This window comes from Taudactylus pleione, unplaced genomic scaffold, assembly GCF_031769625.1.
Source record: "Taudactylus pleione unplaced genomic scaffold, aTauple2 ptg000465l, whole genome shotgun sequence".
Lineage (NCBI taxonomy): Eukaryota > Metazoa > Chordata > Amphibia > Anura > Myobatrachidae > Taudactylus > Taudactylus pleione.
Window position 1 is genome coordinate 1523024 of NW_028284867.1, and position 121326 is coordinate 1644349.

A 121326-nucleotide genomic window follows, 5' to 3' on the forward strand; every position below is an offset into this window, starting at 1 on the left:
AGCGAGAGGTTGCTTTGAATCAGGGCATTTTTTGGGGGGGTTTTCAGGCTGCTCGCTAAGCTGTGGGTGACCACCCACAGCTTTTGTGAGCAGCCTGGAGCCCATCGCGATTATTGTGACCATTTTGCTTGCGGGAAGACCCTGTGGTAGGGTCTCAGCTCTCGCAAGCCCGAGTGGACTCCATGCCCACAAACAACAGGGAACACCTGCATTTGTGCAGCCACCCCCCCTCCCCACCTACAAAATGGGGCGAGCTGTCAATCAACATCGAAAGCCACCCACGGAGCAGCCGTCGCTGGACGGGTCTCGCGCATGCGCACGCTGGAGGTGGTGCATGTGCAGTGGGAGACCATCGACCTGCTTGCAAGCACTGTGCGCTTGCGAGCAGTGTCTGAATCAGGCCCAGTGTCCGATACGTGGTGGGATGCATGACGCATCATATTTGGGATGGGATGCATCCCGCCGCTCTTCACACACATGCCGGCATTGGCAACACTGGTATGCATGAAAGAATGCACAAAGGACTGCTCTGTCGGTAAGAGCAGCCCTTTGCGATGGAGGGACTTCTGGGTCTATGACCCAGAAGCCTCTCCGGCGTTCTTCTGCGCATGTGCAGAAGGACGCATGCATCATGGGGGGGGGTGCTGGGAGGGATCCGATTGGATCCCTCTCACAGCACTCTCCCGATAGAAGACCATAGACTATAAGGAAGATGGCGTTGCCCACCACAACCAAGCCCCGGAGTGCATCAAATTCCGGGGCTTGGTGCATATGAAAAATGCGGTCACACCCATGATGGGCGTTCCTGGACGGTAACTGGGGGTTGGCCTGAAATGAACACAAAATCAGTTTCACAGGCGTGTTATGGGAGTGTCGCAGCCGTGTCAGGGATAGCGGCTGCGCTTTCAGAGGCACAGCCGCAGACATAACATCTGCCATAGAGCTGCTGCTGGTATGAGTGTCAATGGTGACATGTCAAGAATCATCGGCAGTGTTATAGCATGCGTGCTCATTCAGGTGCAGGCTACTGTACCAGGGGAGACTGAAATTAGCACTTACATATTATCACAGCCGCGACTCCACAAACAGATGAATCAACGGGCACAGCAGCGCCCACCTCTAAATCCGACCCAGAGGCTTTCCACAGTCGGCTGGGAGATTTTATAACCCAGACATAAAACATCCTCTCAGAGTTAATGAACCATCCAGTGTGGATGGAGATGTTAATTGTTCATTCCGTCTAGGCATCCAGGGTAACAGCAGGTGTTGGTAGTCAGCTTAAGCCAAGCAATGGATATTATGTCCCATTATGCTGGTTAATAATAATCTGAATCCCAATATCGCATAAACAAGGAAAAGTTTGTTGTTAGTAACGCAGCATAAGCATAAATCAGCAAAGCCACTAGCTCAGGGCCTGATTCAGACCCGCTCGCGAGTGCATAGCAACGGGTCGATGTTAGGCCACTCCACATGCGCACGCTGGAGCCGGCTCTGACGTGCGCATGCGTGAGACCCGGGTCTCGCACCAAAAGGGGGCGGCTGTCGATTTTGATCGACAGCTCGCACAGTTTTGGAGGCGTGGTGTGGGGGTGGCTTCACAAACGGAGGCGTTCCCATTGCGAAACGCCTGCCGTTTGAGGGCGGTCCCACTGACATCACCAGTGATGTCAGTGGGAGAGCTTCCGCCTCTATTAGAGCCAGAAGCTCTCTGGGGCATGCGGCCACGAGACCCTACCACAAGGGTCTCGTCGCAAATCCGATGGTCACGATGGTCTTGACCATCGCGACCATCATCCTGGACGCTCGCAATAGCTGTGGGTGGTCAACCACAGCTATGCAAGCGGCCAGGAGGCCGCTCCAAAAAAACAAAACGCCCTGATTCAGAGCGAGCGCTCTTTCAGAGCGTCTGGCTCTGAATCAGGGCCTCAGTCCCTCTGGTCATAATAGTACCACTACCTCTCAGCAGCTGGGTCTTCTATTATACAGCCCATGACATGGTCAGCAGGAGTTTATAACCCAATAGCATTTCACTCCAAATCCAGAAGCCGTCAATGCGCTGTTAAACACTGGACTCATTTAACCAGAGCAGCCTCTTAACGCGTTTCACCACCTGTATCGATATCTGCAACTTCCTCAGAAGATTACTGACAGACAGTGCTTTTTTCTTTACTCTTGGATTATTAATGTAGGGTCTCCAGTCAGTCACACTATTTAGTTTATTTAAAATGTCTGATTGTTATTGTCACCAGATTGTCGCTTTTTTTATTTTGTTACATCCATGTTTGGTTTGAAAATTTTTAACAAAACTGAAAGTAGTAATTATTTTTTTACTCAATGTCATAATGAACCATCCTAATTCTTTACAAAAACAATAGGTGCCGCTGCTTAAAATGTTCAGGGACCAATAAACTATTTTGCTTTGTACTCTTTCATTTATTACTTAACAATCTAGACAGTCGCTGTCAAAGGGCATAGCAGCCTCAGGCAATATGACCCCAGGTGATCATACGACACTGCCACATGTAGAATGGCAGAGTATTGCCAGGGCCTATGGGCATTAGCATTTCCATATAGGAACGTAGAAGTAAACACACTGACACCATATGAAATCTATATAGATCCACCTTGGGATATGTCCATGAGCAGCCAGAGTCACTAATTGGCTGGAGCATGGGAAAACTGCTCTGATTGGCTACTTACATAAAGACCCCACAAGGGCTACAAATTATTATTATTACCAATTGTATTTTCCAACCATATTGTGCAGCACTTTCCAGGAAATATTGAACAAAGCCAGATTACCAGGACACAGGGCCTGATTTAGAGCCGGACGGTATTTGCGGTTGTTCGTTCTGAAAAAAGGGGTGGCTATACAAATGAACCGTTCGCTCTTTGCGGTCTGTTCACGCCTCTATGTCTGAATGAGCGAACAAAACTTGCGGTCGTTTTTTGGATAACTACGCCCCCTGGCGCTCGCATCCTACGTCATGTCCGCTATTTATTAGATTAATCGAATACATCGACCAGCGTATGAACTGCTCGCTATTCTTGTGGTTGGTTTTTCCTAACTCAATCATGCGAGCAGTTCTGACTATAAAATAACCCAGTGACGTGGTCAATGACGCTGCTGTATTAATTATGCACACCCATAAAACGCCCGTTTTCACCTTTAAGCACGCCTGCGTTCTGATCTCCACTTCCCGTTTTCAAGCACCTTTCCCTGTTACCACCCACATACGCCTCCTCCTGTCACTCATATTAGCAGGCATACGCTATTTAGCGAACAAATGATTTTCGGCCGCACTGACTGGTTCGCGCATGCGTATTACGATCCGTACGCATGCGCAGTTGGGCAAACATCGCTCGGAACGAACGAGCAGCCGCTTACGAGCGGCACTGAATCAGGCCCAAAGCCAGATTACCAGGACTCTGGACCTGAGACAAGTAATAGTGACTACATTTTTTTTTATTGGGTGGGGGGGGCGCAATCATTTTTTTATAAAAAGATTTATAAACAATAAATAGAAATCAATGTATGAATAACTGTACTGTACTATATTGTTTTATATGTTTGTTTTTATCCTGTGTGTGCAACATAAACTTAGCTTAAAATTTACAAGCAAGAATAATTCAGGTATTACAATGCTCAGCGGTCACTTATGGTTGAGGTAGGGTACAGTGACTTACAGTATGTCTGCAGAAAAAAAAAAAAAAAATATATAAGTTAATACATAAATAAAATGAGCACCTTCCCAAGAGCGATACTATATATCCCCAAAAATTGGATTCAAATGTTTACAATGACATAACCGATATATAGGTTTATTTATAAAATTAGAAATATTACTAGAAATACAAATGTGCCCTCATGCACTGTTGCTCAAGTCATGGCAAATAGCGCCGTCTTGGCGCTCCAATTTCTTGGAGATTTGGTCGCTCAAAACGTGCGCCTTATTCGCATATATAAAACAACTGGAAGCGACAAAGCTACATTGCACTGATCAATGTGATGTGTAACGATTGTATATCTGAGTGCGACTGAGGCTGAATCTGTGTACGAAGGGCTATGATGCAGCGGCCGCAGATTTTCCTCACGCCATTTCCCGTTGTGCTACATCTGCGACTATGTACGTGTGTAAAACTAATTCCTGTAAGGCTAAAGTCACAGCCCAGCATCCCTGATACATTATGGAGTATATTTACTAAAGGTCGATTTTAATCGATTTTTGATCATTTTTAACTACAAATCGATCAGCATCGATGTTGTGTTTCTGGGGTTAAATCACACATTTACTAACAGGCAATATTTTATTTGGTTTTGTAAGTATCAGTAAACACAACATCGATGTTGATCGATTTTTAAAACGATTAAAATCAACCTTTAGTAAATATACCGCTATAAGTGGGGTTTTGCTACATCTGCGATGCAAATAAGATGCACAATTTGAAGAAGTTGATTGTACACTACTCCTTTCCGAGAGGCTCGGTCGCACCGTATGGCATATATGTAAAATCTCCATTGAAGTCTATGGTAGGATGCGCTACATTGTTGCCAATGATGTACCAGCACGGTTAATTGAGGTCATCCTTTCGGTTACGATCAAAGACTAGTTTGACTCTCACTTCCTGAATGTCTTCACGTTACAAGGAAACTAAATTGCTGCCTGTGATTATTTACAGGAACTAAGGAGGAAACTTATCAAATCTTCTAAAGAGGACTAGTGGAGAACGTGTCTATATTAGTAACCGATCAGATTCTAGCTATCATTTATCTAGTACATCACAATCTGGTTGCTATGGGAAACTTCTCCACTTGTTCTCTTTAGAAGGTTTGAAAATCCCCCAATTTACTTCTGTGGGGGATGACTAGGCTGTCCCAGGCTGAAGCCTCACTTTGGAGCAGGCTTGCCTACCTCCCCGATTTGGCCGGGAGCCTCCCGAATATCGGATGTCACTCCTGGCCCCCCAGAAAGGCAGCCGAACCTTCCACACACACCCCCCCCAGAGTAAACTAGAAACTCCTGCATCATCGTGACCCCGCCCACTGCTTCACAATGCTGTTATTTTCGGCATTGTGAATAGCCATGATGATGCAATTGCGTGGTCACACCCCAGCCCTGCCCCCCAATGCTTCATCATTGCCGGCCACACCCCCCACTGTAAGAAGACATTCAGCTCCCTCCCGGAAGGAGGGAGATGAATGTCGCCAAGTATGCTTTGAGGTGAAAGGGGGCGGCACCACATGACAATGTGGGTGTGGTCTAGGGATGTGCAGGCTCGGATAGGTTCGAGTTTGCACGTGGAGTTCGGATTTTTCCCTCCAAAAAAACGGAACTCAGAAAGAGGCAAAACGTCATCTTACATGGACGAACATCATCATTCCTGGACTTTTATCCAGGAATGATGATGTTCGTCCATGTAAGATGACGTTTTGCCTCTTTCTGAGTTCCGTTTTTTTGGAGAGAAAAATCCGAACTCCACGTGCAAACTCGAACCTATCCGAGCCTGCACATCCCTAGTGTGGTCACATCATAACGTGGATGTAACCACGGCACAATTAAGATGAGGCCACGCCCTTGCAGCATGTGTAGCACTTCTCAGTCTCTCCCCATAAATGCCCAGCATGCATTTCTGCACACATCAGATTAAGGAGCGCACGTCACGCGTTATCCGAGCAGTGGGGAACGGGACATATGTAATTCCCAATATGTAATTCCCAACAGTCCGACCGGAAACTGAAATTGGGACAATTGGGAGGCGTGGGTTAATATAAAAACTGTACAAAAGAATAAAACCATATCATCAATTTATAAGGAAGCCAAAAACGTAACAATTGTATTTAGTAAAAGTCAAAGTAAGCCATTTATAAACCAAGAACTTTAGTTGTCTGAAGTTGGGGATATTTCATTCAGTGATTCTTGTTGGCCGAGAATTGGACAAAGACGCAAAATTGGATGATGTCCTTGTTGACCTTCAGCTATAGACAGTCAGCAGAATAAAGAATAATATAATTTATCCTATATTTGGTTGACTAAACCTGAATTCTTCATATTCACAGATCCATTCAAGTTTTATAGTCAAAGCTACATTATTCTTAATTCGCCAAAGGTTTTCTAATTTAGTGTCTTTAAGATAGATAATTATATTGTTTTGTTATTTTCTAAATGTGTTTTTTCCCCCCTCAAACTATCACCTTGAAGTGTCAAAGAGAATTTTAACACCTCCAGTAAATGAATTCTGCGCCACCTGGTGGTCTAAAAGTGAACAGACGTTTTCAAGTATCATTAAAGTAGTTAGTGATGAATTTAGTGCTCATTAAAATCTAATCAATGTCTGCTAACATTTACAAAAGGCTTTGCTGGCTGCTTCAGGAGCCAGAACAAAGAATGACAGCATTGGTTACCAAGATGCTCTGCTTGTGATGGGTTATTATTAACTTCCCTGGTGCCCTAAAAGGGATGGATAGATTTGACTGACAGGTTCCCAAATTCAGCAGTCGGTCTACACCTGCTGTATAGACAGCAGCATTGTACTCCTCTCATCACCAGAGACGAGACATGGATTATATAGGATCCAAAAGTGTGGTGATGTCATTTTAAAAAGGGGCTGTACACTTATGATAACCCCATCTTAATCACCCCCGCCCACATGTATAGGAAATTGTGGGATGCTCTCTGATACGTGAATCGGATAGCCAGGTCTTAACTAGGGATGTGCAGGTAGGAAACTCAGGGGCTGATTCACTTCCGTATGCAACTGCGTATGCAACAGTAATTACGCACGCAGTTCAACTGCGATAGTATACTAATACATTGCGATCTCTATTCCCTCACAGCACTACACAAGGACGCCCACTTTACTTAGCACACATCCGTAATGTTTAGCAAGACTGCGAAACCATCGGTACAATTGAGTACCATCGCAGCCTCACGCACACTTGCACAAGCTCTGACCAGGGGCGTATCTATAATGGGTGCAGGGTGTGCGGGGAACACGGGCCCCAGGGTCCAGGGGGGCTCCGCACCGCAAACCTTGCACCCATAGAATTACTTACCTCTCCGGAGTCCCACATCGGCGCGGGCGTCCGGCACTGTAAAACAACTGGAAAATGGCTGTGGCGGCCATTTTCCCGTCGTTTGCGCATGCGCAGTACAGGAAAAATGGCCGCCGCAGTCATTTCCCGGTGACCTGTGCATACACTATAGACTCTGGGCACACTCTAGTGCCCAGAGTCTATAACTCGCGCTGCCGGCCGCCAGGCGGAGAGGAGGGGGCCCGTGTTGGAGACTGCACACGGGCCCCCTCCTCTCTAGAAATGCCCCTAGCTCTGATCTTACTCAGAAATTGGTAACAACCACGCACGCTATGAGACCTCAGACTGCGTAGGCCATCGCAGTGGATAATTTATGCATGCCCCTGCAACGGCGTTGAAACGCACTAGCACGCCTGCGTTCGCCCGACCACCCTCCCCGTCACCACCCACAAACGGCACTTCCTGTCAATCACTCTGCGATGGGTCTGCGTAGTCACTTCGATCACAGTCCCGATCGCAATAGTTAGTTTGCGCACGTGCACTGCGATGCATTGGCATGTGCAGAACGCAACAATCGGCCGACTGCGTGCGTAATCGCAGTTGCGTACGGTAGTGAATCAGGCTCTCAGTCCATCCATTTTGTGGATGGACATTTTGATGCGATTTAATGGCTAAGTCCACCTATGTGGATTTTATTTTGTGACTTTATTTTGTGGCTTAGGTGCCTGCTTTTTACATTTTTGTAATAGCGTAATTTACTAGACGCCAAATGAAGGCGATATCATCTACTGCGTTAAGGGGTCCATACATCTGCAACTGATTGATGCCTGCGTCAGGTGACCGGGAAAATGCAACATGCTGGATTTATCTGATTTACCAATCGCGACCAAAAATCTGCGGGACCAGCGAGTTGGGTAATTTTAACAAGCAGAATTTCCCTGATTCCGTGACGGATCGCTGATCATCGATGAATGCAGTTCTGAATGCCGATCAGATCGGCATCGTAAGAACGGGGAATTGTGTCGCCAATGTATGGCCGTTATTAGGCAAACTAGCCCAGATAACACAGTCCCCATTGGTCGCAATCTGAAACAATAGTTCAGCTGTTTGGAACTTGACCCCGTTAGCCTTTGTAGCCTATGGCTTGCATCATAACAATGGCCGTGCTCAGGGGATCATTCAGACCCGCTCGCGAGCGCAGGACGCTCGCAAGCGGGTCGATGTTGCCCCACTGCACGTGCGCACGACGGAGGGAGCTCCGTCGTGCGCATGTTCGAGACCCGGATAGCGACGGGCTCTCCGTCGCTCCGGGTCTCGCACCAAAGGGGGCGTGCTGTCGATGTTGATTGACAGCACGCCCCCTTTGGTGGGCGTGCCAGGGGCGTGGCTGCCAGATGGAGGCATTCCCATGGGAACGCCTACCGTCTGAAGCCGGCCCCACTGACATCACTAGTGATGTCAGTGGGAGTGATTTTGGCTCTGATAGAGCCAAAATCACTCCAGGGCTTGCGGCAGCGAGACCCTACCGCAGGGTCTCCGTCGCAAGCCCGATGGTAGCGATCGTCTTGACCATCGCGACCATCATCATGGACGCTCGCATAAGCTGTGGGTGGTCACCCACAGCTATGCGAGCGTCCAGGAGGACGCTCCATTTTCATGGAGGAGGGCCCTGATTCAGAGCGAGCGCTCTGGTCAGTGCGTTCGGCTCTGAATCAGGCCCTCAGTCGGTTCTGAAACTGAAGTAAAGTGATTGCATACAGCGATCTCTGTGACAGGCTTTTTCTCGGAGCTTGTGTCCTGGATGATCTACAACAATAACGTAAAAAAAAACTAATGTAAAGAAACTAACGTAAAAACAACAGTAACATAAAAAACGAATGTAAAAAAACTTTCCAACATGAGGCAAATGCAAATTTTCTGGGGAGGGGGGGGTTTATCGGAAAAAAATAAAATAAATTTGACTCCTTGATGTGCAATTAACCCAAAATAAGTATAACCCATAGCTTAAGCATAATCATTTAATAGATAACTTTAAATTATGCTGAAAAATCTCACGCCCAATTGAATATGCCCCTAAACTGCATTCAAGTCATCAATCTCAAATCTGATTGGTTAATATGGGTTGCAGACAGTGGGCCTGATTCAGACCCGGACGCTATTTGCGGCCGCTCGCTGGATAAAAGGGGCCGGCTATTTAAATCATGTGCTCGCACTGTGTCGCGTAAAGCCGCCCACTAAGTAATAGCGAGCGGCCGCACTATGCGCTTGCACCTGTATAAAGAAGCCCCTTTGCCACTCACAACACACGTCATCTCCGGCAGTTGTAGGATTAATCGAGAACATCGAGAGCTCTCGGAGCTGCTCGCAGCGCTTTTGGTAGCCTTTTCCCACCACAACATTGCGAGCATTTCAGGCTAAAATACAACCCAGTCACGTGTGTAATGATGCTACCTTGCTAATTATGCACACCCATTAAACGCCGTTCTGATGGTCGGGCATGCCTGCGTTCGCACATCCACACCCCCATTTACAAACGCACATCCACACCCCCATTTACAAGCACCTTCCCCTGTTACCACCCACAAACGGCACTATCTGTCACTCAAAATAGCGGCCCGACTGCGGGCTACGGGCGAGCACTTTCCCATCGCAATGACTGATTCACGCAATGCGACTCATACGCATGCGCAGATTGCGAAAAATTGCTCAATGCGAGCGAGCGCAGCATAGCGTCCGGGTCTGAATCAGGCCCAGTGCTCTTTGTGGCGGTACTCAGGACCTTATTCAGAGGCGGCCGTACAGTCTACGACCGCACAGCCGCCTCGATGTTTTGCCAGTGCGCTGCGCACGAGGGAGCCGGCTCCCTCGTGCGCATGCGTGAGACCCGCTATGACCGACAGCGCCGGTCGTAGCAGGTCTCTTTCCAAAGGGGGCGAGCTGTCGATGTTGATTGACAGCTCGCCCCGTTTGGAAGGCGGGCCGGGGGGTGGCAGCCCAAACGGAGGCGTTGCCATAGGAACGCCTACCGTTTGGGGGAGGCCCCACTGACATCACTAGTGATGTCAGTGGAGAGCTTCCGGCTCTGATAGAGCCAGAAGCTCTCCGGGGCTTACGACAAGTGAGACCCTACCCTAGGGTCTTGTCGTAAGCCCCAATGGTCGCGATGGTCTCTGACCATCGCGACCATCACCCGAGCGGTCGTTAGAGCTGTGGGTGTTAACCCACAGCCTAACGACCGCAACAGAGGCGGGCGGACAGGATGCAAGTGGCCGTCCAGTTTCTGAGCGACCGCTTGCATCCTCCGACCGCCTCTGAATGAGGCCCTCAGTGCTACGCGTTATTGCTGGTACTGTGTTTTTTTTTATTTTAGGTTCAATTATTAATTATTACAACTAGTTCCAGAAACAGGAAGAAATCAGTGAGATCATTTCGGAAATGAATAAAATACATTTCTGCGCACTTATACAGAGCGTGGAAGCTGACGTAAATCTTGTATCAACTTGTAAGTTTAGGGGAGTATCGGCGCCTTTATTCATAGGGGGAATAACAGCATGGGTCGCGGCACATTTTAGCCCTTTGCCGCATGTAGTTAAATAAATCGGCATTAAACGCTGCATTAATCTGCAGTGGCCGCTGACACTTCACAGCAAAGACTGAAGTCAGAATATATTCTGCTCATAGCAGCCAGTACAACATATTGTTCATTGGTGGGGACACAAGGAGAGGGGGGCTGTGGAAATCTGTCTGTATTCTGACATATTGTGAATGAGATGCTGTGAGTGATGGACGGGGCCGCAATGCTGTACAATAAGACAGAAATAATTCCTTCGCTCGCTCTCTCTCTCCAGCCGTCTTATCAGACGCACGCAGATAGCTCAGGCCTCCATGTTACTGCTAACCAAATCTCCTCCTTCCCCAATGCTGGAATTATTGTATTTTCTGTCCGCGCTGCAGATCTCTCACTTCTAATCCTGCAGCCGCTGATTATTTCACACTGTACCCTCAGCGGGGGAAGTCTATCTCCGAGACAATTAAATACAGGAGAAATTCACTTTGCTTATTTCTAGAGGTAAACGCAGAGAGAATAGTGTATTTCTCAGCACATGCTGTTCGTATTTAATTAGAGAGTGGGAGCTGCCATTTTTTTGTTATGTCTGATCAGGTAAACAACAAAAACACACACACATTTCATAGTTGTTAGCTGTGTCTACTTTCCAGGGGCAGTCCCCATTTTCCAGTAGTGAAATATCGCATACCTCCCAACTGTCCCGCATCCAGCGGGACAGTCCCATTTTTCTGGGACTGTCCCACTGTCCCACCCGCAGGCCGCAGTGTCCCGCGGTGGGGGGGGGAGTTAGGGATAACACAGGAGGAGAACAGATGCCGTTCGCATACGCACAGCATCTGTTCTCATGTGTGCGGACTGCCTGGGGGCTGACCAGCATCTCGGAGAATGCTGGGCACACCCCCAAAGTGACGAAAACGGGGGAAGCCGTTAGGTTCTGCCCCAGTTTCCACAGGCTCCACCCCTTCTTTGCACAAGCCACGCCCGCTTTTCGGACCTGACCCTCCTTTGTATGTTAAAATGTAGGGAGGTATGATATTGCATCCAATTAATTCTATCTTAGGGGTCTATTTGTCAAGCAGTGAAAAGTGTGGAGAAGTTGCCCATAGCAACCAATCAGCTTTCAAGTAGCATTTATCAAGTACAGTCTACAATATAATAGGTAGGAGCTGATTGGTTGCTATGGTCCATTTCTCCACACTTTTCACTGCTTGATAAATAGACCCCTCTATGACTTAGCATCGTATACAATTTGGCAACATTGGGCCATTGAGGGTCTGATTCAGCACGAATCGCTATTCTGCTAATACGCATCAACGCAGTTGCTAATATCAGCTGTGATATGTAAATGATTGCATTTGCATTGTGATCGTAGCCTAACATAAGGATGCCCCCTTCCCCTTACTCACATCCGTATACTTTAGCAACATAGCGAAATAATCAGTAACATTGGAACGATGCGCACACTTCCATAGGCCCTGACCTTACTCAGAATTGCTAACTTCGCTATGAGACCTCAGACTGCGTATGGCATTGCAGTGGCTACTTAAATGCACTGGCATGCCTGCGTTTCCCCCGACCGCCCCCCCTTTGCCACCCACAAACCATACTTCCTATCAATATCTCTGCAAAGGGTCTGCGTAGCCGCTGCGATCGCACTCCCCATCGCAGCGGCCAGTTCACGCATGCGCAGTGCGAAACGATGGGCAGATTGCGTGCGTATCCACAGTTGTGTATGGTAGATCAGGCCCTGAGTGCGCAGGAGAAAATGCGGATCTCTTCTTGTATTCAGAATTGCCCGCCACTATGCACCCGCACCGCTCCTACCTATACACTTGTGAACATAGCCACCATCAATATCAGCGCGCATTTGCACCAGCTATGTCCTTGATGCAAGTGATCCATCTGAAATCAGCCATTTCTGTGCGTACGATCACCCCTGAATAACCCGCAATTCCTTCTATACGCATTTCTGAGACTCCTGTAATCGCTCAATTAAAAACTCTGCCGCGTACGCAGTGGCTAAGAATCGTGAGATCCATTTACGGAGCGGACTTGCGTGCACCTGTTTAATCTGGACCATTATATACATTTCTAAACATAGATTCCTGTTATGTGGATTTTTTAACATGATTTTTTAACATGCACCTATTTATTTATAAGGAGAAAATAATCATCAGCTGAGATAGGTATTGCTGGTTATGGTTATTGTCGGATCTCTGGGCCTGATTCAGATGCGCTCGCGAGCGCTGAGTGCTCGCAAGTGGGTCGATGTTGGCCCAGTGCGCATGCGCACGAGGGAGCCGGCTCCGTCGTACGCACGCGCGAGACCAGTATAGCGACGGCCAAGCCGTCGCTCCGGGTCTCGCTACAAAGGGGGCGTGCTGTCGATGGGGAGTGACAGCACGCCCCCTTTGGTGGGCGTGCCAGGGGCGTGGCTGGCCAGACAGAGGCATTCCCATGGAAACGCCTACCGTCTGGGGCCGGCCCATTGACATCACAAGTGATGTCAGTGGGAGTGCTCTCGGCTCTGATAGAGCCGAAAGCACTCCAGGGCTTGCGACAACGAGACCCTACCACAAGGGTCTCATCGCAAGCCCGATGGTCACGATGGTCTTGACCATCGCGACCATCTTTTTGGCCGCTCACTATAGCTGTGGGTGGTCACCCACAGCTATGCGAGCGGCCAGGAGGCCGCTCAAAAAAAACCAGAGGGACGGCCCTGATTCAGAGCGAGCGCTCTGTCAGAGCGTCCGGCTCTGAATCAGTGCCTCTATTCCTCTTTAACAAGGGGCTGTAAAAGCTTTATCATTTTACTAAATAATGGGGAGATTTATCAAAGCTTCGAGAGAGATAAAGGCCATGATTCAGAGACGGATGCTCTGACCAGAGCGCTCGCTCTGAATCAGGGCCCACCTCCATAAATATGGAGCGTCCTCCTGGACGCTCGTATAGCTGTGGGTCACCACCCACAGCATATACGAGCGTGCAGGATGATGGTCGCGATGGTCTTGACCATCGCGACCATCGCCACTGCGAGCAGAAGCCTGCGGTTGAGTTCCTCAACCGCAAGGCCAGGAGTGATTTTGGCTCTATCAGAGCCAAAATCACTCCCACTGACATCACTAGTGATGTCAGTGGGGCCGGCTTCTGATGGTAGGCGTTCCCTTGGGAACGCCTCCGTCTGGCAGGCACGCCCCTGGCACGCCCACCAAAGGGGGCGTGCTGTCAATCAACATCGACAGCACGCCCCCTTTGATCAGACACTACGAGCGAAGGAAAGTCCTTCGCTCGTCGCGTCTCGCGCATGCGCACGACGGAGCTCCCTCCTTCGTGCGCATGCGCAGTGCAGACCATCGACCCACTTGAGAGCGGACAGCCGCTCGCGAGTGGGTCTGAATCAGGGCCTAAGTACCAACCAAACAGCTCCTAACTGTCATGTCACAGGCTGTTTGAAAATATGACAGTTAGGAGCTGATTAGTTGGTACTTTGGGGTCTATGTACTAAGGAGCTCATCCAGACCCGCTCGCTAAATGCATTCGCTCGCACTCTGCGTATGCAAATCCAGCGCACGCCCAGCAAGGCAGGCGATCACACGGCAAGGCATCAGCACACCCACTATGTCTTGGCGTGCGATCACTTTGTGTATGCAGACGCCCACTAGCCATTCATAACACGCCCACTTGCGCACGTCATCTCCTTGAAGTGCTTGAAAACATTGGTACATCGAGCACCATCAGATGTGATCGCAGCGCTTGAGGTTGACTATACCCTGCCGCAAGCACTGCGATCACTTCAGAGTGAAATACAACCAAGTGACGTGTCCTATGACGCTGCCTGTTAATTATGCACGCCTCTGAAACAGCATAAAGACGCTCAGGCACGCCTGCGTTCGCACCTCCACTCCCCACGTTTCCAGTGGCCAGCCCCTGTCACCACCCACAAACGGCTTCTCCTGTCACTCACTCTGCTGGGCTGTCTATGCGCAGCGAGCGAACACTTCCCAACCTCTCGTATTTGTTTGCGAATGCGCAGATTGCAAATATCGGCCAGCTACGAGCGATCGCATCCTAGCGAGCGGGTCTGAATCAGCTCCTAAGCCTTGGAGAGAGATGAAGTGAATAGAGATAAAGTGCCAACCAATCAGCTCCTGTCATTTTTCAAACACAGCCTGTGACATGACAGTTAGGAGTTGATTGGTTGGTACTTTGGGCCTGATTCAGCTTGGATAGCAGTTGCTGATACGCACGCAATTGGCCGATTATTGCGTTCTGCGCATGCGTATGCATTGCTGTGAGCGTGCGCGAAATAGCTATTGCGATCGGGACAGCTATCGCAGAGGCTACACATACGCAGAGTGACTGACAGGAAGTGACGTGTGTGGGTGGTAATGGGCGAGTGGTCGGCCGAACGCAGGCGTGCCAGTGCGTTCGCGCGCCATTTCAGGGGCGTGCATAAAATTATCCACTGCGAAGCCATACGCAGTGTGAGGTCTCATAGCGTGTGTGGCTGTTATCCCCAGATTGTACTGCAAGTACAGACGACTGGGGATATCGATAAGAACCCAAGGGAGCGTGCATCGTTCATCGCATAGTGCGTACACACTGGACGATTTGAACAATATATCATTCATAGATGTTTTATCGTTCATATCGTTTAAATAAAATCGTCCAGTGTGCATGGGGCTTACCTCTTCATCTGCGAATCCACCTTGCGCTCAACTGATTCACTACTGAATTCCAGTTTTTACAAATCTAAACACTAAGGGCCTGATTCAGAGTTGGGAATAGAGGACCTCATTCAGAGGCGGTCGTTAGTTGCAATCAATCGCTCTGAATCAGGGCGGCCGCTTGCATCCTGAACGACCGCCTCTTTGTCGATCGCTATGCTGTGGGTTAACACCCACAGCTCTAGCGACCGACATGGGTGATGGTCGCGATGGTCAAGACCATCGCGACCATCGGGGCTTACGACCAGGCCGTAAGGTTGGGTCTGGGCACTCGTAAGCCCCAGGGCAGGAAGCTTCCCACTGACATCAGCAATGATGTCAGTGGGGCTGCCCCCAAATGGCAAGCGTTCCGGCGGGAACGCCTCCATTTGGGCAGGCACGCCCCCTGCCCGCCTCCCACACGGGGCAGGCTGTCAGCTCGCCCCGTCTGCTGTGAGACCCCATGCATGCGCATGACGGCTAGCGACGGACGCTCCGACTCTTTCTCAACTGATCATCTTGGTGAAACCATGCTGCACTGCGCTTTTCTTTTGAAAGACGGCCTCCTGGTTACCACCCACAGCTCTAGCAAGTGGCTAGGTGATGGTCGCGATGGTCAACACCATCGCGACCATCGGGGCTTGCGACGAGACCCTTGCGGTAGGGTCTCGTCTACCGCAAGCCCCAGGTAACTTCCTGCTCTGACAGAGCAGGAAGCTCCCTACTGACATCACTGGTGATGTCAGTAGGGCCGCCTACAAACGGCAGGCGTTCCTTCAGGAACGCCTCCGTTTGTCCGGCCAAAAACCGGGCGAGCTGTCGATCAACATCAACAGCCGCCCCTTTTGTAGCGAGCCCCGGAGCGAGTGCATTTGTCACTCGCTTCTGGGGCTTGCGCACGCGCAGTGCGAGCGCTGTGCGTGCGCAGGCCCTCACCATCGTCCCACTTGCGAGCGCATAGCGCTTGCAAGCGGGTCTGAATGAGGTCCTGTGTCTCTAGGCCCGTCAAAATTACAGGAATCTCCATGCAATTTCAATCTGCGTCCTCCGGCGGTAGCCATCGGACGCAGGCGCAGAGGGAAAACATCCGGGGTTTGCGCTGGATGCTTTCCCTGAGTTCTACTCAGAATTACCCCCCTAAGTGTCATATGCACAAGAGAGAATATTGTCTAAACAGTGTGATTAATAAATAACTGCAAAAAGTACATTAATTGTATAAAGTATGATTGAATAAAACTGGGGCAGGGACTGATGTGAATGACCAAATATTCTCTGTAAAGCGCTGCGGAATATGTGCGCTGTATAAACAACTGGTAATAAATAATAATAATGTTGTTTTCCCATTTCTTCTGCAGTCCAAATGGAAATATCAACGAAGTAATGCAAATAGACATCTGCAATATCATACAATGTCATACAATATAGCAGCCGTCCTAATGAATCAGTGGGTGCATTCAGTCAATATGGAGAGGCCAGCAAGCGTCGACAGTCGCCGTCCGCATCATTGCGCACAATTGCACCAGCCCTCCAGCACCCGCAAGGAATCGGGACTATAAGATGCGTGCACATATTTATTAAACCTTCTATGGTCAGAGGGGTGCCCTGTGTAACACCATGCAACAAAACACCTTCTTAATAAATTAAATGAAATAAAGACTCGGAGACTTGAGATTTGGCAGAATAATTAGTTAGCATTTTATTAAAATTATTGAATGAATATTAAATTAATCTAAACTGATCGAAAGTATGGTGGCAAAGAAAGGACGGCAACATTCAGCTTACTCCAGCCATGCAGCACACAGACATACATACCAGTGGACACCGCCCAAGGTGCAGAGCAACCCGTACCTAAACAACTGTCAACAAAAGGTATCCACTCAACCCTCTAACATGACAACCCACCCGGTAGGGTGATGACGCTGTCCCCGGCAGGGTGATCCAGCTAACTAACCAGTCAACGAAGGTGAACGCACCCAAAGACTATAATACGAAAAACTGAATGAGATTTGCACCGTAAGTGGCGACCTGCCGTTCTGTCTCGCCCCCAAAAAACCCCAGCTAACTACAAATATTCCACTAAAACACATAGCGAGAGAGGGTGGGAAGATAGGAGCAAAAGAGGCTTTGTCTAAGCCCACACAGCCTCACATATCAAATTAAAAAAAATACACACACCTAACCTAATAGGGTAACTTCAGTCACATGGTGTTGCCCAAGCCAGCGCCCAGACTTGAGGTTTAACCCACTCTGTTCTCATTCAATCACACTGTTTGTCGGAACAGAAAGTCACATGGGCATGTTTTGTTTGCTCAGTGCACTGTTTGCAATATATGAAGTTAGATGAACGTAGAGTGTTCTGTAGGTTTCGCACACAGCATAACGGGGTTTGTCAGCTGGGCCGAAGCAGTTAACGTTTCACCTTCTGGATTAAGTTCAGAGCTTAAGAACGCTGAGAAATGTTCTGCTGTCGTACTTTCTGCTGAGTCTGGAAAATCTCTGAATGAGGCCCAAGGTGTGCTGTCCTCTATAGTACTGTGTGCACAGATGGATTTCACAAGGAGGATTTTAGCCGAAATTAAAGTATATATTGCCCCCCCCCCCAATACAATCGCTCCGACGCCCCTGGCTACAGTGTACAGTATGTTAAGTACCACTGCCAATAAGTCATTAATGATTAAAAGACCCCATGGACAATCCTCATTTCAAAATGCTTGTGTGACACTGCCCTAAGTCTAGGAAAGAGAGAGATAGCTTTAGGGGCGATTTCAGTAATTTCCTTCACAAATCTTAAAATCAGACCCCAAAGTACTGTACGTCCATTTGGAAGAAAGTCAACTAGCTGTGATAAGTAAAACAAAGCCGAGGCCTTTAAGGAGAGGGGTGGAAGGAGGGTTGGCAGAGATTGTTAGTCTCTAGACACGCCCCTCTGCGGGGATTGCTACATCCAACATGACAGACAATAGCCACGCACTCTGCAGAGGGTTGATGAGGCCTAACAATGGGTATCGTACAGGCAGTGGTGTAGCGAGGGTGGTTCCAGTGGAGCATGTGCTGCGGGCGCCAAAATGGACAGAGGGCACCATCCGGAATTTATGGGGCGCTGCACAGTGTGACGGCCGCCTGTTAGTTTTATCTCAGTTTGTTTGCTCTATATCCTAAATAAGTTATGGATATGAGATCCGTTTCTACATTTTATGCTCCCTCAAACTGCCCAGATTATCTCCCCTCCGGCCCTCCCTCCTCTGTGATCATCTGCTGTCACCTCCCCTTTCCTATCACATTGATTACATTCACTTCTCACCTCTTTAATTCCCTCCCCTATCTACCATGTGATCGGCTCTTTGCTCCTGTCCACTCCTTTCTTATTGACTTCTGTCACCACCCCTCTCCTTTCCATTTCTTATTGGCTTCTTTCACCTCCCCTCTCTGATCGGCACTTTGCCCCTCCCGTCTCCTTTCACATTGGTCTCTGTCACCTCCCCTTTCTGATCAGTGCATTCTGCTCCCCTCTCCTCTATTCATTCATTCATTGTGCTTCAATGGACTTAATAGTGACACATCTGAGGTAAAATCCTAAACTTCAATGATAAGGTAGGAGGTTAAAAAAAAAGTCAACGGTTTGCTATATAAAGTAATGGAGGTGTTCCCAGACATGACCATACAGCAGAGGTTCCCAATCACGGTCCTCAAGGCTCCCCAACAGTTCAGGTTTTAGAGATATCCATGGTTGAGCACAGGTGACTTAATTAGTACATTAATATAGGTGCAATGTATATTTGCAAAGTAGGAGCATAGCTGAGAAGGGAGCTTCCCATAGGTCAGTGTTTCCCAACCTCGGTCCTCAAGGTACACTAACAGTCCTGGTTTTAGTGATATCCATGCTTGAACACAGATGGTCAAATCAAAATAACTGCAGTACTAATTAAGACACTTGTGCTCAAGTGTGGCTATCCTTAAAACCTGGACTATTGGTGTGCCTTGAGGACCGTGGTTGGGAACCCTTGCTATAGGTGTTCCCACTCCAGTGGCAGCTGCTTGGGGCAGTAATAGCAGTGATAAGCTGTGCACCCTGTGGAATCTCACTCTTGCACATGTATTCTGTCAATTTAAGTTAAATGATGAGAATATATAATACAATCTCCTCTATTGACTAATAACAATCATTCAAAGGAGATAAAAGTCAGATCCTAGGTGCTATACAGATAGTGTATCACTGAAGCATTCTATTCCCCCAGTGGGACCTCAATGCCCAGCATGATACTGCCATTGGGCCTGATTCAGAGCCGGACGCTATTTGCGCTCGCTCATTCAGAAAAAAGAGGTGGCTATTCAAAGGCACGCTGTCCTGTTTAGCCCAAGGCCCAAGGCACGATGTCCTGTTTAGCCCAAGGCCCAAGGCACGCTGTCCTGTTTAGTACTGTGGGCCTGATTCAGACCCGCTCGCGAGCGCATAGCGCTCGCAAGCAGGTCGATGGTGGGGTGCTGCGCACGCGCGCCGTGCGCATGCGAAAGCCCCGGAGCGAGAGAGAAATTCTCTCGCTCTGGGATTCACTACAAAAGGGGCGGCTGTCGATGTTGATCGACAGCTCGCCCCGTTTTGTAGGTGGGGCGGGGGGAGTGGCTACACAAACTGAGGCGTTCCCGAAGGAACGCCTGCCATTTGTGGGAGGCACCACTGACATCACCAGTGATGTCAGTGGATAGCTTCCTGCTCTGTTAGAGCAGGAAGCTCTCTGGGGCTTAGCAAGCGGCCAGGAGGCCGCAACAAAAAAAAAACGCCCTGGTTCAGAGCGAGCGGTCTTAAAGAGCGTCCGGCTCTGAATCAGGCCTTTTGTTCACAGACTGTTGCATTTCACAAGGTGGATTTCAGAAAGTGGAGCCATGACATAAGTGCATCTGTGTGCTCTGTCTTTGAAACACCTAATGAGATTAAAACACAATAAATGGTGCATTGGGAATTGGCTTAACTTAAATGTAATTTATATATATATATTATATATATATATATATATATATATATATAATATATATACACAGACTCCAAAAGTGCGGCACTCAGGGTATGACAAAAACAAACCAATTGTGGCTTATATATATATATATACAAAAGCAAGATTTACCGGCCAGTGGACTTGTAATGATTTGCTGAACTGGTAATGAATTCTAATGAATATCTTGCAGCTATTATTGCTGCGGTAATTGAGTATAATTTAGCCAGACACCAAAAACAAACAAAACACCAGATAGCACAATTTATTTAGTGCCCGAGCCCCGCGGATACGGCATCAGCCCAGATCTTTGTGACATTTCCGGAAGTTAAATTGCTTCTAACATTTGATATTAAAATTCAATAACACTTGGAGGTTAAGTGAATGTCACTAAGGGTTATCTGCAAGAGGAAGACTCTCTTTCGCAGATGGCTAAATGGTTTTACCTTCCAGCAAATTAGCTGTGCATTACAATTTAACTATTATGTATGGTTTCAGTAGCTCGGACTATTGTACAGTGCATAAAACTGTATGTATAGTGCTTTCTATTTTGTAAAAAAAAAAAAATATATATAAATTATTTTATATAGGATCCAGTCATTCTGGGGTAAATTTACTAAAGTGAGAGCTTTTAGAAGTGGAGATGTTGCCCATAGCAACCAATCAGATTCTACTTATCATTTAAAAAGCACATTCTAGAAGATAATAGCTAGAATCTGATTGGTTGCTATGGGAAACATCTCCACTTCTAAAAACTCTCTCACTTTAGTAAATTTATCCCAGAATGTTGATAAGAGTCCAGAATGTTTACAAGTTCTGAATGTCGACAGTCTGAATCTATACATGGACTTTAGGTCTACAACCAATATGTCGACATTAAAAAAATATTTACATGGTTAAAATGTCAACATGTTATGGAAGAATGTCGACATACTGTACAGTTTGTTGATAATTTTTGTGTTTAGTTTAGGGTTAGTCAGGGGCATTTTAAGAGAGGAGGGGGCCAGTGTGCAGCCTACGTTTGGTCCCCCTCCTCTCTGTCAGCTCACTGACCGCGGTAGATTCTGGCTTCATGTCTCCGGGAAAATGGTGCCCGCTTCTTTTTCCCGGGGTCATCTTTTTTGCGCATGCTCAGGTTACGGGGAAAATGGCCGCCGCCAGTGAATTTTTTTCTGCTCTGTAGCGCCTGTCCGGCGCTGCGGAGCAGCACACCCGAATCTGCAGAAAGGTAAGTATTATTAACTATGGGTGCAGGGTGTGCGGTGTGGGCCCCCTGGACCCAGGGGCCGGGTGCACCGCACACCTTGCACCCATTATAAAGACACCTATGGGGTTAGGCTAAAATAAGCCAAAAACTGTATGTTGACATTCTGATGTCGGCTATTCATACCACACCCTTTTATATTAATAGACAGCATAGCCTGTTTTATTTGCACCACTAAAGCTAAAATAGAAGGCACCTTATGGAAAAGACCTGCTAATAATACAAACGTATATATCAGGCAGTAATCAATGTTTTACATAAATTGCTACTGTGGGGTTGATAATTCCCAAGCATGCAGTATATAGTACTAAGGGGTATACTTACTAAAGGTTTATTTGAATCGATTTTGATCGATTCAAACTCGATCAACCCCAATCAAAATCGATCAACATCGATGTTGTGATTATGGGGCTAAATCACACATATAGGGCTCTATTTACTAAGCAGTGTTAGGAGACAGAGTGAAAAGTGATAAGAAAGTGATAAGGTACCAGCTATTCAGCTAAGTTTGAAAAATGACAGTTGGGAGCTGATTGTCTGGCACCTTAACAACATCGATGTTGATCAGTTTTGATCGATTTTAAATCAATTAAAATTGACATTTAGGCCCTGATTCAGAGCCGGACGCTCTGACCAGAGCGCTCGCTCTGAATCAGGGCCCACCTCCATTAATATGGAGCGTCCTCCTGGACGCTCGTATAGCTGTGGGTCACCACCCACAGCATATACGAGCGTGCAAAATGATGGTCGAAACTGCGAGCAAAAGCCTGCGGTTGGGTTTTTCAACCGCAAGGCCAGGAGTGATTTTGGCTCTATCAGAGCCAAAATCACTCCCACTAACATCACTAGTGATGTCAGTGGGGCCGGCTTCAGACGGTAGGTGTTCCCTTGGGAACGCATCCGTCTGGCAGGCACGCCCCCGGCACGCCCACCAAAGGGGGCGTGCTGTCAGTCACCATCGACAGCACGCCCCCTTTGATGAGACACTCCGAGCAAAGGAAAGTCCTTCGCTCATCGTGTCTCGCGCATGCGCACGACGGAGCTCCCTCCATCGTGCGCATGCGCAGTGGGGACCATCGACCCACTTGCGAGCGGACAGCCGCTCGCGAGTGGGTCTGAATGAGGGCCTTAGTACATACAGATGTTTAACTCACGCGTCATCCTGGTGGTGTTTCTGCATTGAAAGTCGGCATCTCAGAGCTTGCACAGTCCGGCGCACGCTTGTACACAAGAGGCAGGCTGAAACTAGCATTTGCATATTATCGCCACTGTGACTCCGCAAAAAGCCGTAGCCTCGGCCGCAATAGTGTGCTCCTTGGAATCGGGCCCAAAGTGTTCAGCAGGTGACCCACAACACAGACAAAATGCCAACATGTGTGATGTGTGACGTTACTTTTATACATGAGCCTGACTAGCACCGATCACACCTAGCAGCTGCATGTGTATATATCTGTTTGTTGCCACATACGGTAATCAGCAGCACCTGTTGGAAAACGAATGCAATATGACACTTCATAGAAAAATTACCCTAGGGCAGGGCTGGATTAAGGGCCACATGGGCCAGGAGCTCAAAATGTTCAAGGGCCTATACCATACTTACCTACCTTTATAGATCTCTTCCCGGGAGAAGCCCGGGTAAGAGAAGCAGCAGGGGGCCATTGGGGGCGGGGCCTAACGATTCGCGTCATTAAGCCCCCAATGGCCCCTTCCCTGCAGAATCACATCTTAAGCCCCGCCCCCTTCACGGAGACCCGCGATCGCCGCGGGTATTCTCCTCATTCTGCCTACTTCACTAGGAAGTGGACAGAATGCGGGAGAAATGCCTACCCTTCCGGGGGTGCGGGGGGTTACCCGAAAAATCGGGAGCCTCCCGCGAAAACCGGGAGGGTAGGCATGTATGGCCTATACTGAGAAGGGAAAGAGCTGTAACCAGTGCTGTGTGGGTGTGGCCAGAGCCAGGTGGATGTGTACACCCCCTACACGATTAGCCTCATGGTCTCCCTAAATACATAAACATGTCAAAAAATGCATGTGAGAAAACTAAAAAAAAAAAAACATTTTAATACTTAGAATTTATGGCTGACTGTGCGACCAGCTAGGCAGCTGGCCATCATCATGCTGATGATGGGCCTATTTTTATGTGGAGGCCTGGTGCTGTAGCTCCATCCGCCCCATTGTTCATCTGGCTCTGCCCTAGGGGCATACATACCTACTTTGCAGGGCACCTTTCCGGGAGCCACCAGAGAGGATCTGCTGCTCTCTTCTTCACAGGGCGGGGCCAGACTATAGGCATAATTAGGCCCAGGGGTGTTTCTAGAGAGGAGGGGGCCCATGTGCAGTCTCCGACACGGGCCCCCTCCTCTCCGCCCGGCAGCGCTCTGAGCTGTGCGTGGCCAGCGCTGGATTTATAGACTCTGGGCACTAGAGTGTGCCCAGAGTTTATAGTGTATGCACAGGTCACCGGGAAAATGGCCGCCGCGGCCATTTTCCAGTCGTTTTATAGCACCGGATGCTCGCGCCGATGTGGGACTCCGGAGAGGTAAGTAATATGAGTGCAGGGTGTGCGGTGCAGGGCCCCCCTGGACCCGGGGGCCCGTGTTCCTCGCACACCCTGCACCCATTATAGATACGCCCCTGATTAGGCCCCACGATTCGAAGGGTCCGTGGGGAGGGGGTGAGGCTAAATTACACAAATCACGTAATTTAGCCTCGCCCCCTCCCTACGGACCGGCAAATTTATCAGAAAATCTCCCCTGTCCACTTTACTAGGAAGTGGGCAGGATGCGGGGGATTTGCCTACTCTTTCGGGGGTGCGGGGGGGGTTACCCGAAAAATCGGGAGCCTCCCGTGACAGTAGGCATGTATGTCTAGGGGCCTGATTCAAACTTGGGAATAGAGCATAGTTGCCTACCTTTAATTCCTCCTCCCCGGGAGATTTCCGGGGAAGAAAAGCAAATGAGTTGTGACGGGGCGGGGCCTGATGGTTCACGTCATTAAGTCCCACCCCCTTTGCGGTAAATAGCCGCAATTGGCGCACATTTACATAGGAGGTGGGGCTAAATGGAGCGATTCATGAAGAATTGCGTAATTAAGCCCCGCCCCTACACAGGGACCCGCGATAACTGCGGAAATTCTCTCCATTCTGCCCACTTCACTAGGAAGTGGGCAGAATGCGGGAGAAGTGCCTACCCTTTCGGTGGTGCGGGGGGTTACCCGAAAAATTGTGAGCCTCCCGCGAAAACCGGGAGGGTAGGCATGTATAGAACAGAGCAAGAAATAGCAAATAGCTGTGCACCTGGACAAACCATGTTGCAATGCAAGGGGTGCAAATACATATATTTGTTTTGCATGTGAATTAAGGAGGACGGAGTGCATTTCATATGTAAGGAGGTAATTAAACAACTGAGCCTGTGGGTGTCGGCCTCTGGACAAGAAGGGGCTAGTTGTTTAGTGAAGTAGTGTTGTGGGGTGGGGTTAGGTTTGGTTAGCCTATAGGATTGGGCAAGGGGTGGGCTTTTCGGTGCTATTTCAGAGTTGCTATGCAGCCATTTCATAGAAATGTATCTGGTCGGCTGTTTCCCGCCCTCCCTCCCTTATTCATTGAGTTGTTTGGTGTCGGCTTTTCTTAGCAGTCGCCATCTGTCTTTGGAGCTTGAGGTGCTCTCCCTTCCAATGCATGGCTTAGGCTGATATTACCCTACTGGGGTCAGCGGCAACCACCTAACCAGGTGGGCCTCACGTCGTGTCATTGGGGTGGGAGGTGGATATCTTGGGCGTGGTAATGGGCTGGCTGCCCACCTCACATTTAGAAGATCGGTGTGAGTATGTAGTTGGTGATCTTGCATTGTGGGGCCGTTCTCTCAGCACCACCATACTCTGTCTTTCTTTATTCTTCTAATAGTTAGTTCAGTTATATATTAAATAGTTTAATTAATTTAAAAATAAATAAAGCTAACCTTCCTTTCCCCTTACACAAGTCTCTGTGTCGTTATTTTATTATGATTATGGTTGATGGTTACCCTGCACTGTTAGGAGGGAGCACTCATCAGGAGATGGGGAGTTTAATACTGCCCACAAATGCTTTATTTTTACACTGCAATTTAGATTTCAATTTGGACCCAACCCTTTCACATCTGAATCTCTCTGTACATTTTATATCTGCCCCACCTGCAGTACAGCATGGTATTACCAAGGTGCCTACACACTGGACGACCTGCTAACGATGCAGTGTCATCAGTGATTTCCCTTGAACTCTCCCCGGCAGCTCCCCGGCATTCCAGGACACTATATGGAGCAAAAACCTTACACTATTCCCAAATCTGAATCAGCCCCCTAGCACATACTTGCCTACATCCCGAAAGTCGCGGGAGACTCACGATTTTTTGGGAGGCCTCCCCCCCGCACCCACGGAAGTGTAGGTAGATCTTCCTAGTGAAGAAGGCAGGATGGGGAAATTTAATGGAATTTGCGGGTCCGTGAGGAGGGTGCGGGGCTAAACGACGAGATTTGCGTCATTTAGCCCTAACTACAGCAACGGTCCGGTCCCGCCCCCAGAATCGGCCTGCAGCAGCAGCAGTGCCCGGAAAGCACTTATACAAAGTCAGTAAGTAGTATGCCCTAGAACAGTGCTAACAAATATTTTGTTATAAATTGGGATCATATGATATGAGGCTCGGAGGAAAGAAAGAAGTGACGGAGTGTCACAGGAGGTATATTTGGTCGTCGTAGATCACCCACCTCCCCGCCAATTTACACCACTCACAAGCCAGATTTAGGGGTCTATTTACTAAGCAGTGTTAGGAGACAGAGTGAAAAGTGATAAGGTGCCAGCCAATCAGCTCCTAACTGCCATCTCACAGGCTGTGTTTGACAAATGACAGTTGGGAGCTGATTGGCTGACACCTTATCACTTTTCACTATCTCCTAACACTGCTTAGTAACTAGACCCCTTAGAGATTTACTCTAATTCAATCACAACTGCATTCTGTCACGGATCGCAGCTAACAACATACAGTATGCTAATGCCTTCCAAAGCACAGCCGAGCACAGGGACGCCCGCCGCTGCCTTCTCATATCCATTCGATGACGTGCAACTGTGTAAACATCAGTAACATTGACGCACATCGGCCAGCCGTGCAGACTGTAAGGCAAGTCTGACCAGTTACAAACACTGCAGCTCTCCTGACACACTCACATGCTGTGAAGGAGACCACAATGGCTAATTTATGCACGCCCTTAAGGCATACTTGCCGACAATCTGGCTGCCCCTTCCGGGAGGCAGCAGCCAGATCGGCATGACTGGGGGGCGTGGCCAGCAAACGGGGGCGGGGCCGGCCAGTCGATGAGTGTTTGCGGGCGGGGCGGAGCCACGCAATCACATCATTTTGGCCCCGCCCCCGCTGCACACTGCCGATATTACAGGCAGTGTGAAGCAGGGAGCGGGGCCAAAATGAGGCGATTCCACGTGAATCGCGTCACCGCCATCCCCCGCTGCGGGGGCTTTACATGTAAGTGCGGGGGGATAGGAGGGGTCACCGGCAGCCGGGAGGATTGCCTGCCTTCCCGGGAGGTCGGGAGCGGCACCCGATTTCCGGGAGGCTCCCGACCAAATCGGGAGGGTAGGCAAGTACGCCATAAGGCGGCGTATAAACGGTCAGACACGCCTGTGTTTTTCTAACCACTCCCCCGTTACCGCCCCCAAACGCTGACAGCCTGTCACTTACTCTGCAAGTGGTTCCTGTGTACGAGAGTAATCGCATTGCAATTGCTGCGCATTCGCACATGCACAATAGCAAACAATTCTCGGTCTGCGAAAATATTGCCATTGTGTATGTCTCTGAATCAGGCTCACAGCCCGCTACATGTAACTGAGCTTTATGGAGCTGATACACAACGAGCACTGCGCCCAGCAACACGCCGCATCCTGCATCAAATCGAATTTGCACACGCCATGGCACCGGAGTCTTGCATGTGATACTGCAGCCCATGGGTGGGGCAGCACCCGAAGAGCAGGACTGTCCCAACAAAATTGCGGTTTATAGTTGGGGAGAGCATACACCGCTGCTATGCAGAGCAGCAGGAGAATACGTGCCGAGCACATGTACACGGCGTCTATCCACAGTCACATGCCTACTCTTTCGGAAGTGGCGGGAGGCTCCCGATTTTTCGGGTAACCCCCTTCCGTCCCCCCGCAAGAGTAGGCATATCTTCCACTTCCTAGTAAAGTGGGCAGGATGGGGAGATTTTACGGGGAATTTTCGGGTCTGCGAGTAGGAGGGCGGGGCAAAAAGACGTGAATCTGTGCCTAATGACTTATACAGTCCGGCACCATCCCCCGAAGATGTCACAGAATCTCCTCTCCTGGGCATCTCCGGGGAGGGGATTTAGAATGTCGGCAAGTATGCCACAGTGTAGGGGGAGCCCGGGGATAATCCAGCATCTCGGAGAGTGCTGGATACTCCCCCACAATGACGCGAACGGGGGGAGGGGGAAGCGTCGGGCGACCACGCACACAATGCCCCTATTCAAGGAACATAATGGGTGGTGTGTACAAGGGAATACACAGTCACACATATATATATATATATATATATATATATATATATATATATATATATATATATAGGTAAATGTACTGTATATATGGATATACTGCGTCGGTTGTATTGAATTCCCCCCGTGGGTTTAATGTGCTTGGTAGGTGTTTTCATTATTGTATTCATAATAAATATGATCTTAAAGGCCAGGGAATAAGAAAAGATAATGAAACTACAATAATGTAAAATAAATGCTGCATAGGAAAGAAACACGCTTTTATCAGACATTGAGGAATATATATTAGAATGTAATGTTTTATGAAATAGAGATAATTGCTGTGTGAGATCCTGTGACTATATATGTGACATGTGATCCCCTGCACCCTGAAATCTGAATTTTGGGTCATTTGGAAGGTGACAGAGTGTGGGTTGTCATGGTAACGGTTCAGCCAGTCTAAGCGGAACTGCTAGATACTGAAGCTGTTTCCGGGGACACATAATGCTGTGCACTACTGCACTGAGACCGACTGCATGCAGACCTAGTGCTGGCGGGGACACCCACGTGACAGAGAGGACACAGGTGAGAGTCACTGAGAGACTGCAGAGTGACAGTGAGGGAGAGTGTCACTGAGAGACTGCAGAGTGACAGTGAGGGAGAGTGTCACTGAGAGACTGCATAGTGACAGTGAGGGAGTGTGTCACTGAGAGACTGCAGAGTATTACTGAGAGCCTGCATAGTGACAGTGAGGGAGAGTGTGTCACTGAGAGACTGCAGAGTGTCACTGAGAGACTGCAGAGTGTCACTGAGAGCCTGCACAGTGACAGTGAGGGAGAGTGTGTCACTGAGAGACTGCAGAGTGACAGTGAGGGAGAGTGTCACTGAGAGACTGCAGAGTATTACTGAGAGCCTGCATAGTGACAGTGAGGGAGAGTGTGTCACTGAGAGACTGCAGAGTGTCACTGAGAGGCTGCAGAGTATTACTGAGAGACTGCAATGTGACAGTGAGGGAGAGTGTGTCACTGAGAGACCGCTGAGTGTCACTGAGAGACTGCAATGTGACAGTGAGGGAGAGTGTCACTGAGAGACTGCAATGTGACAGTGAGGGAGTGTGTCACTGAGAGACTGCAGAGTGACAGTGAGGAAGAGTGAGAGACTGCAATGTGACAGTGAGGAAGAGTGTCATTGAGACACTGCAGAGTGACAGTGAGGGAGATTGTAACTGAGAGCCAGCAGGGTGACTCACAGTGAGGGACTGCAGAGAGACGGTGAGGGAGAATGATAGTGACACTGAGAGACTGCAGAGTGAGTTAAGATGCCCACACACTGGAACAGAGGTTCTCAAACTCGGTCCTCAGGACCCCACTCAGCTCACATTTTGCAGGTCACCAGCAAGAGCACAGGTGTATTCATTACTCACTGACACATTTTAAAAGATCCACAGGTGGAGCTAATTATTTCACTTGCGATTCTGTGAGAAGAGCTGGAAAATGTGCGCTGTTTGGGGTCCTGAGGACAGAGTTTGAGAACCTGTGCACTAGACAATATAATGCACAATTTTCCGTCTCCCTAACGCATCTGAAAGACAGTTCGTGCATAATATGTGCAAAGCGTGAGTGTCCACTTACGATACCGATGTGGTCGCCGACGTGTCTTCAGATCTTTATTAAAAACCGTAAATAAAAAGAAAAAAGACGGGCCCCCCCCCCCTAAAGCACAACCAGCCCGGGCTTTTGAGAGCCAGTCCTGGTTGTGAAAATACAGGGGCAAAAGACATAGGGGCTGAGACGGCCCTGGTTTTGGAATTACAGAGGACTCAAAGAGTAGGGGTCCCCTGTACTTTCCATAACCAGCACCGGGCTCTTTCTAAGGTGGGGGGGGGGGTAATGCCACAGCCAGGGGAACCCTTCCACTGGGTCCCCTGGCCAAAGTATTACCCCTTACCGCTAGTCAGCCCATGCCGGGGATCCCTGGGGAGATGGCCCCCCCCCGATAAAGGGGCACCCCGAGCCTGGGTAGTGTTCACTCTAGCTCTGGCGACAGGCAGGGCGCCGGAGCTAGAGAGGGCACTTCCATGCACGCACCCAAAAAGCAGGTGTGGCCAATGAAAAGGGGGCGTGTCTATAAGACCCATCCCCTTTTCGTCACTCTTGGGGGCATGCCCGGCACTTACGGACACGTCGGGCGGCCCCCAAGCGCTGCTGACAGGGGAATAGATGCCGGGCGTATGCGCCCGCCGTCTATTCTCCGGCGGTGACCGGGTCACCGCACATTTCCCCACCTGCGGGACACTGCAACCCAGCAGTGTCCCACAGGCATCCGCAGGCTGCGAGGGCAGGGCGCCGCGCCCCGCTAAAACAGGCTAGCGGGAATGCTGCCTGGGCTGAAAGCCTGGGGCTATCCCCAAAACCCTTTGCCGGTGGGTGCCGGGTTTATTATGTAAAGTCTGCAAATGAAAGAAGTTAAAATATTGTCTTTTGCAGTAGAATTACAGATCCCAAAAAAACCTCTCCCGCATGCTCGTACTTGGAGAACCACAAGTACCAGCATGCAGGGCATTACGGGCCCGCTGGTACCTGTAGTTCACTTGCAAAAGAAATATAAAAAAAAGACAGTACACACACACCGTGATAGTATAATTGTATTAAAACATACATACACACTCACACTGTAACACATACTTACTTAGTATCCCTGTAGCCATCATGTCCCTTTGTCCAAGTAGAAATCCACGGATACCTGCGTGTTAGGGGAGCTGCAGTGTTTGCCACTGGTCAGACTTGGCTTACCTGCTGTGTGACTGCCCGATGTGCGTCGATGGTACCAGTGTTTATGCTGTTGCACATTGTGGGACGGATATGAGAAGGCAGCCCCTATGCTCGGCTGTGCTTTGGAAGGCATTAGCATATTGTGGCAACTGCGATCCGAGAGAGAATACTGTTGCATTAGCTTAAATCTCGGAGCCAGGCCCAGGGATTGCAGAGTGACAGTCAGAGAGACTGAGAGACTACAGAGGGACAGGTAGGAAGAGTTTTACTGACATACTGCAGCGTGATAGTGAGGGAGATTGACGCTGAGAGGCTGCAGAGTGACGCTGAGAGGCTGTAGTGTGACAATGAGGGAGAGTGTCGCTTAGAGACTGCCGAGGGACAGTGAGGGAGAATGATCATGAGAGACTACAGTGTGACAGTGAGGGAGTGTGTCACTGAGAGACTACAGTGTGACAGTGAGGGAGAGTGTCACTGAGAGACTGCAGAATGACAGTGAGGGAGAGTGGCACTGAGGGAATGCAGATATTGAAGTGTCAGGGATACCTCTGAGTGACAACCTAAAAGATTGAGAGAACAGGACCAGCAGGGTAGAGGCAGTGAGGGAGAACAGGACCAGCAGGGTAGAGGCAGTGAGGGAGAACAGGACCAGCAGGGTAGAGGCAGTGAGGGAGAACAGGACCAGCAGGGTAGAGGCAGTGAGGGAGAACAGGACCAGCAGGGGAGAGGCAGTGAGGGAGAACAGGACCAGCAGGGTAGAGGCAGTGAGGGAGAACAGGACCAGCAGGGTAAAGGCAGTGAGGGAGAACAGGACCAGCAGGGTAGAGGCAGTGAGGGAGAACAGGACCAGCAGGGGAGAGGCAGTGAGGGAGAACAGGACCAGCAGGGGAGAGGCAGTGAGGGAGAACAGGACCAGCAGGGTAGAGGCAGTGTGGGAGAACAGGACCAGCAGGGTAGAGGCAGTGAGGGAGAACAGGACCAGCAGGGTAGAGGCGCAGTGAGGGAGAACAGGACCAGCAGGGGAGAGGCAGTGAGGGAGAAAAGGGCCAGCAGGGGAGAGGCAGTGAGGGAGAACAGGACCAGCAGGGTAGAGGCAGTGAGGGAGAACAGGACCAGCAGGGGAGAGGCAGTGAGGGAGAACAGGGCCAGCAGGGGTGAGACAGTGAGGAAAAACAGGGCCCGCAGGGGAGAGGCAGCAAGGGAGAACTGGGGCAGCAGGGGAGAGGTAGTGTGGGAGAACTGGTGCAGGAGGGGAGAGGCAGCAAGGGAGCACAGCAGGGAAGATAGTGAGGGAGAAAAGGGCCATCAGGGGAGAGGTACCGAGGGAGAACGGAGGCAGCAGGGGAGAGGCAGTGTGGGAGAATAGGGCTCGCAGGGGAGACAGTAAGGGAGAACAGGGCCAGCAGGGGAGAGTCAGTGAGGAAGAACATGACCAGCAGGGGACAGGTTGTGTGGGAGAATAGGAAGAACATGGCCAGCAGTGGAGGTAGTGAGGGAGAATAGGGCAAACATGGAAAGCAGTAAAGTAGAACAGGGCCAGCAGGGGAGGTAGTGAGGGGTTTGTACAGGACTAGCGTGAGGAAGTGAAGGAGGTGAATGTTAGCAGGGCAGCGAGGTGGACAGGGATGGGATGAAAATGTAAGGAAGAATAGAGGTGGGGGAGTTACTGGGCTGGTGTGAGGTAATGAAGGAGAGTACAGTCAGCAGGGCAATGGTGGAGTCCAGGGTTGGCATGAAGCAGTGAAGGAGACAATCTCTGTGCCTAGATTAACACACAACCGTTTTAAAGGGGGATGGTGAGGAAAAACAGGTAAGGGAACTGTTAAGGAGGCCATATCCAGCAGATAAGTGTGAGGGCTGAGAGCTACACATGGAGCTGTACAGGAGAAACCAGATGGATTGTGAGCAGAAAACAGGACACATATAGGACATATGGTAAGAGAGAAGGGCCAGCAAGGTGACAGATGACTGGAATCATTCTAGGATTGGATCCATATAGGAGACCGACTGGACAGAAAGTTAGATTTGCAGAGGAGAATTTACAAGTCCACAGTGGAATCTGGTTTATGCTGCTGCTGCCAGCACATCCTATCTAGCTGTAAATGGGATATATATTTACATAAATTCTGTGCCCTTCCCTATCAGTACCAGCATAAGTCTATTTATGGACACATCAGTTCCCCGGTTCCCGCGGAGCACCCAGTCGTGTCCCTAGCTCCGCATTGATTTTGCCTGTCAGGCAGAGTCACGTAGCGGTACGACATGGCCATTGCGGAGATAATGGTCAGACAGACTTCACTGGAGACAGCATTGCCGTCCTTCCCCCTTATCCTCGGGGAACGTCAACCAGAACATGTTGTACAGATAGCCAGCTCATCGTGTATTCAGCTAGAGGTGTCTAGATAACGGCACACAACACCGCCGGCATACATCTCTGCTCCAAGGTGCTCTGGAGAAAAAATAAATAAATAATCGTTACAAATGGATATCGCTGAATAATTCCATCCATTGGAGACAAATTACATATAAGCCGGACGAATGAATGATTTCAGTTGAAGCCGCATTCTGCACCTTTATCCCTTAAATAAATTTGTGGGCCTGATTCAGATCCGCACACAACGACGATATATTTACGCGGTTTGACAGATGGGTAGCCATTGCGCATGTGTGAAAGCCGCCCTGCGCAATCGCAGAGATTGCTTTACGATCATGCGCACACGGAGTATGGACGCGCAAAGTGAGTGACAGGTAGTCAGTGTTGGGGGAGTAATGCATAAATTAGCCACTGCGGCCTTACTCACAGCAGGAGAGCCCTCTCCGTGTCTGGAGACCCGCTATGTCTGCGACAGCTTATGCCCATTTTTGGGTCTGACCTGGGTTTTCGGACATAGGGCCTGATTCAGACCCGGACGCTAGGATGCGTTCGCACACAGCCAGCCGATGTTTGCAACCTGCGCATGCGTACGCATTGCAGTGCGCGACCCAGTCCGAGCGTGCGGGAAGGATAGACTGCCCAGCTAAGTGAGTGGGTGGTGACAGGGGATGGTCTTTGAAAACGGGGGAGTGGAGGTGCGAACGCAGGCGTGCCACTGCGTCTCAACGCTGCTTCAGAGGCGTGCATAACGAAGACGCAGTGTCCTAGTACATGTGACCTGGCTGGATTTTACACTGAAGTGCTTGCGGTAGAGTATGGTCAACCACAAGCGCTGCGTTCGCTTCCGATGGTACGATGGTTGCATACACATCCTGGAGATGACGTTTATAAGTGGGCGTCTTAAGACAGGCTGATGGGCGTCTGCATACACAATGCGATCGCACGCCAAGACGTAGTGGATGTGCTAATGTCTTGCCGTACGATCGCCTGCCTTGCTGAATTTGCATACGCATCTAGCGAGCGGGTCTGAATCGAGCCCCGTTCACACTGAACCTGGGTCCGCCCTGCTAAACTTGTGAGGTCATTAAAAGTGGGAGGTGACTGCTCCACAGCCACCAATCAGCAACATTCTGAGATTGTGTTAAAACTGTACATTAAAACATCAATATATGCGAATATTTAATATTCAAAAAAACTCAACTTCTAAACCAAATAAAAAAAAAAAAAAACATTTTTGGAAGATTAATAATTTTGCCTTTAATACCCCTCTTACACTGACCTTAAAATCCCTGGTTGATGCACGTGAACGCGCATCAACCCAGGATTTTTGTCAGTGTAAACGATTCCTCCCGGGTCCAGGGACCCGGGGATTCAACTCGGGTAGATTGCAGGGTTGGCCACGGGTTGTTCCCATGTACCCCTGCAGTGTAAACGGCGCAATGCGGGTCACGATGACCTGGATCGTGCCGCATGATGCCAGATTGGATAGCTTCAGTGGCGCTTGGAGATGACATCATCTCCAAGCATCCACTGCAACGCCGGAAGGGCCGGCTCACTGCAGACTTGGCTCCTGTGTGGCCGGCTTCAGCGGCGCCTGGAGATGACATCATCTCCAATCGTTCACTGCAACGCCGGAATGGCCGGGTCACTGCAGACGCGGCTCCGGTGGGAACGTTGCCCGGGTTGGTGTAAAAGGGGTCTGATCCGGGTTGGACACATGTTCCAATTCCCAGGTCAGACCCGGGACTTTGGTGTAAAAGGGGTATTATTTTAAACCATCTTTGTCAACTATCTTTGTTAGCTCTTAAAAAAGTCCTTCTTTTAATGACATCTAATATAGTGTAAACTGGGCCAACCAGGGAACAACCCGGGTAGAGGTACAGTGTAAACAGTATCTAGCGTTCCCGCTTGGCTGTTTTAGCGGGGCGCGGCGCCCTGCCCTCCTTCTGGAGGGCAAAAAGCACCCTGCCCTCCAGGAGGAGGGCAAAAAGCGCCCTGCCCTCACAGCCTGCGGGAGCCATTCTCACCCGCGGGACGCAGTGTCCCGCGGGTGGAGAAACATGCAGTGACCCGGTCATCTATTCTCCCTGTCTGCAGGGCTTGGGGGCTGCCCGGCGTGTCCGTAAGTGCCGGGCACGCCCCCAAGAGTGACGAAAAGGGGACGCGCCTTATAGATACGCCCCCTTTCCCGATGACCACGCCCCCTTCTCGGTCGCGCGCGCATTCGGCACTGGACAGCGGCTGAATCATTAGCATATTTTTGTAATTGCTATATGTGAGACATCCAGTGCATGTGCTTATATTAATGGAGAATTTCATCCAAAACTAATAATGTAGATTTGGGTGGAATTAGATGAGATATGTTAGCTGTTACCTATGCTACCCTCTCCTGGCTGGTCCCACAATGCCTCAGATGACGGTAATGACAAGGTCACCTGCTCGGGCTATTAGAAGCATCGCAGGATGAGACCAATGCAGGCAAGTGACGATTTCCACTATAACATATCTCTCCTAATTCCACCTAAAATTAAATATTCAATTATAACATGCACTCTTTTTTTTTTTTCCTTCACCTTCAAACCATTCCCGGTTATGATACATTTCCGCTTTGTCTCCATACAGTAGGTTGCGTTTTGTGGCTGTTTGTTGTAACCATGGCGAGAGTGGTCCGTGTCTTTAAAACTCTTCGCAACCACTGGAAGAAAAGCACTGTGGGATTTTGCCTGCTGGCTTACGGAAGCAACTGGATGTATGGGAAATACTGGTAAGGGCTATGAACTGAGACAGATCCCACGCCACCTAGAATAGCACCGAGCTGGTGCTTCTTTCCCACTGACTTTTACCGTTACTGGGGAAGCGCTGTGTGACGGCACTCTCTCAGAGCCCAGAGCGTTCTGTGCCAGAGACTGGATTGGGCCATTCATTGAACTCTGCTGGTACAGGAGGTGTGTGATAGATGCAGGTCTCGATTGGAAGGCTGCGGTTTCTGCCCAATCAGCTGACACACTGCACGCCTCCTATCCTAGCATATTAAGTTCTTAGGACCAGATTCAATTATCATACAGCCCCGAGTAAGTGCAACTGTAGCTCCGGACGACGTGGGGAGCGCGATGAGGTGCCATTGCTGGTGTTTCCATACCATCGCAACGTCAACTCATTGCTAATTGACTTGACCCATTAGCATGACTTTCGGGACTAAAATCTCTAAACAGATCACTGACCCTGTGCCTCTGATAGTGGCGGACTCAAGAGAGATACCTCCAAACAAAATGCGAAACTGGTGAGGGCAGGGGGGTATTAAGAAGTTAAGGTGCATACACACGGTCAGATGAACGATTTGTAAACGATTGAACAATTTTTGACTGCATTAAAATGAATGGAAATTGTCCAAAACTGACTGCAAACACATCAGATGTCAGATATCTTTATCTGACAAACGGGAACGCGCATCGTTCATCGTTGCACAAATGTCAGAATTTTCTTTCAGATATGAACAACGGAACGATTTTTAAAATCGTTTATCGTTCAGATCTGAAGAAAAACCTGACCGGGTGTATGCACCATTAGTCTTCCAAAACAGAATCCTCTATTTAATTCGAAAAAAATAAAAGCCTTTCCGGCACAGAAGTAACGTTGAATTGAAGTGTAAAGCAGTTTTGTTTTTTTTACAATATTTCAAATCGCAACAAATTTCGAAAGATTTAACTTTGGATATTATTACAGACGTGTATTTTGCATTTTTATAAAGCAATTTTCGCCATTTCTCAAATCTGTATAAATGTTCCCCAATGGAGAAATACATTATCTGGAAGTATTTGCGACGACTTAACTCTCTTTCTTGCTTTATTGTGTCACACGCATGGGATGGAATATACGTTTTTTTTTTTTGCACAGTGTAACTTGAATTGCGGGGGATTCATCCTGCTGGCGACGGACAGCTCTGTAATTTTGTCAAGAGGTACCTGCAGAATCACAGACTTTGCGAGCCACTACGGCTGTTTTCTTTTCATCATAAACGCCGGCTTTTGTGGACGATAATTGTCCCATTTTGTTTCTCATTATCCCGAAGCCCTGCAGCAGGATTTATTTTTTTTTACGGGGGGGCTTCTTTTGTATTTTGAACATAATGTCCTAATTCTCACTGGGGGCTGAGAGGGGTGAGCTGGCACGTCACAGTCGGCTGGCATTGTAGCTCCAGACTCTCCTTAACCCTGTGTTCCCTGGTGGCGTGGAGCTAGTGTATGAGTTTCTTATACAGCGCAGTCACTTGTTCATATTTGCTGCCGCAGAACCCGATTATAAAATCCCTGCCTGGGCTTCCAACCCATTGGCTCGTCCAATCATCTTCCAACTGGCAACTCTGTATAGAGCCATTTTTATTTGTACTCCTCCAGGCTGTGCCCCTAGAGCAGGGGTGGGGAACCTTTTTTCTGCCAAGGGCCATTTTGATATATATAACATTATTCGCAGGCCTGGTGCAGACCACGCCCCCTTCCGTATGATGTCATAGAGGGCGAGGCCGCAATCACCGGTGATTACAGCAATGCGCGGTGCATCCTGAGGATACTCGGGGGAGCTGCAAGGGCAGCGGTGTGACCGTCTGAAGCATCTTAAGGACGCTCCAGGTGGCACTGCTGCATAGATTCTGGCTGCAGGGTGCCATTCTAGGCATCCTGCTAGCCAGATGAGGTTAGCAGAAAAAAAGCTCACAGGGCCAGACCAAATGATTCCGGGGGCCTTATACGGCCCCTGGGCCTGAGGTTCCCCATCCCTGACCTAGAGGATCATTGGAACTGAGGCACCAATAATCCAGTGTCACAGCAGTACAGGATACTAGGGAATCTAGAGCTTTATTCATTAAAATATAATGGTAACTGTTTGGTTGTAGCCGGCCTTTACGAACGCTCTCGAACACAGTCTCGGGTGTGTGTATTTCACAAAGCCACTAATCACAGAACAATGACCATAATCATTGTGACGCCACTTCAGCCAAACAAATATAAGCAAAGTCCAGTTATTGGGCACACAGGAGGTATATCTTGTACAGAATAGTGTGTATATGCCATGGAGACGTCCATTAAATCCGTTAGGGTATAATGGAGAGGAGGGCATTCCAGAAGGACATTGCAGGCTAGTGAGACCAGTCACTGGCATCAATACATAAGGCGTCTGCTGGTAGTCTGTGCCGTTCCATAAACAGAAACGCATGCCATGCCCAGTTCATGATTGGCCGACGCAATAAAACTTCGACCACTGTGCTGCTTTCTGGCGTTCCCGGTGATTGGGTAAAGTCTTGCTGTGCATTGTGGGAGCTGTATTTTTGCCGGCAGTGGCTGTTTAAAATACTCGCTGCATTCTGCTGCAGCCGTCGGTCTTTACTGGTTTGTGAGACAGACGACACGTTTTTATATGTTTAGCAGTAAAAAGTAAACCACTCAGTTGAGGTCATGTTGTTAATGGGCGCTGTAAATCCATATGTAACACTAATTCTCTCTCTCTCTCTCTCTCTCTCTCTCTCTCTCTCTCTCTCTCTCTCTCTCTCTCTCTCTCTCTCTCTCTCTCTCTCTCTCTCTCTCTCTCTCTCTCTCTCTCTCTCTCTCTCTCTCTCTCTCTCTCTCTCTCTCTCTCTCTCTCTCTCTCTCTCTCTCTCTCTCTCTCTCTCTCTCTCTCTCTCTCTCTCTCTCTCTCTCTCTCTCTCTCTCTCTCTCTCCTCTCGTGTTGCAGTGATAACTTGCTGAGGAGGGCGGCCTGCCAAGAAGCTCAGGTACATTCTGCAAATGCTGACACTTCTTTTCAGGATTCGTGCTTCCATTATTTACACGGAGTGTAAGCCGTAGTATATCCTTAAAACAACCTTTCTCCTTGTTTGGCATATTCCCACAGGCCAACCCGACGTCATTGTATCTATTCAGGAGCTTGTTAAGGTTCTGTAGTCTCCTATATAGATTAAAAGCATCTGTCTGGTTTCCAAGCCTTGCACGGTGTACTCATTAACATATTCAAATGAGCTGAGCTTTGCAATGAGTGAGGATTCTGGGTGCGGTGCGTCAACTGTCGGACCTCGATACCTTTCCCGAAGTGTTGTTCTCTCCAAGCTTAAAGCATAACGTAGATGCAATTACTCAATTACAAAGCACTGAATAGGGCTCTTCTTTTATGGAAGCAGAAAAGCAATGTGACATGGGGTTTTTATATTTGATCTGCTGCCATGTTTGAATGGGGCAGGCATACACCCCAACGAAGCCTGATATTTAGGCGAATCATGTATAAAGATAGCCACACTCTGACGGTCCTTCTGCCACAAGGGGCTTAACGTGATCTATGAGCAATTTGTCACGTATAAGGTCAAATCAGACAGATAGAGGGTCTCAGTGGTTGGGCTGGAAGGTTAGATTGTAAATTGCAACCTCTTATTCCACGCAAATGCTGAGGCCTGGAATAAACGGAAACCTGTAACAAGCCCCAGGCCCTGGTTCCTACTGCCGATATCTGGAGAGCTGAACAGTGGCGGAACTCCCAGGGACCAATGCGTCAACTGTCGGGAGCACAGAGAGATCCATCTATAACCGCTGCCTGTGCCCTGCTGATCCCTGCAGTGGTTATAGATGGATCTATCCATTACTGTGGGGTCCGTCCAGGCAGCCACTTGCTGGCTGGAGAGACAGAAGGGGGGTTGGCTGGAAAGACAGAAGGGGTGCAGGCTGGAGAGACAGAAGGGGGGCTGGCTGGAGAGACAGAAGGGGGGCTGGCTGGTGCTGGGAAGACAGAATGGGTGCTGGCTGGAGAGACAGAAGGGGGGCTGGCTGGTGCTGGAGAGACGGAAGGGCTGCTGGCTGGAGAGACAGAAGGGGGGCTGGCTGGAGAGACAGAAGGGGGGCTGGCTGGTGCTGGAGAGACGGAAGGGCTGCTGGCTGGAGAGACTGAAGGGGTGCAGGCTTTAGAGACGGAAGGGGGCTGGCTGGAGCTGGAGAGACACTGCGGGCCTGGAGTTGCAGAAACACAGGGGGTAGCTGCTTATCTTGTCAGTCCCGGGCCCCACAATTTCTGATGGCAGCCCTGTACGGGGGTGTCGTGGTTGTGTCGCTGAACTGGTTGCAAAACCAGACGCTTAATCCGCCTCTAGCATGGGGTTACAGCAAATTTCTAAAGAGGCGCCAATCCAATTTCAGCGCCTAAAGATGTTCAAAGTGGGCGTCTCAGACCTGGCACATGTGGACATATGGATGCACACCAGGAAAGAGCTTGTAGAGGTATTAGCGAAAAGTCGCATGCGCTGCAGCGGCAAATGATGCACACACGGACTCTGCAGCGTCCTATATGTGTAGTAACCACTAAGTTTTATTGCAAATACTATTCACAGTCGCCAGTTTACGACCCCTTTCTCTCTCTCTCTCTCTCTCTCTCTCTCTCTCTCTCTCTCCCTCTCTCTTTACATCAGGTGTTTGGAAACCAGCTGATTTACCCTAACACAGCCGTAAAGAAGGCAACCGTTTTCCTAAATCCTGCAGCTTGCAAAGGGTGAGGGAACATTGGCACATGGGGACACCTGTGCCGGCGGCTTACCTGGTATTGGAATGGCAGTGCCTGTGCAGAGCATCCCACAATGGGGGGGGGTAAGAGGATAGAAAGTAGCTTAGATCGAACACTTCTTCACTGCTTCACGAACGGGCAACCCCACAGCACAGGTCAGGCAAAGCTCTGTGTAAAACCATTGATCTCTGTAATTAGAAGACTCAAATCACCTTTTAACGTAATAGTTCAATTGATTTGTGTCCTGTAAATGGTTTCCTTCGGGGAGCGGAGTTCAGGCACATCCTGCATTCGTTTTGCAGCGCATTGATTATTGATTGCTGTATAATCGCAGCCAGAGAAGGCGTCAGCATTTCCTTCTCTCCTGATTCCAGCTCTGAGGCCCCTTCACACTCAAACTTGGGCTTTGTGAACCAGTCCTCTTTGTTGTAACAGCTGAAAATCCCCACGTTATGGTTAATGTGCATCCGACAATGTAACGTCGGGCTTATATGAAGTGTCCTTGTAAAAGAAGCATTTACCAACACGCAATATAAAATGTGCATACAATATACATTTTAACCCATTCACACATACTTCACCTGTATTTATAAAACCAGAGTTTAGGCTAAATGCATGTTTATAATGCACAAGTGAATGGGTTCTTTCACTTATTGTATAGATCTATAACTCTGTCCACACCGTAACTTATCCATAATGCAAAAAGTAATTTATTTGTTAAAGGTAATAGAAACCTTCGCCCACGTCAGCATTTACTAACCAATCACATGACCGATCTTGGGATGCCCAGGTACAAACCATTACTACCGAGTCTCCTGATTGGTCGCGTTGCGTGCTATGATGTGCCGAGTCTCCTGATTGGTCATGTTGCGTGCTATGATGTGGCGAGTCTCCTGATTGGTCACATTGCGTGCTATGATGTGGCGAGTCTCCCGATTGGTCACATTGCGTGCTATGATGTGGCGAGTCTCCTGATTGGTCACGTTGCGTGCTATGATGTGGCGAGTCTCCTGATTGGTCACGTTGCGTGCTATGATGTGGCGAGTCTCCTGATTGGTCACGTTGCGTGCTATGATGTGGCGAGTCTCCTGTTTGGTCACGTTGCGTGCTATGATGTGGCGAGTCTCCTGATTGGTCATGTTGCGTGCTATGATGTGGCGAGTCTCCTGATTGGTCACGTTGCGTGCTATGATGTGGCGAGTCTCCTGATTGGTCACGTTGCGTGCTATGATGTGGCGAGTCTCCTGATTGGTCATGTTGCGTGCTATGATGTGGCGAGTCTCCTGTTTGGTCACGTTGCGTGCTATGATGTGGCGAGTCTCCTGATTGGTCACGTTGCGTGCTATGATGTGGCGAATCTCCTGATTGGTCACATTGCGTGCTATGATGTGGCGAGTCTCCTGACTGGTCACATTGCGTGCTGTGATGTGGCGAGTCTCCTGATTGGTCACGTTGCGTGCTATGATGAGCCTGGGCTTTCCATCCCCTTTAAATTCTTTTGAAGATTTGCTAAAGAAAAACTTCCTTTCTTTTTCTACTCCTACATTCAGTCTCACCAGTGACTGCCGCAAACACAAGCGTATCCAAAGCGCTGAGACTCCAAACTTTCCTGCCACTGTGCGCCGGTAAATAAATATTTACCGTGGAGCCAGGGAGAGGGGTATCTCTGTAATGGCACTCCCAGACATCCGATCACTACCGTTCTGCTTAAAAGAAAGAGAGTAGTTTAACGTTACAATAATAAGGGCGGAGGCTTTAAGTGACAAACTACGGAAATACTTGTCGATGTTTATAAATTTTGGTGCTGAGGAATTGTACTGTACATAGCAGCCAATCTGATTCTGTGTCAGTCACCTAGCCTAGTTTACAAAGTGAAAGCAATCATCTGATTGGTTGCTGTGCACTGCTAGATTTTAGAACTGCCAATAGTTGTAGAGCAGAAACAAACAGTTTTCTAGCGCTTTTAGTTCCACATCAGCTAGTGCGCCTCAGGTGGCCCTAAGACTAGTACCTAATAGGCCAATGTTAGGCGTTGCGGTTGCCTTTGAATAACTTACCTGCTTGCTCTGCCGTAGGAAAGCCAAGACCCTCTTTGAGAAGAACGCAGCCCCCATTCTGCATCTCGCCGGAATAGATGTTACCGTGGTAAAGGTGAGATTGTTGTACATGTTGTTAACAAACAGTAAAGGGCTGGATTTTATAAATGTACACAAGCTTGATGGTTTACGTATGTCTCCGATGGCGTGCGATCTGCTCATACACAGATGCCACACTGCACATGTGCTGATCTCATTCTGCGAGAGATCGCACAAAGTGCCCCCAAGCCACAGCATGATTGGCATGGCAACTGGCAGCATTCTCCAAAACTGGGACGTGTTGGCCCTGTTTTCTCTGTGCCTTCCGACACCTCTTCATTGGCTCTGTCACCGTGGAAACACAGGCAAATGTTCACGCAGATGATCAGAGAAACCGCCGGGAGTTGTCTATTTACACAAGACGCCCCCTGCGGCATTAGTATAGTATTGTACAGTCGCTGCGTACAAAGTTACAGGGCTGTGCAGTAACGTCCATCTCTGAATGAGGCCCAAAGACACAGTTTGTGTTTTTATGCGGTTTTCGTTCTGCGTTTGTTTGCTGCATAAAACCAGGGTATTGTAAATGACGCATAATGATTTCAACCCAGTCAGTTTCCAGCCATAGAGTTACTAGATGACATCATAGGATTTTCTGTTTTAGGGGGAATGGTGGAACACTGTATAAGCCTCTGCAGCCGCCATATTTAAATGCCATTTATACGGGTCATGTTGCTGTGCGGTGTTGGAATGTTTCATTTAGAACTTCCATGATGCGGAAAAAAGGTAAGATCCATCAATGGGAACGGTGCAGAGTTTTACGGACAGTGTCCCTCTAAAACTATAAAGCTACCATTGATGGGATAAATAATATTCTTTTACAGAAGTACAAATTTCCCTTTGCTGCCGAACAATTAGGTATAAGGACTGAATTCAATTAGCCGCAAAAAGTGCCGTCTGGCGAAAAGCGGATTGAATTGGCCTCATTCACCTGTTTTGCCGCAATAGTTTCTCCATGCGCGTCCACGCATTTTGCCCTATTCAGTTGTAAAACACGCGGATAGGCGAATGTTTTACAAAGCGAAACTAGAATACACTGAGAATCAGTGTATCCCATAAAAAAGCTTCAGTGACCCCGGGAATCAATATAGAAGAGTAGTAGTAGCCCTAATAAAGGTATTTAGTGATCTTATTTTGTTGCAAAGGGCTGTTATATGCATATGTGTGGGAAAATGATAGAAAGCAATGGGTTTTTTCCTGAAAAATAAGTACCGAGGATAAATTTGGGGTCCCTGAAAATGGTTACTAGTATATTTTGATGTCTCTAAAATGAAGATTTAAAAAAATTTAAAAAATACACCAGCTGCAGCCTCTCCCAACCATAATGCTCCACAAAGTATCAGGCCTACCACTTTGCAATCCCAAAAACACCTCTCCCAACCATATAGCCCCACAAAGTACCAGGCCCCCCACTATTTTTTCCCCTTTTTCCAACACTTTGTTTTCATTTTCGCCCCAAAAATGACATGTATTTTTTTTGGATGAATTAAGTTATTTAAAAAAAAAAAAAAAATTCCCTCTGTCATTATGTCCAAAGGGTTCTGAACCAAGTCCCCACATTTGTACCCCAAAATATGGATTTTGCACTTCTTTTCTCCTGCCTTTTGATGGAGAAACTTTTTTGCCTAGGCAAAAACTCTGGTTATGGATTGATAGATCTACAGTAAAAAGTAGACAATATGTAGATAGACACCAGGTGTTAGACAGGCAATAGGTCGCCAGGGACAGTAGGTCGACGCACTAAAGGTAGACATGTAAGAAGGTCAACAGGGTCAAAAGGTCGACATGAAAATGGTTGACACATGATTTTTTTTTTTACTAATCCTAATCTTCACCCTAACTCTCCCTCCTGGTGCCTAACCCTAAACCTAAAAAAACAAAAAAAATCATGTAGCGACCATTTGTGTGTGTCGGCCATTTGTGTGTGTCGACCCTTAGCGTGTCGACCGTTTTGTCCCTGTCGACCTGTTGCCTGTCTAACATCTGGTGTCTATCAAGACATTGTCTACCTTTTTACTGTAGATCTATAGACCGGATACTGAAAACTCTAGGGAACTGAATATGGAGATACTTTGAAAACAGGCGAAAAGTGCAAATCTGAGAGAACTTTTCTCGAAACGACACTTTTCACAGCTAACCGAATACGGCCCTAAATGTTACTTGTAAATCTGAGACGTATTTCAATTGAAACTGGACCTCCACTGTGTTGCAGCGTTAATGGGTCCACTTTGCGAAGTGAGAGTGGGGGCCCCATATTCTACAGCTGTAAACAAGCCTGGAGCCAGCTGCGTTGTGTATTTTATTATTTTATTCATATGGCGCCACAAGGGATACGCAGCAACATACAAAAACACAAACCGTACGAACAGATAACACAAGAATGAAAGTGACCTACAATACAGAACATTTCTCACATAAGCAGCAGGATGGCTGTAGTAAGCAGTAGTAGAAGCAAGGGAAGGAAAAGCACATGAGGGAAGAGGACCCTGCTCATGAGAGCTTACAGTCTAAAGGAGGGGGCAGACCGATAGGGGTGACACATAGTGGAGGGGACAGTGAGCAAGGAACAGTGAGTTAGGACGAGAGCTGGGTGGCTTGTATGAAGCAGTGGGTCTTGAGAGCCAGTACATATACATTAATATGAAGTTGGTCACACTTTTGCAGCTATATAACAGCTTCCACACTTCTTGGACGGCTTTCCACCAGATATTGGAGGGTTTCTGTGGGAATTTCTGACCATTCATTGTGTAGAGCATTTATGAGGTCAGGCACCAATGTTGGACGAGAAGGCCTGGCTCCCAATCTCCGTTCCAGTTCATCCCAAAGGTGCTGGATGGGGCTGAGGTCAGGGTTCTGTGTGGGCGACTTGAGTTCTTTCACACCGACTCATCAAACCATGTCTTAGTCCTTGCTTTGTGCACTGGGGTAGAGTCATGTTGGAATAGAAAAGGGCCTTCCCCAAACTGTTACCACAAAGTTGGAAGCATAGCATGGTCCAAATGTCTTGGTAAGCTGAAGTATTAAGATTGCCCTTCACTGGAGATAAGGGGCCTAGCCCAAACCCTGAAAAACAGCCCCATACCATTAGCCCTCCTCCACCAAACTTCACAGCTGGCACAATACAGTCAGGCAGGTAACTTTCTCCTGGCATCTGCCAAACCCAGACTCTCCCATCTGACTGCCAAACAGAGGAGCGTGATTCATCACTCCACAGAACACGTTTCCACAGTCCAGCGTCAGTGTGTTTACACCACTCCATCCGACGCCTGGCTTTGGACGTGGTGACGTGAGGCTTGCATGCAGCTGCTCGGCCATGGAAACCCATTCCATTAAGCTCCCGCCGCACAGTTTGGAACTCTTTAGCTATGGAATCAGCAGAGTGTTGGCAACGTATACGCACTCTGCGCCTTAACAGTCGTTGACCCCGCTCTGTGATTTTACGTTATCTTCCGCTTTTAGGCTGAGTTGCTGCTGTTCCTAAACTCTTCCATCCTATCGCAGTTCCACGCTTCCTATCGCAGTTCCACGCTTCCTATCGCAGTTCCACGCTTCCTATCGCAGTTCCACGCTTGAAGTCACTGAGCTCTTCAGAGCGACCCATTTTGTATGACATATGTTTGCAAATGAAGACTGCATGGCTAGGTGCTCGATTTTATACACCTGTGGCAACATATGGTCATACATGGTTCTGTCCATGACTAATGAATCCCCAAAATGCCTAACCTCTCTTCCCCAGGCACCTGAAGGGAAGCAGCAATTACCCAGCAGTCTTCATTCCATGTAACAATCAGTATATAAATGTGCAGATATACTGAGATGAAGGACGTTCTGACCCCAGGACACAAATCTAATCTAAAAGAAAGTGAAATGTGCCTGTGAGGGGATTGTTGCTTTAATCTCCCCCCATATGCCACTTACTAACCAAATGTCTCCCAGGATACAGTCATTACTTAGTAAAGTCTCCTTAATGACTCACTAAACTCTTTTTGCTCTAATGATACTCTATTAGTATACTTGAGAACTTATCCGCTACACAAATGATCACCACATCGGATGTTGTCATTACAGACGGCGATTGTGTCACATATTCCATTATTAGCCTGTGACCTCAATATTTTATTTATTTTTCCTTTTGAATTGTGTCTGTAAAAAGTTGTACTCAAAAGGAACTAAACCAGAGGTGCCCAAGCACAGTCCTCAAGGCACCCCAACAGTCCAAGTTTTACGGATATCCATGGTTGAGCACAGGTGGTTAAATTAAATAAGGTACTAATTAAGTCACCTGTGGTCAAGCAAGGATATCCTTAAAACCTGGACTGTTGGGGTGCCTTGAGGACCGAGTTTGGGAAACTCTGAACTAAACCCTATAAGTATGTAGAAGTGTTTGCAGGAGGGTGCCCTCGCCTTTATAGCCTTCCCTTGAATATCGGACTATTGCTCTTTATAGTGAGAACACGTTGATAACTGTTTTGAAAGCTTGAAAGACCATTTCCTTAAACAGCGGAGTTGAGCTTGAGGCTGCCTTGGTTTCCCAGCATAAGATGTAAACCCTGCAAGCGACCGTTTCCTTTTTTGTGTCCTCTCTTTTTTTTTTTTTTTTGTAGATATCTGATGTACTTTGGTTGCAGAATGTACCCGCTTTTTAATGGGGCATGTACTGTGATGACAAGCTGGTTACCTGGTGAACTTTAAGGGAAGGCACGTTTGCAAACGTGGAGCAGACCTTTTAAAAATATATAAGGTCAAAATACAAGCCACCCATAAGTACAGCACTTGCAGGAAGTGCAGAAGAAGTCAACTAAGTCTGTGGTTTGACCGCAGTCAAATGGAAAACTATGAGCATCGTACTAAGCACTTTATAATGAGCTTAAAGGAAGTTTCAGGGAGTTAGCTTTTCACAAAGTCACGGCCAGTTGCTTTACAGGGAACTTAGCCGGATAAGTTTGTTTTTTTGTTTTGTTTTTTTTCCGTCTTTAGGACCACAGACCTTCCAGCTGGTTTGTCGGTCACAGTAGCGACTACGGACCTTTCAAGTCACCAAAGAAAATTGCAAGTGGGAAGAAGGGAGAGGAGGGGGAATTAGAAATGCAATCAAGTGTTGCGGATTAATTAGAGAAGTTTGGAGCAACCTCCATGCTCCAAAATTAGAAGATGCTTTCTGTGCGTCTGCTGTGAATGCTAAACAGGGAGGTCTGTGAATAGGGAAAGGAACCGGGGGGGGGGGGGGATTTTAACCCTCCTTGTCCCACTTACGTTAGGACACTACTGTGGGGGGCTGCTACCGGTTTCTTTTCTTTTCTGCTCTGAATATCGCCAAATGGATGTATTGCTGAGTGTGAGACACACGCTCTTTTCTATTCCAGAGACGTTGCGAGCTCGCTCATCGCTTCTGCCTGTGTGCATCAGCCACGAACTATCACGCAGGCACCGTTGGCCCCTATAAGACATACGGTCACTTGCTGATGACAATACAGCGAAACGCGTTTCTTGCAGCAGCGGGGGTTTTGTAAGGCCGCCCATGATTTGTGGTTCTTCTATCGCAGTTCTGTAACCTTCACTATCTTTCCAATCACAAAGCTCCCGTTTTATATTGCCAGCTGGAAACACAGACAAGAACTGGCCTTATAGCCAGAGCAGTATTGCACAGAGGGTGACCTATAGTGAAGTGAATGCATTTTATTATATACAGCGTGTGCAGTGTATACACCTGATGTCAATAGAAGATGTCTTTGTAAAGAGAGAACATTGTATGGTTGTTGACATAGGGCCTGATTCAGAGCCGCTCGTAAGCGGCCGCTCGTTCGCTCCGAGCGATGTTTGCCCAACTGCGCATGCGTACGGATCGTTATACGCATGCGCGAACCAGTCAGTGCGGTCGAAATTCATGTGCTTGCAAAATAGCGAATGCCTGAAAATTTGAGTGACAGAAAGAGGCGTATGTGGGTGGTAACAGGGGAAGGTGCTTATAAACGGGGAGTGGAGATCCGATCGCAGGCGTGCTTAAAGGTCAAAACGGGCGTTTTATGGGTGTGCATAATTAAAACAGCAGCGTCATTGACCACGTCACTGGGTTATTTTATAGCCAGAACTGCTCGCAAGATTGTGGTAGGAAAAACCAACCACAAGAACAGCGAGCAGTTCATACCCTGGTCGATGTACTCGATTATCTAATAAATAGCGGACATGACGTAGGATGCGAGCGGCCAGAGGGCGTATTTTTCCAAATAACGACCGCAAGTTTTGTTCGCTCGTTCAGACCTAGAGGCGTGAACAGACCGCAAAGAGCGAACGGTTCATTTGAATAGCCACCCCTATTTTCTGAACGAGCGAGCGCTAATTGCGTCCGGCTCTGAATCAGGCCCATAGCTAAAACTTTTTTTTTTTTTTAAATACTACATTGTATACTGGGTAGAGCTGTGGGGATGCAGTCAGGAAGCCTGCGGTCGAATTGCCGACCGCCGGCTTCCCGACTGTCAAATCCCAGCAGGTTACTAATAACAGACGTCGAAATCCCGACGCCTGCCATTAGATCTACGCCAGGAGCCCAACGCCCAGCATACCGAACAAAGGTAAGCTGGGTGCGGACAGCCGCGGGGGAGGAGGGTTGGGTTTCAGGGCTCCCGGGGGGGGGGGACAGGGTTAGGCACCCCCCCAGGAGGGTAAAGGGGCCTGTCCATTAGCAGATACATTTGAACGATGAACGGTTTATCGTTCAGTCGTTCAATTTATCTGCTAATGGATAAGCTCTGAACGATAAAAATGCGCACTCTCGCGACCGACAAATTGGGTCTTTTGTCTCTCCAACATGTTGGTCAATTATCGTTTATCACTGACAGATATTAGAAATAGTGCCTAACCCTAACCTCCCCCCCTAAGTGCCTAAACCTAAGCCCCCCCCCTAGGGGGGGAGGTTAGGGTTAGGCACCCCTAAGGGAGGGTTAGGAATAAGGGGGGGGGAGGGTAGTATTACTTCCCGAAATTCACTATCGAGATCTTCACCCCTGCCGGGCTTCCAGCATCGGGATTTGAACCGCCGGCGGTAATACATGCTGATTCCGAGCTGTGCCCTCACTCCAGCATTTCCTTCTGGTTCTCCATTATTCTGGATAATGACACTCTCTGACAATGAAGTGGCCTCATATGAGACGTAGCAGCAGAGAACCAACAGTTAATATTATACCGCTTCAGTCTGCATAATCGCATGGCTAGAAATGTAAGCTAATTCAGTATAATCACGGTGTCTTGTAACCTCCTGTAACTAAATGTCACGTCACTGACTGCTGGGAGTCTTACATGCATATATTATCCATTCATTAGAGCAAGTAATGGTTCTGCCATAATACTGCATTAATGTATGGGTGTAAAAGTGAATACAAAAGTGCACACATCTATTAATGCTTTTTACTTTTGAGAATACATTCCTATAGTGTTACATCTATATTTCAAAGTTCTTTTTGTAGCTTTGGGTGGTGCAGATAACTGTATGTCGTATGTTCGTTTTGGGTAGCGTGATGTCAAGTGGGAAGTGTCCCCTGTTCTCCTATACCGCTGATTGCACAAATGTTTTCTGAAGCAGACGTACGTGCCTTGTCTTACTGCAGGTCTGACGGCAGTGACACGGGCTGATTGCACCGCAGCAGCGGAGTATAGTACCTGATCCGTAGCAGCCGTCTGTTAACCCAGCCCACCCCCTGACATTACAGTACTGTAAATCAGCCCGGTGTCATCCTCCTGAAATGCTGTGACAGATCCCTACGAAGAACGCTGATTAGCAGCAGGACTGCTAATTGCCAGCCGGCTATTTTCGGCTGGCAGATTGTTGATTTGTGATGTATAACATGGCAGTGACAGCGCTAGGGGGAGATCAATGTGAACGCACAGCAGAGAACCTGAGAACAATGGCTCCCGTCTAGTTCACATTACTCGGACAGAGATACAAGAGGAGAGGGCGATAAAACATGTCCTGTCCGTTCCGCTTTTTCTCAGTAGTCCATCATCGGCGACCGGGAAAAGAGAAAATGTTTTTAAAGCGGCCCTGTACAATTATCAGCAGCCTCCTAATCATTCCATTGACGACAGGTCTGACCTGGTTACAGCGTAACATCTTAAAGGGGCGACAAAGCTAAATTCAAGTTGGTTTTAGCAGGAAAAGTAGTTTTGTTCCCTTCTCAGACGGCGGGTCGCTCACATGCCACGATTAATGTCATGAATGTTTCACCTTGTCCTTACTCTCTCCTCTAGTTTAGACTCCATGTTGTGTCCTTTAGCGGACAGCAGCAAATACCAGGTACCCGATCCCGTGCGGTGTTACAGGCGCTGTAACCTCGTTTTAATGATTCTTACCTGTGACCTTTCGTCTTTCAGACGGACTTCGAAGGTCAGGCCAAGAAACTGTTAGAGCTGATGGACAACACTGATCTGATCATCGTCGCTGGTGGAGATGGGACCCTTCAGGAGGTAAGAACCTTAGGCTTTTCGTATAATATATATATATTTCTGCAGGATACTTAGTCATGATAATTAATAGGCACTTTATATGGCTTGTTGGGAGAGAGTGGTATTTTCTATATCGTTCTAGTGTTTTCTCGAAAAACATGTCCATTTACTGATGCGCGTTTATCCCAGATCAGTTGACGCGTTTCATTCAATTTAGCTTGGACTTTCTTAAAGCTTATACAGTGTTCTCCCCAGAATTTTTTTCCAGCCGAGTGGCATCCAAAAGTAGCCGGGTGGGGGCCTTCGCAATTATGCGCGCACCGGGAAATGAGGTATCTCCCAGACCAATCCAGCCCGACAGGTCTCAGGCTGCTCCCCCACTGGCTCTCAGTCAAAAGTGCCCATTATGCAGTGCCCCCTGTATTTGTGCCCTTTATACAGTGCCCCCTGTAGTTTTCCCCTTATGCAGTGCCCCCTGGCTGAAGTAGTGCCCCTATGTAGTGTCTGCAGACTGGCCCCTTATGTAGTGCACCCAGGTTTAAAGTGTCCCTTATGCAGTGCCCCCAGGTTGGCCCCTTTATGCAGTGCCCCCAGACTTAAATAGTGCCCCCAGACTGGTCCTGGCCCCGGCCCCAGCCCCAGCACTTACCTTTACTTGCAGGCCGCTCGCCGCTGCCTCGCGCTGACTGGATCTAACTAGATCCAGCAGGCACGTGGGGCAGGCTCCTCACGTCGTGGGTGACGTCATGACGTCACCCACGCAGTGCATCACTGGGAACGCTGGCCTCTGAAGCGATCTGAGGCTTCTTTAGCATCCGGTCGCTTCAGAGGCCAGCGTTCCACAGCGGGGGTCGGCGGGGGAAAGTGCCGGGCGGCAGGCTGTTCTGCCGGGCAATGTGCCCGCAGAAAACAGCCTGGGGAGAACACTGTTATATTATCACAGTTTGGAAAGCCAGATCAGGGTGCTAATAATCTCAGCCGCACCGGTGCTCTCGGCAGATGACCCGTCACACCATCTATAGGTGAAAGTCATCATTTGCTCCGTTTCACCGAGACCTATAAAGAGTTTGATATTGAGTCAGTATCTTGTTTCGTTTCCCTGTGTCGCTGTCATTGACTAACAGCTTTGCATTTGGTGACCTGTATTAATGCAGAATTATGACGCCTAAGACAGGAGAAGATGGAGTCCCCCCCCGCTGCTTATTGCGCATGCTTATAACGTGGCAGCAGTCGGCACCCCAGCGCTATATTGTGTGGGCAGAGCGTTGTACTGGTATTCCACCTTATTAGCCGGAACATTAAGTAACACGTTGGTTTTGTTCTGCAGGTTATCACAGGACTCCTCCGCAGGCCTGACCAGGTAATTGTCTGCTGCACTGAATTCTGGGAATGTTCGATGGCGCTGTTGCACCGCAGGGCATAGTCTGAGGCTTTTACTCATTTCTCGTTCTCTGAGCCCACGTTATTTCAAATAAGTGTATATTTCTTTATATCCACTGGTTTCTAATCTAGATTTGACCTGGGAGACGTCTGTTGTCCTTAATGCACTTCCCACATATGTTTACTAAAGAGCTGGAGAACGGTACTGAATGCGCAGGGGAGCAGGGAGAGGTAGGAGTAGGGCCTGTCGACAGGAGAGGGATTAGTCCTATCGGTGCTCTGATTGCCACCTCTTCTGCCGCCTGCTCGTTGCATTAAAGCGTTAATTATATGAAAAACACATTCTTGTGCGACTTTAAGGAAGTTTACTAGGTGGCTGATATAGAAGGCTTATTTATGATTGCACTAAAGCACCAATCGCAGAGCAAATCTTTTTTTACAACGTCACCCTTGGATGTACCGACCAACGCGGCAGCAGGCTTCCAAATGTTTACACTGGCCAGTGGGAGCAATTGGGTGTATCGGGGTGGCCCTCGTTGGGTAGGCAAATCGACGCACTTAATAAAAACATCACATTACAATTTCCTAAATTAGCATTGTTGTGTTCCAAAGCCCTTAGATGATAAAGCAAGTTTAATTTTTGTTTTCTTCTTCACCCTTCCATAGGGGGACAGAGGGACGACACTGGGGGGAGGTATAGGGTGGCAGGTTGGGGTCTGGGCACCAAACAGTTAATTTATTCAGAGATGTGCAGCTCAGGCTCCTCCTCCCCTAAACCCCACCCCCAGCCCAGGCAGGCCAGTCTAAGTTTGGTGCTGCAGGAGCATGCACCTATAATAGTGGGGCTTTTCACATTTGAGAACTAGGGATACCTCAAGTAGAGGTCAAGAACCGAGGGGTTAGGGTGGTAGAGCAGCAGCTGACGGGGGGTGACAGTGATAATGTCTTCCTATTGCGGCCAAACCCAGGTTTGGCTAGACCTGCCCAGAGGCGCGGAGTCTAACCCACTTTGTGGTCTTTACCAGTGGTATGCAATCGGGAAGCCGACTGCCTAAATACCGGCAGCCGGCTTCCCGACTGTCATATCCCGGCAAGGGTGAAATGCCGGGCGTCTAGACACCCGACAATTCCCTGACGCGGGAGACCGGCGCCCTGCATCCCGATCGTAGTGATGCCGGGCGCCGCGAGCGGACAGCCCTTGGGGGGGAGGGTTAGGTTTAGGGCTCCCGGGGGGGACTTAGGGTTAGGCACCCCCCCGGGAGGGCAAGGCTAGGGGGAGGGAGGGTTAGGGTTAGGCACCCCCGGGGGGGGACTTAGGGTTAGGCACCCCCCGGGCGACTTAGGTTTAGGAAGCGGGGAAGGGGGTGGTTAGGGTTAGGCACTTGGGGGGAGGTTAGGGTTAGGTACCCCTAAGGAGGGTTAGGGTGGTTAGGTTAGGTTAGTAGATACTCGCCTATCCACGATCAGGATTTCCAACGCTGTCGGGCTTCCTCTGCCAGGATCTCTGCTGATGTCGGGCTGCCGGGAATCGTACCAATTCCTTACCAGTGACCCCTCCTATTGGGATTTGGGTCTCGTCGCACCAAGTGGGCAGGTTGCGGCCCACTAGATTGGTACCTGGGAGTGGCAGAAGACAGAGATATTACTAGAAATGAGACAGTACTGAGAATAACTAGACTTGGAATGGCACTGGGAAATACTGGGAAATGGAGTGGCATTGGAAATACTGTAAACTTCCGACAAAGTTTATCATCGGATTTAGCATGCTTACTTCTACTGGTGTTCTTCCAGAGATTTTAACCCCAGATTCTTCTGGCTTTCCCTAGTTCTCTCATTTCTACAGTCCGGCCTGGATTTGGGTCTTTGTATGTCTTCCTTAAAAGTACAGGTGTCGGCCCTTTCGGTTCTCTTTCAGAGACAAGATTGCCTTGATGCTGGATGTTTATACCTTCTTTCAGGGTGTTCTCCATGTGCAGCCTCAGTTTGTTCCTCGGCTCAATGGGACTTGTCCCTGGTGCTTCGGGCTCTTCAGACACCTCCCTTAGAGCCTTAGGATATGGTGGGCCTTCATTGGCTCACGTGGAAGACTTTTTTTCCTCCTGGTTACTGCTTCAGCTCGGAGAGTGTCAGACTTGAGCGCACTGTCGTGTCGCTCTCTTTTTCTGGTCTTTCACTCGGACCGGGTCATTCTTCGGATTCGACTAGGTTACCTTCCGAAAATGGTTTCTAGATTCCACCTCAATCAGGATATTGTGGTCCCGGCCTTTCAGTCTTCTGCGGATGAGGCCTCTTTGGATTTTGTAAGGGCCCTTCGCATCTATGTCGATCGTACCAGGGATATTCCCTTGTCATACTCTGTGGTTTCCACAAGCGTGGTTGGCTGGCTACGAAGCAGACCTTAGCCAGGTGGCTCCACTTATCCATCCGCCACGCATATGTGGCGGCCAAACTTCCAGCACCGGCCGTGGACGACTGTTCATTCCACGAAGTCGGTTGGTACCTCTTGGGCAGCTCGTCGTGGCACCTCTGCGGAGCAGCTTTGGAAGGCGGCCACATGGTCGTCTGTTCACACCGTTATCTAGTTTTCATGTGTTCCATACCTACGCCTCTGCGTATGTGGCCTTTGGGCGACAGGTACTCGGTGCAGCTAAGGAGTGTCCCCTTCCTTAGGGGGATTGCTTTGGGACGTCCTCAGCGTAGTCCCTGTGTTCCCTATGGAATGGTGAAAAAGAAAAGGAGACTTATGTCTTACCTGTTAAGTCCTTTTCTTCGGACTCCGAAGGGGACACAGGGCTCCCACCCACCATGACTGGTGTTTTTTTTTTTTTCTCCTTGTTTTTTGGTTTCCCTGTCTCTTTGGGTGTTTGTGTCTGTGTGCCGGTCTTCCTTCCCCTTCTTCCCGCTCCTGCCTTGGGCTCGCTAACTTGACTGACCTGCCTGGGCTGGGGGTGGGGTATAGGGGAGGAGGAGCCTGGGGTGGGGTATAGGGTAGGAGGAGCCTGAGCTGCACATCTCTGAAGAAATTAACTGTTTGGTGCCCAGACTCCACCTGCCACCCTATAAGGTTACGTTCTGCGGTCACCTCCTGCTGTGGCAGGAGATGGCCTGTTTCCAGTGCAGGCGCCAATTTTTTTTTCCATGCTGAACCATTTCCCCCGCCGATCTGATAACAGAGAAAATGGGGTACAGGGGATGATGCAGAGTTTGGCCGACCTATCTGACAATTACAATTAATAAGTGCATATATACAAACCAAACGTCCGCCCGACGTGTCGAGCCTGGCGTCACAACTGGGCGGGCATTTAAATTTGCCGACCCAGTTGAGCTGTCACTCACCGCCGGGTCCCCTGCAGCATGTGTCCGTGCGATTTGGCCGGGGTATACACAGCAAAGCGCTCGCGATATATCGGCTGTTCGATTGAATGGCCAATATAACACCCAGTGTGTACCCAGCTTTAGCTTGACGCGCTTAGGACTACTCTCTCCTGTTGCCAAAGCAGACAGCATCTTTGGCATAACAAGGAGCAATTGTAACTTAAAATCGCATATTATGGGGAAGGAATGTAAACAACTTGATACTGTAGGTTTACCGAGTCGGTACTTACAGAAAGTTACATGTTAATACAAGATTTATAGTAGCTTTCACACTGTGGTTAAGTGTTTAATGCTTATTGTATATGTTTGTGAAATTATATTACTGAATTCTTCTTCATACTTCTGGAACGAAGTATAAGACCTAAAGAAAAATCGTGTCGCTGAGCACCATCACAGGCATATTAAGACAATAAAACTTCTCTACCTGATGAAGATTCTCTGATCTGGGACAAAATTCCCATCGTGTCACGTTATTCCATGCAGACTGTTATTCCATCTGAGGGTGCGACCTCATTTTAAGATCCCATAAGTGCATGTATTATTGAAACTATTCCTCACAGAGCATTTACCAGTCTGCTGCAAACCTCAGACCACCCGGAGCAGCTGATGGCCTGTCATGCATTACTAAGCATTGGTGTCAAGTAGCCCTGAGACACGCGCCAAATCAAGCTACATAATATGCAGGAAACCCAGTTAAGTCTCCTCTTTATCCAAAGGCATCCTGTACAATGAATCGTATGAATGGTCCTTGCTATAGTGGATATTACCACAGCGCACATATAACTGTGGCTGCAGGGTTTATCAGGAGTTGTCGCCCCCAAGAATAAACCAGTTTCTCTAAACTTTCCAGAGTCCTTCTGTCAGGGTAACATTATTTATCCTGTGAGCATCCTTTGTGGACAAGAACATTTTGGGGTCAATCAGACCCGCTCGCGAGCAAAGGACGCTCGCAAGCGGATCGATGTTGCCCCACTGCGCATGCGCAAGACCCGGATAGCGACGGGCTCTCCGTCGTTCCGGGTCTCGCACCAAAGGGGGCGTGCTGTCGATGTTGATTGACAGCACGCCCCCTTTGGTGGGCGTGCCGGGGGCGTGGCTGCCAGACGGAGGCGTTCCCATGGGAACACCTACCGTCTGAAGCCGGCCCCACTGACATCACTAGTGATGTCAGTGGGAGTGATCTTGGCTCTGATAGAGCCAAAATCACTCCTGGGCTTGCGGCAGCGAGACCCTACTGCAGGGTCTCGTCGCAAGCCCGATGGTCGCGATGGTCAAAGACCATCGCGACCATCTTTTTCGCCGCTCGCATATGCTGTGGGTGGTCACCCACAGCTATGCGAGCGGCCAGGAGGCCGCTCCATTTTCAGGTAGGAGGGCACTGATTCAGAGCGAGCGCTCTGGTCAGAGCGTTCGGCTCTGAATCAGGCCCTTTGTTCCTTTCAGAGTCAAGCTGGGTACTCAAGCCAGAGCCAGGTTTTCAGCAAACCATTACAAAACAATAAGGGGTATATTTGATAAAGTGAGAGTTATTAGAAGTGGAGATGTTGCCCATAGCCACCAATCAGATTCCAGCTATCTTCTAGAAGGTGCTAGTTAAATGTTAAGTAGAATCTGATTGGTTGCTATGGGCAACATCTCCACTTCTGAAAACTCTCACTTTAGTAAATATACCCCTAAGTTCCAACCAATGAACTCTCAGCCCCACAGAAAAGGTCAGGATGCACTAGGAGCTTCTCTGTTTTTAAGAATAACTTTTAGATCTGTCGGTACCCAAGACTGTGTTTAATAGGGCTACAAAGTCTCTTCTGTACTTATCCCTCCCTGCAAAAGTTGTTGCCCTCCTCCATCTCCATTTCTGCTATAGGTAATTTTGCTGAAGCAGGTTATGATCTTGAAGGCCAGCCTGGCCGGGCCTCAACCTGAGCTCCCCCAGTCGACTGCGTTCAGCGCCCTCCCTTCAAGATACAGTACGCTCCCTCAGATCGGTGGTTCATTCCATGGAAGAGGGAATATTCATGACTTTCCCGGATATGCAAGAAGCTTTCTTGCATATCCACGTTCTCAACATGGAACATCAGCACTTCCACTTCAGAGCCCTCCTGTTCACATTCTCAATGACACCAAGAGCATCTACAAAGGTGTTTAGGCGTGGTACAATATCCTGTCATTGAACCCGGCAATTTTCCTTTCTCTATACCTCAATAACATTGTTCTATACATCAGCAAGACACTCATCGTTATCTACAGGGTCTTCAGAAGGTTGCATATTAAGTGAATTTCAAAAAGGTTTATCTCCAACTATCCCAGACTCTCAAATTCTTTGGTGACCTATTCACCTTACTGTCCTGGAGAGTGTATCTGCAGCACTTGTCAAAGTATCCAAAATCCTCTTCACCTCTCAGTTACCTGGCTCACCCCAGTCTCAGGCCTGCACTTTCTGGTTCATTGGTTTCAGCTCTAGAGACCATCCCTTGCAGTTCCACATGAGACACCTGCAGTTATAAACTGCTCTGATGGATTCAACCAGGCTTCCTAAAGATCAGGCCAAAATGGATTATGTTACCCTGGACAGTCATAATGATGGATGCCATTCTCTAGGGTTCGTATTCTGTCAAGACCGTTGGTCCCAAATAAAATTGTACCCTCCCTTTTTTGGAGATATGGGTGATTGTAGCTTTAATCAATTTGCTAAACTTCTTTTAATGCCACTAAGTACTCATCCAGGTCACACAACACAACTGTGGCTGCACAATTAAGTCAACCATCAGGGTGGGATCAGGAGTCAAGGATGGTCAGACTAATTTCTGCTTTCTCCACTTAAATGCCAGGAACTCGGCCAAGTCCTCTCCCTGATGCAGCTCTTTCCATTTTAGATTCTTGCTAAGGGAATCATTCTTCTGCCCACACCTGTCCAATAAACACAATAGTTTGGTCCACACTGTGGGATGCGGTACAGACTTCTTTGTCTCTATGTGTGGTCGGCCTCTTTTTTTCGTGTCTCAGATTCTCTTCGTGGCACAGGTTGCAAAGGAGCTCTGTCTCCAAACAATGCATTGAGTGGTTTCTGGTGTCTATTGATTAACTAGATGCACACGGCCTCTGCTTTGTTTTTCTGGAGACATCGTCCTGTAAGATGTTGTCCTGTAAACCATGGTGTCTAGAGCTAGGAGGAGGAACACACTGAAACTTCTAAGTGGATTGCTCTGCCTCCTAGTGGTGGAATCTCAGAGTTGTTGAGTTTTAATCCTTTTTTTTTTTTTTCTTAGTTGCATCTTCCACTGTTCTTATGATTAGTACAAAGCAGTTAGTGGGCAAAGCCGTTATTATAAGAAACCTGCTGTAAACCTTATTAACCAATTAGATATTAGGGCCCGTATTCAATTTGAGGCGAAGACTTTTCGCCCCCGTGCAGCCTTCAGACGGTTCCCCAAAGGTAAACTGCATAAAAAAACAGTTAAGGACACCCCAAAAAAATCACTTTCAATTTGGGGGCAAGAAAAAAATGTTGAGGGACAAAATTAAAAACTAGTGAACTTGACTCTGGTGGGTTCCCAAGTATGCCCCATGTGTTTTTCTTTTCATTGCAGGTGATTGCAGCAGGTGGATTTTTCACGATTTTTTTAACTTTAGCAACTTTAAAATATGCTGGCCCCCATTTTCAAGTACCCCAAATTTGCTGGGATAAGTTATTTTCTGCAAAAAAGTTCCAGAATACTATTGTGCACCACGTATACAAAAACGTAATTTGGCAGCTATTGAGCCCGTTTAAAAACACCAAATACCTTCAGCAAGCCAAATCGGGGGGGGGGGGGGGGGGGTACCATAGCTAACCCCCATGTCAGAGCATCATTTGGGGGGTGTTGGACTGATTTCCCCAAATCTGACAGGACTTCCCGCCTGTTCAAGTTTCGCCAGGTCCCGTTTTCGCGTTCTTTCAAATTGAAATTCAAATTGGGGATACGCGGGCACGCGCGCAATACTTTTCCGCCTACAAAACAGGCGAAAAGTCCAGGAGGCGGAAAAGTATAGTGGCTCAGCTCTAATTGAATACGGCTCTGATTTCACATTTTAAAATTTTGTGATTTTCTCTGTTAGTCTCATTAAAAAAGGTAAATGTCTGGTTGCTTATATAAGGACTGGCCTGCTTATACCACTAGTTACAGGAATAAGACACCCCCACCCCACCCTCCTATGACTTCTATGGTCCTAAACTGTACAAAACACTCCCTAGGGGCCTGGAGTAATTATCTCTCCTGTTTCCATCCCTCTGCTGCTATAACATATACTCAGCTTACGCTTTGTTTTATACACCCATATTGTCTTGTTTTGCAGGATGTCTTCAGTAAGATCACCATTGGGTTTATCCCGCTAGGCATGACCAACACGCTCAGCCGCACCCTGTACCCCCAGAGTCAAAACAAAGTGCAGTAAGTGGGATTACAGCTTTTTATTATTTTTTTTGTCGTTGATCTCATCATGCCTTATTATCAGGGGTATTCAATATGGGAGCGAAAACACAGTTTTTGCGTTAATATCGCACTTATGACGTCATTATCGCAGGTTTTAGTTTACACCGTATTCAATTTCAAAGACTTTTCGCAGGCTCGAAAAAACGGTGATAACTTTTCACCATTGAATAGGTGTCGAAAAAAAGTGCAGAATTGGGGTTTAGGGGTGCAGGCTTAAAACAAATAGCCTGCACCCCTGGGAATGACATTTAAAAAAGAACTGTGTCAAAAAAAGTTTAAAAAAAAAATAGGGACACCCCAAAAAATTTATTTAAAAATTGGGGTGAAAAAAAATGGGAAAAAATTGTTTAACAATAGGGAAATAGGTTCAGGGCTATTCTGCAAATATGCGACAGGTGTTTTCTAGAATAGATTTATAGCGGCAGGTGCACAATTGCAGAATTTTAAAAAACTTACTTTAGGGACTTAAAATTATGCTAGTACCCATTTTCATGTACCCCACATTTGATGGGACCACTTAAAAAAATGAAAAAAATAACCTAAGTGCTCTTCTGCAACACTTCTTCAATGTCGGGAAAAAACACCTGCTGCGGCTATTTAAATCCCCGACTTTCATTTAAAGGCTAAAACGGGGGTACCCATAGTGATCCCCCATGTTTTTACAACTTTAGGGGGTCCCTACAATTTTTTTAAGGAAAAATTCGTAACTTTACGCAAATCCAACTTCGCAGGCTCCCGTTTTCGTTAACTTCATATTGAACGCGCGCCCGATACTTTAACGCAGGTAAAAGCTCCGATATGAAACGTAAACTTCGACAGCGAAGTTTACGTTTCATATTGAATACTCCTCTATGCGAGAAGTGCACTGCAAAGGTCAGAGGAGCTTATCGCTTTCTACTGTCTCTCTAATTATTTTATGTCTGGAAGCAGCCATTGTGCATGGCCTCTGACCTCCGACCCCCCCAACATGTACCCCTCAAATCAATGATGTATGTTTTAAGAAAACCTGTAATGAGCGAGACTTTTACTAAAGGAGGGCTTAATGTTACAGCAGTTGTAAAGCTAATTTGTAAAACAAAAAACCGTTGCCGAGGGTTAAGGCACATCAGTCGCTGTGCTCGTTTCCTGTCACTCCTGCCATCGGCAACGATTACTCAGGCAGCTAGGTGACAGTGTTCGACGGTGGGCAGTCTATGACGGAGGGACCCCCCATACATTTATGGTCCTGATCGTGAGCAGGTAAAATGACAGGTGTCGGGATCTCGACGCCTGCTATTTAACCCTTGCCGGGATTAGACAGTTGGGAAGCCGGCGGTCGGGATTCCGTCTGTTGGTTTCCCGACTGCTTCCCCGTGATACGCCCATGAAAATTAGCAATTCCGTGTGTCCACATGGTTGCCACCAAGTTACCGCCTGTTTCACGGAAAGTGTGGTCCATCGACGGACATATCGATCAGTACGTAATAGCAATCTCACGTGACCGATCCGGCTCATGCGGAGTTGCCAGTTTCTCGCTTTGGCGCATGCGCAGTATGCTTAAAATCTGCCAGTTTAAGGTATAATTTCTACTTCAGGGTCCATAGGGTATCCACAGGATACCTTGGGGGTGGGTATAGGCGATGGCGGCAGACATCCAGGCACCACAGAGTTAAAAACTTCTCCATCCTCCCAGGATGCACTGGGGTCCCTCTCCTATACCCCGCCCCCGAGCCTCAGGTCGGTGCGTGGCCGAAGTCGGATGCACCGTACAGAGTGGGGGTCTGCACGGCCCCTGAAGTTCTTCAATGCAGCTGTGGCTGCACATCTAACGAGCAGACAACATGGACAGTCTGTACTGACGTCCATGTCGTCGCTCCTACACCCCGCTGGTACCAGAACGCCGGTACTGATCCGGGGATGCTGGTGGGTGACTGGGGTCACAGCTAGCGCTGGCCCCGGTTGCCTGGACTGTGGCCGGATTTACGGGGGTTCAGGTAAGCGGCAAGGTCCCGCGGTGGGTCCCAGCCGAATAGCACAGTCCTTAGTCCCCAGGCAGGGGGCTCCCTGGGGACTGGCTGCAGTGTGGAACCAGGCTACTGATCCCTGCGCTTTCCACTACCTCCTGGGACTGAGGACTGGACAGAAACAGTAAATGTCCAGCGTCCCAGGGGTTATATGCATGCCAGGGGAGCGCGCTTTCTCTGCTAAGCAGCCGGCGCCTCCCCCGCTGCACACGGCCTCTCCACAAGGTGGTTTAGCATCTGCATGCGCTCCGCCCCCTGGACCAGCCCTCCCTCTGCTCCTCGGTGGCCATTTTAATACATGTGGCAAACACTGCTGGAAGCTGTTAACGCGGGCATCGTGGTCTGGGTCCCCCTGCATACCTCTCCTCCGGTGCAAGGTCAGTGTACGCAGCGCTGTTTCCTACCAGGCTGAGGTCTGGTTAGTTGATGAAGCGCAGATACTGCAGGGTTTTCAATATTGTGCATTGTATGTGACTTTGGGCTAGCGCTGCTGTCTGTTACTTTCACATACTGTCAGCTATTTTCCCTATCCCTTTCTTCTTCTCTGCTAACAAGCCCTTGCGGTGCGGTGTTGCAAGGGGGATTTATACCTCACTATACAACTTGTTGTGAAGTGCGGTGGTCACATACAGCTCCGGGTCACACACTCAGTATGTCTGACAGTGAGCATGATTTCCCTATTCCGCCTCAGTGTACTGTATGCAAGGTACCATTGGCAGAGGGGTGATGGTAACTCGGATGGATTATGTAAGGCGTGCCTGCGGTTGGCACGGCCGATTTCTGTCACTACACCTGTGCAGAAGCTAACATGGTCTTGTTTTGCTACGGCACTTACTATCCTGGTGTGCCAGTTAGCGACAACCCCTGCGTGTCCCCAGATGGGGGTCTCACAGCAGTCTATGGTGTCATCCCCTATGCAGGGGTTTCCCAAACAGTTAATCGTACCTCAGAGTTTCCCGTTGTCGCCCCTTCAGGTCATCCATGAACCTGCGTGGGCTAATTCACTGTCTACCTCAGTACAACAGCTATCAGAGGTGTTACAGGGCGAGTCGTCTGTGCGGGCGCAGAAGCGTCAGCTGCAACCTCATCAAGATCAGGATGCTGTGACGACAGATGATGGCTCATACGTGCGGTGCGCACGGCCTTGGTTATTGAGGATGACGCTCTGTAGCTAAATCAAAATATGCATTTTTCAAGGATATTAAAAGTGATGCTACGGTGTTTCCCCTATCTGATCAGCTAGTGGATCATTTAGAGGAGGCGTGGAAAACGCCTGGCAAGCGTTACCAGCCCCCTAGACGGTTTGCGGTGGCATACCCTTTTGCAGATAATTATTTTGCAAAATGGGATAACCCGCCACAAGTGGATTCACACGTCTAGTAAAGAGTGCTACGTTGCCTATGCCCTCTATGTCCTCCTTAAAGGATCCAACGGATCGCAGGGTAGAAATATGTTTGAAAATGATTTATTCCCTTGCAGGAGGCGTGTCCAGACCGGATTTGGCCGTGTGATGGGTGGCAAGTGCTATGGAGCACTGGGCTGATACCTTGGAGGCATCCCTGGACCCAGACTCGTCACCTGAACAGGTGGAGTTGGTGGGTAATTTAAGGGACTCAGCTACCTTCATTAATGAGGCAGCTTTAGATATGGGCCTCATGGCGTCCAAGATCTCCTCGGCAGCAGTGGCGGCTCGTCGTATCCTGTGGCTGCGTTCTTGGAAGGCGGATGCTGATTCCAAAAAGGGTTTGGAGGGGTTACCCTTCAATGGAGAAGTGCTGTTTGGCCTTGATCTAGACAAAATTGTGGATACTTTGGCAGCAGCTAAGCCTGCGTGTCTGTCTTCCACTACTGTCCCATCAGGAGCGTGTTCTTCGTCCTTTCGGCCCTGCAGAATGCAGAACAGACCCAGGGTACAGTCCTTTCCTAGGAGGACTGCCGCCAAGAAACCTGCAAAGCCCAGGAAGCAGGCCTGGAGTACCAGACGTCCCACTCCCAAGTCCGATGACAAACCTTCGGCCTGACGGGACGGGCCTCTCTTTGGGGGACCTCAAAGTGAGAGGCCGACTTCTGAAATTCGCCCAAAGCTGGTGTCTGACCACTTCAGACACATGGGTCAGAGAAGTGGTCTCTCAGGGGTACGCCCTCTCCTTCCGCAGGAGGCCTCCCAGCCGGTTTTTCACCACGGGCCTTCCGTCCAATCAGGACAAGGCCCGGGAACTCAAGAAGGTAATGCACTCGATGCACCAGAATGGAGTTATAGTGCCAGTTCCTTTGTCTCAGAAGGGATTGGGGTATTACTCCAATCTTTTTCTGGTGCAGAAACCCAATGGGTCCTAACGGCCAATACTCAACCTCAAATCCCTCAACAAATTTCTGAGGGTTCCTCTGTTCAGGATGAAGACCCTGTGTTCCATTATTTTACCAATGGAACCTGGGGATTTCATGGTGTCACTGGATATTCAGGATGCTTACCTGCATATCCCTATTGTCCCAGCACACCAGTGCTTCTTCAGATTTGCAGTGGTCAAGGACCACTTCCAGTTTCAAGCTCTGCCCTTTGGTCTGGCTACAGCACCTCGGGTGTTCACCAAAGTTATGGCCGTCATGGCAGCCCACCTGCAGCTGCAGGGAGTCCGCCTGTTACCTTATCTGGACGATCTGCAACTAACAGTCTCTGTATTGCAGTCTCTCGGCTGGCTGATAAATTGGTCCTCCCTGGTACCATAACAGAGGATGCTCCATCTAGGAGCTCTGTTGGATTCCCAACATCAGAGGATCTTGGTGACGGGAGAAAAGATCTCTGCGTTACAGGCAAAGGTCCTTCTTTGCCTGCAGAGTCGCCGGGTGTCTATTCACTTGGCAATGAGGTTACTGGGATCCATGGTATCCATGTTCGACATGGTGGAGTTTGCCCAGTTTCACTCAAGACCTCTGCAGAAGTTGATCCTCTCCAGATGGAATGGGTCGCCCCAAAGGATAAAGACACAGACTATGGTGCTTTCCCCGGAGGTGCGATTATCTCTGGCCTGGTGGCTACAGACTGCTCACCTGAACAAGGGGCGCCCCTTTTGGAAAGCCGACTGGGCCCTTCTGACGACGGATGCCAGTCTCCGAGGCTGGGGAGCGGTGATGGGTCCACACTTCTTTCAGGGAAGGTGGACATCGGTAGAAGCTGCTCTTCCAATAAACATATTGGAACTGCGGGCAGTATTCAAGGCTCTCCAGCAAGCAAGACAGATCCTGCAGGGTAAACCTGTGCAGGTACAGTCGGACAACGCCACCACGGTGGCATACATAAACCGCCAAGGAGGGACTCGCAGTCAGGTGGCTCTAACAGAGGTGTCCCGCATTCTAGTATGGGCGGAAAAGCATCTCACCGCAATATCAGCAGTGTTCATACCAGGAGTTCTCAACTGAGAAGCAGACTTTCTCAGCCATCAAGACGTGCATCCAGGAGAGTGATCTCTTCACCAGGAGTGTGTCAGCTACTGGTGAACAAGTGGGGCCTTCCAGAGATAGATCTCATGGCCTCATGACACAACTAAAAATGCCAATGTTCAGGTCAAGAACAAGCGACACAAAGGCTTGTCTAGTGGACGCTCTGGCGGTCAAGTGGACCTTCCAGTATGCGTACCTCTTCCCTCCGTTCTTCCTCGAGTGATACGCAACTTCAAGCAAGAAGGCGGCACGCTACTGCTGATTGCTCCAGCGTGGCACAGGCGCCACTGGTACACGGATCTTCAGAGTCTCTCAGTGGACACTCCGCTGTTGTTGCCTCAACGTCAGGACCTGCTATCTCAGGGTCCTTGCCTTCATATGGACCTGAGTCGGCTGTCTTTGACGGCGTGGCTATTGAGACTGCCCTCTTGAGGTCCAGAGGTTTCTCCAGTTTGGTGGTCAACACCATGCTGAGAGCTCGGAAGCCTTCATCTGCCAACATCTACCATAGAGTGTGGCGGGCTTTCTTCCAGTGGTGTCGCACTAGAGGTTATGCTCCTCAGGTGTTCAGATTGTCCAGGGTTCTGGCCTTCCTACAGGCGGGTTTAGACCAGGGTCTTCGCCTAGCTTCCCTGAAGGTACAGGTGTCTGCACTTTCAGTGTGGTTTCATCGTAGGATTGTTATGCTTTCTGATGTCCGCACCTTTATGCAAAGGGTGCTTCTTATTCAGCCTCCCTTTGTTCCACCTGTGGCACCATGGGATCTGGCTGTGGTCTTGGAGACTCTTCAAGGACCGCCATTTGAACCACTGGGCTCAGTGGATTTAAAATGGCTAACCATTAAGACTGTATTCCTTCTGGCTATTGCTTCGGCCAGAAGGGTTTCGGAATTGGGAGCTCTCTCATGTAGACCTCCATTTCTAATTTTTCTTAGAAACAGGGCTGTGCTGCGCACTCGTCCTGGGTTTCTTCCAAAGGTGGTATCTAGTTTCCATATCAACAAGGAAATTATTGTACCATCGTCTACTTCACCGGACCTTTCGGTTGGTGAGGCCACCTTGGATGTAGTGCGGGCCTTGAAAATCTATGTAGACCGCACTTCTGTCTATTGGAAGTCAGACTCTTTGTTTGTCCTTTATGGCTTCCACAAAAGAGGTTGGCCTGCCACTAAAGAAACATTGGCAGGATGGATTCGACTGGCTATCTCTGAAGCTTTTGCTCACGAGGGCCTTCCTGTTCCATCTTCTGTTAAGGCTCATTCCACTAGGTCTGTGGGTCCTTCGTGGGCAGCTCGATGTGGCGCCTCAGCTGTTCAGCTTTGCAAGGCGGCCACGTGGTCATCTGTCCATACTTTCTTACGGTATTATACTTTTGATATCTATGCCTCTCAGGATGCTTCCTTCGGGCGACGGATTCTCCTCTCAGCACAGGAGCGTCCCCACCCTTGAAGGATACTGCTTTGGGACATCCCCAAGGTATCCTGTGGATACCCTATGGACCCTGAAGTAGAAAATATGAGATATGGTAAGAACTTACCCTTGTTATCTCTATTTCTATGAAGTCCATAGGGTTCCACAGGACTCCCGCCCTGTCGCACCTGTACTGCAGATGGGCTGTGATTCTGGTCACCGGTTTTTCCCTCTCCCTCTGGTGAGAATGTGATTCTTGTGTGTTCCAGACTTTCTTCTCTCTCTCTTTATCCTCCTCCGGCCTATGGCTTGTGACGAAACCTGTGTCCCTGAGGCTCGGGGGCGGGGTATAGGAGAGGGACCCCAGTGCATCCTGGGAGGATGGAGAAGTTTTTAACTCTGTGGTGCCTGGATGTCTGCCGCCATCGCCTATACCCCCAAGGTATCCTGTGGAACCCTAAGGACTTCGTAGAAATAGAGATAACAAGGGTAACTTCTTACCATATCTCATATTATGTGTAACTATCAAAGTTCTTCATTTGTAAAGGGGAATAGATTGTATTGCCCCCGTATAACATGGCAGCCTGTGTTCATCTTTCTCGCTGTCTACGTGCGCACCTCTCCTGAACTGACATCGTTATTCTGCTCTTTCATCAATAACTAAGCACAGTTGTGGATTACTGGCGGAGACAGATTAATTTCTTGCATTTTATTGCTTATAAATAGGTCTTAAACACATATGTGCCTATACGCCGCAGAGCCTACGAGACAGTACGACTTAGCCTTTAGAGATTTGTCAAGTAACTGTACCGCTTGTAAAGTTTTAATTGGCCCCTGTCTGCTTCTCCTTGTTTGACCTATACAGATATGAATTCCGTCTAGTTTTACAGTCAAAACAATCGTCTGGGAAAACTTTTTTTTTTTTTTTCCCCACCACCACCAGGGCTAATTGACGTTCCTCTTTCTCAGAATTAAAGTCACAGCCATTATAGAAGATGGTTATTATCCAGGCTGTGGGTAGGAGGCTTAAAAGGTGTTTTGAAATTTCACTTATTATATTTCTGAATATTGCATTTTTTTTAATGTCGTTAAGACTGAACTGCAGAGAAAACGCTTAGAGCGCGGATAACATTGCTGTTTGTTTTTATTCTTCTGCGCTAATCCCGGAGCGTTGGCTGTATTTGACGTCAAAAGGTGCCACGCAAATAGTCCTGGCAAGCCTGTGACATTTGTGCCTGTGCTACGGGCTGCAAGACCCTAGACAATGGATGTTTTTGACATTAACTGCGTTGCGCGCACATTAGTCACTTGGAAAACTGCGTTTAGTTATTTTTGTTTTTATTAAACCCTTCTTTGACTCTATTGGTGTATTTCCATCCAAGGCAGGTGGGCCTTGGGGTGAGCAGACATAAGTACTCCCCGTGGTAAAGGGGATTTGCAGTCAAATGTTGGGGGACTGCATCCAGTGATAACATAGGTATAATGCCTGGACAGCTCACAATGGGGCAGCAGCAACACTTTACTATGTGGGTGCTGTGACTGTCTGATCAGTGGCTGCAGCTCTGAGGGTTTGCTAACATCTGCCAATCTGTGGCACTTACCAATGATTTCTTATTTGGGCATCAGGACCTAAATCTTCCGGGATCGCTAAGAGGTAGCGAATGCCGCAAGTGTTTGATCTTCAGCCCCGACCACCTGTGATTGAGGCCTAATGCTGAGTACAGCGCTTGTACAGTCCTTTGCCACTCTCCGCCTGTATTCGTACCCATCTAAGTCGTTCTCCTTTCCATCCTGATCTCCCCATTCTCTCTCTTCCAGGCACATCTCTGATGCTACACTCTCCATCCTGAAAGGAGAGACTGTTCCGCTTGATGTACTGCAAATAAAGGTGAGTGGCCAGAAGAGGGGACACGTTACATATTGTTATTATATTGTGCAAAGAACCGACGGCCGAGGCGATGACGTCGGCCTCTCGGCCCCTGGAATCATTCCAACCTTCTAATTGTGTCTGTTCACAAGATAACAGAAAGTGCGCATGAGACTCTGCACCAGCAGTTTCCATTATAGCCATATGCCAGCAGAGCGACACACGGCAAATACATTTATACCTAAGAACAAAACGATGTTAATTTTCCTTTACAGTCGCTCAAAACATTTTTCTCATGACGGTTTTCCGGCCTCTTTTTAGAGGCTTCTTTGGTCTCCAGGCTGCAATTTCTTTGTTTGCGCTGAGCAGTTTCTTTGCGTTGTCAACGACGACAGTGAAATACGTTATTATCCCCATAATCCTGCATAACGATGCCTGCAAGTAACCAGCTGTATGCAGGGTAATGCCATGGCAGGTGTATCGCAGCCAATCAGACCCCCCCCCTCTCCTCCCACCCCAGCTCCGTCCAGTCTTACATCGCTTCCCGCTCCTTTCGGTCCCATTCGCCACCCTACCCCATTTGTGTCCATTAACCTAACAGTATGTTCTCGGAGTGTGATAGGAAATGAGGGGAGAAACTCATGAGAACATACAAACTCCACACAGGTAATGCCTTAGGGCCTGATTCAGAGCCGGACGCTCTGAGCAGAGCGCTCGTTCTGAATCAGGGCCCTCCTCCATGAAAATGGAGCGGCCTCCTTGCCGCTCGTATAGCTGTGGGTGACCACCCACAGCATATGCGAGCGGCCAAAAAGATGGTCGCGATGGTCTTGACCATCGCGACCATCGGACTTGCGACGGAGACCCTGCGGTAGGGTCTCCCTGCCACATGCCCTGGAGTGATTTTGGCTCTATCAGAGCCAAAATCACTCCCACTGACATCACTAGTGATGTCAGTGAGGCCGGCTTCAGACGGTAGGCGTTCCCATGGGAACGCCTCCGTCTGGCAGGGACGCCCCCCAAAGGGGGCGTGCTGTCAATCAACATCGACAGCACGCCCCCTTTGGTGCGAGACCCGGAGCGATGGGAAGCCCGTCGCTCCCCGGGTCTCGCGCATGCGCACAACGGAGCTCCCTCCGTCGTGCGCATGCGCAGTGGGGAACATCGACCCGCTTGCGAGCATACTGCTGCTCGCGAGCGGGTCTGAATGACCCCCTTAGTCAGGAATTGTAATCATTACCTTGTACCTAGCAGTTACCTAGGAACTGATGACAATACAAAGACACTAAGGTCCCATGTCACGTTGCAGGTTCCTAGCCAATGGATCAGCTAAAATATTGGTTCAGCTCACAAAATGGCAGCTTCCGCTGTGTGTAGGCGACAGGCTCACCAAGACGGGACATCCGTACTGTACGTTCTTCAGCCCATTCCGCTGTTGAAGCAGAGCGTCTCCCCCCTAAACCCACACCCCTCCTTCGCGTTAGTGCTTGAGCAAGTGTGTAAGGAGTTCTAGTTATTAGCCGGTTGAGATACTTAGTAATTGTCAATTTGAATTAAATAAGAGCGTTTAACCGTTCAGCTCAACCTTTCGTTCATCTGTAATTCTAATTCAATGTATATAATAGTACTTTTATTGATCTAGAGAACACTGAGTAAAAGCTCCAAAGGGAATAATCTCCTTGCATTAGGTAAAATAAAGGTTATGGGACCAATAACACTTATCGCATCGCTCGCTGGACCACGTGCGCTATTATCTCTTCTTTATGGAGAGTAAGGTATTCTCCTGCCTGTCGTCCTCATGGTCTCTTCCTTCCCCGCTGTGTCCTGTCAGGGAGAGAACGAGCAGCCTGTGTTCGCCGTGAGCGGCCTGAGATGGGGAAGTTATCGCGATGCTGCCGTAAAATCCACCAAGTAAGTTCACCTACGTCACAATCTCTTGAGTGTATCAAAGGTTGCGCGGCCGGGTCAGAGCTATGAATCCTGAAAGTGCGAACGTATATACTGGGTACAGGGGCATCATAGTGACAATACCTATTTTACGTGCTTTGTAGGACAGACACGCTGCTTAAAATGGGGTTATTCCCCATCCTGGCCGATACTTGATTCTAAAGTTATTATTTGGAAAACTAATAGCAATGATCTATTATGGTCTATGGCAGATACTGTGCGTTGGATTTATTTAGTAGACACAGTAGTATAGCAGGATAATCTCTGTAGCAAATACATTTGTAGTTCATTGTTGTTTTGTTTTCATCTTAGTTGGGTAATCTTTTACATCTTTATTCATATTTCTTTATATGCATGATTCTGTACCCACTAACGCTTACATATTCAGTAGGGGTATAGAGCGCATATACCTGCAATTTGTAATTCTTTGTAAAATTAGAAAGGACAGACACCCTTTTAAAAGTGCAGCCATGCCTCGTACCTCAACATTAGTCCAGTGCGCAGTATACCTCCATTTGTGCTATGTAGTTCATTGTTTTACAGAACATTTATACAAAAATAAAACTAATTACCTATAGAGGGCTGTGTTGTCTCTGTAATGTCCCATCTGAACGTTGCAGCTGGGGAGCTTACTGGCCATTTATAATGTAAGTTTGTGCAGTATGGAAAGGCCTCTTCTTAAATACACAAAACTATATATAACTTGTCGCCTACGTCACGGCGAGCAAATGTCTCCTACTGTCCGCGATATGGGGTTATATTTTTGTGCAATTCTCCTCACGAGAATAATTCTATACATTCGCCCTTAAATATTGACGTAGATAAATTCAGATGGAGAACTAGAAATGTACATTCGGCCCATGTAATACACCGGTAATTATGGTATGTATCGGGGATGGGCCTGGTCTGGCAGCACGGTGTACACAAGTATGTAGTGTGAGCCACAGGCATCCCTCTTATAATGGGAGCTGGAGAGCACAAGGTGGACAGTTCTGTAAATATACTATTACATTTAATGTCATTGTCTAGTAATGCGGGTAAATGTAATTGTTCCCTCTTTGTCAATCACAATCTTCCCTTTACAGATATTGGTATTTGGGGCCGTTGAAGACGAGAGCCGCTCATTTGTTCAGCACACTTAAGGTACAATCTGGGCCCTTAATCTAGGACACGGCTCCCCGGCGCTCTATAAAACATTGCAAAACACAGAAAAGCCAGCCTGCGGGTAGATAGCTGCAATGTGTTAACCCCCTGTCCAACAGTGCAAACTGCTTACTGCAATTCAACGTTATATCTATATAGTAAATAATGCAGAATTATGCAGCATCTACTTTTAACATTTAAATATCTCTATATCCATAGAAATATGGAAATATATAGATCATAGAGTACCGTGCAGGGGTTCATCAAATCCACAAGTCCATTTGGGATTTGACATAATAATAATAATAAGCTTTCTGTAGTAACGAGCCACAGTGCACTATTTGGAGAAGAACAGTAGAGTGATATCGGCAGAGATTGGCACACTCGCCGCATGGTAATGGTAATAATAATCATCTCATTACCACGCAAGCACCCGACGCTACTCCGGTGACGCCCTCAGCAGACTTCCGCACAAAGCTGTACATAAACATTGCACTTTATATCACTAGTTAATGGTCATAGCTTTGATTCAATTAAAACTTTGGTTCCTCGGCTTAAGTTCGGTATATTGCTACTCTCATTGGCAGCAGTAAGAAGAGTGACACCTGCAGGTTCTACAATAAACTACATACAGGAGAAGGGTTATTATGGCGGCAAATATGGGTGTGGATCAAAAGATCGACAATGTAACGGTTGACAGTCAGCGGGTCGCCACCAATTGGTCGACATGCAATAGGTCAACAGTGCAGAAGGTTGGTCTCCTAAATCAGTGGTCGGGGAACGGGTAAATTACCCCACATGGGGTAAAAATGAAATTCCTGGGGGTAATGGACGGACAGCCGGGCATGCATATGAATCATTCTATAATATAGAATGATTCATATGCATGCCCGGCTGTGCCGCAGGGAGGCTCTAAGCCAGATGCCCGCTGAGATGTTATTACCAGCGGGCGCCCGACTCCTTCCCTGCAGCGCCGCGTTAGCCGGAGGCTGGAGCTCTCTTCTGAACTCCAGCTTCCACTTCTCTCCATGCGCACTATGGGAGAGACGTCATGATGTCTCTCCCATAGTTCCGAGGAGCAGCCGGGCGGACAGGACAGCGGCGGATGCAGGAGTGGGGATTAAGGTGTTTTTTTTTGGTACAAGCGGCACTACAGGGGCATTATATGGGGGCACTACTACAGGGGCATAACTATGGGGGCACTACTACAGGGACATTATATGCGGGCACTACTACAGGGACATTATATGGGGGCACTACTACAGGGGCATTATATGGGGACACTACTACAGGGGCATTATATGGGGACACTACTACAGGGGCATTATCTGGGGGCACTACTACAGGGGCATAACTATGGGGGCACTTCTACAGGGGCACTACTACAGGGGCATTATATGGGAGCACTACTATAGGGGCATTATATGGGGGCACTACTACAGGGGCATTATATGGGGGCACTAGTACAGGGGCATAACTGTGGGGGCACTAGTACAGGGGCATTATATGGGGGCACTACTACAGGGGCATTATATGGGGGCACTACTACAGGGGCATTATATGGGGGCACTACTACAGGGGCATAACTATGGGGGCACTTCTACAGGGGCATAACTATGGGGGCACTTCTACAGGGGCATTATATGGGGGCACTACTATAGGGGCATTATATGGGGGCACTACTACAGGGGCACTACTACAGGGGCATTATATGGGGGCACTACTACAGGGGCATAACTGTGGGGGCACTACTATATGATTTCCTTCCTTTCAAATCAAGCGGGTAACGTCGGCCTATCTAAATATGTTTTGGGGTAAAAGGTAAAAAAGTTCCCTGACCCCTGTCCTAAATGTATGGGGATTGAGGGCTTGTCTTATTACGTATCTGCTTATAGAGCGCACCCCGTCGCCTGTAGGTGGCGTAGTTTACCAGTTACTGCTCATAGGCATCTCCCAGTACGGTTTTCCAGCAGCTCAATTACAGCAAAACTTCGGCTGAGGGTCTGTGTACCTATTACCGTTCTAGGTTCCTGTCATTGTTTCTGTGTATGAGCAAAACTCACTGCTCCCCACCCCAGTTAGTAGGAACTCACAGGTCCCACTTACCTCTGCTAAAGGCCAGAAGATTAGATTTTGGAAGTCAGCAGGGAAGGGTGGGGGGGAGAGAGGCAGGTGAGTTTGGTTCCCCATTCAACGCTGAGGGCTGGTTTGCCTATCCATAGATTTACTAGGCTGCAATTTGGAACATAACGATATTTATAGCGTAACTCTAGGGGAATGAGAGCACATTTCACAGTGCGCTGACAGATCAGGGTTGTAGAAGCGGAACATGTAATTACAGCAGACAAAGGTGTATTCTGGGCTGAATTGGTATATTTCAGATTTTTAAGGTTCCAGTCACTTGTGATGCGCAGATTAATGGTAGACGGTAGGAGCTATTAAACATGGTTATGAAAGGCTGTTATTTAGCTTCTTCCTATTGTGCCTCATCCTGCCAGGGGGTGTTTAATTTTCAGGAGGAAATGTTTTCCAGCAATGAATGGGTTACTGACTTCCTCCGTTTTTTTGTCCTGGCTGCGATTATTGCAGGAGTGGCCCCAGAGACACCAGGCATCTATCCTGTTCCTAGGGCCCACAGAGAAACCACCCGAAGAGCCAGCGGAGAAGCCAGTTCGCCCGTCTCTGCTCGTCAGGTTATACAGGAGGCTGGCCCAGTACTGGTCACCTCCAAAACTTGGTACGTTTACCACCTGCTTTGCACAAATATGATTATCCTTTATTTATAGATCGCCAACCTGTACAATCAGAGAACCAGACCCATTGGTGCTTGCCGTGTAATCCCCTAACACAGTAACGCACAATTCAGTCAAAAGTCGATTGACCATCCAATGACTTCTTTGTACCACGAGGTGAAAATGGACATCTAGAGCAGGCCCGGCCAGTCTGTGGCTCTCCAGCTTGTTGGAAAACTACAAGTCCCAGCATGCACTGCCACAGTCTTCGCATTCCTTAATAGCAAAACTGTGGCAGGACATGCTGGGAGTTGTAGTTTGACAACAGCTGGAGAGCCACAGGTTGGCCAGGCCTGATCTAAAGAGAACCCATAGACCTGAGCAAAACATACAAAGTCCATGCAGAGAGCAACCAGGGTAAAAATGTAAACTCTAGACTCCAGGGCTGTCAGGCAACGGTGATGATCATTCTGTATATTGGTTAGTTTTTGGACTGCTTTTTCCATTATGGCAATTATGGAACAGCCAATTATCAAACCCACAAAGCATTCCATGTGTAAAACGTCAGTGTTAGGAATGTGTGCTAAGTAGCTTTAAGTCGGGAAAACTGAGCATTTTTCCGTACAAGGAAAATACTTCATTTTTAAGTATGTGACCCCCCACTCAGGTGTGATTTCAGGATCTTCCAGTCCTGGTAGCTTAATCTCATCTCACTAGAGATACGTCCAATCTGTGTGTGCATGGCAAAGTAGACCTTCACTTTTGTGGCATGGAGAGTGCCCGCCGTTTGTTGTGACATTGCTTTGGCCAAAACCATTACATCACACTACGAGGAGAGGCAATAAACAGCATGCATAGCTCATACCGTGCCCATACCTCAACCAGATTGGCAGCACCCAACACGAGGCAGATTGAAATTTATGGCAAGTATTTATCGGCATGCGTTTGCAGCGGTCATCTAGCATGTGCTAATGACACGTAACCGGTGATTATGTGTATACTCGTCCTTACAGCAGTCGTATGTCAAACCCCCCTTAACTTCCCCTTCCTGTCAAACCTCTCTAGTCATAAGGAGTCGCAAGTGCCAGATACACAGGTCCGCAATTGCGCATATTGGGTTCGTCAGTAGGCACAGTGCGATACTAGTAACGATCATTCACCATGAGCACCAAAGTGAGATTTTTGAAGCAGTAGCTAGAATGGTCAATGGTGCGCGGACCATTTTGCAGCCGTTTAGTAGCTAATTACAGGTTGTAAAGGAGGAGGGAGGAGATTATCCAATTAAACTAAGCTAAAGTAGAAAACGCTCCGTGTGAGGTTGCATTAGGATCTGTCATTCTCAACCCAAATAATGGAATCTTTACAGCAGCAGTATTCTATTCATGATGAGGGGGGTGCAGGAAAAGATTGCTCCTCCAGTTGTTTGTTTGTATGTCAGATCCATCGCTGTAATAATCTGCCTGCTATTCTGCAGAGCTTCCAGTGGAGGCGCCACCTGAGCCCTGGGAAGAGATTCAGCTCTCCGCCACTGAACTGACCATTAGAACGCAGAACCACCGCCCGGACCTGACGGTAAGGCCACACGGAGCACCGCTGCTGAGTTCAGAAGCATTACAAGACTATTTACTGCTGTACCCGGGATAACGTACAGCAGGAACAATCTATTCTACTATCCACTGTGTCGCAGCAAAGTGCAGAGCCCATATTATGGGGGTAGCAGAGATTGTGTGAGGACAGCCGGGTGCTGCTTACATGTAATTTAGTATGATCTAGGGGCGTTGTTCCATATTTACGGGAAAACCTTGGAGAATAGTATAATACTAATTCTGTATATTTTGGGGTTTTGTGGCTCCGCTTGCTGATAAAATAGTCACGGTAATGTGGCTGCAATTCCTAAACGCTCTCACCCAGGTTAATAAATGGAAGGTATAGATGGACATGTGTTTTACATGACAATTGTGCAGCAAAAACACAAGTTCTGTCTTTTATATATTCGGTGTCCTGTGTGACCCAGGATGACCTCAGGGATACAGTAATGTCATTATAGATGGGCTGCAGTGATGGTTTTCCTATCTCACCCTGACACTGCGCGCCTTGCCTACTTTACTGGGAGACACTTCTGGGCTGAGTCAGGCGCCCACACTGCCCCTTTTCCGTACCGCTGCGGCAACCTGCTTGCTACCTTGCGTAAATGTGAGTTTCTGCCGGTCTATGCCCATAACCCGTGTATCAGCGCGCAGAAGGCCGGCCCGCACACTGTTTTTACGATCGCAGCCATCAACATTGGTATCAGGATTTGCACCAACCCCATGCTGGATACCAAACATCCGCATGAAGCCGGTGTCCTGTCTCCGCCCGCACGCTGCGAACAATCATGGAAGTCGAAGTACGCGCCCACAAAATGCGTTCCCGTGCCAACCCAGGTGCCCCCCAAAAAGGCCCATTTCATGGGAGGAGTGGTCCATCAACTGGTGGATCCTTCCATCCGAGCTTGCTATCTCCGCCCATGTGCCAATCGCTTTCTATGGCGTATGCGCAGTTTGCAGATAATTAGAATAAAAAAAATATATAAATCCTGCGCACACAAAATAAAAGGGCTACTCAAAAAATGTGCTCCCCACCACAATGTTATGACAATCAAAACAATACAATAAATCAAGCGCTCCTTTTTCTGAGATCTATATGAATAAACTTCCAAAAGACAGTCTTTATAGACGAATTTTCCTTCTTTCTTCCAATATAGTCCTTAATCCGGTAATCCCTCAAAATGAGACAGAAGAATATACCGTTGGCAGGCAAATTCAATGTATATGGTACAGACTTCTTACTCCTACTTAGGATTCGGTGGTCCGTTTCCTCCCAATTTAAAAAGGGCTTTGTCGTTTCTTGTATGGATATCTGGTATACAGTCCACAAGAGCCAATGTAGATCAAAGCCTTACTACCGCTTGATCTTCCGAGTAGCAGGCTGGGGAATAACTTGCAGACTCCTCCGTGGATGCCTCTCTGTGTGCCGCTTCTCCGGCGTGCCTGGTCGGGCGGCTGATGATGACGTCACCGCAGCGGGCTGGGAGTCAGCGGTCTATTGCGGCTGCAGGGTGAATGAACCTTCGGGTTCTCTTCTATGCCCCCAACGCGTTTCGTGCTGTTACAGCACTTTTTCAAGGATCCACACAGAGAGACATCCACGGAGGAGTTTTGCAGATAGTCTCATCTGTCCGCATTTCTACTTGCGTCTGACACACAATCAGGCCCCTCTATCATTCGATCCCTTACTCTGGAGGGAAGACAGACACATCAGCCTATGGATGGGGTGCCAGGGGGTATCTTTACTAAAGTGCAGGTTTTTAGAAGTGGAGATGTTGCCCATAGCAACCAGATTCTATGTATCATTTATCTAGAACCTTCTAGAAGAGAATAGCTAGAATCAGTTTGGTTGCTATGGGCAACACCTCCACTTCTACCAACCTGCATTTTAGTAAATATGCCCCCTAGAGGTGGAACATAACCCACCATCTGTACTCCCTGAAGCCTCGGGTCTATTTACTAAGCAGTGTTAGGAGACAGAGTGAAAAGTGATAAGGTGCCAGCCAATCAGCTCCCAACTGTCATTTTTCAAACACAGCCTGTGAGATGACAGCTGGGAGCTGATTGGCTGGCACCTTATCACTTTCTTATCACTTTTCACTCTGTCTCCTAAATCATAGGTATATTTGTTTTTCATATAGCACAGATGCCTAATACCCCTATTGTCTGCTCTCGTTACCATCTGTGCAGGGCCCCCTGGATTTCATGAGCATCTGTATTGAACCCGACACCATCAGCAAATCCGAGTTTATTAGTCTGGGGTGAGTCCGATTTTACATTAGCTCTCGGAGCCATTTCAACAACTTAGTTTTATATCCTGTGTGTTCTGTCATTTGTTGTTTTGTTTTTTTCCTCTCATACAATGAGTGCCGGGCTGCGCCGTTCTCCAAGACAGCCCGATACCCCCTTAAGCTCTTTATTCTCATCAATGGCTCAGCCCACATGAGTAAATCTGGAGCCAGCTAGGATACTTTCAATAAGATTGCACTGTAGGTGGCCAGACTTTAGCACTCTGTCTGCCCCTAATCCAATAGTGTGGGTAGCAAGTATTAGCACGCGATAATGCCCATGCAATGTCACTAGTTCTTGTGAATTGATAGGCAGAGTATTGGCCAAGCCCACAAAATGGCTGCCTCCACTTGGTGTGAGGTAATGGTTACATGTAAAAAAAAACTCTATAGTTTGTTTAATTTTCGGAACCAAAACTGTAACTTTCATTCTCCCGCAGCACTGAGAAGATACAGGACCCATTGCTATGCCCAAAGGATGCCCAGGTTATACATGCCAGTCGCTGCAGTGTTCAGCTCCCACAGGTAAAGCCATTCCCCTGAATGGAATGACGACTGCAATTGTCACATGACACACAGTGGGGGGGGGGGGGGGGGGGGAGTGCTATTATTACACATGTACCTCATGTACACAGTCTAACATAGACACTGATCTCATTCACACATAAGGTGAACACAGAGTGTTATCTGTATAAAAGCTTCCTAGAATATGGTGGTAATATTCACACAAATGCCTCGTTGTCATAAAGATTGGATCTAAAGGCAGTGTCTAAATTTGTTTTCAAAACTAGACGCTGTGAAAGGTATCAGTCAATGACTTTGATAGCATATTGTCCTGCCCCCTATGACACAAGATGGCCGACGTCCTATGGCATAAACATGGGGGTGGTATTATTTTTCTGCCTATGATACGCTTGCTTGTATTGTGTTTATTCAGGGAACAGAGGGACATTTCAGTATAGATTCCGAGGAATACGAGGTCATGTCCGCAGAGGTGACGCTTCTGCCGAGAAAGCTGCGCTTCCTGTGTCATCCGTCTCAAAAAGAGCATTTTACCCAGAGTCCAGCCACAAGTACATAACACTACAACTTGCTCACAAGACATTTTGTTTCCATGACTGCAGCCACTCCTGGAACCTGCTCTGTGCAGGGGGAGCACCGCCATCTGATTTACAGTGTGAAATATTGTCCGTCCTCAATTTGTGGGTACGTCGAAATAGTCTGCTATGGAGCTTATAGACCAAAGGCAATAAAAAAAAAAGACATTGCCACACAGGACTGTGAACCAATGGCGCAAAGACTTGTAAATCCCGTCTCCAGTTTTTTTGTTTTTCTTCTGTCACTGCCATTAAGTCGTCTGCTAATAAAATGTGTCCTGCCTGAAGACCTCGACAACATGGCAGCCTTATTGTCTGACTGTCTCTTACACACGAACAGTTACATCCAGTAAGAGGCTTATACATCTAACCCACATGGCTGGCTCCACTGTGTGCAGGTAAACGTTATTGACCTTTATTTAGAACGTAATTGTAATACTAAAAGAATTCCCATGAATATAAGAGAAAAAATACATGGTTTTACAATGAAATATACGCAGCATTTTGTTCTAACATGAAATATGCATACTTATGGTTTGATGTTTTTGCAGTCATTTATTTAATAGCAATATTGTCACCTAAGACCAGGGCATCAAACTAAAATAAAAAGCATGTAATTCTATTCTGGTGCAGTAAACTGCAGCGTTAAATGCTAATTCCAGCTTTTAATAATTAAGTTTTAAAACTTATTCCCCACCCATAATCTAAATAAGGCAGGTTCCACCGTCGTCTCTTGTAGGGTGACCCCTGATGAAATCTAGGGTCTGGTTTTCACACTCTATTGTCCTAAACCACAGGTTCTCAAACTTGGTCCTCAGGACCTTAAACAGTGCATGTTTTCCAGGTCTCCTCACAGAATCACAAGTGAAATAATTAGCTCCACCAGTGGAACTTTTAAAATGTCAGTGAGTAATGAGTACACCTGTGCACCTTCTGGGTCACCTGGAAAACGTGAGCTGTGTGGGGTCCTGAGGACAGAGTTTGAGAACCTCTGTCCTAAACTCTCTTAGAAACATAGAATTTGACGGCAGATAAGAACCATTTGGCCCATCTAGTCTGCCCATTTTTAAACATATTATTACATCAACCCTTATTGATCCTTACTTCTTCTGAAGGATATCCTTATGTCTATCCCATGCATGTTTATATTGATCTACTGTCTTAGCCTCTACCACCTCTGATGGGAGGTTATCCCACTTGTCCACTACCCTTTCTGTGAAGTCATTTTTCCTCAAATTTCCCCTGAACCTACCACCCTCCAGTTTTAGAACATGTCCTCTTGTTCTAATACTTCTCTTTATTTGAAGAATGTCTCCTTCCTTTACCTTGTTAAAACCCTTTATATATTTGAACGTTTCTATCATGTCCCCCCTTTCCCTTCTCTGCTCCAAACTCTACATATTAAGATCTTTTATTCTTTCCTGGTACGTTTTTGTGGTGTAGACCTTGCACCATTTTAGTTGCCCTTCTTTGTACAGTCTCTAATGTATTAATATCCTTCTGGAGATATGGCCTCCAGAATTGAACACAGTATTCGAGATGAGGACGTACCAATGACCTATACAGTTGCCACATCTTCAGGCAGCTTCCGGTCAGCAACGCAATGAACTATGAAATAGCTAGATTAAACTGACCAATGGCCTTTATGAAGTACTGGGATGAATGGCCCAAGACCGGCTCTATTGAGGCAGACATGACGATTGGACCGTACACCCAGTTTTATCAGGAATACCCAACCTGCACTAGATGTGGCATCCTCAGCCGTCAGGTAAGCAAGATGGAGATTACTATAGAACAAGGCGTGAGATGCGCCTAGCTCACCTTTATTTTATAGTGCATACAATGGACTAGATCTAGAATTATTTTAGTTTTTCAATTCCTCATACACTGCAGATACAAAATAAAAACAGCCATGTGGCAGCATGAATAGGGGGGGTAAGGATTGCCAATGGTCCTAACATCGGCGGTGTCTTCATCATCTTTGGACAATCCCCTTAAACCAGATTTCTTCACCTTCCATAGGAGACACAAGGACTACGCTGGTATAGACTGCAGGAGGAGGACTGGCCACCAAACAGTTAGTCTTTGACTTCCTAGGCAGGCCAGTTGTTTGTTTGATGCCAAGGCAGGAGCCAGGTACATTACAAACAGGCCGCTTCTGCAGCCTTTAGTCTTAATTTCTTTATTTACTTTGAGTGGGCAGCGCAGAGTGTCCTGCTGCTCTACCACCCCACAAGCACAGAGGACCCCCAGCTGCAGCTGGATGCCGCGGACTCAAGTAAGGCGGCTTCACCTGCGGGCAGATCTCTGACAGCAGGTGGCCGGGTCGCTCGCACTCCTGCTACTGGTCCTTTCATTCAAAAAAGGAAACAGAGCCACCGTAAAGTTAATAATGGCAGTAGTCTGTATGTAAATAGTCAGTCTATAAACGAATATCCTCCTTGATAGTCTTGGCAATGTTAGTACAAAGTGCCCCGCAAGTAGGATTAGGATGTTATTGAACAGAAGCCAGCGCTCCGTTTAACAGATGTATGGTAAATGTACAAGGTGATATCCGAGAGTTATAAGGGTGACACGCTTCCCAGCGTTTGTACTCACCTGGTGCAGCGAGCTGAAGAGCAGCTTCTTATTCCCTTATTGAAAACCGTGGAACTCCATCCTCAAAACGGCTTGTAGATGGTGGGTGGTAAAGGAGTGCTCTCCGTCGAAAGCGGAGAAAGTCTCTGTTGGATAGAATGTAACAATGTAGCGTCTGACGATGCTTGATTACAGATGGTCAGTGTATACAAGGTATCCCAAGATGCAACGCATTTCACCCGTCAAAGCGGGCTTCCTCAGGCTGGTTAAGGAATGACACTCTATCCAAAACTTTACGGTGGCTCTGTTTCCTTTTTTGAATGAAAGGACCGCTGGCCACCTAAGGAGATCAACTAGCTCAGTTCCACACTGTGCAAGTCAGATGTGGAATAAGGAGTTTTCAGTGGAACTGTCCGTTTAATCATATTTTTTACATTGGATTAAATACTTATTTTGTTGTGTTTGTCTTTGTCCTTTGTCTTAACCTACATGTTGTATACCGGTATTAGGTTTAATATTATTTAGATTTTTTAGAGCTTTGCCTCTCACGTGTATACTAATACACGTATGCATAAATTGCATTACCACTAACTAGTCTTTTTTACTATATACCAATAAACACATGTTTTTTTAAATTGTATTTATTATTGTTATTTCTTTTACTTCTCCTCCCCTTTTCTACCCAGCTTCTTGGATGAGCACTGGTCCTCCATCTTTATCTACATTGGATGTTGGAAACCTTACCTTGGGTTTATTTCCATGAAGGTGCTTTCGCTCTTCTAGCTGTAGCTGTTTAGTTTGGGCCATCGGCAGTGGACAGACGCCCTAGAGAAGGGCCTCTCCTCTGGCAATCCCAGGAACAAATTATTGTCCCTTGTGACAAACTAGTATGTGGCCCCCTCCAAGCGCAGAAGGCTATGGCAGATTTTTCTTCAGTCCTGCCTAGGACATAATTGTTGCCTCGGCTGCGTAATCCTAAAAGGAGTTTCTCCCTTCCGCATTCTGAGCGTCTAATTGTCGCTCCGTTTATAGGAAAGGAAGGCCTAGGGCCAGTTTTTCTCCAGGTGCTTCCGCCAGTAAGCCCCACAGCAAGCATTTTAAGCTACCAGCTGCCACACCACTAGGCCTGCTGGGGCAGTTTTTCCACCTGGATAACATAGGAGGCCAGCTGCTGCTTTTTTTTCCAGCCAGGGCTGGCGGCCATGTTGAACTCCTTGGTTTGTGGGGAGGTTTCTCAGAGCTACGCTCTACCCTTCCAGGAGTGTCCTCTATCCCAGTTAAAGGACTTCCATTGGTTCCGGATAAAGCAGAAGCCCTACTAAAGTGCATGCTCTTCTTTCTGGTCTCCGGAATACTTTTCCCAGATCTTGAGAGGCACTGTATTCAAGGTTAGCTTAGTCTTGGTTCAAAAGGCTGAGCAGGTCTTTTCGACCAATACCCTTCCTGAAGGCTCTCAAACGCTTCCTGCAGGTCCCCTGGTTCCACATTAATTCTTTATGTTCTATCAGTCTGCTGCGCAAACATGGGAATTTTATAGTCTCCCTGCACTTTCAGGACAGTCAACAGTTTCCTCGGGTTGCTGTCCCAAGAATTCTGTAATTCCTTGTGTTTTCACGTGAGTCATAACTGTTATGGCTCCTCTGTTGGGGCTCACAGGGTCAAATGTCTCCCTTATCTGGATGATCCTTTTGTCCTGGCCCAGTCTCTGGTGGTCCTCGAGGATATCTTCACCTGGCTATATGATCTACTCCAGTCTCAAGTACATCAGCTATGAGGGATATTTTTCTTTTATTCCGTCTTGGTGGATACTTCACCTGGGTGTCTTACTTGACCTTATAGTTTAGACAGTTTCCCTTCAGGCAGACAATATTGGGACAGTTCAGTGTAGCCATCTTCCAGACAAAACTGTAGGAGCTCCGCAGGGTCTCTTGGGCCTTGTGTCCAGCACACCCCCAGCTTAGTTTGAGCCAGGTTCTGCCCAACAATGCAGCCTCAGTTGCCTACATCAACCATAAGAGAGGCAATTTCTGTTGCGGCGTCATGAAGGTCAGTCGCATTCACGGCTGGGTAGACTCCCTTCTGGCTTTTATACAATCTCCATCCAGCGATGGGCAACGGACTTCCTAAACTGCCAGGACAATTGCTCGGGTGTGTAGTATTTTCATCCAGCTGTCTTTGGGGCCTTCTGGACGTCTGCTGCGGTGTCTAGACTCTGCCACAGGTGGCTGAGATAAGGCTCTCGCACCAGGGATTCGGGAGCTTTTCAGGTGGAAGCTTGGGCGATTTGGTGGGTCTTTCGACTCAGGTACATATTCCCTCCAATCTTGCTCATTCTTCAGATTCTGCGGAGACTTCCTCAGGAAGGGGCACTGTGCTCAGTGATCCTCGTGGTACTCGTTTGGCCGTGGAGAGTTTGACACGTGGCTTTCCTGGGTCTCTCTATAGTCGCTTCTCTACGTATTCTAGATCTTCTGCCTCAGTACCTGTGCTTCCATCCGGTTTGCGCCTGTCTCCCTTTGGTGGAGTGGCTCTTGAGACCATACCACCAGATCGGTTGGTACTTTGTAGGGAGCTTGCCGCCAGTGCCTCGGCGGAGCAGCCTTTGAAGGGCGAGTGACGTGGGGCTTTTTCCTGCTTCTATTCTTGTGCCGTCTCCATGGATGTGGATTTTGGGTGGCATTTTCTTAGTGCAGCTCAGGAGCGTCCCCTCCCTTGGGAGCATTGCTTTGGGACGTTCCTGTGTCCCCTATGGAAGGTGAAGAAGAAAAGGACTTATGTCTTACCTGGTTAAGTCCTTTTCTTCAAACTCCATAGGGGACACAGGGCGCCCATCCTGACGCACCTGGCTTTTGGGGATTTCTTCTGTTCTAGTTCCCCCTGTCCATTGGTGATTTGTTTGGTTCGGTGAGCGTGCCAGTCTTCCTTGGGCTTGCTAACTTAACTGGCCTGGGTGTGGGTTATAGGGGAGGATGAGGCTGGGCTGCCTGGGAAGTTAAAGGCTAACTTTGCCCGGTCCTCCTCCTGCACAGCCTATACCAGCGTAGTTCCGGTTTTCCCTATGTAGTTTGAAGGAAAGGTCTTAACCAGGTAAGATACAAGTCTCCTTATATATACACACAGTGCTCTGCTGCTGGGTATATGCCATCTTCTGCTAGACCCTGTCCCCACCATCACATTATAAAGCATTCATCTGGTAGGAGCTGGCTCAGGGGATTGCAAAGCTACAGGTGCTGGTAGGATACCAGGTGATGGAACATACTACAGATCCAGGCTCTCCCAAAATAGGTAACATTAGCACAATATAAGTAAATAACACTTTCCGTGTTGGCTCTGCGCCGAAGCCAGCATCATATTCCATGCACCCTGTATGCAAACATTCTATGACTTGGGGGTAGCTTCCTCCCTATATAACATGGATGAAGGAACCCAAACGATAGGGTGGATCAGACAGAATGGTTGATTTATATAACCTGTACTTGGCCAGATAGTTTTTTAATTTTTATGCTTTGCCGTAGGAACACCCACGGTGACGTGTTCAAAGGGTGCGATTCAGTTCTGCATTTCCATCCATGCAAATATAGCAGCTGTATGACACCCCCTGCTGCATTTGCAATCCTAGCACTGCGACCGAGGACATAGACTGGGATCACCATCGCAACCTTCGGTTGCGATGATAGATGGCGCTGGGCTGCCAACCAGTTGAGTAAACCTCAGCTTACTCTGGCTGGCTGGCCAGGCCCGGAAACGGTCAGTCGACACAGTTCCTGGCCTTGCCACTCCCGGAAAACTGGGCAGGAACACCAGCCGCCCCCACCCCATAAATGTCTCTGCCCGTCAGTCAGGCAGAGGCATCTAAGGGGCTGTGCACGATTACGCAGGAGCCATTCTGCACACTCGCAGATTTCCTATAAGCGGGAATCTCTGTTCAGCATTGCTGAATCAGCCCCAAAGTCCGTGCTCAACCTGGCACTATAGAGGGGCCTTTACAAATCAGCCGTTAAGCCCAAGTCTATATTTAAAACCAGGAGGTAGTTGCACCTATCAAACCTTATAATGGTAGAAATTAACTCAAAACGCCATAGATATAATAAAGATTTTTTTATATATTCAGACAGATATTCTAACATTTACACATGTAAATATAATAAAACAATAAAAAGCAGTATAATAATTACTGACATCAACTGTATGTAGTCAGACTTGCTAAATTGTGTTGACACAAGTATTATTAAAAGTCAATGTGCACTATAACATGGTAAATCCCGGAGTAAGGTTAATTCCATTTTCGATGTAACGATCCTTAATGCATTCACTTATTTAGTGGTACAGACTCCGTGTATTAACGGACTTGCAACAGATTGTATCAAAGCCATTGTATACACGCGAGAAAGATGGTGTAAACTTTAGGGGCACCTACTGTGAAATAGTCTCATCTCCAAATACTATCAGGGATTTGGAAGGCGCTCCGCTGGCTGTGCTTATGTAAGGTCCCAAAGGAGTCTTTCCAACCTTGCCGGTGAAAAAGCCCCAACTTTCACTGCTACGTGCTTATGAGGTCAATGATCCCGGTTCAGCGGCACCGTTGGAATTTTGGCTGGATGTCACCCTCTTAGCCTGCCTCTGCACGTCAAAAGGTAACAATTCAAAGTAAGTTGCCGAGTCTCAGCTGGAAATACCGTCTCTGGAGTAAAAGTATCAGGTAATCACTGACGCGTTTCGCTCCACCCAGAAGCTTCATCATATGAATTGATAGCCTGTCTCTGCACGGCAAAAGGTAAGAGGGTGACATGCAGCCAAAATTCCCACGGTACCGCTGAACCAGGATCACTGGCCTCATAAACACATAGCAGTGAAACTTTTTCACTGGCACGGACTGCGAGTATAATCTGGTCGGAAAGACTCCTTTGGGACCTTACATAAGCACAGCCATAGGAGCGCCTTCCAAGTCCCTGATATTTGGAGACAAGAGACTATTTCACAGCAGGTGCCCCTAAAGTTTACACCATCTTACTCATGTGTATACAATGACTTTGATACAATCTGTTGCAAGTCCGTTAATACACGGAGTCTGTACCACTAAATAAGTGAATGCATTAAGGATAGTTACATCGAAAATGGAATTAACCTTACTCCGGGATTTACCATATTATAGTGCACATTGACTTTTAATAATACTTGTGTCAACACAACTTAGCAAGTCTGACTACATACAATTGATGTCAGTAATTATACTGCTTTTTTTATTTACATGTGTAAATGTTAGAATATCTGACTATATAAAAAAATCTTTATTATATCTATGGCGTTTTTAGTTAATTTCTGCCATTATAAGGTTTGATAGGCGCAACTACCTCCTGGTTTTGTGGCCTCTCATAGATTGGCTTTAGTGAGTATACACAACTCACCTGTCAGTTGCTGCTATTAGTAATATACTGTATCTTTTTGCACATTTCTGACTAGGGCCTAAAATACAAGTTCTAAATATATTTTCAAGTCTATATTTAGCCAAATCGATTGCTTGTTTGAGCATTGGGGAGACCAATCAGATTGGTTTCATTGGCAGAATAAGGAAATAAACTTATAATGTATTTTAGCTGTCAGACAGCGAATGCTGCACTATTCCCACGAGACGCCCTGCACTAGGACGCAATACCACTTATTTAAAACATAATCACGTAACACTGTCCCCGTTTCATTCAGTTAAAATAAAGGTTTTTTTTATTTTAGCCACAAATGTTAAAATAATTGTACCCTCCAGGGGCTGCAGAGGGGCGATTTTTTTTGAACTTTTTAGGAAAAGAGTGAATGCAGATTAATTGGATTCTTATATAAAATATCTATGATCCCCTGGCACCTCAATGGCATTAATTCCGTGTGAGAATACGATTTAAGCCGGCCACATATGGGCAACCACTTGAATAATGTCTTGATCCTGTAAGCCAGACAAATTATAGACCATGGAGCCATTCAGGAATCCAGGACAGATTACTTCCTCTGCCATTGGGAGCTGTTAATGCAGCCAGATGATCAACCGCAGCCCGATATGGGCCCATCTGCAGTCAGACCATCTTTCACATCATGCAGAGATACCACAGCGTGTACAGGTGGCACTAAAAGGCTCCAGTCACCTTCGTGCAATGGAAGCAGCCATTTTGTTGGCTGAACCTGCACCCAGTAGGAACTAGTGACATCACAAGTACAAAAATATCACAACCAGGATATATTTCTAGTCATGGCACGGGTTCCTAGTGAGGAGAAAGGTTGCATTCTCATTAATATAGAACCAACCCACAATATGGCCGATTGCTGGTAGGCAAATGTTGTAGCGGAACGTACCAGTAAACTGCACCATTTCCCGTCACAAAGTGGTCACACAGTAAAGACACCAATGTAAGCAAGTATTGTGCATGAAACAATGCCATAGGCTTTTTTTATTACAAATAAAAACATCAGGATATATTGTGTTGGTCAGTGTTATTACTTTTTAGAACCATTGAATACGTATTTAATGAGCCAAATTCAATTATAAATAACTCTCCTATTAAATAGTACCTGTATTAAGCGTCCTATAGAAGGACTATAAACCCTGTCCCATTTTATCCCTAATCACGCAGATTTATTGCCCCGGGTGACTAGTATACCTTCCTGTACAGCATTTTATCAGGCACATTACATAACGTACATACATCTACCTCATCCATTTCTATGTACAGTGATCAGTAGTTCAGAGTTTTCCTTGAATGAGTCTCTTTGGACAATTCACAAACAAAAATATTTTATATGTACAATTAAATTATTTCTTCCACAAATATCAGAACATGAGATGACTTTCACCACACAAACCACAGAGCAAAAAGAGAAAACAATATGGAGTAACCCATATTTTACAGGTCAGCATTTAGAGGAAAGAAAAACTGCAGTTGAAATACAAGTGATGATCGGAATAACCGTATTCCGTGCCGTAATCATATGTGTGCGTTACATACATAACTGGTAATAAATAGTAACAATAAATTCATGCAGTTTTTGGCAAGGAGCCATTACAGTGTACGGCGGACTGTGAAGGCAGCCATTTTGTGCTATCAGGCTGTCCATCTGCTAGGAATCACCAGCACAGTGACGACATTACTTACCGGATTAGTTCAGCACACAACATGGCTCTCCCTACAGTGACCATGCAATGTGTATACTTTAAGACGCATCATATAACTACCTATATATACACCATTCTGCCTGTTCTAGACATTCAAACTTCATTCTGTAATCATTTACATTTTCCTAAATTTGTGTCCTCCCCATGTGCAAGAATTAATGGCCTATGGCTAGTAACGTTAGAAGGCAAATGTGGGCTAGCGGACAGAATCTCGGAGGATCAATTAATGCAAAATAAAGTTGCCTCAGAAATATTTTCCATTAAGTGTATTGATGTTAAAATTCAGTATTAAATTTGATGTATAAATGGCAGATATACAGCCCGCCATTTGCGCATTTTTCTGAAACAAAATACACCAGACATGCATCGATAAAAACAGGTCAGGTCAACTGTTGCCTTTTCCTCTTCCTCCACTAGGGGGCACTGAGGTACAGCCGGGAGAGGAGATTCTGGGCACCATATAGTTAAATGAAGGCGCATGATTAAGGAAATGTAGTAAACCTGACATGCTGCGGCTGGTGGAGAAGCAGAGATTCTGAACTCTCTAAATCTTGGGAGAAGAGAAATGTCATTTGCGAGACTACTTACAGTCCCACAACAGCTGGAGATTGCATGCCACTAGGATAGACTATGTAATATCTAATTTATCAATGCAACAATTATAAAATCACATCCTATGGATTCTGGGATATTGGTGGTGCAATTCTGCATATGGGCCATAGTTGACCACACGCATAATAATATATATATTTATTATATATCCTTAAAAACATTAATCCTGAAATGCAAGTTACTTGGTGCTAGTAATTTCTTCTTCCTCCACTAGGGGGCACAGGAATGGGTACTAGTAATATTTCCAAATATGTGAAAGTTCCAGCAGCCTGTCAAACCAGACCATCAGATAAGAGGGTTTGTATAGTGGCTGAAATGATATAGAAGAGAGAAAAACGTCCCTAGGCACAGCTGACTTCCTGTCTTTAAGCCTCTTTAAAGGGCCACTAACAGAACAATCCCGTACTCAGCAGAACAGCAAAGTGTAATGTTAAACATCAATTCCGAATGCATGAAGCTTCACACATATACAGTGTGTTATCAAAGACATTAAGCTTGAAGCAGCAGAGTTTGCAGACAAAAATAAGAATGAGGAAATGGCTGCAATATTTCTAGCATAACCTTCAGCTATTGGTGTCAGCAGTGTGAGGCAATGTCTAGTGCCCAATCTTACTAAACCACAAAGTAAAAACGGACTCTAGAGCCACAACTTCCGCAAAATGACGTCAGTCACTCAACATAACTTTGCAGCAGGTCCCTCAATCATGACAGGTCCTCGGGGTCTGGGAGAGAAACTTGTGCACACTGACAACATTCATTTTCAACCTACACCTGCAGGGGAAATCTGGGCAACATACAAAATAACGATTCATATTAAGGAAAATCGATCACTAAAGCTGCATACACGGGACGATCTGTAACACCGCATCTCTGAGCAGGCAAAGTTGACAATATCGTACATGTACGGACGATCATAGATATCGTTATCGTTCATCCGGGATTGCGCATCGCTGGTCGTTCACTGCATAAAACTGAACCAATATCATTCATAGATATCGTACCGTGTGTACGCATACACTTCGTATCAAACATGCAATTTAGATTTCAGCAACAATGTTTTTCAAATCTTGGGCCAAATTCACAAAGCAGTCAGGTTTTCTTTAAACATTGTGTTAAAAAAACACACTGCAGTCAATTTTTGTACCTTTGGATATAAAGACTTCTAATTTAAGTTTTCAAGTGAAGGAATCCACCATTAAATATATGGAATTAACTTTCCAAAGATGGAGTGATCTAGCACCGTATTCACAATAGTTTTGTTGTTCGTGGTAACTGAAGTTCAGATATGTTTTTCGATCGCTTATTTTGACTATAGCAGCTCTAAAGCTGAAGCTTGTGAATGTGGAGCTATTGCTGGACATTAGACCCTTATAGCATGTGAATATGTAACCATTAAAATATATGAGCAATATAAATATTAAATACATCTTGTATTCTTAATTATGTCATTGTACTTTACATTGTGTAAATACAAACCCAAGACTGCAATATCACTAACTGGCTACTTCTACACAGAACTAAACTCAATCAAACTGTTTTAAAGCGGTTAATGCACCTTCAGGTTAGTTTATCTTACTGCCCAATACATTCCTACAACGGTTACTAAATGCATTGAATTATCTTACTTTCAGTAATCGCACCCAATGCCGAGGGCACATAATAGTTTAGCTGTATCCTTGGACAGTGACATGTAAAATAAAAATACACTGCCCAAAGATCATGCAGTTATCAGAAAATATAATAGAACATCTTAAATAAATAGCCTAAATGCAATGTACACATACAGTACCACTATTGATTAAATCAGCTATAAAACTGTGCCCCTCCTCCTGATTTAGAATAGTTGTTTAAAAATGGGAGGGGCTACTGTGACTGATCCCATGTGATCACTCCGAGCCAATATCCTGCAAGCTGGCAGTGCGATGATGTCACAAGGTGCTTCACTGGAGCTCACCGAGCATGCCCCTGCCAGTACATGGGCTGGTCCCTCTCTCACTAATACTTATGACTAGTTGCTGAAGAGATTGAAGACCCCAGGGGAACATGTAAAAATGTGACGTTGTGTACAGATACACGTTACTATAGCACTAAAAAGCACAGATGGGAAGTGGATAATAAAATCAACTCATTTAGTAAAACGTTGCCTGAAGGTAGGTGCATGCAACGAAACAAAGTTACATGGAGGTGGTAAGTCGCTTTAACAAATGATAATAGTAACTGTGGTTTGTGCAGTGATCAGAATACAACTACAACATGAATTTGTACAAGCAGGTATTTAGGATACGGTATATAACACTGTACAGACTAAGGGGCTCATGTAATAGGTTGTGAGCGGCAACTCCTGTGCTGGTTTTGCCTTTAAAATGATTGCCGCTTTAAAATACAAAGACCACTCGCAGTACCTAAAGCCACATCAGATCGCTACCTAATACATAAGCCCCTTTGTCAGTCCATTTAAATGGGCACAATACTGTACCTCGAATGATAAATATTATGTGATTTAAAAGAAATCTAATTAAATTAGCATTCATTTCAACAAAGACACTTTTTTGCCTTCTTTTGCTTATTTACAAATCATTAAAGTAACATACATTTATAAAAACGCAGAATTTATTCCAGTGGTTCCCAGCTGGGCTAAGAGCGCAGCGAGATTTACAAGTCACTAGCAGTGTTCACTATTAGGTTACTTGGTCCTTGTGGTCCCCCCACACTGATAGAGAGAAGACATAGGTGCAAAACTTACAGGGGCCGATTCTGGGTTGGGAGCAAAGCAAAAAAAAAAAAAGTAACTTTGTATCTGGAACAAACCCTGCTGTAATGCAGGGGGTGCAGGTACGTGTATTATGGCCCTGATTCAGAGCCGGACGCTCTGACCAGAGCGCTCGCTCTGAATCAGGGCCCTCCTCCATTAATATGGAGCTTCCTCCTGGACGCTCGTATAGCTGTGGGTCACCACCCACAGCATATACGAGCGTGCAAAAAGATGGTCGCGATGGTCTGGCAGGAAGGCCCCGGCACGCCCACCAAAGGGGGCGTGCTGTCAATCAACATCGACAGCACGCCCCCTTTGGCGCGAGACCCGGAGCGATGGAAAGTCCTTCGCTCGCCGGGTCTCGCGCATGCGCACGACGGAGCTCCTTCCGTCGTGCGCATGCGCAGTGGGGACCATCGACCCACTTGCGAGCGTACTGCCGCTCGCGAGTGGGTCTGAATGGCCCCCTATATTTGCCTGCAGGGTAAATACTGGCTGCTTTTGTATGTAGCCCACAGATGATGGGCAGCTTAAAGCTAGCTACACACTATGCGATTTTTTTTTTTGGTCGAGCTGACAATCGGCACGATCTTTCTGCCAGTGGGAGAGATCCAGATATCGGCAGCACGCGCTATACAATCTAAATGAGAAATCTGCCGATTTTGTGGCTCATGGGTCCAAACTTTGTATCTATCCGCCTACAAAGGATGAGGAGGAAAACACATAAAATTGTAGGAAATATGGTCCGATCGTCACCGCACAATATTGTGACCTTTACGCCGATATCTTTTGCCAGGTGTGATTGATTGGATAATGAAAGGAGAGCGTTTGTGGACGATTTTTTTTCCGTTTTATGGCAAAACGCATACACTGCATGAGAAGACCTGGCCGATCACCAGATTATTGGCAAATTGGCCCAATAACTTGTATAGTGTGTGTCCAGCTTTCTTCTTACATTGGAGTTTAGAGTTTGGATACGCCCCTCCCAAATCTAAGTCTCTGCACAATCTGCCCCACCTGCAGCGCAGTATGGTGATATCCAGGTGCGAAGTTACATGGGCGTTTTTCAATTTGCTCCCAACTTAAGCTGCATACACACACAACGATTTTGTGAACGATTATCGTTAAACAATATCGTTTAAAAAAATCGTTCACTTTCTTAGTCAAATGATGAACGATTATCGTTCATGCACGTTCACGTTTGTAGTTCAGTCAGACTTGTCAACTGAACGATTTTCATTAAGGGAATAAGCAAAAATCGTTTGTAGTTCATAAAAATCGTTCATTACACTTTAAAATATCTGACAGAAAATCGTTCATAAAATCGTTGGTAACAAAATCGTTGTGTGTGTATGCAGCTTTAGACTTAGGGCCTGATTCAGACCCACTCGCAAGCAGCTGTCCGCTCGCAAGTGGGTCGATGGTGTGCTCTGCGCATGCGCACGACAGCGGGAGCTCCGTCGTGCGCATGCGCCAGACGCGACCAGCGAAGGACTTTCCTTCGCTCGTTGTGTCTGATCAAAGGGGGCGTGCTGTCGATGTTGATTGACAGCACGCCCCCTTTGGTGGGCGTGCCTCCCTGACGGGGGCGTTCCCACGGGAACGCCTACCGTCAGAAGCCGGCCCACTGACATCACTAGTGATGTCAGTGGGAGTGATTTTGGCTCTGATAGAGCCAAAATCACTCCGGGGCTTGCGGTTGAAAACCTCAACCGCAGGCTCCGGCTCGCAGTTTCGATGGTCGCGATGGTCAAGACCATCGCGGCCATCAAACTGCACGCTCGTATAGGCTGTGGGTGGTGACCCACAGCTATACGAGCGTCCAGGAGGACGCTCCATAGTTATGGAGGCCGGCCCTCATTCAGAGCGTGCGCTCTGCTCAGAGCGTACGGCTCTGAATGAGGGCCTTAGACTGATGCCATAGATACGTTTATTTGAAGTAAATAACTTTATAAGCTGTGAAGAGCTGAATGCTAGGGACAAATCGCCTGATTCAAAGATGGACGCGGGAGTGATCGGTGCTGCGCCCTCGGTAGCAGCGAATCTGAGCAGGTATGTAAACTATTGAGGTATCTTTTGAATGGAGTCGTCAGCCTGTGTCTCGCATGCATCCGAAGACAATCGGACCATCGGACATTCTGAATAACCCAAAAGGTTACTCAGAGTGTCCAACACAAGGTGCCAAGGTCAGTGAATCTATCACTGGCTTCGACACGACCTCTAAAAGTGCCAGCAACACGACGGCGCTTCAGAAGCTCATCCGCATCGCTGCTCACAAACTGACAGGCTGTGGCTTCCCGCACAGTACAACTGGAGCCGCAGCAGCACAGCTCACTGTGGCTCCGGTGCTGGTGTAGTCACCAAAACATTGGTCATTAGCCAGAGATTCCCCATTAGCGTCCGGGTCTGAATCAGTCCCAGATTTACTAAAGAGTCGGGTGTCAATGCTGGCGATCATCAGTGGCTTTGACTGATGTATTTAAGACGGCAATAGGAATAAACGTTACTGCTATTTTACAACTATCGGTCAAAGCTGCCGATGATCTGTTACTTTTACGACCGCTCCTTAGTAAATCTACCTCAAAGTCTTAAGGGTATATTTACTAAAGTGCAGGTGGAGATGTTGCCATAGCAACCAATCAGATTCTAGCCATTATCTTCTAGAAGGTGCTAGATAAAATGTTCAATATAATCTAATTGGTTGCTATGGGCAACATCTCCACTTCAGTAAATATCTCCCTCAGAGTTATATGTATGGGGGAGGGGGGGTAAGAAAGGGAGTGTGGCTAAATAGACACTTGCTAAGCTACACTTATATCTGTCTAATAACTCCAGGTCACACATTAAAGGGAGCACATAGCAGGGTCCCCCTATGGACGTAACTACGAACAACACCGGAGCTGTAAATTAAAGAGAAGAACCACTGGAGACATTAGAGCCTCTATACCAGTGGTTCACAAACTCTGTCCTCAGGTCCCCACACAGTTCACGTTTTCCAGGTCACCCAGCAGGTGCACAGGTGTAGTCATTACTCACTGACACATTTTAAAGAGACCCGCAGGTGGAGCTAATTATTTCACTTGCAATTCTGTGAGGAGACCTGGAAAACATGCACTGTTTGGGGGGTCCTGAGGACAGAGGGTCTCATTCAGACCCGCTTGCAAGCGGGTCGATGTTACCCAAATGCGCATGCGCACGACGGAGGCGCCTCCGTTGTGCGCATGCGCGAGACCCGGCGAGCTACGGGGTCTCGCACCAAAGGGGGCGTGCTGTCGATGGTGATTGACAGCACGCCCCCTTTGGTGGCCGTGCCGGGGGCGTGGCTGCCCAGACGGAGGCATTCTCATGGGAACGCCTACCGTCTTGGTCCGGCCCCACTGACATCACTAGTGATGTCAGTGGGAGTGTTTTTGGCTCTGATAGAGCCAAAAGCACTCCGGGCTTGCGGAAGACGAGACCCTACCACAAGGGTCTCGTCGCAAGCCCGATGGTCGCGATGGTCTTGACCATCGCGACCATCTTCTTGGCCGCTCGCATAAGCTGTGGGTGGTCACCCAGCTATGCGAGCGGCCAGGAGGCCGCTCCAATTTTAGGTAGGACGGGCCAGATTCAGAGCAAGCGCTCTTGTCAGAGCGTCCGGCTCTAAATCAGGCCCAGAGTTTGAGAACCTGTGCTCTATACAAACTGGTGCACAGGTAAAAGTGGTGTAAGCCACAGTAACCAATCACAGACGTGCTGGCACATTCCAAGCTGTGCTATAAGAATTTAGATGTATACATTTAAATTTGAACAGAAGAGCGTCTGACACCACCAGCTTCCTGCGTCAGTTTCACAGGCGCCCGATATCACAACTCCGCGATGCGGAGAGAACCTGCTCCGCACATGACATAACCATCAGGGCTAGATTTATTAAGCAGCAGGTTTTGCAAGCCACCAATGCTCAACATTTTATCCCCACAAATTATAAAATATCAAAAACAACCAAAGCGCATTTTATATTATTGCAGTTTTAAATATCAGGGTTAAAACTGCAGGGAATCAGCAGCTTGCAAATACTGCGTCTTCATAAATATGGTCCTCGGTCTCAGTGCTTCCTACTGCCTCTATGCCCCTCCTCACATCATGTCACTGCCCCTGTCACTTGCAGCCCTGTCCTCACTAACGGGTGCTGATAGTAAAAAGGCAGACAATGTCTAGATAAGACACCAGATGTTAGACAGTCACTGGGTCGATTGGGACAAACACTAAAGGGTTAAATGGTCGACATGAAAATAGTTGACACAAAAAAATTTCGACACTTTTTTTTTTCTTTTAGCCCTAATCTTCACCCTAACCTTAACCCTCCCCTTGATTCCTAACCCTCACCTTGGTTCCTAACCCTCCCCCCTGGTGCCTAACCTTAACCGTCGGTGTAGGTGCCTAAACCTAACCCTCCCTCCTGGTGCCCGACCCTAACCATCCCTTCTAGTGCCTAACACTCCCTCCTGGTGCCTAACCCTAAAAATAAAAAAATCATGTGTTGACCATTTTCATGGCAACTTTCTTCCACGTTGACCTTTAGTGTGTCGACCTTTTGTCTCAGTCGATCTATTGACAGTCTAACATTTGGTGTCTATCTAGACATGGTCTACCTTTTTACTGTCTATCTATAGTCCGGCAGCCCTCACTAACATATCATTCATCTCCTGATATACTCTGTGCTGCTGGGGGACCATGCTCCTTCCACTACATAACCTCAGTCTAAGGGATTCCTGTTGCCTCCATTCCCCTCTTCATGTCATGACATCGTCACACAAGTGGGCTGGTTACAGGCTACCACAAAAAGTAATAACCTTTGCTGCTTTGAACATTCTAATATCCTGATTGGCTACAAGGGGTTCTAGCCCCCACCCACATCAAATATGGGACCACACAGGCGTGCAGGAGATAGACAATGATAACAACGTAGCTTGGTCCAAACTCATTTTAAAGCGACAATCTGGTTGCTATGGGTAACAGCACTTTGTTTAGGCATAGCTTGTGCACCAGTCTTCAGAAATGTCCCCAGCTGCACCACAGTAATGGCTTCAGGCAAGTGTTTTTGTGCAGCGTATTAAATTAATACACTTGTGTTTTCTTCGATCATAAAATCTATTTTGCCGAGTTCTAGATCTTTACAGTGAACCAGCAAACTACGCCCCTGGGAGGCAGCCATATGTGCCTAAGCCAAAATTCATCCAATCACTTTACTAGGAACCGGTGACATCACAGGTATGCATGGTTATGATTCTTGGTTCAGAGCACAAGATGGCCGCCACCACCAGTGCCCTGGTAACAAATACACTGCACATTTCTGTGGGCTTGATCGATCCATCTGTAACCACGCTCCTGCAATGTTATTATTGCACGTCTTACGTGCGACATAATCCACAGTCCGTTCCGGTTTTGCCGAGGGAGACGCAATTCCCCCAGCCCGTGTTGGAATATTTACACAAGACAAAGCGCTCGCCAGGGTCCGCGCAGTGAGTCAGGGGCAGCAGGGGTTGTCAATGACCAGCATGAGATCAAACCCATAGACTTCCAGCAGGTCCAGGAGAAAGTTACGGTCACCTTGCGGGTCCAGGCCCATACTGCGGGCATGGTCAGCGGTCAGAGTCTTATCCTGGCTGGACGCCACCTCCAGAAGGGTCTGGAATATCCGGTTATTCTGCTCCATGAAGAATCTGCAGGACAGGAGGGAAAAAAAGTGACCATCGGGTGAAAACCTGTAAAAAGTGACCAGACGTGACGCAGAGACATATTACAGCAAAGATCACCTGTATGACACACATTGCTTCACCGGTAATTACTTTTTATCTCTTAATCGAAGTAATATGTTCTATATTTCTTAATCCCATTTAAATAATCTTGTCCTTTAGAATGAATTTTCAAAGTGAAGTGAATCTACATTTAGCAAAGAACGTCCCCCCCCCTAACTGCTCCTACTGGGCAATGCATATTGTGAATACCCCCCCCCCCGAGCGCTGCCATCGTTACCCACGAACCAATGTGCTTTCCCGTAAAACCTGACCTGCATAATAGTAAGTTATTAGGATAGCATGAGGGCGAGGGCACAGGACGGAACAGATTAACCACGCAGGAGTTGGGGGGGACGACACAGAGGAGTCATATAAGTGCGTTACTTACAGAATGAAGAGATCCTCCTCCTCGCAGGACATACAGTCCCCATCCACTTCCTGCGTGTACATCAGCAGCTGCCTGTAGAGAGGGATCAGATATAATTTGCCGTTCATATTGCAAATGGTAAACTGTAAGGTTTATGGAGGGGCCTGTCCGCTTTTGTACGATCCCTACTATTTTGCCCCGGGCGCACCCATCTCTCCATTCCTTTGGTAGGGGATTTACTAAACGGTATAGAAGGGGCAACAATCTCATCGGCATATTCATTAACGCACCAAATCAAACTGTGCAACAGAGGCATTATTGCCCAGGAAGCACCAAAGTATTGATCCTGGAACACATACAGGACATCCGCCCACCAGGCTCTGGCACGTGAACTACGCTGGACAGACCCTGGAAACAGAGAGAGGAAGAAGAAGAGCAGTCACCGTTGGTCATTGAGCCGCCGATATTTCTCTTTGTCCGCGCTGTTGATCCTCAGAAGGGGCTGGAGATGTTCCAGGTGGGTCTTCACATTTTGGTTGTCCACATAGACATCGTAGAGGTCCTGCTTCTGCTCAAAGATCTTCTCTGTAGTACCTGGGAGGGGACAAAACCAGGAGGCTGGGTGGGCCGGGAATGATACAAGTCACTGACTTGTCTAGTAGCTAAGGACCACTCAACACTCATCAGTTATCTTGGAAGTACAGATACAAATTGCTCCGTTTATTAAGGATTTAATTTATTATACTCCCCCCCCCCCCTTCCACTTACTGTAATGAAGTTAATGATAATCCTTTAACTGAATTCCCTCCAGTAAATAAACTACCTAGCCCATAGGTTCACTGAATAGTAATTTCACACTTACTAAGGACCAGTGGAGAAGTTGCCCATAGCAACCAGTCAGCTTTGAAGTAGCATTTATCAAGTACAGTCTATAAAATAATAGCTGATTGGTTGCTATGGGCAACTTCTCCACTTGTCACTGCTTGATACATAGGGCTTTATATTCAAACACCAAGGTAGACCTTTAACTTAAAAGGTACACAGCAAACTGAAGGGTGAGATGGGACTACTGTGCAAGGTTCATGTAGAGAGACGGAGAACCCTGCCCGCACAGCAATTCCAAATGAGTGAAACATTTTAGATTTCGGGGCATTAATTGCAGCACACTATATTATTTTCTCCTGATGTAAAATGTAATATTTCATGAAAACAAATTTCTTAATCCAATAATTCCTTACACTAGTGAAAACAAGAATAAAACAGTAACCAAGACTGAGGTGGCTTCCTGCGGTGCAAAGAAACTAAAATTAGTTGTGGGTACGCACAGGCGACGTAGGAGACCTCATCATCGAGGGTCTCTATATCCGCCACGTTTACATAGAAGAAAGGCTTGGACTCCGGAGCAGAGACTCCGACACCCGGCAAAGTGACATTGGCGAGGCAGCAACAGCAGTAAACTGCGCAAGAAGGAAAAACAAATAAATAATAAGAAATTATAATAATACACAAAATACTAAGTCAAATGACAACATTCATATAAAAGCTTTATCATCAATTCATCTGCTCAGGTACTGATCTCTTAGAGACACTTTCTAGAATTACCTGTTATTCCCCGTCCCCTTCTTGTTAATCTCCCCTAAAGACAAGTTTGTAAAATTCTAGGATCACCCACTTAACCCCACTAAGCTACTCTAACTGCTTCTCTACACAGTTCAAACAAAAGTTACATGTGTTATTTACATACTAAACTAGGCCAATTACTGCCACCATCCCTGTATGACTATCATACAACCATCTAAACACTTTCTATAGGTAGCACTTATACTCATTATCAAATTCCTATTTCCCTATAGATTGTAAGCGAGAGAGCAGAGTCCTCCTACCTCTCTGTTAGAACATCGTCTTGTTTTTTTTTCTGAATTTCCAATGGTAAAAAAAGTAACAAAATACGAGTGTGCTAAATAACAATAATAATAATATCATCATTAATAATAATAATATCCCCCCAAAAGTCAAGTGGCCATCAGCAGACTTCTAAGCTGTGTGAAACAAAACGGACATTAAGTGGCCTATTTATGATGTGGAATTGCATTTCAGGTGTCCTGTTTTATCCCATTTGAATCATACTGCCATCATTTTATTTTTGATTATAAATTTTCGAACAAAATAGATTTTTATAAAAAAAAAAAAAAAAAAAATTATATTATATATATATATATATATATATATATATATATATATATATATATATATACATATATACACACATATATACACACACACACACACACACATATACACACACACATACTGTTACCAAATAAATCTTACAAAAATAAGGAACAAAAAAAAACAAAACACATTTGTGGGCGGAGCCTATTTTCCTTATCCCCGGCTTCCAGCATCGTACTTTCCCCACAGAAATAATGGGCAACGCCTGATCTGAGCAAGGGTCATTTTTTCCAGCCTCTTATTTTGTGGTAATTCTGCATTGAAATAATTTCTGAAATGTTTCTCCCTCCATAACGGACGATTGTATATCCACACAAAAGAGCAGCGAAATGTAAATTTTACTTTATAGACCTTTCAGACTGTACTTCAGGATGATTATTAAATGTTTGGTCACATAGGGGGCGACTCGATGCAGAGCGTTAGCGCAGGGAATGAGTTCCTGGAGCTAATTATCCCCATCGCACCCTGCACTTAAGTCGGGAGATGCCGGTTACCGTGCCGTAAGATGGGCGTTTCGTCGCGGTAACCTGAATTCTCCGAATTAAGGGGGTCATTCAGACCGGCTCGCGAGCGCAGGACGCTTGCAAGCGGGTCGATGTTGCCCCACTGCGCATGACGGAGGGAGCTCCGTCGTACGCATGCGCGAGATCCAGATAGCGACTGGCTCTCCGTCGCTCCGGGTCTCGCACCAAAGGGGGCGTGCTGTCGATGTTGATTGACAGCACGCCCCCTTTGGTGGGCGTGCTGGGGGCGTGGCTGCCAGACGGAGGCGTTCCCATGGGAACGCCTACCGTCTGAAGCCGGCCCCACTGACATCACTAGTGATGTCAGTGGGAGTGATTTTGGCTCTGATAGAGCCAAAATCACTCCAGGGCTTGCGGCAGGGAGACCCTACTGCAGGGTCTCCGTCGCAAGCCCGATGGTCGCAATGGTCTTGAACATCGCGACCATCATCATGGACGCTCGCATAAGCTGTGGGTGGTCATCCACAGCTATGCGAGCGTCCAGGAGGACGCTCCATTTTCATGGAGGAGGGCCCTGATTCAGAGCAAGCGCTCTGGTCAGAGCGTTCGGCTCTGAATCAGGCCCTAAGTACTGGCCGGAAGCTTTTAGCGCATGAGCCAAGCCCGGGAAACCAGCATGGCGGCACTAGTTTAGTCAGATTTCTGCTCGCACTTCACGGAGCAGATTAGTCTCATTACACCAGTGAGGGTCAGCAGGCGGCCAAGAGGCCCTCCGAGTCCCCCAGGTCATGCCTACTTCATTGTAAAGCGTGTAACCCTTGGGTAACATGGCAGCTGGCACTGGTTACAGTGAAGGGTCTCTTTCTTTGATTAAATGTACCGTTTTAACTTATGACAAATTAAAGGTAATGTGCGGCCCCTTTTGAAGGCTAGAAGGACACCCGCGTGGGCCATTGAAGCGTATCAGGCCACATAGTAAATATATCCTACAGTACATTACACAGATGGCGCCGCAGTTACCTCTGTAGCAGACCACGCCAACGGGAGGCGGGGAGAAAATCAGGATACGTTTCCGTAGTAACGCGAACTTCCACAGGACGAAGATCTGCTCCCCAAAAAACTTAATGAACTGGGACATGCAGCCAGCGGGGTGGGTGATCTACAACCAGAGAAGACAGCATGGACTCATTAACCAAATCATATCGGCTGGCACCGCTTCTGTTTTATTACAGGCATTTGTCACTGTTAAAAGAATTTGGTTGTCCAGACAGATCGGTTTCTTTACCAGTGTCCTTATATATAGAGTACGCAAACAGATAAGCAAGGGTTCATGCACGGATCGTAGTTGTATCTACACGGCAAATCTGTCGTCGCAACTGAGCGACGACTTAGGAAAAATATAGGACATGTCTGGAACTGGACTTCCCCTTAAATATATAAAAAAAGTGGTCTTTCCTCTTAGTTCTCACAAAAGTTTCTGAAACAGAAAAACGATCCATAATAAAAAGAAAAAAACATATACAAAAACACAAAAACTCTGTAAACCTAAAAGAATTAGTGAGAAATGAATAGTTCTGCATTCCATGGGACGGTGGCTCAAATGAAAGGGTTCTAGTCACAGACTGTGGGAGCGCATGTGATGGGCACTTGCACAACTTGCTTCTATACAATTAAAAGGGATTTATAACGCAGCTTAGTTGTTTAACCGTTTACTAATCCTACATGGTCACAGAGTGTGCGCGAAAACGACGGCGACCTCGGATAATAATCTGACTGCAATCTGCCCATTGTCATGAATATTGATCAATGTAATTGGAAGATAAAAGTATTTCAGGTTTTATTTTCCTTTAAAAATAAAAAAAAAAATTATTAAAATGATGCAGTTTTTTGTATATGGTTATGAAATGTTCCAGAACGTGGTCTATGTGGGAGGGGGGGGTCTGACCTTCATCTCCGGGTACAGATGCTTGTGAATAGAGGACAGCCAATGTACAGTAGGTTGGCAGGCCTGGGGATTGACGCCAGCTTGTAGTACCCCCTTCTTGTCTTCATAGAACGCCTCCAATGGGGTGTAATGACCTGGGATCTCCAGCTGGTGCCTGAATGATAGGGACACAGAGACGGCTTAGTAATGGCGGAGCCCATGTCTGCCACCGTACCAGCACCCCCATCAATTAAAATAAATAAATAATAAAAAAAAAAGACAATTTATATGCCGTGCACTGAGACCACTGAAATCAAAGGGAAGTTCAACTTCACGGTGACCAGCACGCACGTTACAAAGCAAAGTGTAATGGAGAACTTTCTTCCACTTCCATTACAAAAATGTCCAAAAGGCTTCGGAAATGGAACAAAAAGCTCAAAACAGCAAATTTCGTAATTATTCATTTTCAGGCCTCATTGTTCGTATCCCTGTACTTGAATTCACCAATCTGCAAATAGCATTTATGTTACCTAGGAGAATTCATTACCTTACTTGCTTTAGACATCTCTTGATCTTCACGATGAAGCCCTCATTTGGAGATGCACTAACCAATTTATCCCCCAGCAGAAGTATTTTTCTTTTAAAAGCTATTGAAAAACTTTAGCTGAACACAGGTGGACTCCAATTAATGATGTGACCCCCTGAAGACAAAATGCTAACACAGGTCTATTTAGGCCACTCAGCAAAAGTGATTTATACTTCTCTACATCAATTCCCATCTTTATCTGTAATTTTTCTATTTGACAACACAGATAGAAACATTTTTACAGCAATATTTTAGTAAACCTATTAAATCAAAAGTTATTTAAATAAAAACACTTTCCATGTACCCCTTGGGCAAAATGTGTGTGTAGCAACCCACCCAGGCCAAAGTAAGCCCCCATTCGGCAGTCCTATACACGCTGTCTGAATAATACCTGTACATGGAACTGAACTTCGGCTGATTTTCTCCATTTATGGTAAATTCTCAATACTGTAAACTGTAAATCAGAGGGTTCCAAATTTTGCACCAGGGGGCAACTAACTCCATTACTACCCCCTGCTGCACAAGCACAACTTCAATCTCCATCTCCACCTGCAGGCCACGGCTTACCGGACTTGGTTCTCCAGGAAGTGCATGTAACGGTACAGGAGGGTGTAGGAGGGCGACAGAATCCCCACAGACTTCATTCGGGCTCCTCTCTCCAGCTCGCTCTCCACAGGCATGTTGGCAAAGCAAGCCAGGCCAAAATAGCCGCCTTTGCGGAAGTAACTAGAAAGGGTAAGAGGCGGAGCTTGAGAATTACATTTGCCAATTATGTGGCAATAATTTCAATTATAAGTGAGCTCATCACAACGGACAGAGGCGGCAGCCATTTTGTGCACTGAACCAGTATTCAGTCTATGTATTATTTAACAGCAGTGCCACTTACAGTATGCCGATTTGCCTCACAAAATGTCTGCCTCCACCACAGGCAGCCAACAAGTGCACTTCAACAATGTCCAATTCAACATCACAATGCATCCTAACTAGTTATAGATAATGATGTGTTTAAAAAGAAAGATGGCTGCCGCCAGGTCACATTGTTGAGAGAAAGAGAACCGTAATCATGAAAGATCCTCCCCCTCCCCCCGTTAATTAGGCAAATGTTTAAAACAAACAAAAAAGTGTATATTATTTTAATTATTACTATTTTTTTTTTGTCAAGTATTTTTAAGTTTGCTTTACTAAAGTTACCAACATCACCGGTTATAGTAATGCACAGACTTGTTGCAGGGAACATCTGGGTGAACAATAAATGATGATTAATTTGACGTTGTGGAGAGAATACAGGGAGAATGCATTTAAATAATGTATTGGGCTGGATATCACATTTCTAGAGCAGAAAATTCTGCTAGCAAATATTTGCTGTGTACTCCATAAATATTTTATGGTCTTATTCTCGTACTAAATACACGCAGAAGGATTGCAGTCCAGTTGCGGAAGAGAGGGGTTCTGGGTGATTTGAATACGATGAGAAAGGGATTAAAGCAATATAAATAACCTGACAGAGATGTGAAGAAATAAAAAGGCAGACAAAATAGTTGTGTTGGGGATGTATCAAATCCTGGTGGGAGTTAAAGTGGATGTAGATAAAGTACCAACCAATCAGCTCCTAACTCATGTTAGGAACTGATTGGCAGATACTTTCTCTCTCTCTAAGCTTCGATAAATCTCCCCCAAGGTGACCCGCTGTGTGGGCGCTGTAACATATAGCAACCAATAATGTTCTGATATTTATTTTTTCCTTAGACAGAATGTGTTTAGTAGCTATAGGCTACAGCACCATTTACACCCATGCACCCAATGTCCATTGCTCATTCCAGTTAATTGTGAATTGTTTTAATTACATATGAAAGATATTTCTGGAAAGAGAAAAATATATTGGGGGAGATTTATCCAGCTTTCCAAATAGTGTCGTGGACCACAGGAGAAGTTGCTCCTATCAACCAATCGGCTCCTAGCTAACATTTTATAGAACGGACTTGATGAATGTTAACTAACAGCTGATTGGTTGCTAAGGACAAGTGCTCCACTTGTATCAAAGCTTTCTAAGGCGTGGACATCTCCCCCCTTTTTCCTTAGGAAAATCATAAATAATTTAATATTCACTGACCTCTTCTGAAGGGTCCAAACCCAGTTGCACTACTATAGAGGAATAATTGCAGCCATTTTAAACGAATCTAACCACTTACATAAAATCCGACTGGACTCTGTGCGAGCCACTGGCCATGGATTTGAATTCCACCCCTTCTAAGTCCATGTCCTGAGGTAGACACCACTCCACCATGTTCCCTGGGGACAGAGCACAAGAGGCCGTTAGACATGTCCTGATATCAGTCGAAGCTTTCAACAATGACCGTATTGATTATTCATACGTTATTTTTATATTGAATCAGGAATGGAAAACCTTCAGCACCTCTGTTACCTAAATAAGAATTATGGAAATTGACCATCACTAAAGATTATAAATTAAAAACCCCTTAAATAGTGGGATTAAATTACTCAGCATTGGCGCAATACGCTGTTCCGAAACGGCACACTATGTCCACCTATATAAAAAGTTTCCCATTACAGCCTATAGAGAGGTGAGGGAGAAACTTGTGATATCCGCACTAACGCAAATGTGCGCAATCGGAATTGAGCAGAAACTGTAATAGATGTGTATTATGATCATGTACAGTGGTCAGGTCATGTTGGGGGTGTAGTGTCCTATGTCTGTATACAGTGTAATAGATGTGTATTATGATCATGTACAGTGGTCAGGACATGTTGGGGGTGTAGTGTCCTATGTCTGTATACAGTGTAATAGATGTGTATTATGATCATGTACAGTGGTCTGGTCATGTTGGGGGTGTAGTGTCCTATGTCTGTATACGGTGTAATAGATGTGTATTATGGTCATGTACAGTGGACAGGACATGTTGGGGTGTAGTGTCCTATGTCTGTATACAGTGTAATAGATGTGTATTATGATCATGTACAGTGGTCAGGTCATGTTGGGGTGTAGTGTCCTATGTCTGTATACGGTGTAATAGATGTGTATTATGGTCATGTACAGTGGTCAGGTCATGTTGGGGTGTAGTGTCCTATGTCTGTATACGGTGTAATAGATGTGTATTATGGTCATGTACAGTGGTCAGGTCATGTTGGGGGTGTAGTGTCCTATGTCTGTATAGAGTGTAATAGATGTGTATTATGATCATGAACAGTGGTCAGGTCATGTTGGGGTGTAGTGTCCTATGTCTGTATACGGTGTAATAGATGTGTATTATGATCATGTACAGTGGTCAGGTCATGTTGGGGGTGTAGTGTCCTATGTCTGTATAGAGTGTAATGGATGTGTATTATGATCATGTACAGTGGTCAGGTCATGAGGGGGGTGTAGTGTCCTATGTCTGTATACAGTGTAATAGATGTGTATTATAGTAATGTACAGTGGTCAGGTCATGTTGGGGGTGTAGTGTCCTACGTCTGTATACAGTGTAATAGATGTGTATTATGATCATGTACAGTGGTCAGGTCATGTTGGGGTGTAGTGTCCTATGTCTGTATACGGTGTAATAGATGTGTATTATGGTCATGTACAGCGGTCAGGTCATGTTGGGGGAGTAGTGTCCTATGTCTGTATACAGTGTAATAGATGATCATAATACACATCTATTACACTGTATACAGACATAGGACACTACACCCCCAACATGACCTGACCACTGTACATGATCATAATACACATGTACAGTGGTCAGGTCATGTTGGGGGTGTAGTGTCCTATGTCTGTATACAGTGTAATAGATGTGTATTATGATCATGTACAGTGGTCAGGTCATGTTGGGGGTGTAGTGTCCTATGTCTGTATAGGGTGTAATAGATGTGTATTATGATCATGTACAGTGGTCATGTTGGGGGTGTAGTGTCCTATGTCTGTATACAGTGTAATAGATGTGTATTATGTCATGTACAGTGGTCAGGTCATGTTGGGGGGTGTAGTGTCCTATGTCTGTATACAGTGTAATAGATGTGTATTATGATCATGTACAGTGGTCATGTTGGGGGTGTAGTGTCCTATGTCTGTATACAGTGTAATAGATGTGTATTATGTCATGTACAGTGGTCAGGTCATGTTGGGGGTGTAGTGTCCTATGTCTGTATACAGTGTAATAGATGTGTATTATGATCATGTACAGTGGTCAGGTCATGTTGGGGGTGTAGTGTCCTATGTCTGTATACAGTGTAATAGATGTGTATTATGTCATGTACAGTGGTCAGGTATATCTTTATACTTATAAGACAGTCAGAGCAATTCAATTGTTTGTCTGATAGACGCCCATTAGCTGCAGCAGACATTTTTTCTCGCAGCCTCCTGAGGTGCAAGGATACATGTGTGCTAAGTCAGCAGTTTGAGCGTCTAAACCTGGTGCTTTTGGGAGAAACAACTGAATTGCTCTGATAGATGCCTCAAAAAAACAATTGACTCCCTCCCCCAGTGTGTCTAAGTTTGCATGTAACATATATGCACACACACATATACACACACATACAGGGAATGTCTCAAACATCATTACTCGTCAATATGTCTCTATGCAGACTCAATTCTGTAAACCTTGTCAAAAACATAATGTCCCAACAATTCAGACTGTACAATTGGTATACAAGCAAATTCAGTTTTTCTTCTTCTTCACTTGAGAAAATTTAAGGGGCGATTCAAATAAGCGCGCTGTTAACAGTGCCGGAAAGGAGTCCCTGGAGCTATTCAATTCAGAGAGCTGTTAGGCCGACGAAAGGAGGAATCCAACTGAAGGGCCGGCCGCGATGCCGTTTGCCGGTTTAGCGCGGCGCTAACAGCCACGTGGCCAGCACTTTAGGTGGAGAATGCCAGTTCTCGCAACTAAACAGCCAGCTTTAGTCATGCTAACTGGAATTCTCCAACTTAAGTCGAACTTAACAGCGCGCTGAATTGAAAATCTCCAGGAACTCTTTCCTGAGGATAATAAAAGTGCGCTTAACTAAATCGCCCCCCTTAGCATCTGAACTCAGGAAATAGAGTGCAGCATACAAATGTGTCCCCCCCTCTGCAAACACCACATGTTACAGATTTCATGGTAACTTTTACACCCGTATTTATTGCAATTAAAATAACGTTAGCTGGTGTGTAAGTTATGATTATGGCAATTGAAGACAAAACTCTTTCAACCTTTATAAGATTTGAAAACAATTAGCAGCAACTGTGACTTAATAAAAACCCCATTTCCATCTGTGCTTCCTATACACGTATCTACATCACCAGGGAGAGAGGTTTACGCTCATCACCACGGGCTATAACACAAAGCTGAAGCTATTTCACCCAATGCAGGGAATCTGGCATAAACAGCTCTGCTTGATGATATAAAAACCTTTCTGAAAGACAGAGAGAAGCAAAGAGATAAAGCAATGGGCCTCATTCAGACCCACTCGCAAGCGGCTGTCCGCTCGCAAGTGGGTCGAAGGTGTGCACTGCGCATGCGCACGACGGAGGGAGCTCCGTCGTGCGCATGCGCCAGACGCGACGAGCGAAGGACTTTCCTTCGCTCGTTGTGTCTGATCAAAGGGGGCATGCTGTCGATGTTGATTGACAGCACGCCCCCTTTGGTGGGAATGCTGGGGGCGTGCCTCCCAGACGGGGGCGTTCCCAAGGGAACGCCTACCGTCAGAAGCCGGCCCACTGACATCACTAGTGATGTCAGTGGGAGTGATTTTGGCTCTGATAGAGCCAAAATCACTCCGGGCCTTGCGGTTGAGAAACTCAACCGCAGGCTCCGGCTCGCAGTGGCGATGGTCGCGATGGTCAAGACCATCGCGGCCATCAAACTGCACGCTCGTATAGGCTGTGGGTGGTGACCCACAGCTATACGAGCGTCCAGGAGGACGCTCCATAATTATGGAGGACGGCCCTCATTCATAGCGTGTGCTCTGCTCACAGCGTCCGGCTCTGAATGAGGGCCAATGTGCTTAGTAAAAGTTGCAGGAGGCAGCATACAATCCAATAAAACACAAGTTATTTGAAGGTGGATAACCCAGGACACACTGTAGTGTGAGATTACCTTCCTGCAGAATATACTAATCATCATTCAACAGATCTGGTATCTCAGAATACACTTTATTAGAAAGTAACTTCCTCAGAAAATGAGGGTCAGTCAGAGAAAAGGAGGAAGCTGGAAGTGTCAGGGCCCGGCCATTTTCACTTGAAGTAAACAATAGAGCGTGTCTTCTTCATAAGCTACTCAGCAGCATAACAGGAAGACGCGCGATGCAATATTACAGCACGGTTTTTACATGCCCGAATTAACAACAACAACCACCCTAAGGTTGCGCACATGTAGTACCACAGCCGTGACAGAATCCGTCAGCGGACAGGACAAAGTTCACGCTGCTATTCCCAGCGAGAAAGGGTAACCAACCGCCGGTTATCACAGACACTGATAAGTAGGCCCCTAAGGGGTCTATTTACTAAGCAGTGTTAGGAGACAGAGTGAAAAGTGATAAGTAAGTGATAAGGTGCCAGCCAATCAGCTCCCAACTGTCATTTTTCAAACACAGCCTGTGAGATGACAGTTAGGAGCTGATTGGCTGGCACCTTATCACTTTCTTATCACTCTGTCTCCTAACACTGCTTAGTAAATAGACCCCTTACTCTTGTATGCGGAATCCATTATCGTCAACATTCCTATTATAATAAAGGGAAAACTACAAAGCCATGTTTCCATGTTCCAGGGCTTGTAGGGACTAAGGGGTCTATTTACTAAGCAGTGTTAGGAGACAGAGTGAAAAGTGATAAGGTACCAGCCAATCAGCTCATAACTGTCATTTTTCAAACACAGCCTGTGAGATGGCAGTTAGGAGCTGATTGGCTGGCACCTTATCACTTTTCACTCTGTCTCCTAACACTGCTTAGTAAATAGACCCCTAACAAAGCAAAGAGAAAGCCAGTACACGTGTCCTCATACATGTAACCTCCTTGCACGTTAAACAGCCCTTCTAGTCGTGCCGTGCCATGCCATGGTGTGACTCGGTAGCGCCAAGCGTCTCTTCGTGCGACTTTTTCCCTTTCAACGCATCTAGGACGCATGAGCAGCTTCTGCCGATTAAAGCGATATGATAATATCGTCTAAATTCGCAAACGTGAAAATTAAGATTTTCACACAAATCTGGTAATAATTTCTCCCAGGGACACGGGCTCAGATAAGAGCATGTCCAGCAAAGAGCTGGTAGTATAGGGATAGCTTCTGGGTTCACCGTTTGCCCTGCGCCATCGGCAGCCCATAGGCTACTATAGGCAAACGCCATGTTCAGATGGCGTTAGTGGCCGGGGCCAAGCTCCTTGTTAAATACGACCATTTAAAAGCCCCCGTAGGAACATAGGAGGCTGCGTTGGTGGTTGGAATAAAAGGGACAACGGTCCCTCCTTCTTAAATCCTAGGGATCCTTAATATTTGTGGGTATCCAAACGGATTATTGGTTTGGTGTTTTTTTCCTTTAATTGAAATCTATTATCATCATTAAGGGGTCTAGTTACTAAGCAGTGTTAGGAGACAGAGTGAAAAGTGATAAGTACCAGCCAATCAGGTCCTAACTGTCATCTCACAGGCTGTGTTTGAAAAATGATAGTTGGGAGCTGATTGGCTGGTACCTTATCACTTTTCACTCTGTCTCCTAACACTGTTAGTAGATAGACCCCTAAGTAATTTAACATTTTTATTTTTTTTTAAACAAACTGGGAGTCAGAGGCATCTGGCAAGGTCAGGTGTGGTGATATAAATACATAGAGGAGGTAGAAGTTACACACAACCTGGAAAATATATTACATCCCAAGAGTACTGCGAAGGTAGGAAGCACTGGGAGAACGTCAGAGCCACATCCCCGGGGACAGGTGCCAGATAGGATCATAGACAGGTAATACAAGAGTCACAAGGCTGATGACAATAGGGACACGTGTACAGCACACCCAGACAGATGGGACCTTCAAATCCTTCCTCCCAGCGGCGCAGAGGTGACTATTAAGGAACTAAACCAAACTTGTTAACAACTAACAAGCCATTCATTAGAACCACCTCGGGCTATGAATGCACTGGCATTGGCAATGTGCGATTTTATTTTACAAGTGCTTGTTAACCCGCTAACTTAATTCATAAAAAGGCATTTAATAAACCACATCTCATTGCACTTACAACATGCAGAAATGGAAAAAAAAAGAGGCATTTAAAAAACAGCAACAAAAAAAACACACATATAAGGGTCTACAGAGCCTCAAGCTAGCATGTGACAGGCCGGCTGTTACACAGTCACTGGAAGAGAATGCTGACCATTGTAGTGCACAGCATCCAGCACTACGTAATAGTATTACCCAGTAACAATCTACCATTATACAGCGGACAACCTAAATGCACTTTACTGTTAATCTACCAAAAGACCATTATCACACACGTATCTATAAACCAAGCCAACATGACCGACAACAAACTACAACAGCTATAAAAGTTACAGCATTCGCGGCTACTACTGAGGCGATAGATAATAGAGCAACAGGTTACAACACACTTTGTATGTCAGGGATTAGTCTGACACAAGTGCCACCTGTTACACACCACAAGCCAGAAGGAATGACAAGACGAATACACACAAATGTAGACACGTGTGCGACTCCAGGGGTCAATGTCTGATGCGCAAGGTACAGGTCACACTATAATAACCCTCTATAAAAACTGACTTTTAAACATTTTTTTTTTTTTTTAATAAAACTATGGTGAGGGTGTTACCCCTGCAGCATGACCCCTCAACTTAACACCCAATTCCCAGGCATCCGATGCACATTCCCTGGCACTTATTTGTATTAATTGATACTGTATATTATAAACAAATGCTGGTGATATATAAGTAAATGTTAATAAATATACATCTATAGTGTGTGCACCCTGCAATATTCTATACAACACATTGTAGTGTCACAATAAAATACACATAGGGGGAATTCAATTGTTTTTAGGCACAACAGGCGATAATCAATTGATTCGCCGATAGGTGCGAGTGCCACGGGCGCCAGTTACTTATCGCGCATGTCGCACCCAAATCTACCAGGATTAGCTGCGTAAACCCCTGCAAACTACTGGGAGCAAACAGTTTGGCGCGCTCGAACGCGTGACTTTTGGTGGATATCTGCTCACCATCTCAGGTAAAATAATGGCTCCCGTCACTTTATACGAGAGCTGCGGCCATAGGATGCAACTTTATCCTAGGCATTCAATCCTCTGCATACCATATTACATGTAGGGTACGGGATGCCGCCAGTCAGAATCCCGACGCCAGCATCTCGACAGGGTGAGGATACCAACAGGCATATATTGTATATACCTGTCAGTAGGTATCCTAACCCTCCTTTCCTGGTGCCCAAACCTAACCTCCCCCCTAGTGCCTAACCACCCTCCCTCTCATATGTACTAAGCTCCGCTGGTGGGTAATGCCATCTTTAGAAGTCACTACCCAATTTAAGCCTACAAGTTTCTTTCCGCGTCCTGCATTGAGAGGACGCCAGAGCGTCTTCTGATGCGCAATATTCTGTGCATGCGCTGAAAGACACCAGAGGGAATTCTAGGTCATAAACCCGGAAGTCTCGCTATCGCCAAAGGGCAGCTCTTAACGGAACAGCTGTCATTTGCCATTTTCTTTTGACATTATAGCCGGTATGTACCCGACACGTGGCAGAATGCACAGCATCGTGGATGCGATGCTTAGTACATCCCGTCCAATATATGATGTCTACATAGAGTATATACCAGCAGCAGCTATGACAGTTATTATATGATGCCTACATACAATATATACCAGCAGCACCTATGACAGTTATTATATGATGCCTACATACAGTATATACAGTACCAGCTATGACAGTTATTATATGATGCCTACATACAGTATATACAGTACCAGCTATGACAGTTATTATATGATGCCTACATACAGTATATACAGTACCAGCTATGACAGTTATTATATGATGCCTACATAGAGTATATACCAGCAGCAGCTATGACAGTTATTATGATACCTACAATATATACCAGCAGCAGCTATGACAGTTATGTGATGCCTACATACAGTATATACAGTACCAGCTATGATATGCCTACATACAGTATATACCAGCAGCTATGATTATTATATGATGTATACAGTATACCAGCCACTATGATGATTATATGTATACAGTATATACCAGCCACTATGATGATTATTATTATATGAGGTATACAGTATATACCAGCAGCAGATATGATATTATATGTACAGTATACATACAGTAAATACCAGCAGCAGATATTACTTACTATATGATGTATACATACAGTATTAGCAGATCTGACTTATATGATGTATACATACAGTATTAGCAGCAGATCTGACATATGATGTATGTATACATACAGTATTAGCAGCAGATATGACTGATTATATGATTTATACATATAGTATTAGCAGCAGATATGACTCATTTATACATACAGTATATACTAGCAGCAGATATCACTTATATGATGTATACATACAGTATTAGTAGCAGATCTGACTTATATGATGTATACATACAGGATATATACAGTATTAGCAGCAGATATGACTATTATATGATGTATACATACAGCATATACTAGCAGCAGATATGACTTATATGATGTATACATACAGTATATACTAACAGAAGATCTGACTTATATGATGTATACATACAGGATATATACAGTATTAGCAGCAGATATGACTATTATATGATGTATACATACAGCATATACTAGCAGCAGATATGACTTATATGATGTATACATACAGTATATACTAACAGAAGATCTGACTTATATGATGTATACATACAGGATATATACAGTATTAGCAGCAGATCTGACTTATATGATGTATACATACAGGATATATACAGTATTAGCAGCTGATCTGACTTATATGATGTATACATACAGGATATATACAGTATTAGCAGCTGATCTGACTTATATGATGTATACATACAGGATATATACAGTATTAGCAGCTGATATGACTATTATATGATGTATACATACAGTATATACTAGCAGCAGATATGATGATTACATGTATTTGATGTTTATATACAGTACGTGCAGGATGCTGGGTACCCGGGATACCCACCTGCCCACCCAGGGGCACTTACCGCTCCGAGGGTCGAAGGTGACCACGAAAACCGCTGCGATGTGATCATCCTCCAGCTGGGGCAGGGGGGAGAGCGTCCCCGGGGGTCTGCGGTTCCAGCTGGCCCCATACCCGCGGGGCCACTTCTCTCCCTCCTCCGCCTCCGGCGCGGGGCTCACCGCCGGCGCCTCGGTCCAGTCCAGCAGCGGAGCTCGGTCCGTCCGCCCGGCCATCCTGCTGCTGAGAGAGGCCGCTATCAGCCAGCAGCTGCCCGGGCGGCGGAAGCGGGGAGGAGGAGCCTGAGCGTCGTGAAACCGCTCTATCTCCAGTCCTTTCCACGGTGAGATACACCGCTTTCACATTGACGTCACATCCGGCGGCGGCTGGATGCGGGCAGGGGCAGCTGTTCGTTTGTCGGATTCACTGTACGGGCCCCATTGTTCCCAATATAGCCATTCATTGCATCATTGGGGCCCCAGTCCCCCCTCACCTGTGTACCCATCAACGGGGAGGCCCTAACACCTCCTCACCTGTGTGTACTGTGTACCCATCAGTACCACCTTACCTGTATATCCATAAGCATTTCGGGACTACCTCTTTTGTATACCCATCAGTAGGAAGGTCCCCAGTACCACCTAACCTGTATACCCATCAGCAGGAAGGTCCCCAGTACCACCTAACCTGTATATCCATCAGCAGGAAGGTCCCCTGTACCACCTTACCTGTGTACCCATCAGTGGTAGGGTACACCTCACCTGTGTACTCCTCAGCAGAAAGGTCCCCAGTACCACCATACCTGTGTACCCATCAGTGAGAGTGGCACAGTACCACTTTACCTGTGTATTCATTAGTGGAGTGGTGATCAAGTACCCCCTCACCTATGTACCCATCAGGAGGGGAGTCCTGAGTGCCACCTCACCTGTGTACCCATCAGGAGGGGAGTCCTGAGTGCCACCTCACCTGTGTACCCATCAGCAGTGGGGTGCCAGTGCCCTCTCACCTGTGTACCCATCAGCAGTGGGGTCCCAGTGCCCTCTCACCAGTGTGTACCAATCAGCAGGGGGGATCCTTCCTGCCAAACGTATACAGTCTGTGTCATGTATTATGGATGAGACCAGACCATTACTGTGTAAAGGACACATCTCTCTGGCCCACACTGATAGCTACTTGCAATGTGCAGACTCTCAGTAGTGCTGGATTATATATAAATTACACTAAAACACCTGGCGCAGACCCCTGACAATATCACTGCACATGTAAAACTTGAATTATGTGTACATATAGAAAGCTATTCATATCTATTTAAATCTATCTCATATCTATCTCATATCTGTCTGTCTATCCATACCATCTGCTTTGTTCCTTTGACATAAAATATAATTTCTTTAAAGACCCCCTACAGAAGAGGTGAGATCTTAACGTATAAAAACAACAATATATTCTAGCTAAAAAAAATAATATCTGTGATTATCTAGCTTATGGCATTTTCCAGTGGGACTAAAATAGTCATGGAAAGTCCGACTTGCTGAAACTAGGCTCTGCCCACATAGCACTCGTGGGTTTATCTACAACGGGTATAGGGTGTGCTGTGCAAACGGGTCCAGGTGGGCTTACACAGCACATCCTGCACCCATTCAGAATAGTCACCTCTCCGACAACGATGCAGGACGGTATCATCGGGAAGTTGGAACTCTGAGATCTGTGCATGCGCTCTATAGACATCACAGAGAAAATGGTGCCCGCTCCATTTTGCTGGAGATTGGCGCCTGTGCAGTACCCTGGCACAGTGCAAGAGACTACATGGAACATGCATCGGAGAGAGGGGGAGTGCGCGGAGACCGCACATTCCCCCCTCCCTCCCCTCTTGAACCTCCCCTAATTGCGCTTACTAGGAAGCCTTATTACTGTGGTGTTTTTCTTTTCTCGCCTTCTCACACATGTCGGATAATCCACAGAGTTTTTAGCCAGAATATGTTGATGTTTCTATACGCTGATGCGCTATTGTGATTTTTCATTCTATTTCATGGCGATTGGAGAAAATCCCCAATATACAATATCAGAACCATTGAGAAGTAAAGGTGCTTGTGTGCCTGGGCCCATAACCTGTCTGTTGATAATATATGTGTGCTATTGGCGATAGAATGCAGAGTATAATAGCAACACCAGCCAAACCCAGATACACTAAATAGCCCAAGTACTTACCCAGTTCAGTTATACACTTATACCTCTTTTCCACCAAAAACCCAGCTCCGACCTGGGTTTTTGGACATGGTTCCAACCCTGGTCAGACCCAGGTCAGACCCATTTACACTGCAGCTTCGATCTGGGTTACTACTAGGTCAGCCCTGTTCACACTGAACTCAGGTCTGCCCTGCTAAACCTGTGAGGTCATAAAAAGTGGGAGGTGAATGCCCCACAACCACCAATCAGCTCATTTTAGGCATGACCCAGGTCAGATAACCCGGGTTGAACCATTTATACTGCACCATTACCCAGGTCCATCCTGGGTCCAACCCTGGTAGCTACCTGGGTTGGATTGCTGGGTCACTTGACCTGGGTTATTTTTCAGGGACCCTTTTACACTGAGCTGCGACCCGGGTAGACCCAGCAAAAACCCAGGTTTTTGCTCTGGTGTAAAAGGGGTATTAGTAATCTGGGTGGATCGGAACTTGAGCGGAACATATAGAGCACCAGCCAGTGATGTATGAAGACAGCGGTGCAGGGATACGCAGGATATAAAGGCTATATACATAAGGCTTGTGGGGGGCCCCAGGGCAACTAAATTGGGGGGACCACCCAAGCCACATGAATCCTACCCCCTCTCACCCCTAGAAAGCCCCACACAGAGCCTAACCCCCCACCTCCCAGCCACATGGAGCTGACAGCTCCATCCCCACCGGTGATAACTCACCCAACATCCCGGCAGAGTTGATCCTGAGTCCCCTCCTCAGCGTCACGGATGTGTCCTGAATGCAGTAGAACAGCCGCGGGCCTCGGCTGGGAACAGGTGATGCTGGACACCTGTTCTCGGCAGGGTCACATCGAACCTGTGTGGACCACCCAGGGCTGCTGCCCCTGTCGCCCCCCTCCCTTAATCCAGCCCTGGTGTCCCACTGTGGCAATCACACACAGTGGCAAGAAGGCGGTGCACATGCGCAGAAGACCAGACAGCGACCATCTTGGTAAAGTAGAATGCTTCAGGTAAGGTCGGAGCATTCATGGAGGTACAGTAGTGTACTCCATATTTCAACAGATTTCACAAGTTCAGAAGGCGGGGCCCGCACAAGGCGGAATTTCACTCTTCTACGGCCCTGATTGGCAGCTTGCGAGCAGGGCCTTCCTACCTATAGATCTGTCTGTTATTACCCAGTTTTGTTCTATTAATGTTTCCAATTGTAAAGCGCAACGGAACACGCTGCGCTATATAATAAACTGTTAATAAATAAAATAAATAATCTTAAAGGACATGCCAGGAAGTTTCTATACTACTCACTCACAGTTGTTAACGGGGGAATGGGATTGTAAAGCCGGCGGTTGTTTAAAATCCAGACAACGTGAGCCAGAAAGGATGAAATGCCGACAGCGGAGGTAAGTAAAGCTAACCCTCCCTTAGGGGTGCCTAACCCTAACCTCCCCCCAGGGGTGCCTAAACCTAATCCCCCTCCCCGCTCCCTAAACTTAACTCTCCTGGGGGGGTGCCTAACTCAAACCCCCCCTTCTCCTAGTCTAACCCTAACCTCCCGGGGGTGCCTAACCCTAAGTCCCCCCAGGAGCCCCTAACCTAACCCCCCTACGCGGCTAAGAAGACGCGCGCCCCGGACTTACCTCGCTCGGGCCCAGATTCCGGCGTCGGGATTATGATAGACGACAGGTATCTCAACGCCTATCATACATTCCTAGCCGGCATTCTGACTTTGGTATTGTGACAAGGCCGCTGTTCACTTAACTACATCCCCTTAGCGGGATAGTTGTCAAAATACACTGAGAGGACAAATAGTGCATACACTGTATCCCTTTAGCGCCAAGTCTCAGAACAACATCAGTAGAGAGAAGGAAATGTATTCTCATTCTACTAAATTGCACGCAATACATTCTGTGCACAGATCTCGTGACTGTTAGCAGACTGCGAATGCCTCGGGACCTGCATCATACTTGTCTACCCTTGTACTGCCCTCTAGCCGCCACTGAAAAAGATCTGTAATGTATGGGCGCAGATTGCTAGATTGGGAAATCCTAAAATTGGGCAATAAATCTTCAAATTGTTCAAACGTGGTTTTTAGATTGCTGATGTACGGTTGCCAAGCAGTGGCGTAACTAGGGTATTTGGAGCCCAGGGCAAATTTGAAAAGGGAGGCCCCCGCCCCAGATATGTGCGCACGCCTAAGGCGCGCGCGGCATAAAAATGTGCGTGGTCACTTAAAAAATGGGGCGTGTCAACATGACACACCCCTTTATTTTCACGCTGAACATTCCTATCCATATGCACCTTAACCCCAGTAGTGCCCCTTATAAAGTACCCCCAGTATGCAGTTGTGGTCCCTCTTATGCAGGCAAATAGTAGTGCCCCTTATACAGTATCCCCAGTAGTGGTCCCCCTTATACAGCCCCCAATTAGTTCCCCTTATTCAGTGCCCCCAGTAGTGGTCCCCCCAAATGCAGTGCCCCATGTAGTGTTCCCCCTTATGCAGTGCCCCCAGTAGCAGTCCCCACAATGCAGTGCGCCCAGTAGTGGTATCCCCTTATGCAGTGCCCTTTATATAGTGCCCCCAGTAGTAGTCCCCCCCCTATGCAGTGCCCTTTATATAGTGCCCCCAGCAGTAGTCCCCCCCATGCAGTTTTCCCAGTAGTGGTCCCCCTTATGCAGGCACCCAGTAGTGATCCCCCCCTATCTAGTGCCCCCTGTAGTGGTCCCCCCTGTGCAGTGCCCCTAGCAGTAAGCCCCTTATATAGTGCCCCCAGCAGTTATCCCCCCCATGCAGTGCTCCCAGTAGTGGTCCCCCTGATGCGGGCCCCCAGTAGTGATCCCCCCTATCCAGTGCCCCCTGTAGTGGTCCTTCCTATTATTGCCCCCAGTAGTGGTCCCCCCAGTGCAGTGCCCCTAGTAGTAGGCCCCTTTTATAATGCCCCCAGTAGTAGTCCCCCCCCCAAGTAGTAGTCCCCAGTAGAGGTTCCCCCTCCCGATTAAGTGCCCCCAGTAGTAGCCCCCCCAGTAGAGGTCCTCCCAGTCATGGTGCCCCCAGTAGTAGTAGTAGCCACCCCCCCTCCCCCATTGTGCCCCCACCCCCAGTAGAGGTCCCCCCAGTAGTAGCCACCCCCCTCCCCCGTTGTGCCCCCAGTAGTGCAGACAGGTTTAAAAAATATATATATAAAAATATACACCTGAATCCACGCTGCTGCTCCGGACCGCGACACCGCCGCCGCCCACCAGTCCTCCCGGGCTGGCGCGCTCAGCATAATGGGAGAGACGTCATGATGTCTGTCCCATTACCCACTGCAGGAACCGGACGGAATCCCGGCTCTTGCAGTGGGTGCTGCAGCAGCCAATGAGAGTCTATCTGCCTCTCATTGGCTGCTGTTTAACACGCATCGCCGCCAGCGCTGGCGGCGATGTGTGTGTTATGCACAGCC

At 47.2% G+C, this 121326-nt stretch overlaps 2 protein-coding genes across 2 annotated transcripts; one reads left to right on the forward strand and one right to left on the reverse strand.

Moving 5' to 3' along the window:
• The first annotated feature begins 28570 nt into the window (after positions 1-28570).
• On the forward strand, positions 28571-80354 carry AGK (acylglycerol kinase). Its single transcript, XM_088448800.1, has 16 exons — positions 28571-28675; positions 35858-35999; positions 38960-38999; positions 40674-40753; positions 42841-42916; positions 51262-51354; positions 52661-52693; positions 60421-60515; positions 69226-69295; positions 71106-71185; positions 72307-72364; positions 74954-75101; positions 76571-76668; positions 78873-78943; positions 79411-79495; positions 79908-80354. Exons 2-16 carry the CDS (start codon positions 35890-35892, stop codon positions 80049-80051), a joined length of 1281 nt encoding a protein of 426 aa, XP_088304926.1. The 5' UTR covers positions 28571-28675; positions 35858-35889; the 3' UTR covers positions 80052-80354.
• A 16142-nt stretch (positions 80355-96496) lies between these two features.
• DENND11 (DENN domain containing 11) lies at positions 96497-116037 on the reverse strand. Its single transcript, XM_088448760.1, has 9 exons — positions 115721-116037; positions 106701-106800; positions 105079-105237; positions 103947-104100; positions 103022-103160; positions 100631-100762; positions 99749-99899; positions 99327-99398; positions 96497-98863 (listed from the first exon to the last, which is right to left on the reverse strand). The coding sequence occupies exons 1-9, from the start codon at positions 115929-115931 to the stop codon at positions 98668-98670; spliced, it is 1314 nt and encodes a 437-aa protein (XP_088304886.1). The 5' UTR covers positions 115932-116037; the 3' UTR covers positions 96497-98667.
• Positions 116038-121326: the final 5289 nt, after the last annotated feature.

Excerpts from the sequence above, each read along its gene's own strand:
- AGK (XM_088448800.1), top strand. The coding sequence starts at position 35,890 with ATGGCGAGAGTGGTCCGTGTCTTTAAAACTCTTCGCAACCACTGGAAG. Across the intron at positions 71,186-72,306 it reads GCTGCCGTAAAATCCACCAA|ATATTGGTATTTGGGGCCGT; the intron begins GTAAGTTCACCT and ends TTCCCTTTACAG. Across the intron at positions 75,102-76,570 it reads CTGGTCACCTCCAAAACTTG|AGCTTCCAGTGGAGGCGCCA; the intron begins GTACGTTTACCA and ends GCTATTCTGCAG.
- DENND11 (XM_088448760.1), bottom strand. The coding sequence starts at position 115,931 with ATGGCCGGGCGGACGGACCGAGCTCCGCTGCTGGACTGGACCGAGGCG. Across the intron at positions 105,238-106,700 it reads AGAGTCCAGTCGGATTTTAT|TTACTTCCGCAAAGGCGGCT; the intron begins GTAAGTGGTTAG and ends TACCCTTTCTAG. Across the intron at positions 99,900-100,630 it reads TGAGGTCTCCTACGTCGCCT|GTACTACAGAGAAGATCTTT; the intron begins GTGCGTACCCAC and ends GTCCCCTCCCAG.